At 38.7% G+C, this 121,991-nt stretch overlaps 3 protein-coding genes across 3 annotated transcripts; 1 reads left to right on the forward strand and 2 right to left on the reverse strand.

Moving 5' to 3' along the window:
- Window positions 1-18,060: 18,060 nt before the first annotated feature.
- On the reverse strand, window positions 18,061-94,733 carry LOC139732602 (endonuclease V-like). The gene is made up of 9 exons (XM_071643459.1): window positions 94,674-94,733; window positions 92,497-92,588; window positions 86,232-86,406; window positions 75,426-75,560; window positions 74,643-74,682; window positions 71,224-71,336; window positions 62,089-62,157; window positions 42,560-42,688; window positions 18,061-18,711 (listed from the first exon to the last, which is right to left on the reverse strand). The coding sequence occupies exons 1-9, from the start codon at window positions 94,731-94,733 to the stop codon at window positions 18,310-18,312; spliced, it is 1,215 nt and encodes a 404-aa protein (XP_071499560.1). The 3' UTR covers window positions 18,061-18,309.
- A 290-nt stretch (window positions 94,734-95,023) lies between these two features.
- LOC139732588 (dynein axonemal light chain 4-like) lies at window positions 95,024-99,120 on the forward strand. Its single transcript, XM_071643445.1, has 3 exons — window positions 95,024-95,101; window positions 97,332-97,415; window positions 98,648-99,120. The coding sequence occupies exons 1-3, from the start codon at window positions 95,024-95,026 to the stop codon at window positions 98,810-98,812; spliced, it is 327 nt and encodes a 108-aa protein (XP_071499546.1). The 3' UTR covers window positions 98,813-99,120.
- A 9,305-nt stretch (window positions 99,121-108,425) lies between these two features.
- On the reverse strand, window positions 108,426-113,625 carry LOC139732589 (uncharacterized). The gene is made up of 2 exons (XM_071643446.1): window positions 112,895-113,625; window positions 108,426-111,065 (listed from the first exon to the last, which is right to left on the reverse strand). Exons 1-2 carry the CDS (start codon window positions 113,001-113,003, stop codon window positions 110,752-110,754), a joined length of 423 nt encoding a protein of 140 aa, XP_071499547.1. The 5' UTR covers window positions 113,004-113,625; the 3' UTR covers window positions 108,426-110,751.
- Between the last annotated feature and the right edge of the window lie 8,366 nt (window positions 113,626-121,991).

Genomic DNA, 121,991 nt, shown 5'->3' on the forward strand with positions numbered 1-121,991 from the left:
TCGATACTCCTCTCAGAAAAGGCATATTACTATACGGACATGCTTTAAATGAGTCTCTTTGTATATAGCTTTATGGACATGAATTTCCAATATAAAATGAATTCTGTGAGTACAATTACAGTTGTAATTGGCGAGTGTCATATCAACTGCAAGACTTTCTAAAATTGTGTATGAAACCCACACAAACCACATACTACTCGCACAAGCAGCCACATACACACACACACAAACACACACACACACACACACACACACACACACACATAAATACACTCTAAATTCTCTAGACTGATATGAGGGACCAAACCAAAATTAGATTGAAAATCTAAATCTAATACATTTAGAAGTCAATCCTTTTCTCAATCTAATAGATTATTTTGGATTGGTCCCTCACATCAGTCTTATAGATTTATTTATGTATACTTTACGCGAGATTGACAATCAGAATGTCAAAAAATTTTCATGACCGATTTTTGACTCTTTGTGCGTTTTTATTTGTCCTCCCTGCTTATATATAAAATATAATTACGTAATTTTAAAGAGGTCAAAGGTCAGAATGTATATCAGAATTATTTCTGAGACACACAAGTCTCTTTATAAAGTCTTAATAGGCTTTCAAATAAACATAAGTATTATAATAGACAAAAATAAACAAGCAATGATCTATTTTGCATAATTTAAAAAATTGTCGAAATGAGAGTAATATTTCTGTACCTTCCAGGAAATAATAGGCCATCATGTAAGGAATCGTCAGTAGCTAAGGTAGAAAACAGCCCTCACCTTGACCCGGCCAGTCGAAGCCGCCTTCATATCCAGTTCACCCTACCCTATCATTACAACGGCGGAGGAGAGTAAAAAGCATGGGCTTGCAGAATAATTTCCTTTTAATAGAAATCCATTCTAGAGTCCTAATTGACGGCAGAACGCATTTCCAGTATGGCAAAGTGGACAAAGAGCGCGCCCGTCTTTTTTTTTTGTTCTTCCTTTTCTCCTTTTGTTTCTATTCCTCTGTTCTGATACTTTTCCTGATGCTGTGTAATGAGAAATACATATGCCATGCGCAATCAGTGAAATAAGCTTGTAACCGGAAACAGAACCATCATTGTGTAATACTCCCTAATTACAATCGATGGTGCCCTATCCCTTGAATAATGGGCTACTAGTATTCATGGTTTCTATGAACGCTGCCGGATTTTAATCACATATGTCCTATATTGGGGCGAAAGAACCATACCAGGCGTAACTAGCTGAGGGTATAGGAATTCCTCAAAGACTGAAATATTACCTTAACTGTGCACGAGTCCGTCTTCAATATTTATTTACTCTTTTTCGCAAAGGTTAATCGAAAAAAAAATCATATAGACATAAAAGAATGATAGATGGGTCCGTTTTTGCTTGTCTTTTTTTTTGTCTTACTTACAAAAAGGGAATGGCCTTATTGATTTATCCGGAAATTACTAAAACGGTCTATTCAATGAAAAATGTACTAACATAGGAAAAATGTATTTTCAGTTGAAAAGCAAAGCAAAATTATAGTTTAGTGTTTAGGTATGTGTGTGTGTGTGTGTGCGCGCGCGTGTGTGCGTGTGCGTGTGTGTGATCTGTAAAAAAAAAAAGAAGTCCTTTTATTCAGTCGAGGAGCTCCACTTTAATAACGAACATATAGAGAATTCGATTTATTTTGTTGCAAGATGTAGTTTACACTGAGGAACGCTTAATGCAATTCGCTTTTGTATGAAACACACAATCTCTTCTTGTTTTGCCAACAGGAATCTGAAACTTATTTCCATCTATTTTTTAATACCATGATATGGTTAATCCCTTATGGGAATTTGCAATTAATCGTCAGGGAATATATTGACATTAAAGATGCATGGTTTGGAGGGATATATTCTGTGGAATTCCGGATTATTCAAAATGTATCGAAGTGTATAAACCGTTAGATTATGCTAACAAAATATGCTTTTTTTCAGATTTGGGGTAGCAAAAAGGATGCCTACCCAAAATAAGGGGGAAAAACAATACGAGAAAATATCGTCGAACTGATAGACGCAGAAAAAAAAAAATAGCGACCAAGGCCTGGAAAGTTGCATTTACATTTTAATACAGAAATGGGAAACTTTACACAATCTGGTAATATAAAAGAATATGAAAGACTCCCTATTTTCAGTGGAATCGCGGCCCCAGCGGAGCTCCTGGCAACACATTGCTCAGAGCTTGTGGGGGAGTGGGCTTGTTGGGTCTGGTATGTCACATTATTCCACTCTGTTTTGCTATACATTTTTTTTCTGTTTCAATTGTTACCAGTGGGACTAAAGAGATATTATTTGCTTGTGTTTTAAAAAGATCATTTCTACTTCTATGAAAAAAAAGTATTTCAGGGGAAGGAAATAATAATATAGTTACTTGCGTCCAAATTGTGTTACTTCATTACAACAGTACCAGTGTAAGACATTGCTTTTGCTACATTTGAAAAGAAAGTGTTCGTGGGTGTGCGTATTGTGTGTGTGTGTGTGTGTGTGTCTTCATTCTACTTGATACTTGAAGAATGACCATCAGTTTGTGGTTGCTGTTGGATGACGGAAATACATTAACTTGGCGGACCTCTTGCATTTCTAACACAATGAGGGGCAAAAACCTCAGCAAACATCCCGTTCCGACTATCACAGTCAAAAATAGAAAGTTGCTGATGGTTCTGGTGCAAGTTTTCTACTGGCAATCAATCCCAGCACAATCCTTCCTTACCGAAATCACCCCGGGATGTTAACCACGAATATCAGTCAACCCACTGTTCCTTATACCCTCTCCCTTCCAGTAAACACAGTAAAAAACGTATAATTCCCCCACCATCTTCATTCCGGACAATCACTCTCGCAGAAAAGAGAAGCGGTTGTAAGTATCAACCAACACCATCCTGAGCCAATTATATTGGATTGAGCACCTATGGGACGTTTTCTAAATTTGGCGGTGGTGGTTACCGTCCGGGGCTACCGGTTACTGTTGGGGTAAACGTCGTTGGAATTCCCTAGAGGACACACAACTCAAATCGTCCTATGACCATGTCTATCGGCGTGAGATCCCACGAGATATCCCTAGCGAATCAGTTAATGAAATGTATTTGCACTACATTCGGAAGAAAAAAGAAAACACAAACGAATATGGGTAAGAAAGGGTTGTTATTTCGACAACCATGAAACACGCTGCACTGGTTTACTCTGTTTTCCACGAAGAACTTGCCATCACAGGATGATACAACCACAGCAAACGTGAGTGTTTAGCCGTACCCGCTTCAAGTTTGTTTTGAAATCTTAACCAAAATACCTCTTTTTCGGCAGATTAAATGTGTCTAGTCTTGTCGCTATTGTCAAATGAGACCCTCACTTCGGTAATCATCGAAAAACAAACGTCGAAAGTTTACATGATTATTTTATGAAGAATATGTGGACACTCCATTGCAACGAAATAAAAAACAGTACAGTTCTTTCAGAAGCATTTTCTGATCTATTGAATTGATATTAATACGGTAACAGGAGGTTACGACTTCTACCAACTTTGGGCACTTTTTTTGTGGGCGAGCTTTCATCTACTCCTGTGGACTTTCAAGTGTTATGTATCTATAGCAAGTTAACCCATTTCTTACGGAAACCCTGTGGTCTGCGTATTAAGTATATGGACATTCCAGAATTCAATATGGAGCAAGTGACAAAAACTGAGTACTGAGTTTCAAGCGAAGAAAATAAGTGCATGGTTTCTTCAAGGAATAAGCAATCTTTTCACAGGAACACTTGGAATTGGTATTAGAATACAAATACTTAGTATACAGATACTTGAGTACAGGCATACTAAGAAACGTTTTAATTGGACAAAACCTTCAAGAAAAGAATCCACTCCGCAGTATCACCCGCAGTTTCCTATATAAGGCGGGAAATTAAGACTTTCTCGCGCCACATCGCTGGTACAGCGGTCAGATCCCAGAGGAGGATAGCATTGCACAATTAGTATTGGGGATGTTAGGAAGAAATATCATATAGACGGTGTTAGCAACAGGAGTGTTTCTGTTCCCGAAAGCAATTGCTTAGAAATCAAGAAATAGATACAAGACACCCAGTGGGTCTAATATACCTCTCATCCGACTATGGCATGTTCGCTGGGTCACAACGGGGACAGCCCTGGAACAAACTTAAAACTACTCTAAAACAAAAGTAGTTACTTACAGCATTTTAGCGTTGTCACTTGTTTTTAGATATATTCAAAGATTCTCTAATTTGGAGCAGGGAGGTGAGGACCTCCCTGTTTGGAGGTTCTTGTCCGTCTGCCTCCATCCTTTCCCCGGCAGGGGAAGGTGCTTGTATTTAAAAAATATATTCTCATCCGAGAACTGCTATGTGCCAGCCAAGTTTGCTGAAAATTTGACGATGCGTTTTCCATGAAATTAGCGACTGATTATCAAGAATTGTTGTTTAATTTACCACAGTGTCTTTATAACACCATAATAATACATAATAATATTTTACATCCCTATATTTTTTTTGTTTTGTTTTGACAAATAAGTATGAGTCTGCAATGTAATCATCATTGTTACACTTGTTCATTTCAAGTTTCAGGTCTGTGCGCATATTATGCAAAATGACGTTTTCCATACATTATGTACCGACGGTCTTCGAGAGTCCAAACGCGTCTCATCGTGAGCGGCCTCAGACGACAGGACAGTTAGCGACATACGCCGGCTGAGCCACAGTCTCGGCACAGAAGGACAGAGGGTCAAGGGATGTTCGGCCAATTTTCCTCCGTTGAGACCGGTTGGTAGGTACCTTCGAGGACGCTTTTTAAAGCCCTTGAAATATATTTCGGGTCGAAGGAAAGAAGTTTCATCAAACGTTAAAGATTAAAGCAAAGGACACGAAATTTAGTGAACCCGTCAGTTAATTTGTGGCAGTGTATTTTTTAAATATCTTACAGCCTCTTGCCATTTTCTTGCCATTGTAATGAATTCATCCGCGATAAACTGATAGAGAAAACTGTAGTGATCCTATTCATTGAAGCGTATGGCACAGTGTGCTTGGTTGATACCGTTTGCTGACTATTACAAGTCACTTGTGGGGCGAACCACGAGGGGTCGGCGTCCTTCGCTCGTTTTCTTGTGTAGGTGGGTAGGGAGACAACTTCACCGGGTTGGCACCCTGCTCTTTGCTATGAATGAATGAAGGGGGATCTTTTTACGTGCGTGTGTCGTGACTAACACACACACGGTACACACACGGGACCTCCATTATACCCGAGGGACAGAGTGTTTTTGCATCTTACTAGAGGAGACGGAATGTCTACACACAACATTCTCAGTGAGACTCGGGAATCGAAGCCGGTACTCTTGGATGTGAAGGTAGACGCACTACCGACTGAGACAAATCCCCGCCCTTGCTTCCGAAGTAGCTGTGATCCTATAATTTGGGGAGTCCCCCTCATGGAGAGACAATGAGCCAGAGCATTACGATAATACATGTACAAGCTTTGATTGGCAGTACAGATTGAAATGGCTAGGAAAGACGGAAGGGTTTCAAAGACGCTAGAGGATCGCCACTAGCCTGAGACAGCTCTTGTTCCTCATGCAGTAAAAGGACCGAGCACCGACCAGACTGCGGACATTTATATCGACCTTGAGCATACTACGCTTTGTTTTGGGAAGACTTCAACACATACTTACCACAAAATGCATTATTTTGTGTAGATTCCGCCGTGCACGAAGAGAGAAAGCATCAATTCCTCAGCTGGACAAAATGGCTTGGGCCAAACATCACCATTGGTGACACGTGGTTTAATCAAGGCAGATCGGTAACACTCAATAGTGCGAATTATATCCCTCATGTAAAGTTTCTTGCCATAGGATTACACAGAGCACAAAAATTGTGTAGTTTTACTAGCTAGCTACGAGCAGCTGGATGCGGTGCAAAGAGTTACTAGCCAGCGTGATATAGAACTTTTGGGAATCCACGATCTGCACCCAATCGTGATCGTGTGATCGATATCTACATTTCTCTCACCATTATGTACGCAGTGCGCGTAGTAGCGATACTTTAGCGACAGTCCTGTGGCTTCTAGCTAGCTAGCGCTAGCAGCGCGGTGCGCGACGGCATTACAGAAATCTGTGGTGCGATGGCGTGTGTGTGCATTGATAAACGTTAGTGTGATCAATGCAGTTCAGCTCAATTGACAAAGTGACTGCTTCAAGTAATGGAGGAATGATCGCAGCAGAAGGACAACATATCAGGTACGAATTAGGGATAAACTAAAACCGATTTTGAAGATTATCTGGGTAACGAAGCCGCTTTAGGCCTACTTCTAACGTAGTCCTGGACCTCCTCGATCTTTCGGAGTTTTGCACGCTGTAGTGTAGGCCTAGCTCGAGTGTAGGAATCAACAACGTTGCAATACTCGGTGGCCTATACATACAGTACAGCGCAGCGGTGTCGTTCGCTACGCGCTGCACGCACTGCTGCTGCACTACTATACAAATGATGCACAGGATAGAGTGCGTTAGTGGAGGCGTATAGTGCACTCGAGGGTATTTACAATTGTGAAACATGCACGAGGCGAAGCCGAGTGCATGTTGCACTACATTGTAAATACCCGAGAGTGAGCTACGCCTCCACGCCACGAAATAATCCTGTGCATCATTTGCTTTATGAAATGGGTCGAAAATTCGAAAACTAACAGCATTTTCAGCGTTTTTCACGTACCTTTGTGGGTCAAGACGTCCGAAGATGTTCGTCCCAAACATTTACGCACGTCGCACTCGGAAATCCCGCACATACAGTATAAGTATGATGGGGGTTGGGTTTCCGGACACTTAAGTTCCCGCATGAAAACTTACTTATTTTACATAGAATATGCACCCTTTACTCCTCATATAGGCCTACTAGACAACATACTCTGAAAACGGCGTGAGAATTAACCTGCTAAATCGTTGGATTTGCCCTTCAAAGTGACTCCATGTACGCGTCCGGTCCCACAACGCTTGGTCTACTGTACTGTACGTATGATTAGAGTATACGTACGCCACATGTTATGCACAAGGGAAGAAAGGCCGGCCGGCCGGCAGCCCCAACTAGAAGTTGTTTACAGGATTGACAGCGCGTATGCATGCAATTCAAAGGAGCCGCCGCGCGCACAGACGATCGGCAATAGGATTCAACACGTAGTGCAATGGGACTAGAATAACCAAAGCACACGTGACTCATTTCAGCGCTTCCTTTTGGCTACATTCTTGAACCCATTTTATAATACGGCCTAACGTTAGATTTAACGTTAAACCTGCATGTTTTTCCAAAAGGGAACCTTGTCATCACTCTAGTAGAATGCTCGAGAGGGATATAAAACAAATATCGACTGCCTTCTTTCGGGCCATGGTAAAACTATTTGACCTCGGTGATTTCTCAACAGTGCAATGTCCCTCGACTTCGTCTCGGGACATAGCACTGTTGAGAAATCACCTCGGTGCAAATAGTTTTACCATCTCCCTCTGTAGCAGTCGATATTTGTATACTATTAGGCATTGCAAGCAACTACATTCGACTGCTCACAGGTGTTGAAAATTCTGAGCATGTAAAAGGGTGCGTTCGAGCGCTCTAAAGCGAGCCAAAGCGAATTGAACCAAAGCGTACCGTACCGAGCTGTGCCAGTTTTGGAGCGTTCGAGCGCTCTGTTGAGAAAGTGTACCTCACGAGTTGTTTTTAGAAAAGGTCACGCATTTTTGTAGCAAGAATGTTATCCACCTGGCGCTTGAACTACTTACGGCAGTCCAGAACAAAGAGAATGATGTCTTTCCATTGTGACGTATGCGCATGATACGTACATGCTTTACAACGAACTTTTGGTACGCTTTTGGTACGCTTTTGGAGCACATCGGGAAGTGGTCCACTTTTGGCTCGGTACAGTACGGTACGGTACACTTTAGGAGCGTTCGAGCGCTCCTCCATGTCCTCTGGCGCGGGTACGGTACGGTACAGTTCGCTTTAGGAGAGCGCTCGAACGCACCCTCTTTGCGCAATACCTCATGAAACCAACCGTGGGGAAAAGCCTCATTACTTTGAAGACTCATTTGATGCTCTTGGTTTTCAGTTTCAATAATCAACAAGGGCGTACATCAACTTGCTTGACATGGATGTCTCAGCGCATTATCCTTCATGGTTTGGCGGATTGTAAAATTCTAAATGTCTAGGGTATCGTTGTATACCACTAGAGGTGACTCTACAAGTGGACTGCAGCACGGGGGAGTTCATTCAATGAGTAAGGTGGAGAGATTGTCTATCAATAGATTTTCGCTCATCTTGACCCTAACGCGCCTACTTTGTTACAAACGGACAAACTATGGGAACGATCTGAATTTCCCAAACAAGAACTCATCGAGGATCCCACAGCGAAACTGGATTTGACATGCCAAGGAAGCAGTGGGTGTCACTTAGTATGATTCGACCAACTCATGCCAGGATAGCCCATCACCTCCATCGGTGGAAGTTAATAGACAACCCAGCATTCGACTGTGGTTTTCCTGACCAGACTGTGCTGCATGGTGTGCAAGACTGTCGCCTCAGATGCTGTCCAGGTGGCCTCTATATAGGGAATCAAACACACAACAGAAGAAGCCCTAGCCTAGCTTGGCAGCCTGGATCTACCACTCGTTAAAAGTACGTATGCATCATACAATAAGAAGAGGAAGGGAATCATTGAACGCAAAATTCGCTCTCCGCATTGATCATCAGGCATTGACGATGTTCCTCGAAACGTCAGGAGGCTGAGGTTATCAACCTCATATGCATTTTGCTGGTCTGATCGACTCCACTAGTATTACTTTGACGTACAGTATCTGGCGCGATCCCAAAATCCGGTACATCAGCAGGTAACGCGAGGCACGACATCTCTTGCAGTCGGGGTCTAGAGTTAATCAAAGATGTTCTCGTGTGATATCTTAGAATCATTTTCGTACATGGATGACATAATAAAGTTGGTGGGGGTGGGGGAGTTAATGAGAAAGATGAATCTTAAGCTGGAAAAGGTTACGTCTGTAGCAGGAGACACACACACCTAAAGCGCGGGAAATTCAAACTGAAGCGGGAGAGCGGAAGATTTTGCAAAAGCGGCCTCAAAAAGGAAAATCTCCAGTCGAAAGCGACAGAGTGGGAGTCTCTGGATGAAAAAAGGAAGAAGAAAAAGATACATCCGGATTACCGTATTCAGACTGAAGCACACCTAAATCACTACTATTCTAGAGTGCATCAAATCTCGGTGAGTATTTGCTTATATTTGTTTATTCACATGCACATAATGAGTAGAAGGTGATTGTTCTGAAGAAAAAAGGAAGGTCGCAGATGTTACTGAAATGTTTCTACAAACTATTAGACAAAGTAGATGTAGAGGATAGGAGAAGACGGAACAACAAAGAGATCTATCATATGTAATTATACCAAAAGAGCAAACATGGTCCAAGGCATTTGATTGCACCTGGTTTGTCCCATGTCTTTTGAAGGCCTGAATTTTATCTGCATCTATACCCAGAGGGTCTACAACTGGGTTCCCCAAACATTATCAGTGCTATAGCACCTGGAGGGGTAGTTACGCCTACGACCAATCCATTTCGCTTTCTCCCTCACATGCCGACAATAGATAAGAAGAAGAAAATAGCCATGTTTAAAACCTTCGGGACTCGGACGGAAAGAGGAAAATCTACGGATGATTTCTCGTGGCAGGTGCGACTGTTTCGACAGGAAAGGCTATCTGAGCTTTAACAAAAATCAAAACAAAACAAAACAAAACGAAAATGAAACAATTTGAGAGGAAGGGAAGACTGCAAAGTGCATTGAGAAGAACGATAGTACATGTAGTTCGATCAAAACCGAGATCATTATCGCTCTGTTTCGGATAGTGTTTAACCTTTGATTTCTTATTTTTAAGCTCTACAGCGATTTGTTGAAATAACATTTTGTGTTAAAAACCTTTCTGGCATCCGCTGCGGAGCTCATGTGGGTGACATCTAACTCAGTGAAGTGTTTGTTACATCAGGCAGGTGTAATAGATGGAGTAGAAACTAACTGCTCTCCTTCGAAGTCATGAGAAGTTACAATTTGTATGCGCTTTACTTTAAGTGGAAACCCAGGTGCTTCGACAAAAGAGCGCATTAGTAATAAGGACTGATGCTCTCACACCAGAAACGACCTCACCTGCTGAAGTTCGCTCGGCAACTCTGTCTTTCTATGAGCCAGCAGCAATGAATGTGTGTGTTTTGAATTGGAGCAGCGAATCAAAATGAATGAAAAGATTACACTTTTGACTTAAAAAACTACATGACATAATGAAAAAAAAAAACCCGCTGAATACTTCATTTGTAAGGTCAAATGAATAGTTCGGTTTCAAAGGTATCGCATCCATAATTTCAAGTTGTGATGAAAAAATTGATTTTTTTTTATTACCATATTTAGCTATGTCAGATGGGAATGATACTTCCCCCATTGTACTGCTATGTGATACAACACTAAATGCATGTTAACGTATTATATGATTCGAATTGTAATCTAAATACCACTTGCATGACTTGCGTAACTTCAACTGTAATATTACGAACTGCCGTCTCAAAAACTTTCACAAGTTTAAATATTGTGCAAATATGAACACACCGCCGGTGTGAACGCAGTCCCACCAAATTAAAACCATTCCTGCGCCCTTACAACCCAGCGCTCTGACCAACGGTCAAAATGGACAAAATGTTTCTACCTATCACGACCATCACTCTGTTCCACTCAGGGTTTCTCTACAGTCGGATATAATAATATAAAGAATACAAGAATATACAAGAAATTTGGCCAAAGTTCACGGGATTGTTAATGTAAATGTATTCTAATTTTTGTCAGAACCCAGGGACCGTCTGTAATAAAAATCACTTGTTTCTAGTGACGGAAAATGAGAGAAAATGTATTTCAAAAAAATTGCCTCTCCTGGGAAAGCAAAGAAATCGGTAAAAGCTATCAAATTTGTCGCAAAACAAATACGTAGGTGGAAAGAAGTAAATCTTTCCTTCAGATAATATTGGATCTGGTAGCCGTAGGTGTTTTATCAAGGTTTTCTCGTCACCTCTGTCGTCAATTTTCATCAATTTCCAGTTCAATTTCGTCCGGAGATCCTTACTGCGTTCAAATCCTAGGTTTACTACTGTCAAATTGTCATAAGGTGATCCGTGTGATTCACATTACTTTTCGTCAATGAAATTGAGACATTAACCCTTATATACTAGCTTATTTGCTCGTTGTCTTGAAATCACACACAAACAATGAAGACAAGGTTGCAGATAAAAAAAAACAACAACAACAAACTACATGCTGTACCAGAGAAGACCTTATAATCGTGGCTGTCTAGCTCCAGGAAAACAGGAGGGATGCTCAGCCCAGAAGGAACCCCTTTATCACGGTCAACTGGCAAATGCGGGATGAGCTAGCCCGATCTAGATTCTGGATGGTATACCCCACCGCTCGCTCTCGTCGACACTAACGAAAAAAAAAAAAAATCTGCGGAGTCTTCTATAGCACAGAGGCAGGCGATGGCATCCTCGTTGGCACACTCGACGAAATACCTATGCCCACCAAGCTTGCTCAAGGCGTAACCGGAGGCAAGCTAGCGCCAGGGTGTCTGGAACAGCGAGCCGAGTATGCCCAGTTGTTTCTCGAAGACGGGCACGGGTTCAAGATTTTGAGTCGAAGAAGATGCCTCAGAGCACCGAGGGAACACACGCGGCCAGGATTGTCCACAACAAGTGCAGCGAGAACTGCAACAGGGCGGCGAGTAAGCTCAGTCGGTAGTGCGTCTGCCTTACGATCCTAAGGACCCAGGATCGATTTCTGAGTCCCACTGAGCAATGTTGTGTGTAATCATACCGTCCCCTCCAGTAAGAGGCAAAACACTCAGTCCCTCGGATAGGACATAAAATGAAGGTCCCGTGTGTGAGAGAGTCACAACTCATACACGTAAAAGATCCCGTTTCATTAACTATTCATCACAAAGAGCAGGGTGTTTAACCCGGTGATGTGGTCTCGCCTCACACCCAACTGTGGACCCCATGGAAGACCAGCTATTGCAGCTGAATATGGGCTATCCAGCCATCTTCTCAGGTGGAAAACGAAACAAACGTCAACTTGGCGATTTCTAGTGAAATTGGTGTGGAACATCATTCTGTTTGGGTGCCACGACAATGCTCTAATTCCAGCAATTCCTTGCCGAGATGCCATTCCTGTAACCAATGGAGGCTACTGTGTAGAAGGATCTAAGTCTTCCAGAGAGGCGGGCAAGAAGAGAGGCCGTGCTGTTTCTAGGCCTGCAGGGGTCAACCTCCAAGCGCCAAGAGTAAGGTGTCTTCAGGAAGTGGCGGGGCCAACGTCGAAGCCTAAACTGCCGACAAGTGTGCCCCATGGTTATGCCACATCCAAACCTACTTTACAAGATGTTAACACGTCGTAAAATTGCAGGATAGACGGCAGTAAAGGGGAACATAAAAGAATTGAGAAAAAAAAATTTAACTTTAGATGTCTGTGTGGGGATACATTTTATGTTGATAAAGACTTTTAATTCAACCAAGAATGTTGAAAAAATCCGTCGTTTTATGTACATATACATTGTATTAGAATAAACTATTTCATTGGAAATATAATGCTTCAACAGCATTTTTCTCTTATCACTTCGCTTCAGTTGGATTAATGCGTCACTGTACATGCTTGTGTGAGCACACTGGTGTATGTCGGTCGACTGGATAGGTGTGATTGAGTGTGTGTTGTGAAAGGAAAATGACTACGTGTATGTTTTTTTACGTTTGAGTAAAGCGACGTAAATGTGTTGAGTAAACGATTCGATTAATGCAATGATAACACCATTATGCCGTATATCTGGAAGACGATTTTAAGTGAAGCTTTGACGAAAATGAATGGCAACAGACGAAATTGATTTTGCCGTCTCGTGCACAGCTATTTAATGTGACCGATAACTTTGAATTTGCAATTGAGGCACATTGGTGACAAAGCACGAAATTGAACTGACACTGTTTTAAAATTGATCGACTAAAAGTTAAATTGAAATGAGCATTCGCACATTCCAAGGTGTCCGGAACGGAATTGAAAACGCATTTCTAAAAATTTAATGAAACGATGACGAAAATGGGCGAGAAAAACCTATACTCATTTAGAGGAGTTATTGTGACACCATTTAACACATTCTACAGGCTGATATATAACGGTTTGCGTTATTATATCTTTTCTTTTTCATAGAAAGAGTATCACCTGTTATGATAATGACGAATACGCGAGCATTGGACCAGATGAAGAAAATAGACATAAAATAGGTCACCACGTTTGCAAAGATTGTAAATGAAGTTAATCCCATGTTGAGTAAGGAAGCTGTGAAAAAAAAAATGAGTCATAAGACTTGAACTATTAATAATAGAAAAAAGTATAACTTTACGAAGCCCTTTCATCAAATAGCCAAACTAATACAACATCAAGCTAAAGAGCAAAGGGAAAATTAAGTGCACGGAGTTGATATTTGTAAAATATCTGTTAAAAAAAGAGCATTTTTAAATACAGCTCAGAAATATTAATTTTGGTAAAACCACGAATCTTCATATTGTGAGATAGCTCGTGATGTCGCATTTTTATCAGTTTTGTTGTGGACTAGTAACTGCGGTTAAAAGTATGTCGTTTAATGCTAAAGTTTGATGTAAAAAATATCATGTACCTTACAGATGATCAACCTTTCCCTTTAATGTTACGAGTTTAGGAGTTGTACTGGCTTTTGCAATACATAGGGTTCACTGAAATGATACGGGAGCTACTAGCACTCAACTTCTAGTTTCTATGATTAAGGTTATAGTCAACCATCTAACACGTTGAGAGAGTTCTAAAGTCTATGCTATTTCGATCGCTTCACAAATCAATTTAATAACTAGGATTGATACAAGCGGGATTGGTCCTCAAAAAATCTGGCAATTGTTGCAAAAAGCTGTTAAATTTTCTGTATTCATCTACTCGGTACTAATTTTGTCTACCAAATGGTCCATTCATAAATTGCTAGATGTACGTGGCTCAAGTCTATGATATAGTATCGAACAATTCCTGCAGTGAATTGCACATCTAACTTTGAAAATGTTGCGAAGTCGTTGGTTTTTGAGCACTTTTTAGCAGAACTTATAGAAAGCACAAAAACTCCTATAGCTCTCTTCGAAGCTCTGGCATGACCCTCTTCGACTGGTTGATCACCAAAACTTTACCATGCAGTTTTCTGTATTTAATCAGATGACGGCCCTTTCTCATCATCTTTCTCCATGCGTTGAATCTTAAAGCTAGGTTTGTTGATACACTCTTGTATTTCATTTTGTCATTCTCTTAGCATCATAGATTAAGTACATCAACTAAATGCATTTTTTAGTGTCAACAGTGAATGAAGGAATAACTGATTTGGAAAGAATAGACTGATGCATTTCTTTTTGTCGTTCCATTTCATTCATTTCATTTATTTCATTTCCATTAAAAATACAATTACAGTAGAATATTCATATATACACATATACAAAATCAATGCAGCTCATTTCATATAACAAAGGAAAATATTTCGTATGAAAATACAATCATATACTGTGACTTGACTGTATGAAAGAAAATGTGTCGGAAATAGAGGGGACTGTTGAAAAGCTTTGCTTGTAATTTGCAGTCCCCTCATGAACAATAACTGATTATTGAACTCACAAAACTAAGGAAGAGCGCCTTAAAAAAAAAGAACAACAAAAAGGAAGACGGAGAAGACGAAGCAAGCCAAAGCAGAACACATGCGCACAATCGCACACACAAACATGATTAATTCATGATCATTCCTGAGTTGCTTTTCTTGGGGTACGGATCGTTCAGTTTTTGTTTTGGGTGTTTTGTTTTTTTTAGATCATAGCGACACATTGTACGATACATCCCCTTGTTATTACACGCGAATAAGGTTTTGATTTGAATATAAGGTAGAGGAACCTAGTTTTGTGTGAATCCGTGGTTTGTTTGTTAGTTTGTTTGTTTGTAGTTGTTGTTGTTTTGGTCTATTGATATTTCGTAGTTTCATCCAGTATATTGAGAGTGTATGGCGTAAAACGTCTGTAGATGGTGAAAAGTGGATCGAAATAGTACCTAGTATTGAGAGATACGCACATCATATACTTTCTATACTGTTTACTTTCCTGTGTAAATTCGCCAAGAAATGCAATACATGTACATTTTAGCTGTAGACGGACAATGATTAAAGGAATAATTTACCATTTGCAGATGAAAAAAAAAAAACCCAAGCATTAGTGCTTCAAAATTGTTCTAAAATGTGAGTTAGGGATAGAAACAAACAATGTCAAAGTTTGAATCAGCATAATCAATGTTAAGTATTGAATATATAAAATGTGAACAATAGTAATAATAATGTTTCCAGACTAAACTATCTACAGTTATGGTTTATCGGGAAAAATAGTGATATGTCAACAGGCTTTATTGCCAAATTTTTATATGGTAGGATGTTTTGTGATACAACTGACCTACACATATGTATCAAATGTGATATCTCGAACATTTTTTAAGTCACTGCTTCCAATGGTAAACAGGATCTATAAGGTGCACCTGATAAACATGTAAGGCTCTCTTTCCCAACGAGTATCATTCACTCCCACTTCTCAAGTTTACTAGTGAAGTTTGAACTTAGTCCATCTGAGGTCATAATAACATGTACTTATTTGCAATCCATGGTTCCATTATGAATTTGGGAGAAATGCGGTACATGTATGAGCAGTCCCTTATACACTCTCATATTGATCTGATAATAGGAGCAGACCACTAGAATAAAGTCGAGATTAAAACATTTGATACCACTACATGTACTTAATTCCCTCATGCAATCTTAATCCCTCACTTTTAAGTAATCAATATTCAAGAAAATGATATTTTCACACTCGTTTTATAGATCCTATCATATACACCTTCATGCAGAGGCATTTTTGTCTGGCGTAGCTTGCTTTGTTAGTAGATAAATAGTACTGGTTGGAGATTTGCACGTAAGAAGGGCGAGTGTCTCCACTAAACCTATTTCATTTCAGTTGTAAATTACCCATTGTTTATGTGTAATATGGATTTTGGTCCCAAAGGTGAATGATAACACACATGAAACGCAAAAACTGACAACCATGCCAGCACGAGGCTCGCAACAAGAAGACCAAAGGTTGATGTGTCCCCCTCAGTTAGACCCAGAACTTAAGCCTACCACATCAAGACTCAAAGACATCAACAACTCAGTGCATGGAAGCCGAGTAATGATCTCCGTCAGTTGGTGCAAGGTGCAAGAAGGTGACCAACTTAACACGTTGCGTACAGGAACCTGGTGGCCTGCGTATTAAGTCTATGGGCATTCCAGAATTCAGTACGGAAGGGGTTAACAAGTTTTGAGCGTAAAAAGGAGAAATACGGGAACTTTCATCTCATCTGAATGGATGTGCGAAATCGCTCGATGGGAGCTTCAAGTTCACGCTATACGACAAGCCGTAAAGTAAGTTCTGAGGACGTTTGAGTTGATCACCTGTTTTCCCTACTGGAAAGAACACAGTGTCTCACAGTGTGTTCAAAATGTGTTCACATAGTCGACTATGTAAAAACGCTCGTATGCAACAGTGTGAAGATGATTCCACACTGTACTGTGTGAGTGCGTGGGTGTTTTTGTTTTTGTTTTTGTTTTTGTTTTTTTCCACAGAGAGTTCACACGGTAATGTCTAGTTTCACACTGTGAATTGATGATTCACAATATGTTTACATTGTTAAAACGCTTGAATTTAACAATGTGAAGAGATTTCACACTGTGTTTCACATTGTGTTTCACACTGTATTTCACACTGTGGGACACTGTGTACATTCCAGCAAGGTCGACATCGAGTAGAGTTCGAGCTCTACACAATATGGCACCGGACTATTATATCTGAACTCGTCACTCCATACGTCCCTACGAGAAATCTCCGATCTGCCTCTCAGCACTTGCTTCAAATCAACACAAGAAGGACCAAGAGATACGGTGAAAGGACTTTTGCTTATGCAGGTCCAGTCCTCTGGAACTCCCTTCCTCAGCTACTCCGATCCCAAGAAAACTCTGAACTCTTCAAAAAACAATTGAAAACTCACCTTTTTCATTTAGCGTACAATGTTCAGTAACTTTTGCAGTAGTATAGTTGAATTATACCGTTATGATATGTGGTTTGCCAATTTTCAGTTGTAACTAAAACGTTTCATTATGTATGTATGTATGTATGTAAAGCGCTTTGAGAACCTATTTTGTGTTGAATCGCGCTATATAAGAACATTATATTATTATTATTATTCATACAAAGTGGCGCGTGTAGAAAAACACTGATGAAAACAAAGATTGCACTGGACTGATGGCAATCATAACCGACCATCTACGTATAGTATCTGACTTTTATGGAAGAGACTTGAATAAAGTTGTTGCAACCTGCTTCCATGAACACGCAAAATAACCTCTACACGTTTATATCTCACGTCACTTTATATACACTGTATAGACTTTACATGTCGCGTGTGAAAGAAACGCATTTATCTATTTATCCATACCTTTTGAATATACATTGTATTCTTTTTATTTAGGATATCTCGATCAGCATGCTGATTTTCATAGAGGTCCTGATACTCACAACAGTATTATAAAATGTGAACATTACAATATGATAAAAATTTCTCCAAAATAGATGGAGCCTGGATTACAATGAAACAGATCACATCAGACAGAGATGTTTCAATAAATACAGATAAGAAATAAAAAATGTAGTTTATTGCCAGGAATTTTCTTCAATCAATTTCACACTGAAACCAGGAGATGAATTATGAGGATACTCACAAGCATACATCCCATACTCTGTACACAACTGGACAACAAGGTATGCTGCTCACCAGTTTGACAACAAGTACAGTTGGAGTAATCGTTTTCTTGAAAGAATGTGAGGTTAAACAAGGATAGGATGTAAATCTGATAAGAACAAAACGAATTATTGATGTAGACATTACTTTAGACTATCACATAATGCAATTGATAGAAAAATATAAAGATGATGTTGAAGAAAAAAAAAAAACCGCCCACGGATAAAGTTCATTTTATGTCAGCTCGACTCGAACTGCTCAGCTCGAGACGCAGCCGACGATGTGATCGCAACATCTAATCCGATATATGCTTCGGAAAATATGTCAAGTGGACAACGCGTCACGTGGGGGATCAACTACAAGCACAGCCAGAAGCCCTGGTGGGCGACTCAGAGCCGTCTGGTAATCTCACGACATTCCTGCTGTCCTCACGTCGTCGCTCGTCAGAATTATGTCCTTCCTCAGCGTGACGCTCTTCCCCCTGTTTATCCTCATTCGGCAATACCGTCTGTTCCGCCGAGCCAAGCCGGGTTGCTTCGCTCCCTGTTGATTCCCTTCCATCTGCATCTGCACTTTGAGCCCACTCGCCCCCTTCTGTCCGTCTCGAAGGAACCTGGTCGCTTGACTCGTTACCTGTTGCTGATGCTCCGGCGGTTGATTTCAGCGATGTGGTTGCCGCTTTCTTTCCAGAAGCCGAAGCAGGATAGTGCTCGGGAAAGGTCTGTCGTAAAAATTCTCTAGAACGGATATCAGCCTACAGGATAGAGAAGTTCGAAAACTATTATGACCATTCAGATGGAATGTAACTTGAGAAAAAAATAGTGCGTTACAGGTACAGCAAAGAACAGGTAAATCTAAATCTGTCAAAGTATTGATATTTATGTAATGTGTATAAAAATCTGGAGATGTCAACATGAATGAACACTTGAAGAGAAAAAAAAAATAGATTGAAAGTTACAGTGTTTTGACCCTCAGCATACAGATGTGTCTCATGGTATCTACAGGGACCACCTTGTAATGATCGAACAGGTCAGAATTTCCTAACCATAAAGGGGAAGATTCCCCAAATATAAATGTGGACTGAGTGAATGCCCAAATATTTTGACGAAAAAAAAAAAATCGGTGAAAGTTTGAGGAAAATCGGACAATCCATTCAAAAGTTATGCATTTGTAATGTCTTGGTGCCGCCATTGCTGGATTAATAGACTACTACAGTTGGTGACGTCACTGAAGAAAAAGGGTATAAAGAAAATCTAAAGATTTTCATAAAAAATGCACATTCGTTTGATTGTTAATGACATATTATGTTAAGAATAGTATTTTTCCCCCTACTTTTTGAACGAGGTAAGTTGTTCTTTCATTATGCTGGAAAATGAAATTTGTGGAATTCTCTTCACATTTTTAAACAAATATATATATATATATATATATATATATATATATATATATATATATATATATATATACGATGTCATTCAGTTCTGGCGTCACTGAAATCTTTTAATTCAATACTTTTGAACGGACTGTCCGATTTAAAAAAAAAAAATCACAATTCAATCAACACACATACATTATATACATATACATATCATGATACATATCATCGTTACGGATGATTTCATCGAATCTGATATGAATTGTGTCATCACTGGTACTGACATGAGCAAATTAGTTGTGTTCTTTTTAACTCGAGTATAGCATTTGCGTGCGTAACGATATGAATGTACAGTCGTACTATTTCTGGACCTGTAAACTTACATAATCTTCGAACTTTTAGGCCCATTCTCTTTCAACGGAAATCAGACCGTAGATTTAAAAAAAAAAAAAAATGTTTATTCGTCAAATGTTTTTGAAAGACTTCTGGGACGACGTTCCACGGACGGAAAGGGAAGGCAATAAAAAGCAAAGAGGATGTGGATAATATTTTGATGGGCTATTGACTGGGAAGACGCATACAAAAGTGAAGAGGAAAGATATGTACAAACCATTACAAGGAATTTAAAAGGTGGGATATGAAATGGCGAATATGATATTTACACAATTGCCTGTAAAAACCATCTAGTTATCAATAAAGATGGTCCTGCACTGATATTGATATGATTGACGTCCAGAAATGTAACTCCTAACGCAATAATTGCCGCACAGGTAAAGAAAAGGGATAATAATAATAGAAAAGAGTACAACTTCGATTAAAAGCACTGGTAATTAGTTCTAGCAACTGATAGGTGCAGATTTATGTTATCTAATGCCCAACCTGTCAAGGCACAGAGAAATCTAAGATCATACTAATATTTAATCGTATGTCATTCAAGACAGCCATAATGACTTGCGGCGGTTCACCACGAGTAGTTTCTAAAAGTAGAAGTCTTTGAACGACTTTCGTTTCCTTGGTCACCAAAGTGTGACCGTAACTCGCTCCGCGCAAAGTGGCCAATACTGGAATAGTGACCTGGTTTACGGAAACAGCTATTGCTACAGTTACCGCGATATTACTGTAAGCCTACATGCTGATGTTCAGCAAAACGACTTTCTTAGAATACATTATTATAGTGATCGCGGTGATTTTTTTCCTCATTCCACTTTAACAAAATCATCTTCAATTAGATTGGAAATCTCCGGCACTGCAACGTCTCATTCAATCTAATTCAAATTTGATGCATTGCTAAAACCATTCGCAATTGCTGCTGGCACAAAATGGTGTGTCATACATGTATAATGCCTTTCCATGAGCTGCAAAAATGTCTCGGACACGCTGTTTATCGGCCGACGGGACTTTCAGGTCATATTACCGCACTTAACCCATAGGGGAAAGAGCTCACTGTCATTAATATCAGAAGCTGCTAGAGACAACAGGCTAATGCATTATTGGTATGATATTTCATTACCCCGCCTCGCTACCAAAACATCAATGGGTAGAGATGATTGGAGAGAGATGGGGTACAGAAATGCGCGGAAATATACGGACGGACAGAAAAACAGACAGGGAAAGGGGTGACAAGGACAGATCAGCGTGATGTGTCACAACTACATCAATATTCAATGTAATATTATGAATTCAAGATACTTCCTTTCAAAATCATACAAGAAATTTGCAATTGTAGAACACAGCATAAAAATATATATCAATCTTCATCTTTCGCATCAATGAACAGTACGAAATCGATTATTTTCCTATCTACTGCATCGTAATTATATTTCTTCATGTCTTTCAGGCAAACTTGCAAAAATGTCTTATCTCTCGTGTAAATAATAGATGTTAGGCTGTGACAATCATGACCCTGGAGTTTCTTACATCTCGACGTCACTCATCGATCGTTTCAAGTCTGGTTTCGTGCCGGGAAACCCCGAAATACTTTGAATAAGACCTCTATTCTGCCGGGAAAGCGCATTTTTTTTTTTTTTTTTTTTTTTTTTTTTTTGGATACCAAACATCTCAGTAATTGCATTCTTCGTCAGCGACCGGAATGCGACCGGAATTGATGTTAAATTTACAGTCTGTTTCTGAAGCGAACACGCAAACAAGGTTACGTCTGCTCCTTGGTACAGGCTTACAGATTTAAAAAAACTACAGCCGTAACCTACTTGAGATGAAAATGCGTCTAGTTGCTGCCACTATGCATCACAACGCACAACCCGTGACTGCTCGTTTCGTAGCAATGCCTCGTTGTCATGACAATATTATACGGACATGTGTACACACATTTGTATACAAAAATACACAAGTACAGTGTATATTGATATATATCCACAAGATTCACTAAGGCTTCTGCTCTGACCAACATATGGGACTAGTAACCAAAACCAAATAGTTACCCCAGTCATGCTATAGCTACAGCTGTTAATTCTCATCATCTGTCTATTATACTAACTAGGAAGAACAGAATGACGAGGTGCATGCATTCATGCTTTATTCTAATTATCTCTTGCTGCATAAAAACGCAGATAAAAAGAAGAGGAGCAAGCTCCTGAGTAAATCCAATCAACGCAGCTGGCAACAAACGAAACCGTGCTTCCTTCTCCAGCCCGCCGGAATAGACTAAAGGAGATCAACTTGATGGAGATCATTACGGAAACCTAACCAACGGGAGCGCTACGTGGGAGAAGCTCCCACTGTGGACTGGCAGGAGGGGTGGGGTGGAAAGAGGCAGGCTGAAAAAATGAGAGGGGGGCGTAATAGACACACTTCAGTATTTCGCACTCGGCGGAGAGGAGAGAGGTGGACGGGCCCTGCACTCTCCGTTGTCAAGGAGACGTCTGCAGACAGCTGCTTGCCTGCACTTCTGTATAATCTTTATATCGTCATGTTCATGTAAGTTATGAGGTGTCGAGACATCGTATCCCTTCCATTGCAAATCAGCAATTCAGCCTTATAATAGGAAAAATTTTCGCTTGGATGCCAAAAATCTCATTTCGACCACCACGACATTCACGTCTACAGTTGACGAAGATATGGTCCGAAATAACGTGTCCGTATAACGTGTTCATACGAGTGATGAGGCATACTGATTGCGATTCACACCCACTCCTCCTGAGCCCGTCTATCATTTAGACAGAATACAAAGAACCATACGGGATTACGTTAGCATTCTCTGTTCAAGTTCGAGGCCAATTTTACGACTTGTTATCGATCAAAACTGTAACAGATCTTTACGAGCTAAGTAGGTGTCGGATTGTGGAAAAATTTATCAAAACATTGTCATGACAATTCCTTTCTCCCTTGCGGATTTCTCCGATACACTCTCCTTCTCAATCATTCTGTCATTAGAAGAAAGAATACGCCCGGAACTAAAAACAAACTTGTAAGTATTACCATTTTCACATCTACCGTAGAAAGCGAATTACGGAGGGAAGGATGTGTTTTCATGTTTAATAAAAAAGTATAACAACGCAAAAATCTTATGATGCCCACCTACAAGGCAGTTAGTGTAAGAGGTATATTCACATTCATATAATTTTACAAGAACACACCGGAAACTAACACACAATTTCATACACGTGCATATCTACCCCAGAAAGGCAATTACGGAATGTAGATTATATTATGTTTATACAAAAAAAAAGCAATATTCTTATGATGCTCTTCTACAAGGCAGCTAGTGTAGAGGAAGAGCAATATTCATACAAGATTACAAGAGAACAATTACTACAAAAGTTTCAAAAAGGGGACCAATTAAGCACTTGTAATCATAATATTGTAACAGAAAGATAGCTGATTAACTGCGATCGCACCATTAACGCTTTGGTTTTGATTTCTGTGGATACAATTATGATTTTGTTAGTCCAGCGACCAATATAAGTTTTCGGTATACCATGTGCCACTCTCTCTATGTGAATTCTATATCTACATGGAGAGATTGTCCTAAACGAGGGCTGAGCAGACAGAAAAAAAGTTCGATCTTCGCGATTGATATTGGTAATTGGATCAGGTGCTAGCTGGAAATGGCGAGATCGAGTGGAGTTACATGGACGATGACGCTAATTTTTGGGTAACGAGATACTTTCGGTGATGTACGCAGGTACTATAATTATAGTCCATGTCTTGGGGGCAAGTGCGGAGGTGAAATCCTGAATGTAATCCGATGGAGAATGTAGAGCAAAAGTAAGGGGGGCATAACAAGAATGACGTCGTATACTTTAATGATATAACATACATATGCCTATATCGATACCGAAGATCGAATATATATTAACATAATGTATATAATATATAAGGAGGAACAGTGAGAGGAATAATGAAAAAGCTAGACATCGTTTTCTCCTTCCTTTCTCATATATATTATATATATTGAGTAAGTTGTCCACGTGTTGGCGTGATAATATCATCAAAAACAAAACTGAAGCAAAGTTCATGCTGTATTGATAAACAGCTAATTTCGGCACACAAAAAAAATAAGCAAACTGTTGTTGAATACAGCATGAACTTTGTTTCAGTTTTGTGTTTGATGATATAATATATATATATATATATATATATATATATATATAATACATATATATAAATGTATATAAATATATATATATTATACATATACATAAATGTATATATATATATATATATACATATATATATACATATATAACATATTCATTTTTTTTTTTTGTTCAAGGAAATACTTTTTGAGAACACGTTAACAACCCTGGTTGACATGAACGTCGGTGTACTTGTTTAGTGGTTATTTTGAATTGAATTAGATATAGATCGAAATTAATGTAATCTTAGTGAAGCACAGTATTCTACATTTCGATACCCACATTTCCGCGTCGTCAAGTTTACGACTACAGCAGGAGACTCATCGCGTCCCTGCAGCTGTATGTGACATGAGCGGAGAATTCTCTTCTGTTTTCTCTCTTTTTTTCTTTCTTTCTTTCTTTCTCGCTTTAGGTGCGCTGTGAGCACTATAGGATTGTGACTGGATCAACTCGACACTCCAAAAATATTAATGATACAGTAATGTAGAAACAAATTTGCGATTTTTTTCTGCTATTCCTGAAGGGGGAAAAATCATATAAAAATATAATCATTGCAATATCATTTACAACAGACTAGGTCATGGGCGGTGAGTTAGATCAGTCGGTATAGTGCGTCTGCCTCACAACCCAAAGATTCGATTCCCGAGTCCCGCTGAGCAATGCTGTGTGTTATCATACCATTTCCTCCTATCAGAGGCATAACACCCGGATAGCATGAATGGAGGTCCCGTGTGGGAGATAGTCACAACTCGCGCATGTAACAGATCCCGCTTCATTTATTCATCGCAAAGAGCAGTGTGTTTAACCTGGTGAAGTGGTCCCGCCTCATATCCAACTGGACCCCATACCGACCAGCTATTGCAGTTGAATGTAGGATATCCAGCCATCTTCTCAGATGAAAAAGGACAAACAAACAAACAAACAAACACACGATACGAACTTTTGCGAAAAGTCACGACCGAAGAGAACACAAGATATTATCTAAAACATACATTACCGACGAGAAGACAGTAACATTCGAAATGGTGCACCCTTGTCGTTTCAGAATCATCTTCTCCTTTAAAACAGTTTGCCGGAGGGAACTTGAAGCTTCCCACTTATGGAAGGCAGGAAATGTAAATAAAAGTCGACAATGATACCTCAAAAAAACTGGAGAGCTCAAATTTGCCCTATCAGCGCAAGAATGATAGGCTGACTCGCTACGCAAAATTCCCTCCCCCCTTCCCTCGCATTAACCTTTTCCTTCTCCAAGCTGCCTATTTCAAAGTGACCATTCTCGATCAAGGGGAAAATCACGACCAGCTGCAATCAGCTGCTGGCGGCTGAGAAATGAGGTCAGTTCAGCAGGTTCGAAGGACACTAGGCTCTGCTGCAGGTGACGCCATTCCCCTTACGTTCGTACGGATTATCCTTTTCTTTTAATAGGCGGTTCTGTAATCACTTAAATCCCACATTTATAAGATATTGATAACATACAGTATATATATATATATATATATATATATATATATATATTTATATATAATTGATAGATAAATATATAGTAACATGCACGAATACATTAATGTGCGTATATAAGTGTGTCTGTATCTGTCTATTATAGATGATCAGATATTCGGGCATTCATGTTTGTAAATATACATTATCATATATGTAAAAACACACATTAAATGGATAGCTTGTAAAAGGTTTGTACATATGGAAAACGACACCTGCATTTTAACATTGATGCAGTTCAAGATCTTGTGTAAGGTGACATAAGGGCGACATAAAGACTTGAATCTGTTTAGATGGTTCATGAACTTGGCTCGCAACATTATTCTTCCACAAATGCACAAGTACCAGTAGGCAGTTTGCGCATTTCATGACACAATTTGAAAAGTTTTGAAAGAAGGTAAATAATGGTTGATTAATGACGTGGTTGAGGAATAAGTCCAAACTGGATAGAAAATTTATGGTACCGTCACGAAATAGATTCTCACCGTGCGATCGTAATTTTTCTTCTTCTGCGCTTTCCCTCCTTTCCACGAAAGGATGTAAGGTTGTCTAGGGAATTCGGGGGGGGGGAGCGTTTCTAGGGTATGAGTTTCGGGTTGTGAAGTTCGAGTGGAAAGGAATGGCGGTAGCCTCTACTCATCGTCTGGCTCGTTCTACCACTTCACACGCTGATGGTCCGTCTTTGCTATTATACTTTCAATACTCTCTATATAGTGAGAGATCTCTTCTCTTCAAACTTCTCTATTCCCCCTTCACTAAAACTCAAACCATTTTTTGTCCCCAAACGCATGAGATAAAGTTTTTTTTTGATGTTTTCGTCACCACCTTATTTGTATCTTCATGTGTATTATTTTTTTTACGACGCCATCACAAATTTTATGACACTTTCAATCTATACGTTCTTTTCTTTCTCCTACAGTCTTTTGCCGTCTGTTCTATTTGTTTTTTTTTTTAAATCTCCGTTTGCTTTCCTGTCACTTCGTTTTCAAAAGACTTCCTCACTCTTGCTTTTATTTCATTTCCTTCTCGATGACGCAATAGCAGAAACTATCACACCAAAACAGTCACAGACACTTTGGCGAAACGGAGAGGGAAACGAAAACTTCACAGGACAAGGATGATGTCCGATGATACATCTCTTCCGGATACAAGAGAGACGGGAGAGGACCCTGTTGATATTACTCTCCTCTCTTAACTCTTACCTATCAGCTGCCTATATGTCAATTCATTTCTCCTCCAGCTCACTTTTGCAAAAGTTTGAAACCTCATCCTTAATTGAGGCCCGTGTAACTGTAAACCATCAGATCTCCATGGAAGTTTTCCTCTCTCTCTCTCTCTTGATTTTCCACCCTCGGTGTTGTGGAAATAATCTGCCATTAGGCTGGCTTTAAGTGACGGGGGTAATAACGTGGTAGTATTGGAGAGTGCTATGTGTAAGTATACCGCAAAGTGTTGACGAGGCACTATGCTATAAACCAAGTCTCCTATAGTCCTCCTTTCTCTCGCTCTTACAAAAACTTATAGCTACCTTGACCCCAACGAATTCACCATCACACATGTCTCCGACTTGGTGAGTGCACTTTCTTATATTGTAATGCATGAATGAGTTTCCCTTTCCATCCTTCCGATAACTACCTTTATCTCGAATCACATTCCACCCCTCCATCCCCCCTAATTCCCTGCAACCACTCACTCCCGGGGATCGACAACTACACATTTGTGCCTGTTATCCCCCTTTCCATTTTACTTCTTTCTCAAATCGTCATCTTGTCTCGCTCCCCATCCCCCCCCCCCCCGCCTTCTCGCCTACTATGTTTGTCTACTCAATCCGAATTTTTGTTGTTGTATCGTATTATGTACACAATATTTTGTCTGTATTAATGCGTTTAGAAACGTCAGTATTAAGCGTTATATAAGTGCTATTCATTATATATACTGTACGTATATATATAGATAAATAAATATAATTAGATATATAAGTATATATATATATATATATATATATATATATATATATATATATATATATATATACTGCTGTGAGAGCAACCTTGTTCATCTGAAGGCTCAGTGAAATTACCCAGTGATTTTCCCCTTCTCTTATCTTCATTTCCATGGAAGACATTCCTTTTTAGCGCTTCTGTTGTTGTTTTTCTTTCCGCCGTGGAGGGATACAATCATATCTACTCGCGCAAAACACGCAGCGTCAAACCAAACAACCGTGAAACAAATCTGACATAGAGTGTATGACTTATCGTTAGCCGTGTCGACGTGATGGGAAACTGTTTGTCCGTGGAACGAGATTTGCGTTGCCAGGGCAACAGATGCGGAAAGGACGGGGAGACCCCTCCATGAGATCGCTACTGACACCCCCAGTGTCTTCATCTCACAGAACTCTTATCTATCACTATACCTGATGTTCTTGCAGCTCATACGGTGTGCGTTCATAACATCATGGGCTTGGTCGAATAACATTACAAGGCGCGATGGTACAGGGTTCTTTCGAGTCTTTCGAAGATACTGACTGTAAATCGTATATGAAGCGTATTTAAGTGCTATAATTCTACGATGAAATCAAAGACATGTTCCCTCTGAACGTGCCAATATTACGTTAAGACCAGGGGTAAAGTTACGAACAACCTAAGAACGACTGGCGATCAGTTCTCATGTGCTACACTTATCAGAATTTCAATAATTCAGCACAAGAACTGATCACCAGTCTTTCTTAAGTCGTTCGTAACTTTACGAACAGCTTTATGAAACACCCCCATGGTATTACCACGGTGGAGCGCATCTGATATGGTGGTGCGGAGAGGACCCGGCAGCCCGCCCCCTCGTTCATTACATTGTATTTCCTCCCCCACCCCCCCCCCCCCCCCGCCCACGTCTTTCCCCTTCACTTAACTTTCTCTCCTCCCTCCCTAGCAACCTCCCACCTTTTACCCTACCCTTCAAATCAATCTCCCCTATCCTCCATTTCAGCACCCCTTCGTTACAGTGTCTTCCCCTCCCTCCTTCTCTCCCAAACCTCATTCTTTCTTTTACCCTACCCCCACCTCCATCTCCCCCATCGTCCATTCCAACACCCCTTCGTAAAGTTTACTCTCCACAATCCCCCCTCTTCTACTGATCTCTCCCAAACCCCATCCTTCCTTTTCCTCTATCCTCCAGTCCCATCTCCTTCCTTCATCTTTAAACATCTTCATCAAGTTTTATTTCTTTAAGTCCTTCCCTTCCTCCTTCTCTCCCTACCCTCCATCTCCAACCTCGACCTCCATTCCCCACCTTCTTTTAAACATGATAATAACATCATTTTCTTTTATCCAGGGTAGCCTCTTCAGAGTTGATACTGTTTTACCAGAGGGCCTTGCCATTATCATCACCGTAGCGTTGCCAGGTAAACATGTATACGCCCGGGTCGAATGGAACACAGTGGGTAATAAAAACATCTTGCACCTTGTCCAAGGACGTATATTAAGTACTGGCCTGGGTTAGAACTCGGGACCTCTAATTGAGAGTCAGGAGTCTTATCCCCTACCCCATAGTGCCCATTTTTACCAGGCTTACCCTGTACACGATCTCCTTCTTGATCACCTTTTCTCCCTACCCCTCCATCTCCAATCTTCCATCATGCACCCACCTCTTCACCAAGGTTTCTCTTTTCATGTCCTATTTTCCGCGCGACACCTAATAGCTCGCTCTTCAACCACAATACATGCACACCATCCCCATCCTCCCTCACCCGTTCACCTCTTCACCAAATATCCTCTTCCCAAACCTTTACCCTCGGGGATATTTCCCGTCCCCGGGGCTCTTTTATAAGTCTTCTCTCAACTGACAAACAGATACAATGTCACAGAAATCGGTCGTCACCATTCCGTGGAGATCGAGATCGCCGGATGAACCAGGCGGGCATCGCGGGGGACTTGGGCTGATGTACCTCCATCCTTACCCACATTGATAACACATTACCTGTCCCAGAGGATGTAACGAGGATCCTCTTTGCACTCTGAATTCCGTTGGATTGGACAAACGTAAACACGCAGATCATTTTACACAACACATATGCAGGTAAGGTCCTAAACAGACGAATACATACACAAAATGAATGTGTTTACGAAGGCATGCACATAGAACACGTCCAATCGTTTAGCATGCACAGAAGCAGACAGACAAACACAGACAAACAAACACACATATACACACATATACTTTATCACACCCACATAGACACAAGTCCCCGGATTTCTTCCTGGATGCTACTTTTCGGCTGGTTTTACTAGGGCCTATATATAAAAATACATATTGGCACATACAAACAAAGAACGTACCGCCAAAGGAACGGCATAAAGCGATACAGGCATACGAGATTTACAATGCTTTCAGAAACAGCCTTTCGCCCACGGTATGTCTCTGTTTTTGTTTTTGTTTTTTTTCTACATATTTGTGGACTGTAACCTGCTCGGTTCAAACAAGGACAATTCGAATTCTATCACGGAGCATTGATAGCAAGTTAAATCGAGTCCCGTCCCAACTCTGACAGAAATAATACAGCAAATAGCAACCAATATCCCTGTGCATTGCTCGCCGTTATCATGTTCAATTTATTGTAGCACAAGTTACTGGGAGTTTGCTAAACAACGAAAGGGGGGGGGGGAAGTAGAGAAACCTACTCATGATAAAAATCGGTCGAGACCAAAGCCAGGACATGTTCAAACCAATTTTGTAATTTTTACGTCAATAAACAGAGAGAGAAAAAAATCCAAGGTGTGGATCAACTCTAACCGCGTGATGGATTAGATGAAAAACCACGTTCGCAAATGCTGGTCTCTCTTTCAACTGAAAAATGTACTCTTTTACTGGCGTAAGGATGCCCCGTGTTCTTAACATCAATAAAAGTGACATTTTACATGCATTGGTAATGAGCCTTAGTCGAAGTTAACATTACCAGTGAAACCACCCATGTATTCTTTGTCGACATTGATATCTAACAATTCACCTCTGACCCCTGACCTCTGATCCCATGACCTTACAATTCCCAAGAGAATTATTGTCAGGCAGTATGCATATGTATTGAAGTTTCATGAAGATACCTTGAGCTATTTCCGAGATACGGAGACGAAAGTAAAATTTTAGCATTGTCACTCGACCTTTGACCTTTGACACTACGAACAAAAACTTTCCCTAGAGAATCTTTATCTGGTAATACATGTACACAACGTTAGTTTCAAGAAAATGTCTTCAGGCAATGTAGGTATGGGCGAAATATGGAATTTTTCTGAATTTGACATTGAGTATGCGCACTAAAAATTGATTTAGGCACAGCTTCGTTCACTCAAACATTCACAAGCCAAGTTTAATTAGGATACATCTCAAATGGACTTTAAGTTACACTATCCAGAAAATTGATAAGGGACGGAAAGATGCACCGAACGACGGACGGACAACCCGAAAACATAATGCCTCCGGCAACACTGAGACACCGGAGACACACACACACACACACACACACACACACACACACACACACAGAGTGCCGATGTAGTTCACCCTGCACAAAGTTTGCAAGCGCATACCAGCTGTGTACACTGACTTCAGCGAACCCAACCATACTTCCTGTGTTGCGGATATGTATCATACAATAATTAGCAACCATAACGACAAAACTAGCAACAACAACAACAACAACAAGATACTGTTGATCATTAGGGCCTTATGCAGCGCAATGTGTGAAAGACGTATAAATTTTATGTAGCGTGCTGCTCACTGCTGAACAACGTTGAAACCAATAGGTGGCGCCATTTAAAGAGAAATTTGCCTGACAGTCTAAATAATTGACGAGTCGAAGTGACCGAATATCCGTGACATGGGTGTTTAATGAAGACCATACATCAAAGGCGACTCATTCCCACTGAGGGTTGTTATGCTCAGTTAAACAGTAAAACAAACGAATTATGAAGAGCGAAATAATAGGGATAAGATGAGAAGGCCTAGACATTCTTTCAATACATTCTGGTCATGTGCCTGTGCCTACATTAAATATACACTGCACAAAAGTAATTATAATGTTAAAGTTAATAACCTAATTACTAAATTCCAATTTGCCCCTGGATATAACATTCGACTTTCCCCACCCCCCCCCCAAAAAAAAAAAAAAATAATGTAATCCACAGGCTAAACAATTTCCACGCGTTTTCCAAACAAAATCTTGTCATTATTAAAGAGAAAAACGCTCTTACTCAAACGGATACCGGAATAAAACGTGCAACCTTTGACGAAATCACAAAGAAAGAACAAAAGAACTACGTAATTTTCATAGCCTTGTCTCCTCCAGTTTTGGTAAAGGCCTTGAATCTTAAAAAAACAATATATATATATATATATATATATATATATATATATAATATACATTTACATATATATATATATATATATATATATATTTACACAATCAATCGATAAGTACAACTCACGCATTACTCAAGTTTATTGATAAGATAGCTCATGTTATAGATGATGTTTCTCATACTGATGGTGTTTTTCTTGACTTCTCAAAGGCGTTTGATACAATAGATCATGATATTTTACTTTATATGTTAATCATTACGGAATTCGGGGAAGGGCGCTAGAATGGTTCACTGATTATTTAACAAATAAAAAACAATTTGTAAGTATCGCACGGTCACGACTCCCAACCAAAAGTGATTTCTTGTGGTGTTCCACAGGGTTCCTTGATAGGCCCACTTCTCTTTATTCTATATATTAACGATATCCAGAACTCCTCTAAGATTCTTTCCTTCGTTTGTTTTGCAGATGATACAAATTTGTTCTTTTCTCATCAAAATCCTGATGCGCTTATAAACATAATAAATGAAGAACTTGTATCTGTTCAATCTTGGATTTTTGCAAACAAATTGTCCTTAAACATTGATAAAACTCCTTATATGTTGTTTAGTAATTCGCCAACTGTGTTACCCATCTATGTCAAGATAAACAAAAGTGATCTGTCACAGGTCAATAGTACAATTTTTTGGGGTCTTTATATCGATAGTGATTTATCTTGGAGAACCCATGTTAATTATGTAAGTAGAATCACTGCTAGAAGTACAGGGGTTCTTAACAAACTTGGCTATTATTTTCCATGTAATATTCTACAAAGTATATATTCAACTTTGATATCTCCCTATTATTATGGGATTCTTGTGTGGGGGAATGCTTCTAAAAACCTTATCGATTCGTTATTTATTGTGCAAAAACGCACTATCAATTCTCAACTGGCCAATTACCAGATGTATTTTCCCAAATGTTTACAAGAAATCATACTGTTCACGATTATCCAACCCGGCAACGTTATGCTTACCACCTTCCACGTACCCGAACAATTTTCGCGAAAAAAAAAAAAAAAAACATCATGTTCACTGGACTTAGAGTATTGGAATGATCTCCCTACGGAACTTATAAGAAGCACCACTTTAACCTCATTCAAACTCATGACCGATGTGTTGGCTCAGTGAGTAGAGCGGCTGCCCTCACAATCGGGAGGTCGTGGGTTCAAACCCCGGCCGCGTCATACCAAAAGACGTTAAAAGATGGGAGTTGCTGCTACCTTGTTTGCCGTTCAACAATTGAAAAGGTTAGAGCAACGTCGATCTGGCGCTGCTCAGTGGCTGCCGGGCCCACGATCAATTGGGCAAAAAGAATTTCCATTCTCGGACAATAAAATTTGGAGTTTATATCCAAAACAATTATTATTAAAAAATTGAAGCAATATCTTCTGAGCAGCTACGGCATGCATAGTGTATAGTACTTGTTGCTCCTTACTTGCCTCCCTTGTCTATCCCTTACTAGTCCGGCGGGATCCTAACCATGAACACTATTTTTGATCAGTCTGCCTGTTGCGCTCTTCAAGCACTTATTGTTCCACTCGATTATCGAAATTCTCGCGCGTGGCAGCTGTCGGTTATCATGGTCACACGGCCTGCATGGTTTAGGACCCCTGCTGGAATGTGGACTCCTGAGCTCTATTGCCCTACTGTGTATTGTTTACATTTAAAACAAATTTCATTATTATCCCACGTTCTACTTATGTATTTATGTCATACTATTACGCCATTATCTATACCTAAGTTCACACCCACTTGAATCTTTACAATCTCAGTCGTTGTTCTCCCAATTGTCCTTACTTGTAGTAGGTTATAATATTGTTGCAACAATAAGTGGCCTTTCTTAACACTTATTTGATCGGATTTTTGAGGTTGTTGTTGTGTTAATCGGTTCCCCCAGTAATAGTATGGTCTAAAAATATCTGTATTTCAAACTTCCCCAAATCTGATTTATCATGGGACCTGCGGCTGTACAAGCTTGCTTTTACGCAGGCCCCATCACATTTTTCGCATCATGACCACAGTTCAACTCGCATGTATACAGACATTGTGTTTATACCAAGACAAACTTTTGTACATTCCGATGAGGTTTCATCTAATTTATGTTTTGTATAATTTTCGTATTTATATACTTTGTTGTGATATGTGAGAAATATGAAAATAAATTGAAATGAAAAATGAAATGAAATGAGGAAAAATATTGATGAAAGAGGAGGTGTTTACCCACAATGCATCTGCGTTCATGACTCCAAGGGTATTATTTATAAACGCTCCCGACTCCGAGCCTCGCTCGACCAAAGAGGGGGATCAGAGGATTGCGGGATAAACCAGGATATAGGGGGAGAAATCAGCTTCTCCTTTCTTTCTACCTCCCCCCCCCCCCCCCCCCTACCTGTTTTGATCAGTGAAGTTGCGGTGTGATTTAGGAAAGGGTGCCGAATTTCATGCGAAAAAAACTCAGGTCTCAAAAGCTGGGTGCGTTCAACGGAATCGGGGCAAAGATCTTTATTGTCTCCGCCTGTATAATATAGGGCGGAATTGTCCCTCTCTTCCCTGCGGTCCCCGCTCGGCCTTCGGCGAGATTTCCCCTAAATATTTCTGACAGTTATGAGCAGCATTTAACCAAGCGCCAGTAACGCTGCTGCCTGCGAGAGGATAACGCAATACTTATTAAGGTCACATCGTGGCCATTTATCTTCAGCCAACATACAACGGTTTCGTGTGAGTATTTGTTTGTTTGTGAGTGTGTTGGTGTGTGTGTGTGTGTGTGTTCTGCGATTCAAAAGTATCAGGGAAAAACCTGGGTGTTGTATTCCTCCCGAATTCTAGATCCTATGTTACATTACACACGAGAAATGCCGCCATGGCGACTTGTATGCACTCGCCATGTCAAAAGGTCTGTAGTATATGTTGACAGTGTGAGACAACAGTTTCACATGACTGGTCGAAAAAAAGGTACAACTTCAAATGTGTTATACATTCCTTGAATCAGATTTCATTTGGATAGCTGATTGTTACAGAGAGCAAGGATTTGAGAATTTGAGCATTTTCACTTGGCCTTTGACCCTTGCCCTGTGACCCTACGGCGTACATCTTTCTTCAAATAATCACTGGCTGGTAATGTCCAAATTTCGCGTCAATTCTTTGAGCTACACCATTTTCAAAATTATAAATTATGGGGAAGATAGTGACCGTTTAACATCATCACTTCACCTTTGACCTTCCAAAACTAGCGTGCAGTAACGTATGTAGGCCTATACACCTAGTTTAATTTCAAGTGTATGCACTGAGTAATTTTCAAGGAAAATCATGGAGAAAATAGTGTCAATCAACATTAAACATAATTTTATCATTTTCACCTAACCTTTGACTTTGACCTTTGACCCCATGACACGAAACTTCTAAAGAAAATCCGTTTTAGGCGGTACATGCATATGTACTTGGTTTCGTGAAGATAATTTGAGCCATTTCCGAGAAACAGAGAAAAAGGTAAGATTTTAGCATTCTCAGTTGACCTTTTAACTTTGACCCCATGGCCAAAAACCTCCCCAATGAATCAGTACCTGGTAATACATGTATACACTAAGTTTAATGAAGATACCTTGCTACATTAAAGAGAGATGTAGGGAAATGTTGCGATATCTTCGGAATTTGACCTTGACTTTTGGACTCTGACTTTAAGTGTGTGCACCCAAAAGTTGATGTACACAGCTGCGTCCACTCTTACATGCACATGCCAGGTTTCATTCGGATACCTAAAACGGTGCTTAGGTTACACTGTCCACAAAATCGAATACGGACAGACGGACCGATGGACAGACGGACAACCCGAAAATACAATGCTTCGTGGCGGAGTCATAAAAAAAAAGAGAAGTTTACTAGCGGGACCAGGTTTTTCTGCCGTGGACAGCTAAAACCAAACAACTTTCACACAGGCAGAAACGCATTCACATTGACAATACCAGTTTATGACATACAAGTACTAGTATGCACGGCATCGTAAAATTACGTACACGCCTAACACCGTGTGGATATTTCTGCAAAGAAATTAAAATAACCACAAAGAAAAACACTCCCCTGAAAACAAAACGAGAAGGCTCCGACTGAAATAAAAGATAAAGGGTGAAATGGGCGAAAGGCGCCGTTCAAACACAAAGTTTGTCTCGATTAGGTTCACACGAGAAGTTTCACCCACTTTCCTTCTTCACATGCCCCAGTTCCGCAGAGAGGCATCGGAGACTTATCATCGTCGTCTATGTTTGATCATGGTCTTTTCCAGAGCTCCTCAGCTAACCCTCTAAACACCACAGTGTTAAAATGCTAGTGCCGTTGCACGGCGAAACAGTTTGACGATGGAAACGAACGGCTTAAAGCTCGCAAAATTAGATCTAGATGGCTGCCCGTCCCGCAGACAATTATGTAGATGGGAGGCTGGGAGGGGAGTGAGCTGTAACCCATTTTTTTTTTCGTTGTTTTTAATGAGGTGGGTGGGGGAAGGGGCGAAATGTTGGCAGGGATCGAGGCCACAGAATAACCAATAAAGGTAGATGTATAGCGCGTTGAACAAATAGAATGCAAATCATGTAATAGTTGCACTGGAGCATGGTGAGAAGGGGCTGTACCCCCACGGGCATCCGCAGGCGGACGGTGGAGTTGGGAGAAATCGGAGCATTCCTGCACCGGAAGGTGAGGGAGATGGTCTCTGAAATGCCATCGCAAAATAAATGCACACGGGTGAGACATTGTAAACTAGTGTCAACATTTAAAGAGAGGCGAGAATGCAAGAGTCCCAAGGCGTAACTAGGTCTATAATGATGGCACCTGAATACGTCTGACCTTTAATCTACTTTGGGAGTTCCTACTTTGAATTCTTCCCCTCACCTGCATGCTTCTCCGCATTACTCGTTACCATGGCAACATCTCCCCATTCTTAAAAAGAAAAAGCTTTATTCTCTTAATCGACATTGCGCCCTGATCTGTGAGAAGTACGCCACAAACCGAGGGTTGAATTTCAGTTTATTTGATGACATTCTTTGAATATTGGTAAGTGATGTCGGCATGGTAACCATTTAATAATGCAACTGTGATATCGGAAGTGCATCATGCTTCCTCCCCCCCCCCCCCATCCCACTTTTCGTTCAACCCTGAGGATCCACACCATGCACTCTGACGCATGAAGAGCAAGGCTTGAAACACAGCCATTGTGGAACGATCACCAACCCCTTGATGTCAATTTGTTGTAAAACACTGTGTATCAAGGAAACTTTGTAAGTTTTTTATGTATATGTTTTAAAAATGTGCAAAGTTTTCTTCACCCCTTTTTTCTTCTTCATCTCCTTCTTCTGCGTCTTTGTCTCCCCGAAGGTGCATTCATGTTGCATGCTTTATGATTAGCTGTGCGATGTTCATGATTTATTCTAAATAACTGGCTTTCTTAATGGCCTCCTGAATGAGAAAAAGACAACAATAGCGTTGGACGATGAGTTATGAATATCACAAATGCTACTTCCTGTCAAATGATCTGCCGAATAGAACATCCTCCTGTCAAAATATACACAAACAAACAAACAAAGACAAGATGGCGTCGAGGGGACAATTTTGGCAGCGTGTCAGCTAACTCAACTTTGCGTGATATCATGCATGTAGGGTAGGGCCTCCCTACGGAGGCAGGACATTCTGTCCCTCGGATGGGGAGGGACATAAATAAACGAGACATTCGGTGTGTTACGTGTGGGGCGTCAAGACACACACTCGTAAACAATCTCAATTTAAGTCCCACGAGAAGCTTGGTAGAAAGGAAAGAAAAAAATCTAGGTGAAGTGGTCTGTTTCACACACTTTTCCAGAAAATGGGTGGATGATTACCGACCCCGTGTGGATTACCGCGTAATAGATAGTCAGCGAATCGTATTAAGTAGATCAACCAGACATTAATGTGCCAAACCCTGAGGGGTGTAGACCGTGATGATACTGAGAAGATGTAGATGACACATCAGAAAAAGAAGGAGGAGGAGGAGAGGACGACGACCACTACGATGAGGGAGAAGGAGAAATAAATGGAGAGGAAGAAGAAAAGAGTGATCGTAAGACTAGAAACAGTGAAAGAAAACAGAAGAGAACCATAAAACAAGGAAAAAGACGTTGCATTTAGTATAGGTGATGATGACAATGGTGATGAAGAAGGAGAAGAAAATGATGATAATGATGATGATGATGATAATGATGACGACGATGAAGGAGGAGAATTTAATGGAGAGGAAGAAGGGAAGAAAAGAATGATCGTAAGACTAGAAATATTAAAACAAGGCAATCGCTAAATTGTGTCTCGCCCATTCGCGTACAAGGAATTAATATTTTTCATAACTCCCAGAAGTTAATTGAACTGCTTATGACCTTTGACCTTGTGGTGACCTTCAACACCCTAAGGGACATTTACCATCCAAGTTTGGTCACAAACGGACAAAGGGATCAAAAGTAATGAGCCATAATCGAAACGTGCCATAAAAACTTAACATTGGGCCCTAAAAATTTGTTGACCCTTTTCTGTGACCTTTGACCTTGTGATGACCTTTAACTCCCCAAGGGACATCTACCATCCAAGTTTGGTCACAAACAGACATAGGGATCAAAAGTTATGAGCCACAATCAAAACGCGCCCTAAAAACATAACATTGGGCCCTAAAAGTTTGCTGACCCCTGTCTGTGACCTTTGACCTTGTGAGGACCTTCACCTCCCCAAGGGACATCTTTCATCCAAGTTTGGTCACAAACGGACAAAGGGATCAAAAGTTAAGAGCCATAAACGAAATGCGCCCTAAAAACTTAACATTGGGCCCTAAAAGTTCGTTGACTCCTGTTTGTAACCTTTGACCTTGCGGTTACCTTCAACTTCCTAAGAGACATCATCTCTCACCATCACCCAAGTTTGATTGCCATTGTAGCAACATGTGTCGAGTTACATGTGATAAGAGAGTATTGCAAGTAAACTTTTACATGTGATAAGAGAGTATTGCAAGTAAACTTTAACGTATGACCTCAAATGACCTTTGACCTTATCCTGTGACCTCCAACGGCACCATGACATGAAGGTACCCCTAGTGCATCTATGACCCAAGTTAGGTTGTAATCCAAGCAACTTATGTGAAGTTATTTGTCAAAAGAGAGTCTTGCAGGTAAACTTTAACATAGAAAAGAGAGTCTTGCACATACTCTTTAATATATGACCTCAAAATGACCTTTGACATCATCACATGACCTCTGACAACACCATAACATGAAGATACCCCTAGAGCTTCTATCACCCAAGTGTGGCTGCCATTGCTGTAACAGTTGCCAAGTAATGCATCATAAGAGAGTCTTGCAGGTAAACTTTAACATTTGTGACGGACGACGGACGGACGACGGACGGACGACGGACGGACGACGGACGGACGCCATTTGGATCCCTTAGTCTCGCCTTCACCTCCGGTGGGCGAGACAAAAAGAAAAGAACCCTAAAACAAGGGGAATAAAGACGTTGCATTGAGTATAGCTGATGATGACATTAATGATAACGATGATGATGCCGATAATGATGATGATGATGAAGAACGAGGAGGAGGAGGAGGAGGAGGAGAGAAAAAATAATAATGATGATGATGATGATGATGATGATGATAGTGGCAGTGGTTGGCGTGGTGGTGACAGTGACATTACGTCCTATAGGCGGCACTGATGGTGGTTTGCAGTAACACATAGTAAATTAACGGCATCATGTTCTCTTATCGGGTATTAGTAAATGAGAAACTTTTTTCTGGGAGCCTGTTGCATAAAACGTGTTACCTGAGAAAAATCAGGTTACTTTTTAACAGATCTTGTTTTTGTTTTCTTGTGCTAAAATTTATTGCAGAATCATACCTGAGTTTAATTTTTTACAAGAATTTTTCTCAGCTCAAAAGTTTTATGTAACAAGTAACCTGGCAAGTGGAAAGCAGTTCGAGCTACAATACAGCGTAAGACTCTTTTGACGATCACCATGTAATGCATATACATCACAATTAGAAGATAATTTCAAAAGAACTCCCAGGGAAATGCGTGGTTGTTACCTACATCTCAATCAGCAATAGTCATTCCAAATTCAAGGAGACATACGTGCACATTTGAAAGGACTTAAAAAAAAAAGAGTGGATGATTTTTCAGAGGGCCTCCGGCAAATCAGGGATATTTGGCAGTTCTGCAAATTACTTCCTCAGGCAAACATTTCCTTTTCACTCGTCATACATATTTTGCCAAAATCATACGTAGACGGCAACTTAGTTGGACTCTATTCATGTAACCACTTGGTTGAAATAATGGATAACGTTTTTACACAACGTTTTGTAGACATGTTAGATAACGTTTTGAATATCAAGGCAAAGCAATAGTTTGCAGCTCAGGTAATGGCATAGTTATGATTTTCAACCGATTTTCAAATGGCCGATAACTCTTAAATGATACAATGATTACACATTCTCGTTTAAACGGCAACCTATTATGATTTGGAAATTCCAGAGTTCGGTCGTTCTACATCGAAATGAACTTGTGCTGCAGACGTGTATACTATCTTTGATTATGAGTAATTTTCTTCTTGATGAAAATTAATCCTGTAAAATGACTCCGACTAAATTTTTGATAACTACAAATCTTTTTTTCATACCAGCGAACGGCCAGCGCACTTTAAAAGCAAGTGATCGACACTCAAAGTTGTCACGTTTTAAACAGCATGTCACAAACTAGAACACACCATCCCCGCAAAACGGACTGAAATAGCAGACGATCGATTACACTCGAATGTCACGTTGTATCATGAAATAATTATAACTAAAACTGGTGGATCGCATTGTTAGATATCAAATCGCAGATGACGAACGGAAGCAATCACCGTCGTGCCGTTGAGAGAAGTATAGGGGGAAACTAATTGTGACCCTGTACCACAAAACCAACACAAAGTCGCCAGCCATTAAGTTTTAGTTAGGGACAGATTCTGAAAGAGCAGACTGTAAGCTTTAAAATGATGTATACTTTAATTCAATGGACTCCCTTATCCTATCTAAATACTGGAAAGAAAGCACACACTCTGGAAAAGTGGGAACTGAGAAAAGAGGCTCTGAAGTACAGGGTCTATTCAAGCACTTAATCCTTACCAAGCCGTGCTAGCTGTGCGGTGAAAGGGACAAAACACAGGATGTTAACCATCGGAGCAACCACAACGAAGGGATTATCAGATTAAGCTGAAATTGAGCATGTTCTATCAACACATTATGTTCATGATTAATGCTAACTTTCAAAGCAGTAGCTTTATCCTTTCACAAGTTATTGACTTGAAAGTGAAGAGTGTGAAAAGGATTTTAAGAAATTGAAAGGGGCCTCTAAGACATACCTGATCATTCTACTCTCCCCCAGAAAAAGGGTTGTAGAGAAACTGCTGAAAACACACTTTCCCATTCATGTTATGATCTCAAACTAAAGAATAGTGTAGAAGAAGGATAGCTCTTTCAGAAAATATGAAAAACCCAAGGTTGATTTTAGGTTGACCCATTTGACCTTTTTTGAGTCCTCATGTAAAATCAATTGGTGCGACTTTTTGTTCGTTTTGTGATGCACGGTCACAATTGACTGCGTTGTAGGAGCATTTAAAACTTAATACGACAAATGATCTGTGTTTACACTGCATTTTTGAAATTTGGATAAGGATTTCGGTAGGAGTATTTTCACACAGAATACATGAGATTTTTACAGCTTCCCGACAGGAAAATGCTACAAATACAACAAATAAGTACACCAAAAAAAAAAGAAAAAAAAAAGAGACATCCCAAGCTCTCAATGTATGAACATCCTTGCGTAAAAAAGTACAAATCAAAAAATCAAAAAAGGGAACTATAATATTAATAAGCCAGTTCGAAGTTACATTTTGTGCATTAGTAGATAAAGGTCATCCGAAAGAACTAAACGCACGATACATAGAGCTGTAATAATCAATGTCATGGACGGTGTCTGAACTGTTTCTTTACGCTGCAGTCAAAAAACATTTTTTAAACATTCACGTGAGCTCGTTATATAGAATAAAAGCAAGTTGTATTACGCCAGTGGGTGATATTTAGCTTTACAATTACTCCTTCGTTTCGATGGTTTAAATTCGGGGTCATTTTCATCATTGCTGATTGCGAACTGGTTTGTTACTATATCGCTTCCACTACATGATCGTTTTCTGCCGACCACTTAATTCAACAATGCATCGCTGAAATTGGCTCTGTATCGGCTAGCCGAAAGCATTGTACCTTGTTAGAGCTACATTAAAAATAATTCTTTAACATGACCCAGTATTTACATGGGCCGGAAATAACTCGTTGTGCATTTGTTTGTTTATTTTCCAATTTTTTTCTTTCTTTTTCTTTGCAACAGTTGATAGCTCTTATGGCAGCCAGCATTTGCAGACAAAGAAATAACATACTGCTCCGGAATAAAGGACATACACCTTGTATTCCGAAGGAAACCCCCACCCCCACCCCCTGCCCCCCTCCCCCACCCCCAAACCCCACCCGAAAGAAAAAAATCTACCGTAATTTTGGCTAAAAAAACAAGGAAAATCGGATTTATCAATTAATATTTCGGGAATAACTTATAACTTTTTACTCTCAAAAGCATATTTTCCTATCCTTGAATACAAAAAGAGCCAATATCTATGACGTGTTTTTAACTTATACCAAGTGGCAGTTTTACTCCTACCAGGACCTACCTGTCTAACAGGTTCTGGTACTCGATGCAGGCAGCAGGCCTGGACGAGAGACACCGCTGTGTCCAGTGAGATACGATGACCCACCGACACGAATATTGGATTGGAGGACTTGCTACAGCTTCTCACGGCCTGTATCAATTAGGGACAAAAAAAAGGGATAAAAACGATGATTAATGTAAGCATCAAAACACATTCCGTCACTCTTCTCTTTTATCTTTATCAGCACATGAAGTACATGGCAGATGTTGATTAAAAACGGAATCCCATTTCTTTTACAAAATCAAATAATGCACGACAAGTGATGTGCCAACTGTGCTGTTTTCGAGTTGCCCGTTAGTTGCCCAATACCACCTACCGCGATTTAACCCGTTGAGGACAGACTGATTTTGATGCAACACGCATTTCCCATAAACACTTGCCCGAGTATGCTCGGGACTTGTCTTCAAAACTGCCCTGTAGATTTTCTTGGTTCCTGACCTCGGTATAGATGCTACATGATGTGTATAGATATGCTTTTAAGTGTTTTGGAGCAAAAGTCCCAAGTCAAACAGGTAAACGGTCACTGATCTTTGGCTATAATGATATTTTCAGGCTAAACTTCATCTAGGCATGTACACTAGGAAGCGTAAAAACAAATACGAAATCACTAGGGATTATAATGAAGTGTCGAAAGTAACGGTCAAAGGCCAATGTATTTAGAAAACACATACACACACACAAACACACACACACACACACACACACACACACACACATATATATATATATATATATATATATATATATATATATATATATATTATACGTTTTGGAACTTTCCACGTGTTGGACTTCGAATGTTGTAATTATAAGAAGAAAGAGAAGGTCTATCATTGAAGGTCTATCAAAGAAGAAGGTCTATCATTGTCTTTACACTGACGAAGGTCTGAGGCAGACCGAAAATTATGTAATAAAAAACTTCTCGTTGGATCCATGGCGTACTTGAGACTCTTTCTATATATATATTTTTTTTTTCATCCATGGCCGTCCAGAGAAGCGTACGGATATTCTAGACTATGAGCCCACTTCCAAAATCCACAGACGAACCCATACAGGAACCGCAAAAACGAATTACTTGCTATCTACTTTAGATTACGCCTACTCTATCAATTACCATTCAAGGGGTACTTACAGTTTAAATCAATCACTATTTCATTATCTTGCGATAAGTGTGTGACTCAAGCTTGCTAGAGTAAAACGATCATATCCCTTCATCTCACATCGTTTTCATTTTTTTTTAAAGGGATCGTATAGTTTTGGTTCAGACCTAACTTCAGGTTTCTAGCATTTTTGGGGTGAGATGATGAGAAACCTTCCCAAGAGGATTTGATGAAAATTGATTTTGAAATGGCTGAGATATCCAAAACAGAGCGATCCTAATAAAAGGTGGGACCCACCTATAATATTACGATTGCTTTGTTTTACTTTGTTTTTGGATGTCTCAGCCATTCCAAAACCGATTTTCATCAAGTAAGCTTAGAATTCCTCTTATAATGGCATGGTCCGTACTACTGTATTGCATAAGTGTTTTCTTGATATCTTGCAAAAAGTTAAAAGCACAATTCTCATCTCCACCAGTACGATACCATCCCTATAATATTTCAGAAAGCCATTTTTGTCAGCTTGAAAAGGCCTTATAGGACCTGACCTTATATTTTCTCAATCTCGACGTTGTGCTCTTCACTTTTCACTGGGTTGTCATTCTTGGTTTCATTTCATTTATTTGACAATTTTTTTTTTTGTTCATTCTCAGGGGCTGCTTATAACGCCACACGCTTTCGAGCTACATTTTGACAACGACGCGAATATTTTCTAGAATATTGCAACAAAGACAAAATAATATCAGTGTTTCCAAGAATTCAAATTCATGGAGACGTCTTGGGATCCCATCAACATATCACATAGCTGACCAGGCAAATAGTGACACAGGCTTCGTATTATTATTTTCTGCTCAAAATTATTGTGTCACTGTTTCTCCCGCAAGCCCACTGTCTCACATCATTGTTGTGCTCTGTACGTGACATGAGGCGCATGGAGATTGGTTCTTGTTTGTGTATGACACTGCCCTAGAGATAAGTACGCCGCTCTCTCAAGGTTTCGATAGCTGAAGAGTTTTGTTCAATTAAAGTTCTTGCTGTGCGTTGGGCGGGGAGGGATAAAGCGAATATTGAATGACTTCCATCGACGAACATAAGGCATGTTTTGTAGCTCGCAAGATGTTAAAAGACAGGCATGAGAGTATGTATTTACGAAAGGCAAGTCAAATGATAACATTTACATGCATGTGAGCAATGACTCTGTGTTATTTACCGCATCATCAAGAAGAGTGAACGGCCACAAATATTATCTGCGGAAGTATGCGACTAAACGCCTACAGAAATACTGCGAGAATGCACTCTATTGGAGCCTTTTGATTGATGGATGCAAGGCGCGGACAACTCGCAGTGATACATGAATACTTCGATCATAAAGAAGCCTTTTAAATGATACATGAAGGCATGGAACAAACACATATAAGCACACACACACAAACACACACACACACACATTAAACAACAACAGAACAACTGAGGCAGTTGTCAGAAGTGGTTACATAACAACTGCGTAACATCTGTCGGTGTAAGAGCAAGCCAATGAAATGTCATTCCAAAATTACGCGGCAGACGGAACTGGAAGATTTTGCTGCAATGGGAAGCGAGTACAACCCACTGGCAACATCAGGACCGAACATACACGGCATGCAGTCATGCACTGGTCAACATCAGTGTGTGAGCAAATTATCATCCCTCGGAAAGGAAAGGGTTAATCTTGAGGTGAGAGTAAAACAGAGAGGAAGAGACAGAAAGATACATACAGTAGGACCTCGATTGTCCGGCCACGTCGGGACCGGCGGGCGTCCGGATAATCGAGTTGGCCGGATTCGAGAGATATGCTCAAATACAGCACTTCTATAGCATATCATGCTAGGGGTATACACATGTTATCACTCATTCACTAATCGTATGATTATCTGCATGGCATTGTCATGTTTTACCCTTCGGAAACTGATACAGAAATAAAACGAAATACAAGTAAAATATTCCTTCATGTATTGTTTGTTTGATTGATATTGACCGACAAAGAGATCAATATTGCGACTCGTTGAATACTGCCGCTGCATTGTATTGTAACCACTACACTGTACACTCAGTGCCAGTGACAAGCGCGGCACTAGTCATTGACATCGTCTCATGAAGTGACTTAAAAGTTACAGTCCGCTGCGATGATTGGAATATGACCCGTCGTGTATTTGCACGATAATGGTTGAACATGTGTTTGTTTTGAGTGAGATTTGGCACTGAAAATACATGAAAACATTTTTTTTAAATGTAAGCCGATCGAGGTCCGGATAAAAGAGAGTCCGCATAATCGATGGCCAGATAATCGAGCTCCAACTGTACTAATACGAATGTCTTCCTTTTCTATCGTGGACAGCTTAGGACAGTACAACACTGTGAAAGGAATAAGATGTCAACCATTTGATATCAACACGCATTTTGCTGCCAACTCTACAGACCAAACATCATTCTGATGCACAGGATCAAAAATCATGATATTCCGAAGAGAACAAGTCATAGATTTATCTCCTTATTTGGGATGACAAACCCCATACACTAAATAATATCGCAAGAGCATAGTGGTTGGCAGTAGGCTCTGGCGAGGTAATATAATGTCTGATCACTTATACATTTGCATCTCTGAGGAAGAATAAATAAATCACCGTAAAAAAAGGGAATACACCATAGTAAAAACAAAAGTCCGTAAGACTAAAATTGAAAATGGTTGATAGACCGTGCCCTTCCACACTGTGCAATCAAACGTCACATCACAAAGACGCAACTTTGTGGAGGAGATGACACGTTTTCCCCAGCAGACAGACAATTCATACTGATAATGATAATGATAATGAATAACATTTATATAGCGCTTAATACTGATGTTTCTAAGCGCATCAAATCGGGGAAAAATAATATATATAACGTAAAAACAAAATACAGCATTATGTACATATTATGATAACGACAGCAACAACAACAACAGCAAAATTAAGGTTGTGTAAACAGATGAGTTTTCAACAATGACTTAAACCTATCAACATTTTCAGCGTTACGAATATAAAAAGGGAGTTCATTCCAAAGAAGTGGGGAAATAACTGAAAAGGCCCTATCACCATAACGTGTACAGGTGCGGGGACCACGTGATAATTGGAGAGCGGAGGAAGAACGAAGAGAACGGGTTGAAGTGGAGGAGCGGAAGGAAATTAAATCTTTAAGATAAGATGGGGCAAGATTATTTCATATCTTGTAAACAATAAGGAGGATTTTAAAAGTGATACGTTGATGGATGGGGAGCCAGTGGAGGGATTGGAAAACTGGAGTAATGTGGTCAGATCTTTTTGTAAGGGTCACAAGCCTAGCAGCTGTATTTTGAATTCTTTGAAGTGGTGCAGTACTTGAAGCAGGGACTGATGACAATCTTCCTAATGGTCGAAATCAACACTTAAAATATGAATCTAGAATATTTTCATATTTTCCCAGTAATCAAAAGCTGCTCTACATTGAAATAAAGAACGACAAAAAACAGCGACAGGCTTGGATGTGTTGGAAGTTCTATTGTTAGTCACAGGGGAGGGGCGCAGTTTGAGTCACATACCACGGTGTTGGGCTAGCTACCTTCCGGCTTCTTGGCCACATAGTATCTTTTTAAAGTTCTGAAATCAGCTGTCGAGTATATACAGACGGTATTATTTCGCTGTCTACTGAGGCATTAACCTTCGCCGATGTCTCATATTCAGCAATGATCCACGCATATCAAGGCTTGCATCTTTCAACTCTCTGTTCGTGTAGAAGTAGCTCGCATCCAGCGCGTCTGCTTCAGTGGATGCTGAGCATATACTAAGGAGGCGATCCGCGATGAAAATAATGATGTGAAGGTGTATTATAATGAGAGTTGAGGACTTCTCGAGCGTTTTACCAAATCTTCGAGATGTGAGACGAAATTAGATATAACACGTTAATGCACATTGACAAAGCTACCTGTTGCACAGAACAAAAGTCGGCTTTTAACTCTCATTCTCCCATTTTCTGAAGGACAGAAAATATCATGCACACACACACACACATACACACAAATAAAGACACACACACACACACACACACACACACACACCCTCACACATACATAAAAACGACTGGTCATCTATTGAAGCTGCATTGGGTAATCATGGTATATACATTACCACAAAGCGAAAAATAACAGAAACATAGTCAGAACGTCAGCTGCACAGGGCAGCATCTTCCAAGAACTGTACAAGTACAATACACGAGACAACGTATAACTTTGTTTTCTTTTATGACAGTAATCTCACAGAATTAGGCCATGCGATCTATTTGGGCGATGTTGCGGATTTTACGTTAGTCCCTTGCCTACTCGATAATTACGACGAGGATGCGATGATGAACAATCACCATTATTATTATTATTATTTATCGACGTTATTATTACATAAAATCATTAGCATCATCATTATTAGTACCATAAATTTCTGGATATTTTTCTCGAAATATTTGAGATCAACGTATCATTCATCTTCCTTGGTTGGCGGTGAGCAGTAACTGCGCTGTTCTTTTTATTCACGTGCTGGAGGCGTCCTTCTCTTTCATTTAATATCAAAAGTCATGCTGTTATTGACAATTAATCTGGTAATGCTATATATTATACTTTCATTTAACTTGTAGAATGATATGGCCTTATTTTCCGATGGCATATTACTTGATAGCCTCTTCAATACTAGCATTGTTTTTCCACAGGGCTCTGCCATTACCGCAACATTAATTGCCAGGTACCCATCTTTTACACTTGGGGTCGAGAGGGGTAATATCGTCCATGAGTCATTGCATCTTGTCCACGGACGTAAGCGCTTGGGCGGACTCGAACTCGGGAATTCCGTTTCAAAGCCCAGAGTCCTATCCACTGTACCATAGTGCCCCCATGACACGGCTTCAACATCTTCTCAAAATTCTTATCTTTCTTTGACAGTTGCACAGCTGAGGTATGTATACTCATCTAAAGATGACTGCTATACCTTTCCACCATGTATCATATACTTTAAAGGCCACATAGTAACTGGAAGGCATTAGAGGCAAGGGCATATAGGTTTGAGGACAACGAAATTCCACATGTCAATATGCCCACCTGGCATTTGTGCAAAAGCTACCTTTTTGACAATGCCATGTGGCTCATTTCTTTTTGCATTCCAACGAATATATTTGACGAATGAACTCGAGGCTAGCTTGTGACGGTACAGAACCGCCAATGCTGAACCACTCGCAAGCTTATTCACCCACTTGCCTTTGTATACTAGTCTTGTTTGAGCTGCAACGAAGTGTCTGATATAAATCGCGGCCAAATCTCGAGTAGTTCCTGTCGGTTTGCAACTACAAGGTCTTTCAAAGATCTCCTATTGATATCTGCCTAACTGGGGCTGAAATTCACCAAGATAATTCGAGTTTGCAGACAGATTGCTGTGAGATCATTGAATTATTGGTAAGACCATTAGGCGCTCGTTGAAAGATCGTCGAGTATCCATTGAGAGCTCGGTTTCCTCAGAAACCACTGGAAGACTGCTTTGACTCACACCAAAATGTGATAGAGACCATGCCGACCATAGCCTTTTTCCAAGGCCATCTCGCTGTATGGTGGTGAGCGAATAGGGCGACCGAAGTGAGCTCAGCTCGCGTTGTCGCGCTCGTGCGGCTTGGATCGCTTCGCTCCCCGATATAGCAATCATACAGCGAGAACGCCTTGACAAAAGGCTATGCCGACCATAGCATTCGCTGGGGAAAAAATCTACGAAAAATCATGGAAGACCTTGGGGATCATTAAGTGTCCACTAAAAAATAAAGAAAAAAAAACACTACTGCTAAGACAGATAGGTATAGGTCAAACGTTTTTGAAAGCGAGGTGATGTCTCAATCGGGCTAGCCTCTGTGGCATGGCGAGAAATAAGGAAACCATTTGAAGGCATGTGCATTCATGCTATAGTGAACAACGTGACAGCATGTTCTTGCACGTGATCTGAACACCGCACGTCACAAAACTATCCGCTCTGCATGAAGCTGGCCGTTTATCAAACCGAGTCTTCCAAAAACGTCCTTGAAAGCTTTGCGTTCCGTTCCGTCCAGACTTTAGATGAACGGAGATGGTATAAGCTTGTTTACTGTCTCCATAATCAGCGATGACGATTTTGACTGCCTTGCTTTTATCACCCTCCCCCTTTTTACAGCACTTTTCAACAACACTTTCCGCCCACAATATCTCATCTCTCGAATCTCAGCACAAACTGTTCTGCTGATTCATTCAGCGTCTTAATATTCTTTGTCAGATCAGCATGCTGTCAAAATAAAAAAATAAATAAATAAATAAACAAAAACACGCACACACATGCGCGCACACAAACACCGGGGTCCCATTTCAATTGAAAAACAAAACAAAAAACAAACAAAAAATGTATTGACAGCTACTCTTGCTGGAATGACACTTGTCATAGTAACGACAAGAATCTAGCTTCCTGATTGGCTGTTGCTACGGGAATTTGCTATTCCAGCAAGAGTTGCCATCCTAACATCTTTTATGAAACGGGGCCCTGAACACGTCATGATGATACTGAATATTATATTATAGGTACTCCGAATTCCTTCTTGTTTTTGGTCTATTTTCTTTTAGTCTTTATCATCCAGGCTGCGTCTTTTTTTTTTCCTCTTCACCTCCAGACAGTTCCTCAGGCGATAATAACATTATTCTTATATCTGAGTTTTAGTGATCTGTCGCGCACGCAATCCAATTGCTCTCGTCCAATTCATTTTGTCTCTACAGCCATTATATTTATATGAGAATCAATATACGATATGACGCACAGATAATATGTCTTAACTCCTTGAACTAGGTCAGGATTTTTTTTTGGGGGGGGGTGGGGTGGAGAGTTGTGGATCTTTTTCTTCGAAAGGCGAATTTGTATCATTTTTTGCTTCTGTCGTGTGCGTGCATATGTGTGCCTCATTAATGATGACTCTTTCTTTTTATTTAATCATCTATTCATTCATTGAAGTAAAAAATTTGCTCTCGGCTTACAACTGTTTTTCAGTATGTCAGTTAAATGACGCTTCAATTTCAAACTCGGCGCCAATATGTTCTTTAAAAACAACAACACACAAACAACTCTTGCCTGTCTGCGTAGATCCGAATTCATTATTGAATCATTTACCATGCGTGCTCGACTCTTACCTGCCCCCCCCCCCCTCCCCCGCATTCCGAATTACACTGTCCAAGTGATAATTTTCGTGGTGCATAGAAATTACTTGTGAGGATTTGATGTTGTCATGCTTTCCAACAACTTTCTTTACTTATATCGTATGGTTTTTATGGTATATAGTCAGAAACATTTTGTACTAAAAATCCATAAAATAGATAACAAATAAATGAGAACAAATACATGTACATGTATAGACATAGATATCGAGAAAGAGAAAGAGAGAGAGAGAGAGGGAATTATAGCTGGGATGCAAATGTGGACATCTCATGGGAAAATCAATATACCTTCATGTGATTTCAGATGACAGAAAGGGACGTTTACTTTCCAGATAAACCTTCGCGAGTCAAAATTCCCCAGAGTACAAAATTACAGGGAAATTGAATCAATTTCTGATTGATTTTTGTCTCATTGCGGATCTCTGATGCATATAGTGTCTGATTGAAGAGTCAACAGCATAATTTTTTACTCTTGACTTATTTTCCTTATCCTGACTTGAAACTTAAAGGCGCGCGCATACGCACGCACAAACACATACACACACAGACACACCCAGACACACACACACGCACACACGCACACACACACACACACACGAGGGTGCATACACAAATGACTTCTGCTTTCTTTCTTTGGTCATCCTACGTGTCATGTACTATGAAAGAAAATAATTGCACACTCCGTGCTTGTACCAAGAAGATAACACTCGTTGGAGACATGATAAGAAGCCTGAAAACATGGGGTGCTGTTCGTTATTCCGAAGGTTCGTTATTCCGAAGGTTCGTTAATCCGAAACACACAAATTCCCCATACCTAGAGGTTCGTTAATCCAAAAATGAACTAGATATATCGCTATGGCTACTGATATGCCTCCGCCATAATGCAAGGTTCTCCTAATAGGTCTATAGTACAATGTCTTGACAATGTGTGATGACAGTTTCACACAATTGGCAAAATATTAAAATGACAGGTTTGACACAAATGTGCTGAATGTTCACTTTCCTAGAACTAGGTTCAATTGGATGAATGATTAAAATGTCAGAGTGCAGGTATTTGGGGAACTGATGATTTTTACTTGACCCTTGACCCTTTTATAAGTTTATGCATTGAGTAATTTTCAAGGTATTGGGAAAATGTATAATTTCAGTATCAAATGGGAAAATAGCATTATCTAAACCTCGCCTTTGACCTTTGACCTCACAGTTCCAAACAGAATCACTATTAGGTTGAACATGCATAAATATGTAAGTTTCATGATGATACCTTGAGTTACTTTCGAGATATGGAGGAAAAAGTGCAATTTAGCACTTTCACTTGACCTTTGACCTTTTGACCTTTGACCTTTTGGCAAGAAACTTTCCCAAAAATATATAATGGGTAATACATGCCATACATCAAGTTTAAAAAAAAAACCTTCAGACATATTGCATTTTAAGGAAAGTAGTGATATTTTGAGGAGTTGACCTTGACCTTTGACCCCCTGACCTTTGACCCATGACCCCCAACTTCCCTAGATAATCACTGCCCATCGGTACAAGCATATACACTAAGTTCCATGAAGATACCTTGAACCATTTGCGAGATATGGAGAAAAACATGAAATTCCAAATTTTTTTTCACAAAATAACCTGTGACCTTTGACCTTTGACCCTGTGACCCTAAAATCCACACAAAGTATTATCCCTCAAGGATATACCCTCATACCAAGTTTGATGTAAAACCACCACACGGTTCTTGAGATATCGACAAAAACAAAACGGGACGGACGGACGTACGGACGGACGTACGGACGTACGGACGGACGGACGGACGGACGACCCGAAAACATAATGCCTCCGGCCACTTCGTTGCGGAGGCATAAAAAAGGGTTCGTTAATCCGAACATTTGTGGCGTTATTCCGAAGGTTCGTTATTCCGAAGATTTGTTAATCCGAAAATGAAATTCGGAATAACGAACCTTCGGAATAACGAATCTTCGGACTGACGAGCCTTCGGAATAACGAACCTTCGGAATAACGAGCTGTAACCGAAAACATGATACCTGCAGCAGACCAACAATTCTCAATTATGATTGCGATAATGACAATGATGATGATGGTGATGATGTTGATGATGATGATATGTATAAAACTAATCATCATCTGAGAGTAATAAAAATGATTATGATAAGAAATAGTAAATTAATTTTATTCTTAACAATCTTCTTACGGACCTGCAAATGTTGTCTTCATTAGTAGATTCCATGTGCTTATACACAGTGTAAAAAAAAAAAAACACCAAACAAACTAGAAATGTCGCTATGGCGACTGGTATGCCTCCGTCATTATGCATGATTCTCCGAATAGGTCTTATAGTACATCTTGACAATGTGTGATGACAGTTCTACATAATTGGCAAAATATCAAAAAGACATGTTTGTCACAAATGTGTTGAATGTTCACTTTTCTTGAACTAGGTCTAATTGGATGAATGGCTATGCATTATTTTTTAAGAGAGCATGTAATATTTGGGGATATGAGGACTTTTACTTGACTTCTGACCCTTTTATAATTTTATGCACTGAGTAATTGTCAAGGTTTGGAGAAAAAGAGTAATTTCTGTATTAAATAGTAATTGTTAGCATTTCAACCTGGCCTTTGACCTTGACCTTTGACCCTATGACCCTAAAATTCCTAAGAAAATCACTGTTCAAAGACAGAACATGCATAAATATGTACTAAGTTTCATGATGATCCCGTAAGCCACTTCCGAGATGTGGAGGAAGAAGTGAAATTCAGCACTTTCACTTGATCTTTGACCTTCTGACCTTTGACCTTTTTGGCAAAAAGACTTCCCAGAGAATCTCTATTGGGTAATACATGTACAAACCAAGTTAAAAAAACAACAACATGCAGGCATGGCATAGATATGAGGGAAAACGGAAAATATTGAAGAGTTGACCTTGATCTGTTACCCCTGACCTTTGACCCACGACCCCGAAATTTCCTACATAATCACCGCCAGTCATTACATGCATATGTATTATGTTCCATGAAGAAACCTAGAACGATTTCCGAGATATGAAGAAAAACATGAAATTTTAACATTTTCACTTCATCTTTGACCCTTGACCTTTGGCCTCATGACCCAAAACTCTCAACAGAGAATCTTTGATGGGTAGTACATGTATACACTAAGTTTCAAGAAAATATCTTCAGTCAATGCATAGATATGGAGAAAATAGTGAAATTTTGAGCATTTGACATTGACCGTTGACCTTAAGCATCTGCACCAAAAAGTTGATAGGCACAACTTCACCCCCTCATACATGTACATGCCAAGTCTTATTAGGATGTCTCTAATAGTCTTTTAATTACGCAGTCCACAAAATTGATTACGGACGGACGGAAGGACGGACGGACGGACGGACGAATGGAAGGACGGGCAACCCGAAAACATAATGCCTCCAGCACCACTTCGAAGGTATAAAAATACAGAATAGACGACATAGTAAAACAATCTTGAATTGAAAAAGCAGACGAGCACGCAGCGACCGGTCAGTGATACGAATATTGCCACGTAGAGGGCGCTACAGCACAATAGACGTCAGCTATATACAATCTTGGCTGAAAGGCACACGAAAAGAAACTGTATACACCAGGTAGGGGCAATTCTGAAATAAGCAAAATCCTAAAACAAGGAAGTGCACAATAATATATCACCACTCCCTGATGAATCATACTTCGAATAGTACAAACAGCACACAATGATGGTAGAATATTTGCTATCCTTTACCTTTAAATAAACATTTGACCATCAAAATTACTCTGTCATAGGACGTATGTAGTAGGAGTTATGCCAGCATTTATGTACCATGATGTGATGAGTGCTGTTGTTGGTGTTTCTTTTTCTTTCTTTCTTTCCTTTTTTTTTTTTGGCCTGTGTGCGTGTGTGTGTGTGGGGGGGGGGGGGGGGGGGGGGGCAACCAATCAAAATTCAAAGTTATTAGCTTCCACGATGAATCACCTATATCTACAAACAAGGCATCTGTGGACAGGCTGGTCTTAACACCCATCAAAATTTTAACTTCTTTATTTAACAAGAAAAACAGAAAGGAAGCGAGAAATAGAAGAGAAATACGGAGGTGAAAACATTTCTGCTGTCCTCAAGTACACCCATGCTTTGGCGCTGCACAAACGATCGTGTTCTTAACACTTTAACACGTAAACCACGAAATACCAGCTTGTTGTCCCGTAAAAAGTGCTGAGCACTAAACCAATGTAGAAATCATAAAGTTCTTTCATCACTCTTCGCCCGGAACTATTTAGATAATATTGCCAGATGAATAAAAATTTAAAAAGACAAGCGCAGAAGGATCCTTTGTTTACTCACGCATTCCCTTCTCGTATGATTTAGCAAAGTCTTGAAATGTACAAGGGAGGAACAAAACAAAACAACATTCCTGGTTTATCCCTTTGTGGACTGATGACCAGTTTTCTGAGAGTTTCGTGAGACAAAAAGAAGAAGGGGGTGGGGGTAGAGAAAAGCGTACCTACAGCATCCGTGGTGTGGACGTGCACAAAATGCATGCTAAACTGTCACTGCCTTAAAGGCGCATTCCTAATCTTATGGCATAAACCATTTTTATATATCTGCGTATAATGACGTCATTATCGAGTCATTTGTGCCGCGCCCCACGCAAATCAACAACGTCTACAAGACAAAATCAAATTGAATTGATGCTCCCACCTTCGAAAAACTTCCCCTGTTCACTGCAATCAACACAAAATAGGCTTGATCGATTTGTGTTCAATTTTCCCTGCTCGGCCTGTGAAATCCGTTAAAAGCGTCATGCTGACCTCTGACCTCTGAATAGTCATCAGTGAACTCTGACCCCTGGCCGTGTACATACGACATGGACAGTGATTTATAACTTTGATACTATACTTTCCCGGGTGTTTGATCCTGTTAATTATAATTGAGGAGATAGGACGACTGTACAAGGAGACTTCCACAAATCAACATCCATAAAGACGTGAAATCGGGATACACCATAGTTTTCCCACCGGATATGACGTTATCACTGTCGTGGTCGTATGCCTTTCTGCGATCACGACAGTAACGTATGACCAGGGACTCAAGCAGGGAGGTGGTCCCATCTCCCCGGTATGACGCAGCACACTGTACAAACGAATAGCGCTTAACGTACACGATTGTCACTGATCTCAGCGCCACAAACCTGTTCACTACACGTACCACTTTCATATTTGGCACCACCCGCGACGGGGTCATCCGATGAGACCGACACCCACGAGTCACATGGCCCACGAGTTCGACATTGAAAAAAGGTTCATGAGTCATACAGCTCAAGAGTCATATACAGCCCATGAGCTCGACACTAGGTAAATGGGCCCATGAGTTCGACACTACGCAAACAAGGCCCCGAGTCCGACACTATAGGCTAAAAGGCCCATGGGTCAAACACTACAGGCAAACAATGCCCATGAGTCCGACACTATAGGCAAAAAGGCCCAGGAGACGCAGCGCTGCGTAATGAGTGGCAGACTTGTGGGCCTTACTTGGCTAGTGGGCTGTATGACTTGTGGGTGTCAAACTCGTGAATGACGTGCACACACCATGCGACAGGCAAGATTAAAAATCGCGGACAAAAGACAGAAAAGACATCCCTCTCGGTTGCTATCGTTATCATACCAGGCATAACAAATAAACATAATATCATAATTTTGTATTTTGATATGTAACCTTCTATACTTTCTTTCTTACCTATTTATAACTGGTCCCCATGGAAGACCAGCGGCACCATAAAAGTGCAGCTGATTATGGGCTATCCAGCCGTTATCTTCATCTTGAAGGCAAAAATATCACTGCATCAGTGAGTCAATCTTGTTCTAAAATCTCACCCCGTCAAGCATCATTAGTGCACCATTTTTCACAGGACGGTCACTCCATTTCCTGGGATATAAATGTCCTCTTCTTTTATTATTTTTTCTATCCTTGACCCTTTTAGACACGCGGTAATCCACTTTCAACTGTGAGTCAATATACATTTTCTTTTTGTATTTCTTTAATCATGTTAATCATCAAGCTTGTATGGCACTAAGACATTAGGCAGTATCTATATCCGTAAAAATAAATGAGTGCACCGGAAAAGCTTCAAATATAGAAAACAAAAATGCATGTATGACTTGTACGACGCGAAGAATATTTGAATGTGCATATGACCACAATTTCTCATCTTTCATTCTTGGATGAAAAGCAATATAAAAGAAAAAAAAAACTTGTATTAGGTAACAGTAAGTAAGGACTACCTAAAATTGGGAGTATACCTGATACGTTAAGGCTGGAGATTATTTTCTTTTAATCTGTGAGATCTTTAAAGAATTTCAGATGTACACATATAATAGGACAAATTCCTGTACGTGACCTAATTCCATTTTCAAACTCCTTAACCCTATAAAAAAAACACTTTTTCTTGTGTTTGTGTACAATTTCTAACGAACTCGCGACCACTTCGAGCAATCGTATGGTCTGGTTGTTCACGTAATGATAATATTCTATTGCTCATCAGCATTCGGGAAATCGGTCCGTTAATTTCCAGCTTCCAGCGACTCCTCGTTTTGTAAATTCATGACTTCCGGATGCCACAGATATGTCATTCAACCAATCTCATTCTCGTATATGCCAAATTACACGTGACATGGCCTCTTAGAGGGATGGTACAGTTTCGATAGAGATGGGGCTACAGGTTTCCAACATTTTTTTGATGATGATTCTTTTTTTTTTAAGATAATGAGAGACCTCCTATGAAATATGAAAAAGCATATAATCTAAGAGGAATTCAAAGTTTAGGGTTATTTGATGAAAACTGGTTTTAAAATGGCGGAGATATCGAGAACGAAGCAATCCTGGATAAAAGGTTGAACCCACCTTTTATCAATATCGTTTTGATTTACTTTGTTTCTTTCATAAAGTGGTTTTGAAGTATCTTGCATGAAATGAAAGGTTGAATCCCCAACTCGGCCAATACTATACTATCCCTTTAATCTGATGAGACGTTCCGTCTTTCCTCCGTCTTTCCTGTCTTGATGTTTGTGTGCTTGTTTGTTTGTTTGTTTGTTTGTTTGTTTGTGTGTGTGTGTGTGCGTGTGTGTGTGTGCGTGTGTGAAATCAAGGTTTTCTAACGCTTCTCCTTCTCCAAGCAAACACTTGATGAATTCGGTGAAATAGCGGCGCCAATCAATCAGTGATGAATCGAACGCCAATCGTACATCTATATGATGAAGTTGCGGTCTATTGGACTGATAAGTCAAGCCCCCAGTCCACTGACCATCGGAGGCTCATCTGATCCCCAAAATGCCACAATGTCGGCGTTCCTATTAGTCCGATGAAATTTGTTCCGACAATTAAGCTTCAGAGACTCTAACCGACGCTCACCGAGGGCGATGCCAATGCCAAAAGAGCTCCAGAACGAAGACTCAAGCTGACCTGTCTGATGACCGTTTAATCGTCACAAATTCAACAGACTGTCATAGGATGTCGGCTGGACACGTCTGATAGTCGCCTAACACAAGTCTAACACACATCGAACACTTATTGGACTGAATCGACACTTATCCGACACTGGGGGATAACATTGCTGCAATATCAGACGTCCTGCATGCTCCAAGGATCCACAATAAGGACCCACGGTATATGAACAGCAATTTGTATATCGTATACAAAAGCTGTGGCTGTTGATTTTTTTTATCCACAACTATATTCACAACACGCACTTTTGCACATGTTTCTGAGACCTATTTTTATTGAAGCCTGTTTAAGACAAAACTACACTAATTAACCATACTAGGGGCGTTCTACATCTTTCACTTTTCGAAAATTAAAGCGCGCACAACTAAACTGCCCCATGGCATTTTGTAAGTTTTGTAATGGAGACAAGGAAAGTGTGCTGGAAGCCAAACAGCATTCCAATAAGTCACCTAAAGGATAACATAATAATAGTTTACTGTGTCCTAGACTGTGTCGCATCAAGAAATACATGTCTGTTTGCTTCGTTTCTATCTGAGAATATGGCTGGACAGCTCGTATTTAGCTGCAATAGCTGGTCTTCCATGGGGTCCAGTTAGATGTAAGGCGGGACCACTTCACCGAGTTAAACACCCTGCTCTTTGCGATGAATGAATGAAGCGGGATCTTTCACGTGCACGAGTTGTGACTCTCTCACACACAGGACTTCCATTTTATGTCCTATCCGAGGGTCAGAGTGTTTTGCCCCTTACTAAGAGGGGATGGTATGATTACACACAACATTGCTCAGTGGGACCCGGGTATCGAACCTGGGTCCTTAGGATCGTGCGGCAGACGTGCTACTGACTGAGCCAACTAACCGCCCTCACTAACCAAGAAGCAGTTTGATACTTCTTGCAAATGGCTAATTCACCCATTTATGTCCCTCTTTGAATATGTTGTAATGCCTGGTCAAACTACTCACAAAATACGAAAGACGCAATAATCATACAACACACACACACACACACGAAAAAAACCAAACAAAACATGGCAAGAGATCCCACAGGAGCTGATATTCGGACTCTGACACGAGTAATCTTAAATGAATTGAGACGGGGTAAACGTTGAAGAAAGGTGGAAGTTTTACAAATGCAAAATGGTATACCATGCTCTAAGTGCTGAATCGCCGTGTTATCTGTCAGACATGTTTACCCGGTCTCGTTCACTACATGGCCACAGAATAAGAAATGAAGTAAACATGGGTGGACATGTGATCTTGCAAAAGCCTGGGCATATCTGGGGAAAGGGAGATTTTCCCACTATGCAGCCCTAATCTGGAACGAGCTCATATCAAACAGGCACCCTCAAAACAAACTTTTACCAATCTTTAATGCAGAAGATAGTGAGAGAGATATAAAAAACGAGCAAATATTGTGCACTTGATTGCCTCCAAATTCCTTTATTCTACACTCTTACTATGAGAATGTTGAGGGAATATATCCTCAAAGCTGCCACTATACGTTGTCTGACACTACTTGTAGCGAAAGTGTTCATGATATTCGATGTCGAAATTCAAAGATGGATGGATGCGGCTCTTCAGGTTCATATATCGCTGGGACACATGTGGCCTTCTTCCACTGAGACTTTTTATTTCCTTCCTCCGTGAATGTGATGGATTCTACACAAGAGACTAATCAAAAGGCGTACTGTACTGACGGCATATATCTGTCACGTCACATGTCGGCCCTTACGGGGAGCACATTGCACAATACTTCGATCTGCGTCTTTTTCGTCACAGTTTGCGAAATCGATGAAATGAAATTGAATCCAGCTGCGCTCTGGTCCATCAGTTCGCAGGTGGACATATCCTTACTTGGGGATACGCTATCTCTGATATATGAGAGGAAAATCCATCCAGGTTCAAATTTCTTCCCTGCTGTGGTTTGTCTTACAACAATAAATTGAAAAGGATTAAATTTCCCATCTGTAGAAACCTGTCGTGAAGGACAAACCTTGACAAGTGCATGTAAATTACAAATCTATTTTTTTTTTTTTATTCTGGTCGGTGGGCTTCCGCAAAATAAACGATGGAATTATTTTAGTTTAATATCAAATTGTGGCAAAGAGGAGCTTTTCCAATGATCTATATTGAGATTGGATAACAGTTCTAAACCAAAAGGGAATGTGATGAAATTAGTGAGTAAATGCCTCTTTTCACAATGCAAAAGTGTCTGACGTTTTGTACGTCACAAAACGTGACCTACTTCATATCATGTACAGATTTGCAATGTACCTAGTGAGAAACTGATTCATAATATCATGTTAAAAGAACCCCAGAAAAAGAAAATAATGTTCACTATTCAGTTATGTATTAGCCCGTATCAACTTCGGTATTATCCGATGTATGCTTTCTGAGTTATTAACGATCAAAATGTGTATCATTTTCTAACACTTTTAGATACAAGTAAGCAAAACCCAGGCTCATTTTTCCACGTTTGTCGACGCACTTTTTTCCCATTTTCATTTGAGTTGTGAAATACAACATACTTGTGGAACGATCTATAGCATACTTAGAGAATTATAATAATCAAGGACTACAATACATCCTTTGGGCTTACTTGAGTGTGTTCGTATGTGTGTGTGTGTGTGTGTGTGTGTGTGTGTGTGTGAGTGTGCGTGTGTATGTGCGTGTGTGTGATACAAAGACTTCGTTAGTCATTCCACTTCCAGCTAACACATTTGTTTCAGTCGATTGTGTGTAAAGTGTACTGTCTCATAGCAGTTATCGTAAAAAAGACGCCAGCACTGTTGCAACGAAAAAAATTTCAATTTTTCTTTCTCTGCTTCAATCATTTCGTATGTAAAGTAAAAACAAAATGTTCCTGTAAGTGTATCTACCTTGAAACCCGTAGATGAAGCAAGAAGTGTTTCTTCATATTTTGTTCCCTCTCAAACAGAAATTACGATGCAGTTCTCTTCCTACTAACTGAGCTTTACACAATGTTGCTGCATGTATTTTTTCCCCTTCAAACACATGTCAAAATGCTATCATACATGTAATAAACAGATTGACTTTGAAGGAATCTCACAAAGAAAATCTCGAAGTCTTAGCGAGCCTCCCCTCATCTTTTTGGACGTCCTGTTTATTAGAGTGCGCGGGCGGGGTGGGGGGGGGGGGGTCAAAATTCTAAATGAACAAAACATGTTTGTTCGATCTGCCAACACGTGAAACTAGATTCATTATTGGTCAATTATTCTTCAGCATTTTCGCCCACAAACTGTGGATGGCACCATGGATTTTAAGTCTTGTGACCCCGCAGTTGATTTTTTTTTTTTTGGCAGCAGCCATGTTTGTTCGAAGTCCTCCGGCCGGGAAGGGCAGGTAACAATCTCGTGGATTATGCCACAACGAGCAATTAATTAACCCTCAGCGCGACACAATTATTTTCTACCCATAGGTATGTGTGTGAAATAAGTGCACAATTATTGACTCATTGGCACAGAAAAGGTTTATCCCTTGGTTGCCACGTAAAACTCAAAACAACTGTCCATTATGACCTGCTCTTCTACAGAGTTCTTTGAGTACACAGGTCACTGAATGAACAAACAAAAATATTATAAATAAAAACTAGCTTACCTTGCCCCAAATCTTGCCGGATGCCCCCAACAAATCAAAAGAGTCCCCGCCTGACTGTAGAGAAGCAACCTGAAATAAAACAAAATATCGAAGGATTTCAACAACATTTGAGTTCATTATTTGAAGTGCACGCCCGCAACATAATCAAGTTGAATTCAACCTGATGTATTATCAAAGCAAATGAGGAGAATGGTACACGGGATTATCAGAATCGGATCTGGCATTATAAGACAGTTTGTTAGGGACTACGAAAATTTGACATGTTTGCACTGTAGCAACGACTTTGACATCGAAGTTGAGATCACATAGTATGTCACTTTGCTGACGGCTTGTTTTTAATCAATCACAATTGATTTGAAATGGTGTAAGTTCTGATTTATCCAGGTAACGATGAATAAAGGTACAAAATTAAATCAATTCATCTGGACTTACTGTTTGATAATCTAGCAGAGAGTAAGAGTTGGTCTTGACTCCTTAATCAATCAACCAATCACGTAATCTCTCGCAAAACTTTATAGCAAAAGCAAAACACGCATCTGCTTCAACAGAAATATTCTTTAAGATGTTAACGATTGTGATTGAGCAGGGTTTGCGCATTGAAATGACACACACAAAAACATGAGAACCATTTTGACTGACACTACAACATTAAGTGATCATAACCTTGGGGCACCTGCTAGCGACCATGATCTACTATCACCTTCTCATCTAATGGGAGACTCCTATCATTCAACTCCTCATATGTACCACTTGTCCCTCCATTTCCAACGCCCCTCTCCATTTACGTCACTACCAAGTATAGAAATACTATACCTATAAAGCACACAGGCAGATTGCATCTTTAGTTTTTACTATGCCCCACTGTACGACACTGAACACTATAGATTATCATTACTAAATATCTCATCAAAAAGATTTGTGCTCAAACCGCTCACATCAAGCATGGAAAGAACTGGAAAATGTCTCTTTTTTAAAATGTCACATTCGAAAATTACGCCTGGTTGCACCATACGACGTTCTCATGGCGAGTTATTGCCAGTTCGTATTTTTTTTTTCTAATATGAAGCTCTGCGCTGTCATAACAAACATTACCACTTTTATCAAAGTCGGACATAATAGGAAATGACGTAGGCCATGATTCATTTCGTCACAAAGTATAAACATTACTTGATATTTTTCTTCTTTTTTCCCAAATGCAGGGGCTACACACACACAAACACACACACACACGCACACACACACACACACACACACACACAAGAACAAATCTTTCTTGCAATTGAACAGCATCGCACAACCGTAGTACTTTTACTCAACCTTCCAAGGATGGGCCATTCGTTTAACAAAGTGTGCACAAAATTTCTCCATAGAAAGAAATTCATCATGTCTGACCAATTAAACTTTCAACATAGCTGTTTTATGGCATTCTGCATGCACTATAGTGTATACCACACAACAGCAAGACATCCACGGAAACTTATCCCACCAGGAAATAGTAGTCCTATAATAGCTGGGCCTCGAGCACTAAACTATGAATTGGCGGGAAACGGCGTACCGTGGTTCAGCATCTTGGGGTGTAATCAGAATCGCATATCACGCGGGAATACAAACAAAGAAAGATCAATGGGTCGCATGAGACATATACATCGTTAAGACCGAAAAGTAATTAATCAATTGTTGAATTTCAACGAAAAATAAAGGGCCACTGTGGACATATTGTACAAACTATTGCATCAATCCCCATGCGTAAGTAGGGTGGAACTGATTGAAAATGGTGCCAAGCATGGGTTTTATAATTTACTGCAACGCTCTAGATACATCTAACCTAGTTCGATAAAGAGGGTGAGGGATCAGCTAGCCCCAAGTTGAAAGATTAAAGCCACTATTCATCATTTGGAGATGAAAAAACAGCTATAGTGCTTTAAAATAGTTCTAAAATTTGAGTTAGGAATACAAACAACCAACGTGAAGATGTTAATCAGTATGATCTGCAAGTACTGTTGGATATACAAAATGTTAAAAAAATATTAGATCAAAATTGTTTCTTTACAGAATAATCAAATCAAAAGCCTTTGGGGGTTTACACCTAATTCCCTACCAGGAAAAAATCTGGTGTGTGCGGTTCTTGTCAGTAATTTTGTATTTCAGAAACTGTCAGAATATATTAAGTGATATCCAAGTGACATCGGTGTGAGAAAACCATGAGGCTGAAACAAAAACAAAAAAGAAGAAGATAATTTACAAGATTATAAAGAAGATTGAAACATCGGGAGCACGGCAATTGCATAACTGTCATTTTGTAGCAAAACGGTAAAAAAAGGATAAATGGTGAAGTCCCGTGACATGCATTGGAGCAGAGTGTCTCAGAATAATTTGTCTCATTGTCAAACAATTCAAAATTCAACGCTACTCCACGCGGAAACTATCACTATTCTCTTATGGAAGTATCACTGGAAATATGCGATTTTATCATACAAAAACAAGGGACTTTAAAAAGTGACATTTTCGAAGTAGTCTTGTTTGTAAAGTAAACCGCGCATTCATACATTCTTATTTGCCACGCAATCCCTGGCACGTGACAGATGACGTAATAGCAGGAGCACATTGGCAGAGCCGAGAAAGTAGACGAAGCTCTAGGACTGGACTTCTTGCGAGTAAACACAATGCGACCTGACAGAAAATCCGCCAATACTGCGGTGTCCCCAACGCGCACGCGTGTGCTGAATGCACAATATATTGCAGCGGGCGCGAAGGGGTCGCAATTATCATGCATTCGCATCATAATGCCTGTACGCAAGGGACACCACATAATGGCGGATTTTTGCAGCAAGGGGTCCGTTTCATCAAAATTGATCGTAAGATTGATTTCAAGGGGATATCTCACTGAGCGGCGAATGTTTGCGATTGTTTGTGAACGTAGTGAAAGTCAGGTGTCGTCAGGCTTCGTAATCAGTTACAATGAAGTTCTTTATATTGCTGCAATCAAATTCGCAAAGTTTTTCGTGTCGAAAAAAACAACTGAGAATTACTTGCGAATTTTGATTGCAACTGTTTACTAACCATGACGAAACCTAAAATGCGCTACGTTCGCAAACATTTGCCGCATAGTGCTCTTTAAGACTGATGCGATTAAAAACAAAACAAAACGTTAAGCTCGATCTGCTAATGAATCTGCGCTTTAAATCAAGCGTAAGTATTTTCATGAAACAGACTTACGATCAGTATTTGGTGTATTTGATCATACCCTCGAATTCACTGACTTACGCTCAATAAATCGAGGGTAAGACCACTCGCAACTATTTATCAAACTGGACTCCTAGTGGGATAGGTCTATACGGATACTGGTAAACTAACTTGCGTATTGGCCAGCCACTGCTGGGTGAGTATTATTGACACATCCAATACAAACAACATTATGTTTGAAAGTACTTATATGATGCAAATTCAAGATTGTTTTTCCCTACAGGATCTACATCGCATTGTTCCAACTTTTATAAGAAAAGTGAATGCAAATAGATAGAATGGTAGGAGTTCCACTGATATCAGACGTAAAATGGAAAGCACGTGTTTTCTGGCTACACATGTTTTCACATATCGGTGACATTGGTCTTAACCACATGTCGATATAATACCCACGTACGTGTATATTATTTCATAGGCTATTGCAATGGTATGAAAGCATGACATTATCATCCATCTCCTTAAATATGCACATGTGGTTGAAACCAATATCAGCGTTTTGTGAAAACATGTGAAACATTAGAATTACATAGCTTCAACTTTATGTGGTGTTTTTATTTTCAAGAAACTTCTAATCTTCTGTTTGTTTGAGTTGTTGTCTTCACTAATTTGTTGTATCAAGGTAGTATATATCTCAGGCGGGAAGAAACATATACCTCCCAACTTTGGCAAAGAGAATTAAGCGACAATCCATACAATTCTGAGCTGCCAGAGTTCTTAACATGTTGTACTTGGATGATGAATTTTAGGCAGAAATATTCATCCTGTGAAGATACATCTAAGTCGGCAAGTCCAAATCTCAAACTTGACGCTATAGTGAGTGTAAATGTGTATGACTTTGTGGGCTTACAGAGAGAGGGAGAGAGAGAGAGAGAGAAAGCCTCGTCATTTTCTTCTCTTTTTTTCTTGGCCAAACAAGGCAGAAGCTCTACGGATTTGTCTTCGTACAAGATTTGAGATGAAAAAAATAGAAGACCAAACAGAATTCAAATATATATATATATATATATATATATATATATACATGAGGTTTGAAAACACCATCATGACAACAGGAGAAAGGTAAAATATACACCCAGAAAAAAAAATCACTTTTTCCAGTTCATATTTTTCATAGATTTTGATACAAAATCTGTGTGTCATGCATATTAAAGGTTATTTAATTCCCTATGGTCCTGGTATGGTAATACAATAGGAAATTTTACACACGAGTGAGCACATTCGTTTTTGTCTTCCAAAGCACAAAAGTCAAAATCGCAGAATTTTAGGATTTTAGTCAATCATTTGTAAATGCCCTTAAGGATAGCAATGATAACAAAAGACCAACTTAACACAATTTTGAATGAATATCAAAAGACAGTTTTCGTTCCCTTGTATCTCTTCATATCCTCTAACAAGAAAAAAGAATGGGAAACTAAAGGGGCAAAATGGACAATTCTTTTTATTTCATTCTTTTAATTAAAGAATTTAAGAATTCATGAGACAAATTCAAGAACCAGTTATCACTTTCGATGTGCTTAATTCGAAATAACATTTCAAGTTTCTACTATTTTGTTAATATTGCCTCTTCTGTAATGTCATTTGAATCGGATTTGACAGAAGATCCTTCATTTTCTCCATTATTGTTTGACTTTCTTTATCTTTGAGGGCTGCAAAGACATCATAAAGATCAATGGGTATTTTTTTTCCAATTTAATTTGGGTTTCTTATTGTTGATTTGTCTTTTGTGCTGATTGTTGTATGGAAGAGCACATACGCATGAATGAGAACTTGCCCATTTTTGCAATTTTTACTTTTGTGCCTTCGAAGAAAAAAAAAAGGAATTTGTTCACTCATGCGAAAAGATTTTTTTTTTACCTACCAGGTCGATAGCCAATTAAATTGCCTTCAACAAGGTCTATACCCCCATCGATATGTAGCCTATATTATACAACGTCCAAGTAGATCCTTGTAATTTGATTGGAGGATTGTTGGTGACGTGATATTCAATAAGTACTCCATTCAACGCGCCGTGCAATTTTGGTTCTATTTTTGCGTGCAACTTGGTTCGATTTTTTCGTTCTATTCCATGGTTCGAGAAATTGTACGGTAAATACTGCGTGTACTGTGTGTTGCATATTGAGAATCGCATGCAGCTAGCGCAGTGTACGTGTGCGGTTGCCAAGCGCGTACGTAGGCCTACGTAGTGTTAGTGCACGTGTGTATGAGCGCTAGTATAGTTGTGACCTGTATCTACACTGATTGCACAAGCCAGAAAGAGAATCGTAGTGGATCTATATGTAAGTATGGCTATATTTTTCATACATATATAGACTTCTAGGCCTACCTAGACCAAAAAGATCTACTTGGACGTTGTATAAATCAAATAGTGTATGGTCTTTACTCGTGCAATGGAATACCATTGCACTCGTGACAATTTACTATTTGTATAATATTCTATGAGATCTCCCGAAGAATCAAGGGTGACTAAGTCTCTACCAGACAGTAAATAGCATACTTGACATTTGCAACCCACTTCTTTCTTTAATAGTTAATGAATTCTTGTGTCGAGTTACATAAACACAGTTATATACAACCAAACCAAACAACGCCAAAAAAAAAAAAAAAAAAAATCAAAGCCCTGTAATGGTTGAAGCCACATTTTCAGATTTGCCGAGAGATGCTGGGCCAAGGCTTCACTTCTATGACGGGAATAAAGGAAAACTTAAAATAAAGGCAATCAGTGCCACTCCAAATGTTAAGGCCACGGGTTGCGCATTAAACTCCACGGCATCTCTTCCAAGAAAATACTTTGGCCTCTTCGTATTTACGGCAATTGTTAACCTACCTGCTGTGAACTGATGGAATGACTTTTTTTTTTCTGAAAGGATCAACCTACTGAGTAGGTCGACAAACTACCTCCTCGTGCGATTCAAATTTGTGGGCTGCGTAAATGACACAATCTATCTTAGTTTGGTTAGAAATTAGATTTTCTGCCTAGGAAATGAAATCTCTTCGTTATTTCTCTGATTTTCATGATCATAATCATCTAGACTTTTATGAGGGAGAAGTACGTGTTTCAGTCGAAATATGTCCTGATTCAGAGGTGAAAGCAATTGTTCTGTTTAAAAAAAAATGTTTTGTAGAAATACATGGAGTTTTGGTGCTCCCGCTAAAGCAGTTCCTGATGTTTGGCTGAGCACTGTATATTCCCAGGAGTGTCTAACCATTAAAAAAATAGTCACGTGATTCTCTCTCTCTCTCTATCACTACAGACTTTAAATGCTCAATCTACATACATGCGTGTTTATTAGCCTTTTTGATTTTGCTTTTACATATTCACTTGTTAAATAATCATTTTTTTTTAATATATACATTAACTTAAAGGAAAACTTATAATCAGTGAGACTCCGAGGTCACGGGTTGGGCATCAACTCAACGGCATCTGTTCCAAGAAAATACTTTGGCCTCTTTGTACTTACGGCAATTGTTAACCTGCATGCTGTGAACTGATGGAATGACCTTCGGTTGTTTTTTTTTTCTGAAAGGATCAACTTATTGAGTAGGTCGACAAACTACCTCCCTCGTGAGATTCAAATTTGTGGGCTGCGTAAATGACAGAATCTATCTTGGTTTGATTAGATATATCATTTCTGGTGAGGAAATGAAATCTCTGCAGTTATTTTTCTGATTTTCAATGAGCATATAATTATCTAAACATTAATGAGGGACAAGTAAGTGTTTCAGTCGAAGTATGTCCTGATTCAGAGGTGAAAGCAATTGTCATGTTAAAAAAAAAGGAAAAAAAAAAAACGTTTTGTACAAATACACGGAGTGTTTCGGTGTTTCCGCTAAAGCAGCCGATTATTGGCTGAGCACTGTATACATGTATTTCCATGAGCATGATCACTCAATCTATGATATTCACGCGTTTATTTTCTTTCTTGCTTTTCTTTTACGTATGTACACGTTGGATGATTTCGTCATTTACTTCGCTTTAATATAGAATTCAGGTGTAAAATCCCCCTCCTAACTAGAAATGTCGCTTTGGCGACTGGTATGCCTCCGCCATAATGCATGATTTTCCCAATAGGTCTAGATAGTATGTGGACAATGTGTGATTATATTTTCACAAAATTGGCAAAATATTGAAATGACAAGTTTGTCACAAATGTGTTGAATGTTCACCTTCCTTCCTTCCTTGACCTAGGTTTAATTGGATGAATAGGAGAGCATGTATTTGGGGATTTAAGGACCTTAACTAGACTTTGACCCATTCATACATTTATGCATTGAGTAATTTTCAAGATACCGGTATGGAGAAAAAGTGCAATTTCTGAATTGAATAGTAAATTGTTACCATTTTCATCTGGCCTTTGACCATAAAATTCATAAGATAATCACTTTCAGGCAGAACATGCACAATATGTACTAAGTTTCAAGATAACTTGAGCCACTTCCGAGATATGGAGGAAAAAGTTAGTTCAGCACTTTCACTTGATCTTTGACCTTTTGACCTTTGAGGCAAAAAAAAAGAAGAAAAAAAAATCTTTATAGAGAATTTCTATTAGGTTACACATGCATACACCAAGTGTAAAAAAACATAACCCTGCTGGAATTGCATAAATATGAGGGAAATAGTAAAATTTTGAAGTGTTGCACTTGACCTTTGACCCCATGAACCCTACATTCTCTAGATAATCACTTTCAGTCAGTACATGTATATACTATGTTCCATGAAGATACCTTGAACAATTTTCCAAGGCACGGAAAAAAAAAGAAGTTTTAACATTTTTATTTGACCTTTTGACCTTTGACCTCATGACCCAAACTTTCACCAGAGAATCTTAATTGGGTAATACATGTATACACTAAGTTTCAATAAAATATCTTCAGGCATTCAATAGATATGGTGGAAATAGTGAAATTTTATGTATTTGACCCTGACCTTTTGACCTTTGACCTCTGATCTCATGACCCAAACTTTCACCAGAGAATCTTAATTGGATAATACATGTATACACTAAGTTTCAAGAAAATCTCTTCAGGCATTCAATAGATATGGTGGAAATAGTGACATTTTATGTATTTGACCTTGACCTTTTGACCTTTGACATTGAGCATGTGCACCCAAAAGTTGATAGGCACAACTTTACCCCCTAATACACATATATGCAAAGTTTCATTAGGATACCTCAACAGGTTTTGATAGTTACCTTGTCCACAAAATTCATTACGGACGGACGGAATGACGGACGGACGGACGGACGGACGGACGGAAGGACGGACGGACGGACAACCCGAAAACATAATGCCTCCGGCACCACTTCGTGGCGGAGGCATAAAAATACGCATTTTGAAAAATGAGAGCGCAACTGTCAGGATGTATTTTCACTAAAAATTGTAAATGTTAATATAATTAAGATCATTATCATTACTATTGTCATATTACCATATCGTTAGTTTTGTTGTTGAGAGTTACCTCATCATATCACGTCAATATTATCATTATGATCCCTTGTAAATGATTCAAGATTCATGAAAAGATTCAAGTCATTTATTGCCATGCACTCAGACATAAAGATCGTCCTAACAGTCTCCAATTATACAAACATACAGATATGCAGAAGGAAATAGAACAATATAACTAAATGACAAGTGCACATTGTCAAAAATACATAATTTAACTCATGAAATATTGTACTTGGTCCCTACGCATGTGTGATGATAAATCTAAAACATTGCCAGCTTGATACAGTAGTTGATAGAAATCGCCTCCATATTAAAATCAGCATTAATGAACACTGCAGTTGTACAATCAGGCTCAATCTAGGCTATTTCTTTCATTTTTTTTTTTTTTGGGGGGGGGGCAGGGTGGGTGGGGGTATCAAAATTGATCATCTTTACCAACTTTACCTTGTCAGTATGTTGTTCGTCCTTCTGCATCCCATCCACCTGGGTTAGCTTTTTGGCGATTCCAATGGTAGGAATGTCTGACAGAACCCCAAGGTGACAAGCTGTACCAAAACCTGGAAACAGGTGGCAGAAAAAAATAAACTTATAGAAAACTTAGGTAAAGCATGGACCTACTACACATATGGACCATGAACAGAGGTCTTTCTTTGATCCAATGTTCACCACCGCCACCTGATTATGTGCATCCTAATGAGTATATTCATTGACGATTGTGTAATCACATCACTGACAAAAGAACCCAGTTTCCCTCATTTCGATCCTATTTGGCTGAGGTGCCTTTCAGACTCAACTGCCTTTGAATAAACACCAATGATGGGGAGCAGCAAACCTGAAACAAGGACAAATTTTGCGTCACAAAATTTGTAAGTACTGAAGCAGCCACTTGCGGCCATGCAAGTCACATCCCTGAATGGCAAGACAAGCATGTTGTCTACTGTCACTGCCCATGTTTACTCTGAAACAATGTGCGACAAATGGGGAAAAATAGATTACAAATCACAGTCAATCTGCGTTATTAGTTGCTTTTTCTTGTAAAGTACTTGCATTTCGCAAATGAAATTGCCTTGGCGATGATTTCGCAATATACACTACAACTGCACACGCATTTTTCTTGATTTAAGAGAGTTATTAGCTTCTGCGCATGTAGTTTTTAGATTTCTCAAAGCGCCGTCTTGTTTTTATCCAGGCTGGCTGTCGGTGGACAACACTGCATGGATCAAAGCAGGAAAGCATGTTCAAAATGTTTTTGTGACGCTTTTGGCAGAAACAGGTGCACGAATTAATTAACGAGCGATGAATGTCCATGTGTTGTAGGTCCATGGGTAAAGCGGGGTTCCCACTATCACGATTGGCACCACGATCGAAATCGTGGTTTTAATCGTGAAGCAATCGTAATGATCTTATCAGATCGTACTAGATTGCATCAGATCTTGAGGTCAATCGTGGCAATCGCGATAATCGTAGAAAAATTTTGGACGGTTCAAAAATTTTCTACGATTAACACGATTAATTTTTGATCGTCATCATCGCATCAGATTGTCTTGGATCGTATCAAAACGCAGCACATCTTATCTAATCATGCTTCTTAATCGTGTTGATCGGGATCGACTTTTTCACTTTCCTTCTGCTTATTTTGCACATTTGCCTTTATTTTACTCGTAAATCGTATATATTTTGTATTCCGCGAGGTTGAATAAGGGAGGGCGGCATAATGAAATATAAAATAACACCACTGAAACATCCACCAGAAGCAGAATGTTCCACATACCCCACAAAGTAACTTTTGTGACTTTTGAAAAGTGACCATTGTCGTGGATGTTAGGTCACTTGTGCATGAATATAAAGATCACTGTCATTATTTTTCACATAGAAGTTAGTCAATAAGTATAGCAATACCCCTGCGAAATGATTTTGCTTAAGACTTTTTTTTTTTTACAGCGACATTATTTCAGGGGAGTTACATTTCTGTTGTGTGTGTTTGTCGGTTTTGTTAAACACCGAATGAATCAAGCCCAACCACCAAACTTTCAATACCCCATGAGACAATGACATTTTGAAATAAAGATGCATATGATACACACTATGCGAATATGAAATCAAACAAACAAGCAATGCTCTCAGTTCGGCCAACTTTCTTATATTGAGCGTAAATAACATATATTATTACATTAGCATTCAAGAAGATCCCACCGTCTTTTTTAGCTTCAACTTCATATTATTTTCTTCATGTACGGGTTGTATTTCAGAGAAAGGTGAAAGCATTTGTCTTGATCTTTTTATCTGGAGAATATGGGGCAATGATCTGATCTTGTGTATTCGGATTCTTTTTTTTTGGGGGGGGGAGGATGAGCACGTCGATTCATTAATCTATTAATTTCTATAGGTTAAATTAGAGGAAGGACTATCTGAGGTTGTGGCTGACCTAGGTGATGCTTTCTGTCTGATGATAATGTAATCGTCATTCGCAATACTGCAAAGGTCACGTTCTCATCATCCTCAACCTGTCAACCCTTGCCATCATCAATGGTTGTGGATAATAGGCCTAATCACTCTGCAGAAGTTGAGGAAACAATGAAATCCATCGTCAGCCGGACTATAATATTCCCATTCGGGTCCAATCGCACCTTAAATGGGGGTCGCTTTTGATCCCGATCGTGAAAGCTATCGTATCTTATCTAAACAGCCAGCATTGGTTCGCGGTATTCGTATTGGAACGTATCATAACGTAGCTGCATACACCAAATCTTGGGGAACCCGATCGTAATGATAGTGGTAGATCGGAACCAATCATGGACTCAATCGGGACAATCCTATCGGATCGTATTTGAACGGGAGACCAGATAGTGAGAGGTCGTATTGCTTGAAATAGACCATTCGTGACTATATCGCATCCAAGCGAAGCAACACGTATTGACTCGCATAACCTCGTATCCAAACGTGAAATTTCAGACGAGTTCAACGAAACTTCCACGATCAGTTGCGAATGTCCAATCGTGGCGTTCGTAATAAATCGTGCGATAGTGGTAACCCCGCTTAAATCAATGGAACGCATAAACACTAGAATATTTAAGGAACCTCATTAGTTTATAATCATGCCGAAAAAATAGTGCCAAATGTGGATAAAAAGCCGATTGATTTTGCATTCTTTTCTTCTTCCTTTTTTTAACTACAAAGCATTTCATTTTCTGCTCATATTTTTGTTGTGTGCCCAGGATGTGATTATTGTTGGATTAGGTAGTTCTTAGCAAAAGCTATGTATATGTGTGTTATATATAAGTACCACAGTGACTTGATTCTTTTTTATCTTTGCAAAATTGTACATGCAAATGTGTAAGTTTGTCTTGTATTGTACTTTATCCTCACACACACACACACACACACACACACTTGTTGCTGATGAAAATCATGGTAATGATACATACGCAGCAATTTTAATGATCTATTTTTACTCATGTTTGATATTTATTACTTTTTTTTTGTAAAAGAGACATGTTCTGAAGTCTGGTGAACGGGTTAGGGCCTGAATCTTAGTTTTTATCTTTATGACACTCTGTTCCATTTTATTGAAACAAGAACACACAAAAACTGCGATGATAAACATTTGACATTGTTTACATAATCTCCAAATGGTTCAGAGAAATAAAAAACAGAAACTTGCTACCGAAATAATTTCCTAACATGCCACAGGGTTTACAATATTAGTTGGGAATGACCTGTAAGCATGCCTGTTAGTTCAGATTGTCAGAAACAAACAAACAAACAAACAAACAAACAAACAAAAACACACACACACACATACTGACACTCATGGAGACACAGACACACAAATAACCTGCTGGGGTTTCTTCAAATATTCATACCTCTTGGATGAAGAATTCCATTCCCATCAACGAATATTACCTAAAGAGAGACAGTACAAAAACACAATGCATGCAACATTCAAAACATGATAGTAAGGCCTACACCATTCATATTGCCGATTACACTAACATATAGTAGCTACGTATTCCAAAGGGAAGCACTTGAAATCACTACATAACCATTCAATCATTAATGACTACATTTGGCCTATTTTAGGATATTTCTTCACAATCCTTCAATTGCAAGACACTAACTGAAATCGTTCACATTATAGTACGCTATTAGGGTGTACTACAGTACCCTGAAGATTAATGCGCTCCTACTCAAAAGCTGATATCTACAAGGTACCGCTTTTAACGATGTTAATTTGGCGCTCCCGATTTTCTATTACCGGCACTGTATTCAGTTGATCTTTTTATCGTTTATGATGTATAACCGGTTATGGCGTCCGGATGACCCCGCTATAATCATTCATAAAATACGTCAAAAGTTTGAATTCCCTTGATCTATTACTCAAATCACAGTATGCAGAGCATTTCATTCAGAGGTCTTTCACGTAGTATTTGTGAGTAATGTCATTCTTGGGGTTCACGAATAAAAGAAGTAAAAAGCTTCATTCATGCATCTGCAGCATAGATCAATATAAATTGATGGCAATTACATGCAGTCAGATATTCAGACTCTGAATCAGACTGTGTGATAGCCAATGATATCACAGCAAATGTCGACCACAGAGTTAAACGAAGGGGTGGAAAAGTATGGAATAATGAAATCAATGGTACTTGAGGTATAAGATCCGGTTTGGACTCTCTCAGTCTTTGGAGGCGATCCAGGAAAAACGGAACCTCCCTGAACGCTAGGAAGCCTGAGATGTACGGTTGAGTCATGTTAACCGTTTGGCTGTCTTCATACACAACCTGCCGGGAAAAGAAATGAAAAATAGAAAAGAGCTATACATCACGGGGTCTTTCCCCACTTTAACTCTGCTCATTGTTCAGTCATTTCTACAACATTCTCCACGATGATAATCAGTGGATCACTGAGTTGGACAATAGGTCATGTCTAATGATGTGAGTGCAGTGTTTTAAGCTCTGTCTCTCTGGTTTTTCCTCTGACCTTCCTCTCTTTATTTTACAAAAAAAAAAAAACACCGAATAAAAGTCCGCAGACTAACCACATTCGGTTCACATCATAATCTGAAAAACAGAATAAATATTTCATCTTAATACATCAGAGACGGAAAAGAAGCTTAAACTAAAAAACTCATTTAAAACCCAATCTTGTACGTCTTTCAAGTAACTGTGGGTTTTTTCCTCTTCCTTTCTTGCTTTGTCTCACACGTTAGGCAGGTTTTCAGTTAAAGGTACTGTTTGTCATTGGGAGCAGTGATTTCAAAGTGTTCGAGTTATCACATTTGATGCGTATGTGTAGGTCGGTTGTATAACACAATATCCTTCCATATACAAATTTCGCAATAAAGCCTAACATATAAGGAGATATCACAATTTTTCTCAATAAACTATAAATGTAGACGATTGTTAGTAACAATTCCATTATCTATTGATCACATTGGGTGAATTCAACAATACTCAACATTGTACTCATTAACATTTTCACATTGGTTGATTCTATCCCTAACTCAAATTTTAGAATTGTTTTGAAGCACTAACGCTGTGATTTTTGTTCATCTGCAAATGATTAATACTTCCTTTAACAGCATGGGAAAACAGAGACGGAAAAGACACGAAGCTGAATCTAAAAACTCTTTGAAAAAAAAATCTTTCTTGCATGTCTTTCAATGAACTACTTGTTTTGTCAGTTGTCACACACGTCGGGCAAGCTTTCAGTTAAAATACCCGTCAACATGGTCTGGGAGTTTAACATTTTCTTCTTCATTTCAACATCGACCTGCAAATCACCACAAATGATCGGTGATTACAAAAGAATATGAGCAATCCGATGAAAATAACATATATGCATCAACTGATAAAAGTTTCATCACAACAGTGGGAGAAGTCCATGGCTGAGCCATATATCACGCGAACATTAATCCTAAAATTCACAAAACGATGGAACTATATCTATGATTAGCGCCAACTTTGCCCTATATACTGACATCAAGCCATCACCGCGTTGTGTAATCTTCGCATGTTCTTTTGATAAGAAAGGTATGAAACAAACTCAAGCGCTCGGTATCGTCTAACTCTGACGTCACATTAGCATGCTTGTTTTAAAAAAAAAATGGAAAAAAAATGTCTGCGAGAGTTTATGTCTGTTGATCCAACTTCTTCTCGAAGATAGAAAAAAGATAAGCACACAAACAAATATTATTGAATCACACACAAAACTTTGAGTGTTCTGACTAGCTTACGATAATCATGATTGGTTGAATTCTTCATTTGTTATATTAACGTAATATTATTAGTATTATCATTATTATTTGTTTCTGTGCGGTATTTCGGGTAATAAGAACCCCATGCACGGTAAAGTTTAGTGATATCCAAAAATGTGTTTTCGAGACCCCCCCCCCCTTTTTTTTCAATGAGATAAGAGACTCTATACCGCTTTGACACCCATAAATCGTTTTTCATCTACACAAACACACAAACACACACACGCACACACATTACATACATACATTTAGATATGTATGTAAAGCCAAGGATATAACTAAGGATAGGTGGGATAAGTATAACTATAGATATAACTAAAGATAAGTGGGAAATCATTATCATAATCACCGTAATCTATACATTCCTTCGCTTCTTTGTGAAACTTTTGATTGGACTTTGGAAGAGTTTGCCAAATACGGTATCATTTTGTTTTCCTAGTCCGCATAAGCTACAGACTACTTTTGTCACTTAGAAGACACGCCATGACTTGCTTGTGGTAATAGCAAGCCTATACACCAGCACATTAGAATAAAAAAGAAAGGCTCTCGCAAGGTGTTCTGATGAGGGCTGTAGAGTTCAACCACATTTTCTCCGCAAAAAGGTATTCACGTCATATCTTCTCCTTGTGGTTTGGTTGTGCGTATCTACAACTTTAAATCGGCAGCCGGAGAATCAACAGCAATAATTTGTAATCTTCCTCCCAGATTCCCTTGCGAAAGTCAAGAAGGTCTGATAAGTTTTTTTTCTTTCTCTTTTCAATCTCATTTCGTGCTCTTTATAAGTCAAGAGATTAAATGAAATTAAGAAGAGGCATCAATTGACTGCCCACAGTGGGATCAGAGCTTAATGCTGCAATCGCGCTAGGCTGTGGCAATGTTCAGGTCAAAATCCATGTAGCTCGGATGGGTAAGAATATAATCCGTATATATAAGATAAACTTTGCGGCGTATGTAATGGTACTCGGATGATGTGACTTTCATTGTCGGACATCAATGCAAATGTCTTTTTTTATAAAGGAAATAAGAAGGAAAGCAAAACAAGGCGAGATCAGAAGCCTCAAAAATCTAAGATTGCATTATTCAAATCTCACTCAAATCATTATTAAAATCAATGATCGGCTGACGTACTCTTCTTCTTTCTCTCCACCAATGTTTCTCTGTTATAACTTCTTAGGAGGTCGTGCCTTCTATTATTACGGACGGTCGGCTGCAGTCGCCTGGCAATGACACTACAGAATAATCATGATCCGGATACTGTGGCAGAGGCATCCAAAATCATTGTTCGCCGGAAGCCTTCACTATGGAATACAAACCAGTTTTGATAACGGATGCCGACACGATGATACTCGTCTTGCAGTGCTGTTACAAAGGAGTTTTCGCAAGTACGACGCAGCCGGTATTTGAGCGTGCCGTGAGCAAAATTTGCTTCTGCGCATGATCAAATCCGAGAAAATGTCCCGTCCTGGGGAAAACGAGTACGGTATTCGGCCAAAATAGCGTTCGGTCCCGATGCTGGGCATCCGGGAGGAGTGAGCCAGCTAGCCAGCTAGCTAGCCAGCCAGCCAGCCAGCCAGCCAGCCAGCCAATCAGCGATCTTGTCCCCACACCTCCATCCTATTTACAGGAAAGCGAAACTGCTTAGATATGGGGGCAGGAGTCCGAATACGGGGACTGTCACGGGAGATTGCTTCCACGTATTCTCGGTCTTCCCGTCGTGTAGGGAAAACTCCCTAATGATGACAGAGAGACGGGGGGGGGGGGGGGGGGGAGAGAAGGGAGAGAGAAAGAAAAAAGGCAGACACATAGAGAAAGAAGGGGGAGCAGAGCAGTTATCCTATAGTGCATTTGTAAATTACGTCTTTTTCAAATTAGAATCGCTTATGCAAGAATGACTACTATGTTGCCGACGGGAGAAAAGTACATACAATACATTACTTTATATTTTAGGGAAAAGGAGGTAAGTATTTTGTTTATTTGCTTGCTTGTTTCTTTCTTTTTTGTTTGTTTGTTTGTTTGTTTGTTTTCCGATCAGAGGTATTTCCGCAGAAGGTGTACTAGTAATGCTCGAAAATCCTCTACTAATTAAAGCTACTTGAGTTACTACCGGATTGATGGTTCCTTCTTGCCGTTTGTTCATAGACATGAAAAACTAAACAGTCCTTCGATATCTATCACCCAGCACACCATGCTCGACACTCAAAGGGAACGTAGGAAAGTCGGGCTTTGCAAGACTTTATAAACATACCTAAATTAATACTCCTGAGAAGTGGAAAAAACGTTTGCACTGGAACAAAGAGGAAAAATGTGAACACCTGCAGGAATAATCGAAATCATGATTTTCATTTCCGTCGCTCCATCTTTCGGTTATTGTTTTTTTTTTCTAGTATGTGTTTGTGAGTGTGTGTATCTATAACTCCCCTCTTCCTCTCTCCCTCTATAATCTATTCTTTTTAATCCGCCTCTTTTTCTTGCCCGTCTCTGTCACCCTTCCCGTCTGCTACTTCGAATTCTCTCTCTTCCTTCTCTTTCTATCGTTTTATCTCTCTCTCTCTCTCTCTCTCTCTCTCTCTATATATATATATATATATATATACACATATATATACACTGTATATATATAGGCAACGCAAACGTCTGCTTAGCAGGTAATTATATTATTTAGTTTATTTATGATATATGTTTGATAATTTTTATTGTATGATATGTTTGTATGCTATATATACTCACTATACACTCATTTACAGTTATACATTGTTGAATGTGTTGCAAAGTGCCAAAAAAATATTGCCAAGTATGTCATGTAACTATTAACTCATGCTCAACTTATATTTAATATATTGTGTTTATGACTTCAGATTTGTTATGCTCAAAAACATATATTTCGTTTCACAAACAGACATTAAAGCTGAGGAAGACCACGGTCGAAAGCTTCACAACTCTGCCGGTTTCATGCGACATCTTCTGTTATCTACATTGTCTCAACTATAATTTCACTTAAGATGACAGAGGCGTGCGGTAGGAATATCAGCATCATCACACTATATATATATATATATATATATATATATATATATAATCTCTCTCTCTCTCTCTCTCTCTCTCCATATAGCTATTTTTCTCTCTCTACCGTAGATGGGAAGATACCACGTGTCTCTTACGTGTTTGCTAACGAGCCAATGGAGAGCCGTTATGTCCTGATTTATGATATTGTTTTTCTTTCATCAGATGCCCGCGGCGGGGACACAAAATTGCATCAAGGGGAATACTGTATCCCCATACATGATTTTCAGGAATAACTCCTCCCTCAATAACATTAAATGATATGTATAATAAAACGAAACAGACGAAGTCCACTGTTAGTGTGGTCCATAATATGCAATATTCAGTATAGTGTAAAGACGGAAAAATTGGTGATGCAATATTAACTGCATCTATACCCTTTATTAGTCTTTAACCGCACTTGTCTATTATTTGCTTAATTTTCAAAACAGTAAAATCATTATGCAAACAATTATAGATAAAATTATAGTAAGTTGAATATGGCATTAAATCAAATGTAAGTTATCAAAACAAGATGAAATACAGACTGACTATAACAAATGATGAACCATAACGCACATAAGATTATCTTTGGTAATTGTACTCACAAAACGCCTATTTGAGTTTACTCAAAACACCCCCGTACTCATCATAGGCCTCTGTTATAACACAGGTCATGGTTATAAGATTAAAGAAGCTGATGTTGATAAACATAATGTATACGAAACAGATAATTCCTTTTGAATAATTACGACTAATTGTAAATTACATAAGCATAGTTCGAGATTTATAGATAAATGCTTATTGATTTACTCGTCGGCAGATCATCCTATAATTTGCTCCAACAAATCTGAACTGTACACGTTTGCAGTTCTGCGAATCAGGATTAGGTAAAGTACATTTCTCACTTTGCCTTTAATAGAGAGTAACCGATGATTTCATCATAAAACTTGTTTAATCAAGAAAACTTATCTCGTATAGCAAGTACCAAGGTGCCAGATAATCGCGAAGAATAGTATACAATCATCGAATGAACATGCCTTGAACTTCGATTATAGTTTTCCAAATTTGGGTAATCACAAATTTCGCTTTTTGATTTGTGTGTGGATGACTTTCAGCTGTGAAGTATAATCCTCCCTGCTCTATTACAGTATGGAGTTTCTGTAACACTCTGCCAGATCACATCACCATAAGATGGTATAGGTTACAGAATTAACAATGGTTTCACATTTGATTCGTTGACAGGTCCTCTCAATCTTCCCAGAAAGTTTATACTCTCACTGACCTTGTAACACAATTCCTCAACAGGAAAGTTCTTGTGCATTTCAGCTGAATCGATAAAAACATTAAAGATTACATGAAATTTCCAGCTTGAGATATGGGATTGATTTTCATTCTTAGATTCAGTGTGTTAAGTTTTTAAAAACATGTATTTTGTACCAATTAACATGTAAACTGTTTTTGAGCATTTCACTTTTAATTCATTTATTGTGATTCCTTAATGCGTCAACTTTATTTATTCATTAAGTCCATTTTCAATTACAAGTTATTAGGGGATCTCTCTCCCTCTCTTTCTCTCTCTCTCTCTCTCTCTCTCTCTCTGAGTGATGAATGACAGTGTCGTCTATAGGTGGAATTGTGTGGAACAATGTTAAAAAAGAAGAAGTAAAAAAAAAACAGAATCGGACCAAGAATAAACAATTGTGGAACCCCAGGAGTAAGTGGTGGTTCTGATGATAACATATTGTTAATTGAAGTTCTTCCAAGAACTTTCAGTGCACTTGCCATGGTTAAGTGACAATAAGCCAATCATCCATACTGTTAATTAGCGCGATATTTGTTGAGTTCGAATTCCGCGATTCGGACCAGTTGATGATTATTGTGATGATAACATTGTCTCACCAAAACGGAGCAGATGACGATGGATTTTTTTTTCTAAAAGTTTCAACACGCATGTTAGGAGAGATATAGGTCAATAAAAATTGTTGGGATCGGACTTATCGCTATTTCAAACGATGGTGTATTCTTTGTTATTTTCCCTCTCCTTGGAACTGGTCCCTCCCATATAGATCTATAAGGAATGTGTGTTGTAATAATTCATGTACTTTTGCTGCCAAACGTATGAACTTATACCATCAATGTCTGGTCACTTTTTTTTCTTTTTTTCTTTTAATTTCAAGGGCAGATAATTCTCTCTGTATATCTGCTTCCGTTCACTGGAGATAATTCAAATGATTTTTGTTTTTGTGCTTAACATTTAGTAGAGTGTTTTGCGATTCATCTTCTTCAAAGGGAATTCATTAAGCAACATTTGACGAGCATTTTCTTCGGGTACTTTTCCTTCGTTTCCGGTGATATGAACTGATTCTGAAAACTTTGTAAATATTAATAGCTTCAGGATCTAAACTCCCACCTTCTTCTATTCTAGACAACTCCTGAGACCACATTTCGTCTGTACCTGTATCTTTATATTAATACCTTCAGATTTTCTAAACTTGATAACATTTGTATGATTATTTTTTGAATTGATTATCTGTTTTACTTTCTACACATGAAAGATAGCTTCGTGAATGATCACTAAACCCTACGTCATGACTGTAGCGAACATCATCAAACTTTCAATGTCTTCCAACGAAGTTCGTCCATGCCAGTTGGTACTGGGTGAACCTCAGTTCCAACCAGCACCTTTCCCGCAATAGCGTGAATATTGCCCCCACAGAGTGGTGTTGCCACAACCAAAAAGTGAACATCTTCGCCAACAATTTTGACAAAACTCTCGAGCTGTTTAATCACAGCAACAAAATACACAGAACTTTGCTGATAAATTTGACAAAAACAAAACAAAACAAAACAAACCACGCCGAGCTATACATTTGGTCGGCCGTGGCCACTGCTGCCTACATATTCAAGTCGCAAAAAAAAAAAAAAGAGAGCTAAAATCGCAACTGCCTAATGCTCAGGAATACGGAAATAAGAATTTTATCATTTGTAATTTTGTGCAGGTACAGAATGACTAATGTTAATAGAAATGATAACATCAAAACGTATAATAATCTTCCTCTCAACAATGACAGCAATGAAACAATACCTATGATAGCAATAATGTAAAAATTAGGATAATGATCATCATAATGATAATAATCACATGGTAATGATAATGGATACATGAATAAGAAATGGGAATTTATCTCAGATTAACCATAACATCAGATGAACCTCTCCAAGGATTCCAATCTTTGTAGGACAATGCACTGTCTGCTTTGCAAGCAGTTCACATTCTCGAACTTTGAACATGAAATCGATCATTCAGCCATGTGCAAGAACAATCCATTCAATCTCTTTGCCTGAAGGAGGGATGTTATACGAACCAGAGAGAGGACAATTGGATTGATCATGTTCTCTTCAGGCATCCCCCAATGGTTCCAGTAAGGGTGCATGAACACAACATGAATCTCATGCTGTCACTGATGACTCCCCCCCCCCCCCCCCCCCCCCGATCGCAGGGTCAAAAGGTCAAGGGATGTCTGCAGGATATCACAGGGTATCAACATACCCCTGTAAGCATGTAAAGTGATCCTGAAAAGCACTCAGTGGAATTTGGGTTCTCCACTTCGCAATGTCTCTGCTTAATTCGCCTTGGGGCTTACACACCTATCATGTGTCACTTAGATTGGCATTCACGTTTCGGAAAAAAAAACAAACAAACACACACACTTCGCAAGACTTTTGGGGTTGATTGGATACATATGTGTGAGAAAACACTTGCTAATCATCATTTGGGTCACCAAATGACCATTCTCTCCCATGAAGTACTATCAGACAGCTAAATCTCAACTGTACAGACCCAAATATCAGACCCTAACTCGATGCAAGGGAATGGGAGTAGTAAGAGTTAAGTGAATTCTATAAGTAAGTACTTTTGGGCACTATGATGAGCAATTCCACTGAATGTTATTACCATTGTGCCAGCAAGAGCTGAGATGATTGTCATTCATTTTCAGAAGTATTCTGAAAAAAAAAATGATGACAATAATAATTACTTTTCTCATCTTCACTCAGAAAAATGATTTGCCATTGACTATTTCCTGTTGCTATAAGTAAGCACTATGATGAGTAAATCCACTGGGAATAATCACCATTGTGCTGTCAAGAGCTGAGAAGATTTTCATTCATTTTCAGAAGTCTTCCCAAAAAATATAATATAAAATATAATATAAAATATAATGATAATTATTACTTTAAAAAAATAAAAGAAATAAAAATGAAAAATGAGTGGCAAAACCATCCCCACACCCCTCTGGGAAAAAATGAAAGGGGGCTTGTAGTGGCACCAGAAAATTGCACTAAAGGCTTTGTTTGTTTGTTTGTTTGTTTGTTTGTTTGTTTGTTTGTTTGTTTGTTTGTGATGAAACCTGGAAGTGGGACAAGAAATAGAAAAAATGCCCTTTTCTTTTTTGTTTTTGCTTGCCAGTTAAATAAACCCGAAAGTGGTCCACTTTTTCTTGTTCTGAACCCTCCCATAAAAATCCTTTTGTTATGGGCATGTGTGACTCTAGAGATCTAGTTCGCAGAAAACATCACAAACAAGGGCCTGGCATACCCACATACAGTATATCTCTCCATCCCATTCTCTACCGTTCTTTGTGCAGTGTAACCTCAGTTACCTGGATAAGTGACATTGCCAAATAAGCTATGGTGTACCACTTCTCAGCAAGTTGGGTTGGGGTAAATGCATGAGAATTGTTGGTAAAAATTGATTTTTTTAGTAAAAACGTAACATTTTTCTCTGAAAATTTTAAGATAAAATATTGTGTGCCAGTCCATGCATATGTCAGCATATTAGAAATGTCCTGAAAGTAATGGCCAGATATACGTGGTTGGACTGTATCATGGTTATATGTAATTGTATACACAAATACATAAACAAATTGGATTTTTTTTCCCTTTATGATTTATGCAGATTCCATGAATTCACATCCGGTTCTATCTATTCATAAGATATGAACAGAACCTTGCGGTGAGAATTCATAGAAGGCAAAATGATGATTTCTGAATCAAAATCTCTCCAGGAGTTGATGTTTTCAATGAGAACTCAATATGTGACTCTTGAGCATAATCACTCCTTCATTTGAGCTTTCATTTTTCCACATTGCTGATGCATACACTTGTATGAAAGGCATGTTCACATTCAGATTCAGATTACTTTATGTGTCATGTATGAAAGAAAAATACATGAAGAGTTTGTTCGCAAAAACCGATAAGTCCATATTTGCCAAATAGAGATATTTGCGATTGAAGGTCAAGAAAAATAAAGAGAATAATAAGAAAAACTTTGCTTCTTTTGACCATAACTTCAAAAATGTACCTTTATATGTAGTGACCAATATATCATTTGAAAGGTATTATTTTGTACTTTATGACAGAGACCGTACTTCAAAATCTTCAAAAATCGACTTATCGGTTTTTGCGAACAAACTCTTCACATAGAAATTGCTTTAGGACTCTTCTAGATGCAAATAAACAATAAGTATGGTACATGAAAATACATTAGTTGAAGAACAATAATGCAACAAAAACATACCAATACAAACATTGTTATTACAGTTACACATAGTTATACCCACAAAATTCTTACATTCAAATTAAGGAAATTCTTGTGTCGAGTTGTTTACATTGCAACTGGTTGACAAATTGTCCTACATTGATGTTATATAGTATGCATGTTGATGAAGGGGAATTTGTCAGTCAGTTTTGATTAAAAAAAACAACTTGAGGCAAGAATTTAATCAACCTGAATAAACATGCAGTACGTGGTGCATGTTATAATGATTAGAGCCAGTACTGGCTTGACGGCCGACATCTCAGTGGTCTAGTGGATAAGATGCCTATCCTGTGATCAGGAGGCTGTAGGTTCAAATCCTGCCTGACCATGTATGCCCATTATTTTTATCATGGCTAGTTGTACTAAACACTGATTAATTTGGTGCTTATTTACATCGATGTAGGACAATTGTCAATCAGTTGCAAGAATCATTGTCATCCAGTCTGTTTCAGAGATGCAAATATGTTTCGCATGGAACTTCCCTTTCATTGGAAGTAAGCACCCTGCGACTTACGTCAAGATAATTTTTATGTTTGTCAGTAGAGTGATACTCACCTCTAGATCAGGAAAGCTGCATATAACTAGTGAGGCACATGCTAGACCGGTGCTGGTTTTCACAAAGGAGATATCCACACCTCCAATGTACTTGAGACCTGAGAACTGAGCATCTGCTGCCTGCCAGTCTTCAGTGTCATGCTCCACAAGTCTCTCCCTGAGTTCTGCCTGTTCTCTGGGAAATCAGGAAGTAAACAACCAAAGAAAAATTCATAAATCCCTTAAATTTTGACAATGGCATTGTGGATAATAGAGATTACTATGTGCCTTTAAGTTTCAAAGCGATTTTTCTTCTCATTAATTTGACTTGGATTTCATTCCCCCCCCCCCCCGAAAAAAAAAAAATGTTAAACAGGAAATAAAAAGGCATAATGTATACTCAATGACAGTAAAATCATTACTCTTTTTTAATAGATAAAGTGAGGGGCAATACCGCAAAAAAAAAAATACTTTTCCTAAAAATCCTAAATCTGCAATAATTTGAAAAAACATACGAGCTACATAGTGGGGTGGCTTAGTGACAAATATACTGATAATCGTGACACGCCGGACAAAAGTGTCATTTTTTCCTCAGACATTTGTGTATATATGAGGATCAAAATTAGGGGGTGCTCCAAGAAATCCGCTAACAGAAAAAATGAGAAAATGCCCTTAATTTGTACATAACAATAATGTCTGAATTCAAAGACTATACACGGGGCATTCGCCAGGTTTCTGTACAATGCAATGCAATGTACATGGTTGCTAGTCTTAAAATTCAGACCCATAATACGACATATTATGTGCATGTTTACAGTAATACACCATTTTTACTGGTTTTCCTATGGTAACAGGTGGTTAGTCTGTGTTGCAGACCTGAGGGAGGTGTGTTGGAATAGTCCAGTTTTCTTAAGCACCTTTTCATTAAATAATTTGATATAATTTCTGGTAAAGGATTTTTTTTAGTACTCTCTACCTCCTGTAGAGAAATGGCAAAGAGTGACATGTGACTCTGGCTCAGATACTTTAAATCTTGGGCAATGACTGAGCCAGGTGTAGGACTATGTCACAGCTCATTTTTTCTCCCAGAACTACTAGTTTACCAGTAGAAGAGCTGCATATTCCATTGAGAACTTAAGGTTTTGGGTATTGCCCTACATATTTCCTTACAAATTTAACCCGTTTCCTCCAAGATTGTGTGAATTCCATAGGTTTAGCGCAGGGATTACCTGCATGGTTCCCGTAAGCAATTTTTATAGTCCGCACTTCCCCTCTCTATATGTTTCTTATTTCTTATGGGGGTTATTCAAATGTTTAAAAAGGTTAAAAGTCTGTTTTCATAGATGAAGTTGAATTTAGACAATTTGAATTTTTTTTAAAATATATTGATATTTGTAATTTCACTCATAAAGACTTAAAACGGTTTGAATATTTTTGGTCTAATAGCTATGTATAGACATGTTATTAAAAAGTAAAAGCAATGTTTGATTTGTTCACATTATCCAAAGAGGGTGGGATGTAGTTGGCTGGTGAACAAAGTCTATGGGGAAGTTTAAAAAGTTGATAGAAGTAAAACAAAATCGGCATAGAGCAGAATCTAAATCACAATATAATATGACAAAATTCCCGACCCCAAAGGCGGTTGATTCTATGATGCTTTATGTCAAAATACATTCCACCCAAAATACATGTGATTGATAGGAGGAAAAAGTATAGTACATTAAAAACAATATAGTTCAACTAACCCCATTAGTCCAGCAGCATAATGAAAATATGATTGTTAAGTTTTATCGCCTTGTCAATTGAAGATGATGTTACATAATGACAATTATCAAAGTCAGCTAGATCTACTAGTATATCAAGAAACTAAAAAGAAGGGGTGGGGGTGGGGAGAGAAGAATGAAGTAAGTTATTAGTATCTGTAGTTTTGGTTTTCAGTATATTCATTTTAATTTCCTTAATTTCCGTTAGGTCATCATGGATTGGAGCATTTGTGTACTAGTAATCTGCCAGGAACAAACACAAGAAAAACTTAAAGGTCCTATATATACACATCTGGGAGAGTGACTTGAAAAAAATGTTCAGGATATCACATTTTATGCATAATATGTGTAGGTCTGGGGGCATTTCATGAAGCATTTTGTCCGACAAGTTGTCGGACAAATTTGCTCTCTGCCAATCAGATGCAAGGATTTCTGTAGTTTGTAACAGTTTGTCAGAAAAATATCTGACCAAACTGCTTCATGAAATGCCCCCCTGTTGTATCACAAGACATCCTACCATATACAGTTTTTGCAATCAAAGCAAACATATAAAGAGATATCAGTATTTTTCTCATTAAAGCATAAATGCAGACGGTTTAGTCTGGAAACATGTTATCATAGAAATATTGTTCACATTTTGTGTTATTAACAATACTTAACATTGATTATACAGATTCATTTTTTTTACAGAGGTTCTTTCTATCCGTAACTCACACCTATAAGAATAATTTTCAAGCACTAATTTTGGGTTTTTACCTTTAATTATCCACAAAAAGGAGGACTCAATGCATAAAAGATGTATGCTTTATTTTTGGAAAATGTTGAGGAGATCAGGAAAATTATATATATTGGATGTAGATTTTGGACCTGAAGGAGCAGTTGAAGCATTTTTAAGAAACAATGCCTTGTGGCATCGTTCTTATCATCAAAAATTAATAATGACAAATTCAAATGAAAATTGGAGGGGGGAAGAAAAGATGAACATAATGACATGAGACAGCTTGGTAAAGATCAAACGCTAAAATAGACAATGCAGCCTCTTTTCTCAGTTCATACTTATCCAGAGTGTGTACTTTCTTTCCAGTACCGGTATTATTATTTAGATAGGTTAGGGGAATCCCTTTGAATTGTTTTATACATCATTTTAAAGCTTACAGTCTGCTCTTTCGGAATCTGTCCTTAAAGGACAAGTCCACCTTCATGCACACGTGGATTCAGTGAATACAACAATATTAGTAGGACACATCACAGAAAGCTTGGAAAAAATCGTACAATCCGTTCAAAAGTTATGATTTTTTAAGGTATCTGCACAGTCGCGGCTTGATGAAAAGACTACCACAGTGTATGATGTCACATGCGCACATTCTAAGGAAAATAAAATGAGAATTTCACAAAACCATACTTTTTGAATAAAGTTCACATAGTTTCTTTGACTTGCTACTGACGTATGTCAAGGGTAATATAATTCCCCCTGCCTTCTGAAAGAGAAGTCGAGTATCCTTTTGTAAGCGAAAATAATTTATGTTGAATTTTCTTTATTCATTCTTTATATCGTTGTACACATGTGACATTACAAGGTATAGTAGTCTTCTCATCCAGCCTCGACTGCATGAGCAGAAACTTCAAAAATTCATAACTTTAGAACGGATTGTCCAATTTTCCTCAAACTCTCACTGATGTGTTCTACTATTGTTGGTGCATTCACTCAACCCACATGCTATAAAGGTGACAAATCTTTGTCTGGCGACTTTTTTGTTGATCAATTATACCAACCCTGATGGAAATCTCTTCAAATTCATAAGTTCTGAAGTCTCCTTTAAGTTTAGCCAAAATCTATATATGTAGTTGCCATAGCAACATACCACTTAACACTAATGAAAAGTATTTCAAACCTCTATACATCCCGTCGATCAGTTGTACCTATTCAAATAGAATCTCTTCCAAACTGGAAAATAGCCTCCTGTAACTAACTTCAATCAAAAGCCCTAGTTTTGGGTTGCCATGGCAACGTACAAATCAACAATTATATTTGACCCCTGGTTTATACTCTTGGTACCTTCTATACAACGTTCATATCAAATTTTGTGAAAATTGAATCTTCCTACCTGGAGAAATAAACAAAAACGTGATTTTTAGAAAAAGTTCATTGACCTTTGACCTTTGACCTTTGGAAAATTCACTCCAAATTCAATCAAAATATTTTACTTGTTCTCAATATTCTTCCTGCCAAGTTTTATCCAGATTGGATATTCCTGACCTGAGAAATAGCCAAAAAACCTATTTCACAAATAAAGGTCATTGACCTTTGACCTCTGACCTCCTTCCCAGCATCAATTTTCTTGGAGCACCCTATTTTTTGAGAAGGTACATCATGAAGTACCTTTGGTGAAAAAATCATGCTTTTGTCCGCCGTGTCACGATAATTTCACTAAGCCACCCCACTAACAGGGACAAATTTAATATCAAATGCTAGAACTTGTCAAGTTCTTTCATTTGAGTGGTATTTTGATACATTTGAAGTGCGTCTAGGCATTCTTTTCTTTAAAAAACCCATTTTGGGGCAACATTTTTGATATATCTTTTTTTTAAACACACAATCTTTAGCTCTCATTATTCCACTTCAGCATTTGTTTCGAAGTGGTTTATGGTTAAGAATGAACCAAAAACACTAATATTAGTCTTGTCTGAGATACGAACTGTGTTGCTGAATGTGTTGTACACAATTATCAATCTACAACTTAAACAGGACCAGAGCATTCATTTCTAAAGAAAATTCCTTTTACTTGATGCTCTGATTCATAAATTTCTCAACATATCCACATGGAGGTAAATAATTGTGTCTAAAAAATGTAATGTCCGCAATGGCAAGCATTTTGTGTAATATCTACCAAATAGTAACTGATCAAAACTCAGACTGTTAACATTTCAGGATGACTGGGTTGGAATAAACCATGAATGGATTAAGAATGATTATGCTCAGCTGTTGAAATAAGTCCACAAAGTCACAAAAAATTCTCTAAATTTAATGTCTGTATTTAAACACTGGAATTGCCCTGAGGGATTTTTTTATTGGGGGGGGGGGGGGGATTGCAGTTACATTTAGTCTTGAATATCTGGACAAGTGTATTCCAGCAAAGCTACTTCAAATATTTCTCAGATCAGGTACAGTAAAACAACCACAATCGGCATGGGCATGAGTACTAGATAAAAAATGAGCATACTTTCGCATTGCAAAAACTTGGTAATTGATCACAGTAATGTTTTGTTTTGATTTTGTAGTCTAAACTACACAACTTTATCACCACAAGTCCAATGGACGTGTAGTCTGTCACTAACTGATTGGTACTGAAAGTCTGTACCATAACTGTTTTCCTTTCTGGGGTTTTTTTTTGTTGTTTTTTAGATGGGGACAGTTCAACATTAGAGATTTGCAAATATTTTTACTGCATGTCTACCATCCATCATAGAATCAGAAGGGCTCAAGAAAAAGACAGATACATAAAACTCCATGTGGGCAATATGCTTCTCACATAATTGAATCTAGATATCTCAGCAGAATCAACTGCTCTTCTTCATAATCTTACACCAACAATACATAATAAAGTCCACTATATACAAATGAATTCAATCTATCTTCTTTGAGTTTTCTATTCTCACATTACAAAAGATTGATTTCACTCACCATCGAATATTCATTTCCTGAATTAAAAACGTCACACTTCAGGATTTTGATTTGTTTGTCACTACAGCAAAACAAATGAATCCACTGACTTCAGTGGCTTGAATGGCATTGACGGTACAATGTCTTGCACAACTGAAAAAAAAATGTATATACATCATTGGATTCTAGATTGAGGTACGAAAGGCATATTCTATGGAAGAACTTGGTATATCATCATAACCTGTTCCTCTTGCAATTCTCTGAAAGCCTTCAATGCCCCAAAACAAGAATCTTTTTGCCTGTCATCAGAGAACAAACAGGTTGGTAATTAGTCTGTGCGAAAACAGTCAAGCATTGCATGTATCCCTTTTTCAACTGCATGTGCCAGTGTACAATGCTATATCGATTGGACATGAGTTATGAATAGAGGGTGCACTGATGGGCTGACAAATTCTTTTGTTAAAATATATAGGACTATAAGAACACCCGAGTGGGGTCAGCGAAAATCAAAATCTAGGGAACTCTGCTTCGATGGCTACATTCCTCTCCATACGAGTTTTACAGCAAAACAAGCGCACTACTATGTTGGAAAAGGGTAAATTAGACAAAAATACATGCAGTTTTAATACAGACAAAGAACAGATACCAATAGAAGAAACTCTAATCTTTTTGATCATTTTAGTAGTTTTTCTGGTCAGCATTACACAAATAAACATGTGAATTTCGGCCACAAATGCAGACACTCTTGTCTACATTTTGGGAACCTGGTATACCAGGTTCTTGTTTGTGGATGGACACCACTGGAACCTGGTATACCAGGTTCCTGTATTAAGGAATGGGTTAATCTAACAGTTTGATGTACCTCTCCCATGCTCTGGCCGTCTTATCATCGATGAGTCCTTGGTTGTGACTGCACTCGTCAGCGAATGCTGATTCATTGATCTTGTGAAGAGCCTGTGAAGGGAGGATCCAAGAGAGGGCATGAAAAATACCTTCAGCAGCATAGCTCATGTCCTTAAAGGACAAGTCTACCATCATATACATAAGGATTGAGAGAATGCAGCAATATTAGTAGAACACATCAGTGAAAGTTTGAGGAAAATTGGACAATCTATTCAAAAGTTATGAATATTTTAAGTATCTGCGCAGTCACTGCTGGAAGAGAAGACTACTACAGTGTATGATGTCACATGCGTACAACTATATAAGGAAAATAAAAAGAGAATTTCACAAAACTTTACTTTTTGAATAAAGTGCACAGTTCTTCGACTTGCTACTGACGTATGTTAAGGATAATATCATTCCCCCTGCCTTCTGAAAGAGAGAAGTCGAGTGTTCTTTTGTTATGGGAGAAAAATGGAAATATGTTGAATTTTATTTATTCTTTCTTTATATCGTTGTACTCATGTGACATCACAAGCTATAGTAGTCTTTTCATCCAGCCGAGACTGAGCAGAAACTTCAAAAATTCATAACTTTTTAACGGATTGTCCGATTTTGCTCAAACTCTCACTGATGTGTTCTACTAATATTGCTGCATTCACTCAACCCACATGTCTATGAAGGTGAACTTGTCCTTTAATAAGGATCACAACACCCATACAAGCTTACATCATTACTCAAGAATGTCAAGATCTTCCAGTTTGTGTATTAGATATACATACCTACACGATATATACATATATATATATATATAGAGAGAGAGAGAGAGAGGGATAACATACAATGTAATTAATAGATAAAAAAAAGAATTGATAATTTCATGCCAATTCACAAAATGTTCCAGATAGCTTTAACGCATAGGCCTACAGTATAATACAAGTTGGACTGTGCATAGACAGATGGTGACAGATAATGGAAGTGTATATACGGTATATATGTATACGTTTTCTGCTAACTAGATCACTACAGTCAATATAAAAGCATTTCTCTGAGTGGAGATAAGAGGAATTATTTTATAACTACACGTATTACAAAACTCTGAAAGTACATGAAAACAAACGAAATGGTTCTGGTGTCATTAAAATCAGACCTACTACTACTAGTGATAAGGTGAAGGAATTTTAAAGTTTCACACATTTTTCACATAGAGCAGTGTGCTCAGTCATATTCAAATGCAAATTAGATGAGGTAGATCATATTGATGATGCCATGGCTGCACAAGAGTCCCACTGACATTCGCATAAATTCTTGCGTCGTTCGATAAAACTTTGTTGCATGCAGTTACATGAATAGACTAGGAACAATGACTTCTAGAAAAGATAATATGTCACGGTTTGCTAAATTATAGACTGAAACCATGGCTTTTATAAAATTTTGTGCATAAACCAATGGGGGTAGATCTAGAGACCGTCTTCGCGCGGTCTCGACGACCTCATCGATGACATCATTCTGTTGATAGATTATATTCCTCTATATTGCAATTAAAGTCAACTACGAACATGCACAAAACAATAATACTCTAGATTACGAATTCAAACTTAGTCAGTGTCAAACTGCACTTCAAGTTCCAGTGTGTAATTAGTTCTACTGCAAATCAAGTCAAGTGTTCACAAGACATGCCTGGACCATGGTCAGACTCAGAGGACACTGGGTCTAGATCTAACGCTAAGACTAAATTTCTTCACTTCACTTCTTCTTTCACTCTTTTGACATTCAATACCTGGTATTGACAGCTGTTCGTTGTTCTTGAGTTTAACGCCTTTCTCATAACTGCCAGACTGAAGATTGATAAGAAATTTAGATGGAACCGAATCTAGTTTGGAGCAAGAGTAACTGAGACACTAAAAAAAAATAAAACTGACATTAGTGACAACTGAGAAGAAATGTACATTTTACTGTCCAATACACGGTATTCAACGTGTCGGACTGCGATAATCTCAGATCTTCACAGAGATTCTATGCATATCATGGTCGTCCCTACACATTACACTTATTTAACATTTCCCTCCGCAAAATTTCATTACAGTAGCGTGAGAAGCCACAGTACTCTAGGAAAATCGAATCGAAACTCTCTGAGGAAATCAGAGTAAAACTAACTTCGGGAGCTGTGACCTCGGGAACTCTCTCACTTTCTTCTGCTACCATGCGCGCAGCCATTGCTCCAATATATAGACTTTATTTACAGTTGTTTGGGAGAAAAAGTACTAAGCACAATTACGTTCGAACGTACGATTTGGCTCTATAGACGTTAAAACTCCTGGGTATTCTATTTCCTAAGCCTTCGGAATGTACTGCGCATGCGCAACCTTTGCCGCATAGGTTACCACAACAAATCAGCTGCTTGACCGTGTGTGTGCTGGGGGAACACGATTTTTCCACAATTTTACGCAATAATCAGGATACATTTTCGTCTACTACTATCCTGGAGCACACCAGTTGACTTTACCATGGAGGATCAACAAGAGGGAAAGAAAGATGAAAAGGAGACCGACTACAGAAGGCTTCAAAGTTATCCTCTCATTCGGGTAGGCCAATCTGAGCTTAGTCAGTCAAATGTGATTTTGATACGCTAACAGTGTAACACAGTACATGTACACCACACAGACAGTAACCAGTAACCTCCAGTGCATGCCGCTCAACCCGTCCACCGTCCAGGAGCTCACTGAACTCTGCTCCGTTGCTGTCCTGTAACATAAAACGGCGTGGGGAGTTTTGTTTTGTAAATTAGAACAGATATACACGAAAAAAAAAAAGTGGGAATACCTGCATCTGGTATAGAGTGGCATGCGTTGGTTGTTTCAAATCACTTTGATTCTCAAAACTCTGACTAGTCTCTGACTCTGTGCGGTCCACTGTCAATTCAGAATTCTACTCTATTGACTATGTCTATGAAGTCTCCCCTGCTACATAGTTTGAAAAAAGGAGTGGTAGAACCCTCCTAGATCTCTAGACCGGTCTAGATCACCAACGTTTTTGTTAAGTAGTGTCTAACTACATAAAACATTGTAAACTAGATATAATGAATCTGTGCATCCTTGAAACTGGCCTTGTTGCCCACCAGCCTTTTACGTTTATCTAAGTTGAGAGAGAGAATACAGACTGTAATGTTTAATTTCAAAATGCGTTTGGAATGGTGTTTGTGAACGTGGTTTGAACGTGATTCTCAGGGTGTAGCATTTATCTAACCATCATCATACAATCACGATTGAAATGTTGTCACTGCAAAGCTGCTTTGCGCCATTTGACCTGGGAAGTAAAGGTCAACTGTATAGAGTAACTGCGTCAGTAAGCGGCCGTGCAGCCGTTCGCGGCAGGTACAACATACACGGTAATATACCGCTAAACACAGCACTGCACTGTTACATGCACACTACACATATACCAACACACTAGCAATCAACAAAAACCAACCGATAAAATGGGCACAATCTCTGACGAAAGTGAAATTTTCTCACCGAAATGACAACATATCGCATCCAAAATGAAATTTTCGGTACTTCTTAACATAACAGTTAAGAAACAATGGTCCAAGAACTTGGATTTTTTGTCGTTTTCTCGATGTTCATGGATTTTGAAAACACATCCTCACGTAAAATAGAACTTTCGCGAGCCGATGTGGGCCGCCATTTTTTTCGGAAAGTGGATGTTACCATCGAAAAAAAACGGGAAAAACACGAGAAAGACATCAACAACACCGCCAGAATTGCGATCTTGTTTGCGGCCAATGCATGTGCGCACGCTATTTTCACGTGCTTTCGCAATGGGAATCGGCGCTTACGCAATGTTCGCGAGACATGTGAAGGCGTTTCAGCAAAAGATCGCGGAGCACGCGCGTATTGCATAGGGATTGTACATCGTGCCGCAAGCAGAAATACTACGTCGCATATCGCCCTTATCGGCGAAAATTGTGCCGGGTTTTGCCCTGGTAAATCATGAAAACTGCGTTGGTCAATGGTTAATTTCTTTTACGAAAACAATTGCGTTAATGAATAATCTTGTCTATGATATATGAAATGGTTGAAAATAATTTGCCTGATTTGTTTACAAGTTGGAAAAACCCTTAACAATGCTTAAACTGCCGCAAACGGGATATTTTACTCTACCACCAAAACATGCCTCATCTCTAATGCCACAGGTTTCAAAACAACCCTTTGAATGCCATTTCAAAACAGCATTTTTAAGCGCGTTTGAAAACAATGTTGCGTGTATCTAACCCCTGAATTTGCCTCAAACGCGTTTATGATCGTGATTCTGCCTCAGAAAACTTTGAGATAAACGCAGCCTACAATTGTAAGTGTAGAGGGATCCACCTCTGAAGAATTGTCATTATCATCATTTCTTACAGGTTTTGCCAGTGTGACCGCAAACTTCCCGCGAAACTTCCCGCGAAACTTCTCGTTCTGTTTGCGGGCGGTGTCTCCGAAGCGCGAGGCCATTGTCATGTAGGCCCCACAGATGTGCTTTGTTACGTCACAATCACTAACCATCGGACGGCGCACTCTTTCTTGCTCGCGTACCAATGGCCCAAACTTCGCGATCTTAAACTTCTCGATCTTTTGCCAGTCTGACCGCACCTTATGACAGTAGCTCCAGTAGGTAGACATGAGTGAAATTTTAAGGGTGAATTTCTCATGATGTACAGACAGTCCACTTTATAATTGTATGGGTACATACAGTAATCTGTCACTCAGAAGCATATGCAAATTTACTTACAATACAATTTTTGCTCCTGTTCTTTTTCATTTGAATTATCAGCACTCTGATATGAACGAGGAAATGAGGACAGAAACCATGGAGCTGTGTGTCACAGCCTGCGAAAAGTTCTCTTCAAACAACGAGGTAAGAATAATCTCATGTAGTTTATTATTCATTGAGTCGAATTGTAGCCTCCAAATTCTTATAAATCAGAAATGGACTTGAAACTTACTTCATGCAACATTTCGCTGATTAACAATCAGCTTCTTCTGGCATCCTTCCAGTGGAGGATTGGTCCTTATATGCATGAAGTTGTGCAGGAATGTCATGCACTGATGTGCTTCCAGCTCAGAATCTCTCTGATTGCGCGGTCCCAGGCATGTGATAAGTGGCCCCTCTCCCTGTTGAGGCTAGGTTCCTCCACTCATTCCCAAGTGGATTCTTTGACGAGCTTCATTCGAACCAACCTGCCTTCCTGTCAGGCACAACCACTTACATGAATGGTTGGTCTCTTTGAGATGTGAGTAACCAACTGATTCCATCTTTCACGCACCAGAAGCGCATCAGTGCATGACATTCCTGCACAACTTCAAGCATATAATGACCATTCTTCCACTGGAAGGATACCAGAAGCTGATTGTTAATCGGTGAAATGTCGCACCATGTAAGTTTCAAATCCAGTTTCTGATTTATAAGAACTTAAACGAGGTAAAAATATCATTGAGATACACTCTGATAATATGAGTGCGCACTCAGCCAATTGCAGTGCACAGTTTGACTTTGATCTCTACATCTCCATAAATGCTACCTTCATACTGTATCAAAAGGATGGTGACAAAAAGAATTGTTGGACATGTCTACTTCTCTTCTATGCGGAAAAATGCTTATCCTTGTGTAAATTCATAATAATAATGATAATAATAGTAAGTTTATTTAACGCTTGATACTGACGTTTCAAGCGCATTAACACAGAAAAAAATATTGCGTTCATTATAAAATCAAAATACAGCATTTTGTACATATGTTGTATATGATAAAACAACAACAGCAAATATTAGGATTGAGTAAATAAGACAAAAAAAGAGACAAACAGTACTAAACACATTTGTCAGCTGCTGTTGTAGGTTTAAGGGAAAATGAACAAACATATTTCTGTTCAAAAATGCAGAAATTGTCTTGTATTGCATGTCAGATTTGTCAGTTATACAAATATTGTTTTCGTCATTAGTGGATTGAGAATATCACCTCTTGAAGATATTTGTTTTTTCTTGCAAACAGAATATTTCAGAACACTGCATCTGCTACAGAGAAATTATCTTTGTGCCTTCAATATGTCATTCATTTCGTTTTCTTTATTTACCCGAAAACCTTTGCAGACTGCAGCAAAGATGATCAAGGACGCGATGGACAAAAAGTTTGGCTCGTCGTGGCACGCCATTGTCGGCGAGGGCTACGGCTTTGAGATCACGCACGAGGTGAAAAACTTGCTCTACATGTTCTTTGGAGGCAACATGGCCGTGACGGTATGGAAGTGCTCATAGTGACAACGTGACTTTCCTTTCCGGCACATTGTACACAGTCTTGTAAATACCGAGTATTCATTCTGCTTAATTGTTGTAATGCATCCTGGTGGCGGTGAAGACTCATAGGCGAAGTCTGCCCCCGATTGGGCGGTCAAGATGACACACACAATGAGTTGTGTGACCAGTAGACCAATACATGATGCTTGACCAAGGGTCAAAACTAGCCAGGCAGCCAACGGCTTCTGAGTAAACCAAAGCAAAGCAGAGCAGAGACAAACTCCTGTCGTAATATTCAAGGTCAAACAACCCAACCAAACAAAGCGAGAGAGGAGGAAAAAGTAGTACTGATACTTTGAAATGTCTTGTAAGCTACCTATAATTATTTGTAGGTAATAGTGTCCATATGAGTAGGGTGAACATGTAGATAGAGCATTTAAGTTGTCCACATGTTTGCTGATCCATTTAATCAAGCGACATTATGGAATATTGGATTTACCATTTCTGTTCTGTGAAAAAAATTGATGGAATCCAAGAAGGTATAATCTATGTACCTGTAACTGATCCCTGCTTTTTTTTTCTTTTTTTTTTGCCTAAAGTGATATTTCATTAGAGCACAGATGGATGAATTTAGGCATTTTAATGCAAAATTAGTCTATGAGAAGAAAAATGTACGCACAGAAGGAATCTCATTACTGCTTGCCTTAGTACAACATGTATTTTTGTCTCGTTTGTCATTCCAAAGTGTTTTGATGGCCAACAAAATTTCGCATAAGTTTCCCCATTAAAACAGAAGTGCAGTACAGCAGTACGGTAAGTCCACTGCTATTCCCTATGACATGGAACCCAGCCATGCATGGCGTTGCAAATAAGAATGAATCTGTGGAGTTGTAGATATTTTCTTAATTGTAAGATTTTAGTGTATTTATTTGATGGAAACAAATGAGAGTTTTGTATTCAGAGTTATTATTGATAACACAGTGCACCTTGTTCTAAGACAGAGATATTTGTCCATTTGCTCTAAAATGTATCCCATGTAATGTTCAGTGTAATTGTTGTAATTAACAACATACTAACATTATATATCTAAATAGGCAAGACATTTTGCACTTAATTTACAGATGAGTTAATTAGTCACCTACCATTAAAAAAAAAAAAATCATAATAATAGTGAAAATGACACTGATACTGCCAAAACGAATGTGAGGCTCGTATAAGATATGGTGCAAACTTTCAGATTGATATATTGTCTCAATATGCATTTGTTCTTATGGGCAGAAATATATCTATTCAAAAGCCGTCAGGCATCGTCGCAAAAAGTCTGCATTAAAAATGATAATAATGATAACAAGAATAAAGCCTGTCTTTTCCAGCTTTACATTGGCTTCAAAGAGTCCGCATCTTTTAATTTTGAGTCCCACTAACAAGCATGTAATGGTGTACAAAATGTACAACAATTGTGGTAGATTTTATATTTGTATTTATGACATTCCAGAGAAGTTTGTATTACCAGTTAAAGTGATTATAGCGAGTGTTGCGACATCATTGAGTGAAGCGTTTCCTAAAACAAATAGTATTGGTTTATAAAGTTGTATCTCGTACATGAAAGTTGTATGGGATGTTCACGTAACATGTACGCCATTCACAGCGTGTTTTGGTGTGTACACTGTATAAAGTGCCATTTACAGCAGCCTGTGTTCAGGTGCGAATTGAGTTATCCATTGATACTTTGCTATCGTGCATTTCACTGTCGGACATCCAGTCCAAGAGAGCGGAGATACATAATATTTTGTTATATATTTGTCGCTGATTGTGTCTTCTCATTTTATTAAATCTCCCAAACAAATGTGGCCATGATATGTGTCCATCGTAAATATTCATCTTGCATTTTCTTTCTGTTGGTTGTGGGTGAGTTAATTGTGCAGCACTTCTTGTGCTATTCTATGGAGGTGCAATTTCCTGTATGAGGCTTTTAATTGCACAGATATGTAGCTGCTATGATAAAGCATGGTGTGTAGTCATATACTACATGTAAGTAATAACAGGAATGATGCCTGTTGGGTAGCAGGAGCTTGTGACCTTAGATCTTCATCAGCGTTATTGTCTGTTTATACAAACGGGGATGGAATAGAAGTCTTGAGCATAACGAACCATGTAAAGTAATGAAAATAATCAATTTAAAGAGTGCAATTTCAGCATAAACTGTAACAGCTTGAGGGCATATTTGGCAACATATTTGGCAATTGCATACAAGACTTAAACCCATCAGACCGAAACCCTGCCAGACACGCACCACCGCACAACACACACCATTCTCCCAGTACATGTATCACATGACTCCCCCTTATGCAGCCACAGATAGCCACAAGCCCACAACACAAGCCAAGCAACGTACACGTCTGCCAAGCAGCAATAACTACACTACAAAGTATAGTTATGATGATAATGTTCTGTCTATTTCTGTCTATCATTTTCCGGTATATGATGTGACGAAAAATAACGCATGTCATGTCCTTTGTTTATTTGCATAACGATCTTCCCTTGTCTTATGTGACAACAGGAAATTGTCACACGGTCGCAGTGATTAGGTTGGCAATATTTTGACTAAAACTAGGGACAAAACAAAAGTAAATTCTTACTTTTTGCATTATGAGTTATCAACAACATCGTCATAATATCCATCATCATCACAAATATCAGAATCATCATCTCCGTCGTTGTTTGTATGTAAACTTAGAAAATGCCCACAATTTATGCCCTGAAAAAAAAAGAGGCTACACTGCAACAGCCGGAAGAGGGAGCAGCTCACTAATAGAGAATTAATCGACCTTATAAAGTGTTCCCCCCCCCCCCCTTCCTCACACACCAGGAGAATTGGCACCTAGCTCAATAGATCACTATCTTTGCCCGTTTTGGGGTGGGTTTTTTTTTTCAGATTGGGCTCAGGATATGTTGGTTACACACAAGTTGAGAAGTAATAAATTGGCAATCGTTTGATATCCGTACTTTACCATGATGATCACAATAGTTGTGTGTGTGTGTGTGTGTGTGTGTGTGTGTGTGTGTGTGTGTGTGTGTGTGTTTGTGTGTATGTGTGTTTGTGTGGTGTGCTTATTCTAAGTGTTAGTAGCTTTTTTATGACACGTTTTGGGAAATGCTGTATTCTCAAGAGAGTGTAAGAGAATTTATGTAATAAAGCGGATATTGAGTAATCTGATCAAGTTGATCAAGACATTTTTTCCCCTTTTAAGAGTTATACTTAATCTGATATATTTATGTATATATGGTGTGTTCTGCAAAAAAAAAAAAGGAGAAGGAAGTTATGTTAAAAAAGTGATTTAGTAGCACAATTTCTTTTCTTTCTTTCTTTTTGGTATGTGTGTAATAAGGCACATTTGTATTGGCTTGATTAGGCCGATCAAAATAGCTTTTTCTGATAGTTATGCAGAATTTCATGTCATTTTTCTTATAAAAACATGTATGATTTGGGAAAAAACAAAATATATTGTACTGTATGCTTGAAAAATGATTCAGCAACGCAAAAAAAGAAGAATACAGCTGCTTTTTTTGTTGGTAATATTAATTTCATTGTTGATATGGATTTGATATTGAATGAAACTCAAATAAAGAATATTATAAACCAAAACATTAGGGCACATTTCCTAAACCACCTCATATGGTACATAGGAGTTTTCAAGCGTTTAGCAAGTACAATGTACTAACAAACACATGCACCAAGGTTGGCAGTGACGAGATGCTATTGTTTTAATAACAACGCTGAATGTTCGTGTGGTAGTCTACTGAACCTATAAAGCTAACAATCCATCTTTGTTTAATATCTTTGATGCATTCGCGGTGTCTGTTTAATGAGCTCTTTTTCAAAGCTCATCGGTGTTAGATGTGTTCGCAGCTCAGTACTTTTCAAGATCATTCACATATTATCACAAATGAATTATGAAAGACCAAGCTATATCATAACTGCAATGTATATATATATTACATATTTCATGTATATATATATATATATATATATATATATATATATATATATATATATTTACATAATATATAGTATATATTGTATAATAATCACATCATAATCATTATGCATTATATATAAAAGAGTCAAACTTTCCGTAAGTTTTTGAACCAAGCAGGTCTTTCTTCAGAAAGAACAAACTAGGCACACATAAATATTATAAAAGCAGACGTATAAATTATAAAATATTAGGCAAAAACAAATAAACAAGCAAACAAAACTGCAGTGGAACTAGGAGAGCAAGTCAAAACAGGATCGGCAAGACGAAAAGGATATTATGGAAGATCACGTTGAAGTGAAGCAACAGCAGAAAGGGAACTAAAATGGAGCAAACATAAAGATGCAGAAGTGTACAAAATGCCGCCTGCACAAGACCTGTGAGTGCTTGAAGTGGAGATTGTGACATTCCTTTCCGGTCTAATTTTGCAATGTATCTGTGTTTTCATCACTTAAGCTTGCAAGTCTTGTAACTGTGCCTCTTTGAGGATTTCACGCCCTTTACTCTTACGCGTTTAGATATCTGGACTGCCGTAAACAGCAGGCAAACTCGATATCTGTTTTTTCAAACTTTGCTTTAGACACAGTATGCGTTCTTCTCAACACGTTCAATGCTTTCCGCTTTATTGACCGATTGGCGAATTGTATCGTCCATGGCGGTTGTATATCTATGTAATGATTTGTTCCATCTGTCATCGATTTCGGAAGCGCACTGAAAGGTGGGTAAACCATATTGCCCCCGTTTTGGCACACAAAACACAGAACAATTTGATCAATATGTTGAACTCATTCTATACAAGCTGTAAACAGCAAAGTGGGATTTGCCTACCATCGGTTTCACATGAACTGATAATGAAATTTAACGAGAGCGTTTTGCGCTCCTTCCCTCTTTTCTACTCCCCCCCCCCCCCCCCTCCTCCGCGATCTCTTTCTCCCTCCCTCAACTCTCTCTTGTAGTGCAACAACTGCCTTTCACAGGTAAAGGTTTCAGGAAGCAAGCCTGTACCATGAGTCGTTTTGATAAAGATCAATGTTTTACTAGTGTCATGTGTTAACATGTGTATAAAATCAAAAGAGATAAGATTGTTTTGAATCAAGTTGGCGAAACAGAACAGACAGATGACACTTTTGAGAATTAAGCAAGGGGACAAGAGCTGCCAAATGACTGATTAATTATCCGAGTCATTTGTAACGCAGCAATCTACAGTTGTATATTAAAAGACTGTAGGAAAAAGGTGTCTTGGGAACGTGTCCTTCACAATCATAGTTTTTTGCCGAAAAATACTTAAGTCTCTTGTGGTTTGTCCATGAAGATCATCGATTCCATGTTCTATTTTAGGACACCAGGGTTATATAAAATCAGCATAACATCCTCAACAAGATCTTAGTCTGATTTTAAACAAAATATATACATTCGGGTACGTATAACAGTGTACACAAGCTTGTTGAGCCAGTGTGTCAACATTGCGTACTAAAATGTATAACAGATACCGAAGTTGTCCAAGTGTGTTAGACCAGGGCCCCGTTTCATAAAAAGTTGATATGATAACAACTCTTGCTGGAATGTCAATTGTCATGGTAACGACATGAATGCAGCTTCCTGATTGGATGTTGCTATAGGAAGTTGTCATTCCAGCAAGAGTTGACATCCTAACATCTTTTATGAAACGGGGCCCAGTAGATTAGACCTTTGTGAAGTGTAGGCGTGATCCTCAACCGTGAAGAATTATGTTTGCTGCCATCTCTTGGTCTGGGCATTTCATTTTCTCTCTCTCCGCTCACCACCTCGCCCCCCCCCCCCCACCTTGATTGTTATGTCTCCATTATTCTTTGTGTTGTTGTGTTCCCCCTTTTTTTTTCTTGTTCCTCTTTCCTTTCTCTCCTCCCCTCGCTCTATCTTCTCTCCCCTGTACAACAATGCTGGTTGTGTGGTCTTGTTTCGGACTCTCCATCAGGGGTTAAGAAATCCTGACGTAACATCCAAAAAGATGTCAATAAAATAATTATAATGTAGACTCTTGTGACACAACCTTGAGTGTAAGAAGGTCGGATGAAACAACAATGTCGAATTCTTGTCACTGTGACACGTGATATCCTGCAGCAATATTTACTTGAAAAATAGATTCTGATCATGCAAAGATTTTATTATCATCATTTTTTTTTCTGCAGTCTCATTTCATTTTATTTATTTGTTTTCATTTTCAACAGGAAATATACATGTACAGAACATATCATGCTTTTCAAATTCATGAAATTCTTCCGTCGAGAGATTTTTATGCAACTGATTGACAAATTGCCCTACATCGACGTAAATAAGCACTGAATTGATCAGTGTTTTAGTAGTAGTCATGATAAAAGAAATCATGGGCTACACTTACTGTCGGGCGGGACCTCTGTGGTCTAGTGGAGATGACGCCTGTCCGGGAAAAAGGAGGTCGTAGGTTCGAATCCTGCTCCAGTACGTTGACCCATGCTTTCTTTTATCATGGCTACTACTAAAACATTGATCAGTTCAGTGCTTATTTACGTCGATGTAGGGCATTTTGTCAATCAGTTGCATATCATGCTTTAAAAAAAAAAGAAGCAATATAGCTTTTCTGAATATAGCAAAATATGGTAAAATCGCACATTGGTTGTGAAGCCAAGATGCGTATTTACTAAATAATGTTGATAATGGAGAAAAAGTTGATAAGCTGAGCTTGTAATACGCAATCCCCTCAAGGGCTTTTTACACTTATGTTTCTTAACCCCGGACTTTCTCTGACCCAGGACTATCGTTAGTCCCGTACCAATTTTTTCAGCTTTTTACACTCGCCAATTAGTCCCGTACTATCTCTTGTCCGGGGCTAAGGAGAAAACTGACCTTTTTACACTCGGACTTTCCAAACCACATGAATATTCATAATTACGCTGTGTACTGTACACGTACACGCACGCACCGGCAGCACTTGATTCCTCGTTTCTGATTGGTCAGTGAGGGTCGGACTTCGTCTCCGTCGCTTAGCCCAGGATTATTTTTTCGTTCTGTTTACACTCACTTGCTTGGCACCGCAATTGCGGTGCTAGCACCGCAATTACGGTGCTAACCCCTGCTATTTTGCAGGGCCGGATAGTACCATACTATCGGTGGGGCTAGCCCACTTTGGCAAAAACGAGTGTAAACAGAAAGTGGGCTAAGGATAGTCCCGTACCAACGGTGGGGCTAAAGCCCCACCGTTGGTACGGGACTATCCACATGAAAAAAAAAAAAACAGCTTTACTGCTTCAAAATAGTTCTGAAATGTGACTTAGGGATAGAAAAAACCAATGTAAAAACGTTAATCACTGTAATCAATGTTAAGTATTGTTAAACATACAAAATGTGAACAATAGTAATTATAGAATTGTTTCTAGAATAAACCGTCTACAGTTATGGGTTACTGAGAAAAATAGTGATATCTCCTTATATTTTAGGCTTTACTGCGAAAATTTTATATGGTAGGATGTTTTGTGATACACCTGGGCCCCATTTCGTAAAAGATGTTAGTATGCCAACTCTTGCTGAAACAACAGCTTCCCACAGCAACAGCCAATCAGGAGGATGGATTCTTGTCGTTACCATGACAATTGCCATTCCAGCAAAAGTTGTTATACATATCATTATCAACTTTTAATGAAATGGGACCCTGACCTACACAATGTGCATCAAATGTGATAACTCGAACATTTTCTAAATTATTGCTCCCAATAGTAAACGGTACCTTTAAACTGCATGTAATAAAAACTAAAGACAACTAAAAACTTAACACTGTTTTTTTTTGTAACCGAAGCAGACATCGCTGCTGATTATTTTCCTCGTCCATTAGATTAAGATAAGTTTCAGAATTTGTTCCTATAACGGTAAGTTGCTTCCTGTTCTAGATTTAAATTACTATTTCACCTAAAAGTACCAAACACAGGTGAATGCACACACGCTCTCACATACACACGACCACACACAAGCACAGTACACGTGCAAACACACATCTTTGCGCCTGTTACCGCAATGAGTCTAAACACAAACAATGCAACGGGTGGATGGTTCTGAATCGTAATCATGACATTTATTCAAGCAATGAGATAAACAGGCATTCGCAACTACAAAACAGGTCTGTCGCGATAATTCTGATAAAAATTCTTCATTCTCAGCAAGCGAAATCAATAACTGCATTGAAAGTGGCGATATTATTTCAGTTCCTGTTGCTGTATGGTCACACTGAATCCATTAGCAGGCCATCCTAAAATATATATTTCATTCATCTGCTTTTTCATTTCACTCATGGTTTTCTGCCATTTTTTTCATGGAAAACTGCAAAGAAAAGTAAAATACATATTCAAAATGTGTTTTAGATCGTAGTACCAGGTTTTGGCGTGAAATACATGATATGATTACAATTACTAAATACACAATAGAAATATATTATCATATTCAAATCACTACAATCATATTCAATTAGTTGCACTTCTTTTACACTCTGTAAAAAAAGTCAGGAGGTTTATTTGCTTATGGGGATTTGGCAATGAATTCCATAATTTATGGTAAGATATTGACTCTCCTCAAATGAACGGACTAACTGCAAAACTGATGTTAGCACCGTGATTTAATAAAATGAATAAACAAAAACAAAAACGTGAGACACAAATTATGCAGAGTCCATTAAGATATTGTCAAGTTAAGGAAAATGTACGACATATCTTTAAACAAAGCCCGAAGATAGGGAACACAACCGAATAGAATAAGGAGAGTTAAACACTCGATCAGTTTAGAAAGGTTATGGATTTTATTATCGAGCATCTGCGAAAATTAAAATGTACAATAAAGTTACACCAGTAACGTACTAGAGAACGCACCATTTTGTATGGCGCTAGAGTCGAATGGCTTGTTGCTGCCAAAGCGTTTGCGTAAAACATTTGAAAAGAGAGTAATGCCTTCGTCAGCTGATTAAAATTACAAACTACAAAAAAAGAAAGGAATAAAATAGGTAAAATCATCGTAAGGTATAGAGCTGGCATATAATGCTTCCTTCTATAAACTTTATAGATAACATCTCGTCGCCGTTGCGTAAATAGACCCTATACAAGCACACTTCTTTCATCTATATAGTTTACAGCAGAATAAAAGCGGGATACTATTTGGCGACAAAAGGGAATGGCTAACTTTTGGGGGGAAATGGCAGCTTCCCCGTTTATTTATTGAGGTTTTTTAAGGTGCAAAAAGAACAACAGCAAATCAGATTGCAAAAGTTACATTAGTAAAGAACCAATCTGAGCACTAACTTTGATTTACAGTCGCATGAATTAAAAAGAAACCGTTTCTATAATATTGGATTGAACGCATATCCTTTTATTTTGCATTTAGATTTTAGATTTTAGATTAAGTTTTGTTTGTTTGTTTGTTTGTTTGTTTGTTTATTTTCCTGCTTATGCAAAATGTTATGAACGTGAAGCGCATAGAGACTTATGCTTGTTTATGCGCTATAGAAGATATTATTATTATTATTACTATTATCGTTATTATTATTATTATTATTATTATTATTATCATTATTATTATTATTATCATTATTACTATTACTATGATATCCTGTTGATAAATGCTGCTGAAATAAATTGAAATGTGTCCGATAAGCAATGCATAAAAGTCTTACATCGCATGGAAACAGTTAAATGCGGCATATATGGAACGACAGTGTTTGTTCATTTGTGTGCTCGGTTAATAAAGAAAGTCATTTATTTCCTCAACAGAAATTATTCACCTCAGAATGTTTCCGTTGCATAAGGAAAGCGCCGTACTCTAAAACCTTACATTACATGATGCTGACTAACCGACTCAGCGGTGATAAGCCCTCAGGAACATGGAAAGTCTGGTAGATTTTCTTGAAGAATATACATATCTATAAATGAGGGAAAGCTATGCGCATACTAATAGGAAAAAAAGACAGAAACATAGACACTCTCTACATTTATAAGCGTCAGATATTAATATCCTCAAACACCCTGTACGTACATTTTACGACATATTTTACACACAAGTACGGCTTGATATTATTTTCAGAGAGGAGTCATAATCAGTAAACCCAATTATCAATTGTTTTCCTTTTTAGTTTAAAAGGGCCAGAAGGTTGCAATCTAAAACATAACTGATTTCCAGTAAGCATAAAAGCAAAGACAGTTTTCTTGGTCTATTTATCTTTTGTTTTATGGTGTGTGTTTTTTTTGTTCTCTCTCTATTTTCGATATCGTCTCTTCTTGTACAGAAATACCCCCTACACGAATATTTTGTAAGAAAGTAAGAAAATCTTACTTCTCCATATTTCGAACTTAAACTTTAATCAAACGTACCCTTAAATTCAGGTCCTGACATCATGGATAATTATGATGCATGTCTATCGAACATGATCGATATACTGTATCTCATTTGACGCTGGCCTCCAAACAAGGCTTCGGGGTTGAGCATTTTAAATATGTAGAAAAGACTGACTATGAGGCTTCCCTTAGCTGATAACTTTGCTATTTTAGTCATTTCTTCAAATGTTTAGCCCAGTACGCTTGTCAAAAGGTTAATGGGCCATGTTATCATCATTCAGTTGACGAAATGTGTATGTATACATCGGACAGGATTGAGGTAACTGTAAGCATGAGCCCACAATAGGGGACCAAAAGAAGCAAAACATCAAAACTGTTAGTCCGCTTTAAGAGGGTAACTAATGACGTGTAGGTCGCACCACTTTGGTTGCGCCAGTTAAGTTACGTAATGCGAAAACTACAGTTACTTGACATTTCCAGTCAGCGCAAGATAACCATGATAACAATATCACATTAAATTCCCGGATGTGAATAGGCGTGTGTTATTTGCAAGTCATTTATAAGCGTAAAAAGAAAATAAACGGGTGGCATGCACCAAATGGGACATAGGCGTATCATAGAGCGGAAAGGGGGGGGGGGGGGTACAGTAATGATTAATGACTTGGTTTCAGATGATACCGTGTTACCTATCGCACATTTAAGAATACATTTTTACGCCTATACTGTTTCACTTTCCAACATGCGATCTTTCATGTTCGTCATCGCTTTTTATCGTTAAAGGGCGCGTTTCTTTCTGTGACCGTATACACATAACACTTTAGTGTATTCAAGTGTGTGTGTTTTTTTCTTTTTGCAAGAAAACATAAGAAAATTAATGGAAAGGGACCTGAGGGGGTGTTCCCGCTCCATTTTTTTTTCTATGCACTAAGCAAGCACTTTGAGTGACAGGCATGAATTGCAAGTCTTCTAGCTCTACCTTCGCGACGCAAGCATTGCGCACAGTTGACCCAACAAATATTTACACATGTCGGCCCTTCCAATTTTGATCAGATCCTTAATTACATGGTATTGAAATAAAAGGAGGGAACGCCCTGCCATAATTTTGTTGTCTTTCTGTATTTTGATTTGTTTGTTAGCTGAAGTGATGTTGGCATTATTGATTGTTGTAAAATGGTGACGCGGATCCTCCCAGTGAAATGATTGGACCGAAGGTCGAGTGTATAGAGATGACCAAGCATTAACTTGGCGAAGCAAAATACAACGTAGATATTCCCAACTGCCGGTCATTAATAACTTACTTATACAGTTAGTTAGCTATAATTTGAACTTTGAGTGGAGACTCTGACATCTCGACCCATAACGATTCGCCAACAAAGTGCCACTGTGTAACATCAATTGATGTTAATCCATGTCGCCATTTTACAAGAGAAACTAATCATGCTCAAAATACGATGAGGGCTTAATACCCATCGGGCCCGTACACCCCAAACACGTTCTCACCGATGTACATTGTGTTGTATCAACATGAACATTATTGTTTTCATAATTGAAAACACATAGTTTGTTCTTGTTACAATTTCAATATAATGCACATGAAAATCTAGCGTCCATGATAGATGGTGCCACACACGGGGCATATCTTGTGTCTTGACATGAGGCAGCAAATGATCCCGAATGGGAAAAAGAAGATGGCGCAAAGGATGCCAAAGGGAGTGAACTGCTCCTGCAGGTTTCCCATCTTGCAGTTTGGGCACTGGTCGATGAAGGCGACCATGGTGGTCGCCGGCGGCGCTTGGTGAGTCGTCACCGTAATCGTCTGAGGAGGCGGCGCCACGGCCATCTGCTGCTGCAGGTGCGGCGGCGGTGGCTGCATGGGCATGTCAACTCCCGGTTGCTGGGGCGGGTAGACACCGGCTGCGAATGTGTTTGTGTAGAAATGCAAAGGAATAAACACCAGTGTGATATCATCTTAAACACTTTTCTGGATATTTTCCTTGGGTGTCGTAACCTTTAAAAAAACATGCTGGTCTAATATAATGTCATTTTCGTTGGCGGATGTTAATTATGATCACAGTGTTTGTCCGAATCCTAACTTCAAAACACTGCCCTCACATTTTGCAGCTAGCTTTGCAGTGGCTTATAAATCATCTTAATAGACCTATCTTATTGCATGGTTGTGTTTCCTAACGAGCACGATGTTCATATCATTTTCAAATGTGTTTTGATGTCAGCAATTTCCTTTGACAAAAGCCGACCGCGTATTGGTGAAAATAAGCGATATTTGTTCTTTCATACTTCAGGCATAATTTAAGATAATTCATTGAATTCCTAACATTATGTCAATCATCTCGATACTCTTGAATTACCAAGTAATGAGGGTAATGTACAAAGAAATATTTATCGTCCAAAAGTTTAACACTCCAGCTTTGCTCAAAAGAGCAAGTGATCCTCCCTTTTTGCCCTTTTTTCTGGTGCAGAATATTGTTAAAGACCGTGTGAGAAAGGCCGAATTTTCTGTTACCTGATGTAATGGCTTCTACTATTGAAAAACTTAAGTTGAAAGTGTACTCTAATTTATTGACAATGTATTTCCTTCCAAAATATGAAATCCGAGTTTTATGACGAACGCTGAACTAAATTTCATTATAAGATTAGTTGTACACTCCATGGGTGTCATATCTTTGACCGTTCTAGCTAAAGTCATGCATTGTCACGACATCGCAGGATATTTATTTGAGGGCTTCTGTTGTCAGTTTATAAAACACATTGCTGCTCTAAATTGTCTAAAACCACACTGCCAGATGTATAGGTGAATACCCTGCCACGCAAAACGGTGTAACTATACAGATGTGTTTTCCCAAATTGATAATCAAGATATGGTATGTATATAGTTTGTTTAATACACAGCTATACTTTGGTCGAACGCTCACTCAACGTCACTTGAGATTTATCAATAAATATTCTATCAGTCAATATAACAAGCTCTTTTGGGTTTGCTAGTTAAAGTGTCATCGACTCAAGTTGATAATCCCTAACAATAGGTTATTGATAATGCCATCATTTTTTTTTTTTTGAGATCCGTTCAAGATGATATTTCCAGACCAAAGTTCGCAACCGTATCTATTGTATTGCATTGTATACTACTATACCTGTATTATGAAAAATTGATTGAAAACATTTCTCAAATCTTCAACTTTGAATTACGTGTACACTTGCATAATAGTGAAATTCAATGAGCGAAATATTTGATATGTTTGAGCTTTGACAGTGGCCGGGTTTTTATGATGATCCTCTGAAAATACGCTGATATTTAAGTCTGCGGTGGTCAACGACCATCCCAAATAAACTGGTTATGACGTAATGCTCGGGGAACACGTTCACTTTTTTTGAAGTACAACTTGTACTCAAGGCAAATTTATTAGTATAATACGTGACGTTCATAACTACGGAGTCACGTCAAATGTGTGACATTTGAAGAGGATAGATGAGGAAAAAAAGCATCAGAAATGATAAGAGGATAAAGGGTATGAAAGGAGGAAGAGGAGGAGAAAGAAAGAGGGAAGAGAGAGGGAAGAAGGATTGGAACATAACAGAGGAAAGTGAGCGAGTGTGAGAGGGGACAAATGACAAAGGGCTGGTAAAGAAAAATAACAAAACAGTATGGGGGGTAGAAATTATTTAAAAGAAATACTTTCTTGTCAACAGGTTATGTATCCTATCAGAGAAGAGATGATTTTACTCACGATTGAATCCTGGAGCTGGCGGAGGGTAGGCCATCTGAGCTGCTACATCTCCGGTTGGTGGGGCGTACGGAGGGGGAGCTCCGTAGTCGGCGGGTTTGTCTTCCGACATAATGGTTGTTAATCCTCTTTAAAAGATTGGGATGAACTACCAGATGCAGTGGCACAAGGCAATGTCCAACCTGGCTCGGAATGCTCTGGGATCGCCTCTGTCTAACGAGGAACCAGTTTTATGAAAAAGAATAATGCAGCACTAATGTCAAATGAACAACTTTTTCATTCAAAAGGGGTACCTCTAATTATATGCTTAATAATGAATATATACAACACACACTAAAAGAGAAATAAATATGTTGTCATCGAGTGGCGTCTAAATCCTTATAAAGTACTGGAAAATCTTTTGTCGCTGGATGAAATGAATCACACGATACAAAGTCCCCGTCCAATAGAAGCGTTAATGGGTTACGTCTCAAGTATATCACCACTTCCTTTGCACACCTGACCGCAACATAAGTAGTTCGTTTCACGTGACCGTCAATAGAGTACTCGATTTTTTTTCTCCTATAGGTGTTTCTTTACATGGTTTTCCCTGTAGGGGTATGTCCTGCTTAACTTCCAAATAATATTCACGAATTAATCGCGATGACCCTGTCTGGAGCAAAGGTAGTTTTCCACCACTGTACGCCTTGATACTGACACACGTTCTCCTTATTGCCCGCACAAGGTGCTATACCAAGAAGCTCCTGCGTTATACCGAATCGAACTGGATGCGGTCTTTCTGCCTCAGTCCAAGGTGGTGACGCAATCGGTTAATCATTAACGGCGTGTTTATGATCAACCACGCTTAATCTCGATATACCGTGTGTCAAAAAAAAAATACAACGGTACGATAACTTTAAAAATAGTAAATTAATCCAAACACAATTTTAGGGTATGAAACTACAACTCATTGCCCACATCTTTCAGAAAAACCCATTCAATTTGCTTCAATTGTCAAAGACAAATGAGGATTTTTGTAGAGCATATATGATCCCTTCCCTCCAAGTTCTGTTGTGTTTACACATTGATATGCACTTCCAAGAGCATTAAAGTGTTAAACTTGGAAGAATCAGACTCATGACATGCTTTACAACAATCCACATTTCTCTGTGACCGCTTGACCAAATTGAATGGGGTTTTCTGCCAAATATAGAGCTAAGATGTTATATTTTATGATGTAGCATTTAGACGGTTTTTAGATTATTGGGTGTTATCAATGCAAAAATCCGATTGTAATTCTTTTTTTTTTTCTTCTTTTTTTTTTGACATACTGTACCTGAGGCTTGCTATCGGAGACAATTCAGATAGAAAGAGAGGCGGGAACATGATGAACAGACATACGTGTTTTCTATCATTTATATAATCATTACCTCAAGACGAATTGTTAGCGGGTATACTTCCGTGTCTTTTGCTATTATTAATACATGACCGTACGTGTGAAGTAAGTAAGTCACAGAAAGTGAAACTTTCGTCGTTAGGTGTGTGTTTAAATCATGATTGATATTGTCTTCGTAGTAATATTTGTCATTTTTATTTTCACTTCGTCAACAAAGCAACACAATGAGAGCGATGCTGTCACGTCCGCCGCTCGTGACATCATTGGTCCTCAATGTTATTCCACCAAGATGGCGGTGGATGATTTAACCGCAATTGATAACAAACATACCTGTACCACATCACGTAAAGTAGCAGGCTACCCTTCCCTCTCCAGTTTCTTTTTTTTTTCTCTCGCTCCCTCCCTTAGAACCAATCACGAGCATTATAACATTGACACCCACTAAAGACGTTTCAAAGTCCCTTGTTAATTTGAGATATTTGCGATGAAAGCTGCTAATAAAACAATTAAAGAAAATGAAAAGAAAATGTGGGATATTTTTAATCATAACTTCATGAATATTATTCCTTGCTATGTAACAAGTGAGGTACCACTGGGAGGCATTATTTTGTTCTATAATTTATGATGATTCACTTGATTAAAACCTTTTTGAAATGGGACTTAACCCGTTGTCCCATCAATCGATCAAAATTCATATACATACACTCAGCAAAAAAACAAGAAAAAAAAAGGAAAAGTAAATATTTTCACGTGCATATTCTTTACAGAAGATTTTGATAAAAATCGTTGTGTCATATACCATATTAAAGGTGATTTAATTGGCTATCGACCAGGTGGGTTAATACACAGGGAAATTTTACGCATGAGCGAACAGATTCGTTTTTGTCTTCCATGGCACAGAAGTAAAAATTGCAGAATTTGACATTTCGTCATTCATGTGCAAATGTCCTTCAAGATAGCAATGGAAAGACCACTTTAACGTAATGAAAGACATCAATGATTAGCAAAAATAAGTTTTTTCCCCTTGTAATGCCTTTAAATCCCCAAACAAGAACAAAGTGGGAAACTAATGGGGAAAATGAAAATTTTGTGTCCACTCAAATCAAATGACGTAGGGAGAAAGCCGCAAAGGTGGTAAAATGGACAGATTTTTGCTTTGATTTTTCTTGTAATGTGGGAATTTGAATAATCATGAGACAAATTCAAGAACCAGTTATCATTTTGAGTGTGCTTGATTCTAAATAACATTTCAAATTTCTACCATATTTGTTGATATTGCCTCTTCTCTAATGTCATTTGAATTTGGATTTGACAGAAGATTCTTCATTTTCTCCATTATTTGTTGTCTCTCCTTAACTCTGGGGGCTACACAGACATTATAGAGACCAGACCAATGCGTAATTTTTCCAAATTAGTTTTTGTTTTTTATTGTGTTGGATTTGTCTTTTGTTCTCATTGTTATATGGAAGAGCACATACGCGTGAATAAGAACTTGTCCATTTTTGCAATTTTACTTTTGTGCCTTGGAAGACAAAAACGAACGTGTTCACACGTGCGTAGCGTTTCCCTTTTAATTAACCTATCAGCGTGATAGTCAATTTAATTGCCTTGAACATGGTATATAAACCATAAATTTTTAGCCTAATATTTAGTGAGAAATATGAGCTTGAAAATGTGGTTGCTTTCTTCTTCTTCTTTTTTTTTTGCTGAGTGTATATATATATATATATATATATATATATATATACATATATTGTAACGTACGTGGGGTGGAATTCGAAGGTCATTTGGCGAAGTGGTCACTCACAGATTCCCACAGGTTGTTTGCTGTGACGATGTGGTTACGTTCATGAAGAGAGATAGAGAAAAGAGCGCCTCTTTATGATATACCTTTTCGATGTTTTTACTCATTGGGTGTACTGGGCGCGACGAATCCGAGAACAGTCGGTACAAAGTTCGTGTTTGGAAACGGACGCGGTTGCCTACTGTCAAAGCTACCACCCTACACATAAATTGGGTACGTGAGACAATGATGTCATCTTTAATGTTTAAAGGAAACCGTGACGTAATACATACATGGATCGATCTATTCATCGAGAACAACAGCGGAGAGGTCAATGGGCCAACGTGTGAATGATCGTCTTTTCTATATTCGTATATAGTTTTGGGGGATTCTTGTTTCATATGAAGTTTCTTCACATCGCTGTACCTTCCTTCTGCATGATATACGAACCAGAGCAAAGCATTTGAAGTATTTACATTCAAATTGTATGCGTGTAGTGCATGTATACCTTGTATGGGTTTTCTTCAATTTGTCTGCCCGCTGAACAAATGACATTTGTAAGATCGCAACTGCTGATCTACATTTTCAACAAACATGTCGGACAAAGGAACATTGTTAAAAGTGTAGATCAGCAGGTGGGATCTTGAAAATTTCATTTGTACAGACGGCAGACAAATTGAAGAAAACCCATACATCATATCTTCGACCCGCTGCTTGATAATCTTTTGCTTTCAGTAGGCCTATTTACCTTTAATTGAAATAGCATAATTGTTGCTGACAGCTAGAGTTGTTTATAGTCCTTCTAAGCAACAACTAATGTATGCAAACTATTTTCCAAGTAATATCTAAATGTATATAAATCAAAGCCATTGAGCATCTTGATAAAAGGTTACGAAAACAAAGATATCTACAAACTCGAATACGTTGCCTAATAATAAATGTAATAATGATAAATAGTCCACTTCGCTACTGTATCAAATGCGAATTCATAAAGAACGTTTATCTCCCTCTCTCTCTCTCTCTCTCTCTCTCTCTCTCTCTATATATATATATATATATATATATATATATATATATAGATATAGATATATAATATGAGAATCTAGCAAATCCTTCATGCCATCTCATATTCCTGTTTGGTTGCAACAAAACACGTGGTTGAGATGAGGGGACGAAGTTATCCACTCACAACTCTGCTATTGTACATGTACATAAGAATATAAAGATCACGTCGACCATGATTTGACTACATCCCCTGTGCTACTAAAAGTTATCGGTGCTAGATTAAATACAAGGCTCTGACGGTTTGATGAGAATGATACAGCGTATTCCTACTCTTATTCCAAGAAATATGGTGAAAATGTATGTACAGGTCATTTGAGTACTTATTCAGATGATGGCATCATTACCAACTCCAGTTTGCACTTGTGGTCGATTTCTCGTTTCAAACATGAGAAAATTTTAGAATTTCATAACTTACCTGCTATGTCCGATTTCAGTGTAACGTTTACCATTCTGTCTGTGTGGCCTCAGTCTAGTTACATAAGCTAGTTTGAATTTGGCGTTACGTGCGGAATACCACTTTAAGCTGGAAATTCCGAGTTCGATTCCTGCCCGAATATAGGCATACATCGTAATTGGGCACGATGATTTACCAAAAAGTGTAATGTGCCTTTGAAGTAGGCTTGCTAGTACTAGGTGAGATTAATAATGATGACAGGGCCCTCTGAAAAAGCAGTGATGCGAGCAATGAAGGGGTTCCCGTCGGTTATAATCATATCATTTCCGTCACCATCGATGGGCAACACATGTTTCATTTTCATTCTCATGGTTCTCTTTATCATACTTGTTGTGTTAACGAAACCTCTTATCAACATGACAGCTTGCATACATAGACACAGAGTCACACAAAACAACAGAAGCACCCTTAGACCTACTTACCCACAACATCATACGGTAATTTATTCTTTGTCATTGCGACAGTAAAATGTTAGATTAGGTACACAGATATGAAATGTTAAAAAAAAATGATTTCGAATTTAGAATATGATTATGACAACAAAGGAATTCTGGTTGTGTCTTTGTCGGAGACATGAATGCGACATTGGATTCTCCACGTATCGATCACCGTGAATTTATATTTTGGAGTGCTGTAACCTGTGCCCACTGATTTTTACCTCTTAGTGAATCATTAATATGTGCATCACGATTCAGCGGAGATCGAAAACTTGCATGTTAATATTAAGGGACTGTTTATCTAAGCGATCATACTGAAAATACTGTTACAGATGTATTAGTAAATCGTATGAACATTAATTCCATGTTTATTTGTACGACCATTTTTAGTGTCAATATGGTCGTAACACAATTGGGGGCTTGTCCGGGTGAACTATTCTTTGTCACTGCAAAAGTAGGGCCTATATGTCACAGAAGATTAGGTAAATATATCTGAAATAGTGGGAAAAAAAAAGGATTTGAATTTGAAATATTATGAAAACCCATGATTCTTGGTTTAGTCCAATACAGAGCCTTTCAACTGTTTAGGACACTCATAAAAGGGGAAAACGATGAATGCCATTCTTACATGTCTTGCTGTCTTGGTCCAGTTAGAGGACTTTCCTTTTAACTGTTTAAATGTCCGTTCCTTATCTTGTCTTTTAGTATCTATTATGTTCAATTTCTTTGATGTCATGTAAAAGTTCTTACGTCTAATCAATATTTGTTCAATCCCCATAATATAGTCCCATTGTGTAATGTCCACTTCCTTCGACGTGCTATCCATGTCACAATAAATGTCAAATTTCTAGAATTAAACGTCCAATCTTGTCATGTCCTGTTCATGTCAAGTCCAATTCCTATGATATCTACATTGTATTTTCTGCAGCCGGAGGGGGTCCCTCTCCACATACGCATGTCCACCTGCAAAAGGGACCGGCTACCCTCTCGAGCTAGGTCGTGGGTGTGATTCTCGTTGACTATGAGAACGTTCTGTATTTTAGCCCCTTTCAATATTTGCCACCGAGTACTTCTTACAACTAGCTCAGTCGATTCATAAATCACATTTGAATAAATTACATGTGCATAAAAGATCTCTTGGTGTGCTGCATGTACAGTGTACAGTTTACCTTCAATGTTTTGTAAGGCCTGGTGTCCACTGGAGCGCCGAAATGATTTGGTGAGGTTGCGGAACTATGTCATTTCGACTTTCTTTTTGCGTCAGTCATGGAAAAAGTGTGAGAACCATCGTTTCCTGGGACATTACACTATGATCCTCTGCGTAATGACTGCAGGAATACCTGGAAGTGTCCCATGGGAATCAATTCAGAAGGGCATGAACTGGAGCGGAAAATGTCGACGCGTAGCAGATGACACATCCTCTCTTCTGAGGAATAATTTATGAAAGTCTTTTCAGTTTCTTCAGTTGAAAGTACACTTCTAGGTCATTTATCATCAACCTGGATATAATCAAAAATACAATGTACTACAAAAAGCTCACTGTTCCCATCACCCTGCCAATGTTTGTTTATATCCTTAAGTTTTCTTCCTCTCTAAAATCTGCAACATGAAGTTGACAAGAAGTGACAAATCTGATGTTGAATAGCTATCACACCTGTTGTATCATTTGCCCACCTGTATACTCAAATACACAGATCATTCTAGCGTCTGTGTGTGTGTACGTGTGTGTGCGTGGGGGGGGGGGGGGGTAAAAGATAAAAGCTGTCAAGATCACATTATCAACTAAAATTCAACTGATGATGAATTCATGGTAAAGGCTACCACACGTCCCACATAACAGGCAAAACGAAGACAAACACAAAATGGTACACATACATCCAGTTTTAATTTTATTCCAATAGGCCTATATGACCAGTATCTCTGATCGATACATTACCAGGCCTGCCAACACACGTCGATGAGGAAGTGTGACATCACAAGTCAAAATATGAATTTCTCTCTACATATTGCACTTTTTCTTTAACAATGAACAATTCAGATATTAAGTACATACAATATATAGCTCTACACAATTTTCTTTGCATAAAAGACACAGACATGAATATGAAACAAAACTTTACGTGTACTTTCTTACATGTTTACGCACATAACAGGAGTCAATCCAGAATTGTAAAATTGTACAGCATGGATACATTACGTGGTATTTGAATCTTTTAACAGATTACTGATGAGAATCAGGTTTGAGATGTCTTCACTATCCCTTATCCCTGTAGGGAATTACAATATCTATGAATTAACATGTTAACTCACAGCCACATGCAACTCTCCACTGGACAATCATGTGGTGATATCAGCAAAGGAGCTTGAGGTTGGGTGGCATCCAGGGACTGGGTCGTGAGGCAGCCACAGCGATGGGGCTTACAGGTAGTAAGCGTAATGGCTAGTCATGGTTCTTTATATAAATTATGCTTTATACATTGTTGACAGAATTCAGAGCAATCAGATTATGCATCAGGCTTTGACTTACTTGAACATAACAACATAAACATTAAGTAATGACAATAAAACTTCATGATTCAATGATATGATTTAAACTGGCTCATATACGATTCTCATAATTACATATTAAATCCCTTTCATAGCATGCACTCTTTAAAAAAGAGAAAAACTATACTGCCTGGTTGAGCTTTCTTGGCTTCTGCTCTTTTCTCTTTCTTTTTCTTTTTTTACATAAATTCATGGGAAAACTTTCCTAATGTGCATTATCCTAGATCAAATTCAAGAGTTTGAAGCTATATGAAATTGGCTCTTCCAGTTGAATCTAATTTATGCTGAATTATCTACAGCACCCACAATCAAAGTTGCAACTGTTTCAGGAAAGTGATGTTGCTATTCGTAAAAACATTCAAAAAGAACATTAAAAAAGAGCTCTTAGTGCTTGTGGAAGAACAAAGACAAGTTTTTTTCTGCGATTTTGACCAAATACTTGGCTGAAAGTCAAACATGTGACTCAGTTTTTACTGTTACTATGAAAAACTGAACACAAATGCCCAAATCCTTGAAGGCAATTTCATTCAAATTTGCAGTTTAACTTATATGTATAGGCAAAAACAGTTGCGATAAAGGCATACAATGTACCTTGCATGCATGCCTGATTGCGTGTGTTCAGTGTTGGATGCATATTGCCATATGTCATGTATCACAGACACTTCCATCGTCAAAACTGCATACCAGTAATCCATGGCCTAGTTTTAGATTACCTAATATGTAAATTGCAGCCCATATGATTAAAGCATTAGCGGTAGTTAACCATCTGTGGTAACTTGACAACAGTCCAAGAATTATCGTACATTAATGATTCCTAATGTTTTGTAATACGTGCCCACAGAATAAATATTTGCTGTGCTTGTCATGACTAATTGATATTTATACACACACAGCTTCCTCTAAAAGCAGTTAGTCCTCAGAAGAATGGCATTATGGCGATCCTACAACACTTGTCAGATTAGTGGGGCCTAAAGTAAGTTCACCCTTGTAAGCTTTTTCATACTGTGGAGCTTAGGGTAATTGTATCAAACTTTCAATGCACACTGAGCACCTTCTCCTAAAGAAGGTGCCCTGATGCTCTCAAAGAAAATAGAAAGTAATGCAATGAGTTTGTAATCTATATAAGAAAATTATATACTGTATGTCATCTATGTATATTATATTCCAGTTAAAAGTGAAAGTAGTTTGAACCAGAGAGTGTTCTGGGATCTGTTTCATGAAGTCATCACATAAAAGTCTTTACATAGATCTCAGAATGACCAAAGTTGCTCATATGAAGCTATGCAGACATGTAAAATCCATTTCATGAAGTCTCTCATTAAGTGTGTCTTAAGAGCGAAAAGTCTCTCACAGGATTTTCATGAAACGGAACCATGGGTTGTTCTGATGCCAGTATCCATCGACAGATGCAACTTTGTATGAATTTAAAAGAACTTGCC

The sequence above is a fragment of the Diadema antillarum genome, unplaced genomic scaffold (assembly GCF_040938485.1).
Source record: "Diadema antillarum isolate AM-2024a unplaced genomic scaffold, OU_Dant_1.0 seq00000439_RagTag, whole genome shotgun sequence".
NCBI lineage: Eukaryota > Metazoa > Echinodermata > Echinoidea > Diadematoida > Diadematidae > Diadema > Diadema antillarum.

Excerpts from the sequence above, each read along its gene's own strand:
- LOC139732602 (XM_071643459.1), bottom strand. The coding sequence starts at position 94,733 with ATGGCTGCGCGCATGGTAGCAGAAGAAAGTGAGAGAGTTCCCGAGGTC. Across the intron at positions 86,407-92,496 it reads ACGGCCAGAGCATGGGAGAG|AGAACAGGCAGAACTCAGGG; the intron begins GTACATCAAACT and ends CTGATTTCCCAG. Across the intron at positions 62,158-71,223 it reads ACGAACAACATACTGACAAG|GTTGCTTCTCTACAGTCAGG; the intron begins GTAAAGTTGGTA and ends GTTTTATTTCAG.
- LOC139732588 (XM_071643445.1), top strand. The coding sequence starts at position 95,024 with ATGGAGGATCAACAAGAGGGAAAGAAAGATGAAAAGGAGACCGACTAC. Across the intron at positions 95,102-97,331 it reads AAAGTTATCCTCTCATTCGG|CACTCTGATATGAACGAGGA; the intron begins GTAGGCCAATCT and ends TTGAATTATCAG. Across the intron at positions 97,416-98,647 it reads AGTTCTCTTCAAACAACGAG|ACTGCAGCAAAGATGATCAA; the intron begins GTAAGAATAATC and ends AAACCTTTGCAG.
- LOC139732589 (XM_071643446.1), bottom strand. The coding sequence starts at position 113,003 with ATGTCGGAAGACAAACCCGCCGACTACGGAGCTCCCCCTCCGTACGCC. Across the intron at positions 111,066-112,894 it reads GCCAGCTCCAGGATTCAATC|CCGGTGTCTACCCGCCCCAG; the intron begins GTGAGTAAAATC and ends ACACATTCGCAG.